Source organism: Talpa europaea, assembly GCF_964194135.1.
Source record: "Talpa europaea genome assembly, chromosome: 5".
Taxonomy (NCBI): Eukaryota; Metazoa; Chordata; class Mammalia; order Eulipotyphla; family Talpidae; genus Talpa; species Talpa europaea.
In genome coordinates this window covers 135,117,708-135,261,886 of record NC_140071.1, presented here as the reverse complement: position 1 = coordinate 135,261,886, position 144,179 = coordinate 135,117,708, and the positions used below count along the sequence as shown (strand labels likewise).

General features: G+C 37.6%; 1 pseudogene across 1 annotated transcript; it reads right to left on the bottom strand.

Moving 5' to 3' along the window:
• Positions 1-62,613: 62,613 nt before the first annotated feature.
• Positions 62,614-63,458, bottom strand: LOC311170647 (annexin A2-like; annotated as a pseudogene). Its single transcript has one exon. The product of its transcript is annotated as an annexin A2-like (transcript).
• Between the last annotated feature and the right edge of the window lie 80,721 nt (positions 63,459-144,179).

Here is a 144,179-nt window from a genome sequence, read left to right as displayed (position 1 = left end):
TCTATTATGTAATGTTCTCCTTTTATTCCATTCCTTCTCAGTCTAGTCTTTATTTAACTACATCTTAAATATTTATATTAACCATGCTCTTTAATTCAGTTCCTTTGTTACTCATCAATGAAACATGGGTTCAAGATGCTTAGTGGGCATGAGGAAATACATAGTCTGTAGCTATGGGATCCACTCTGTCATTAATTCATTATTTGACTAAATCTTTAATGAAATGATTCTTCCCTATACATGATAATTCCTGTTCCAACATGTGCCCTCATTATCCTACCACTATATCTGGAAGATAATTAAGATTAAAGAATCTCAGTAGAATTGTATGTGCACTAAAATTCAGTGGGTGACAAGTAATAAGAACCGCTCTACTCAGTTTTAAAAAGGAAAGAAATGAAAAAGGACTCATTGGAGTAATATTGTGGCAGCTTAGAGACCCCAAGGGTGGAGAGAGAGTGGGTCTTGGGAACAAATTGGAACTAGAAATTCAAATGCTTTGGCTTCAGCCTATCTGTATTAGTTGGGTATTGCCACCATAATGCTGGAAATATTGAATAAGAAACTTTTTCAAGAGAACATACAACAGCAAGAATTTATTTTTTTGCTTGTAGATCCACAGGTGAGTTTAGGAAGATTGCTTCAGTTTGTGGCTTCACTGGTCTTGATGGGGCTTATATAAACTGTAGGTTGTATTTAGTTATATTCCATGTACTTTTTCTTTCTTCTTAGAGGGAAAGCTACCCACAGTATATACTTCTAGGACAGCACTGAAATTCTTGAGTCTGAACAAAAATAGGGGATGTCTATTGCAGCCTCAGCCTGCACCTGGCATACCGATACTTTGCTCTACATTCTATTGTGTAAAGCAAGTCACATGGCCAAGCCCACCATCAATGAAAGAGGGAAAGATAGTGTAGCTCCACCAGGAGGCCCAACAAAGTCACCTGTTAAAGCGTGGATACCATAGAGTTGGGAAATATTGATCCAATTCACCATATTCATTCATTCTATCTTCTCATTGTGAATTATATATATTCATTAGGGGAATCACTTAGTCTCCCAGGCTAAAAACTTCAGAAATGCCTTTGACGTATCTAGATTCATAAATGCCTTTCAACCAAACAGCCATAAATTTTACTGTAGTCTCTCTCACCCCCATGCCTTCTTTCAATTTTATTATCATTGCTTGACTTTAAGTTTTATAGTTTTTATCATAAATGTAGATTGCATTGTATTTATATTACATACTTTTATATTATTATCTCATAATATAAGCATAAATTATAAATATATAGACAATATCAAGTATGTTGAGTTAATAGTAATGTCCTCTGAACTGGTTTCCCTACTCCAGTCTCTTCCCAGTATTATCCACTGTTTACACAGCAACTAGTGGGCCACAGTCTACTTTCTAATGTATAATTCTAGGGTGTTATTCCTCTTCTGAAAGTTCTTTAATTATTTTTATTTTCAGAGGTGAAAATTCCTTACTGTGGAATATAGTTCCATTCATAGTCTACTGCCAACTATTTTTCAAGTTTCACTTTTTTCTCTTTTCCACACTCCAATCACATTACTACAATCTTGTGTAGTTCTGTGTGCTTATACATGAATTTTGCTTTTAGTTTTTCCTGTTACCTGCCTCTTAAACTTAGCTGTGAGTTTTCTCTTTAGATCCCACCTCAATGTTTTTGCCTTTTGGGACATCTGAGTCGAGTTAGTCTTTCCTTCCTATGTCCCACATTAATATTTAATTTTTTGACATAGTATGTTTACTTTTCAACATTTTATCTGCCATGTTTATTTTCATCACTACTTTGAGCCCTTTGAGGTAGGCATTATCTCCATTTTACTGGTGAGGGAGTCAGGGTTCAGAAAAACCAAAGTCACTTAGCCAAGGTCAGTGATCTTAGTAAATGAAACATGTAGTGCTTCACTGATTCAGTTTCTAAATGTTACGTTATAATGCTTCACCATGTATAATTATGGATTTGACTATCTCTTTTTCTATTCTGCAATTTAATCAAATCAGGGACCAAGTGTCATTCATTTTTGCATTAGTACCAGCCAGTACTCTTGTCCCCAAGTACCTGTTAGACAAATGAGAACATGAGTAAATAAACACTAGAGGGAGACCACTGAGTGTCCATTGACAGGTCCCTAGAATATGGCAGGAAAAAACGGGAAAGAAAAGACCTGGAATTGGTTAGAGCAGATTTGAGAGAGAACTTGGAGTGGGAGAAACTGTAAGCTTTTTACAAGCCAATGCCAAAGGAAATTGCCTTATGGATCCAAACATGTGCCCTGCAGAATTTCCAACAGGCTGAAGAAGGCAATCTCCATGTATTATAATGCATGTTTTATTTCATTTTCTTCCTGTTGTAAAAATGACTGAGTTCTGCTTGGAGAGGGAAAGTGTTTGCTTTTGCTTTTGAATTATTTCCCGGAGAGAACTGTTATGTTTATTGGGGGAGGAGAATGGGAAACTTCAAAATTGGCTTTATTATGCAGGACATTTTGAAAGTGCTGTAAAGACATCATAAAGTAGATTTCTTTCCAGAGGCCTCATTCTTACTAGTCAGACTGTAATTATTAACATAACCCTCTAGGCACTCTCTTGTCATCTCCACCTGGATGTCCTATCATGTTTTATCTGTGATCTTTCTCCTGCTTTATTAGTTTAAAAGGCCCTTGGCTACTCTCTAATGAGACAAAACTAGGTTTCTGTAGCCCAGGTCACCCTCTCTCAGCTTGAAGGGGGAAGAAAGTTCACTGGAAGGTAAAGAAGGGGGAAAAAAAAAAAAAAACTGGCTGACCCACTCTCCTTAACATCCTCTTGTAACTACCTGGAACAACCTGATTGATACTGAATTGTTTTTACTTGACCACAGTTAAAAAAAAAAAAAAAAAAAAGGAAAAGTGTGAAAGAAATAACAACTCTACAACACTACAATATTTCCCCTTGGGGGAATTAGCCTTATCTCAGTGTTTTCTCTCTCCCTCTCCTGTGATCTCTAAATGCTGACAAATCTGCTGAACAACAAGGCGGGGTGTTTCCTTCTAGACCCCCAAGTTCTCTCCTTACAGCAGTTGGCCTGGGGTGAGGTTTTTCAATCAGTGTCAGCTTTAGGCCAGCAGCTTGCATCCTACTGCAAAATTTATGGAGCATGCTGATGAGAACAATGTGGCTCCCTGGGAAGATGACTGGGAATTGGCAGAGGAGTTTTGTAGGTCTGAGCTCTGCAGCTGGGTCAGTGATTGTTCCTTCATCTGGGTAGACTTCAAAAGGTTGCATGCCTTGTTATCTGTGTTGCAGCCCTGACCAAAAGCTACTTTGGGAGCCTGGGACACTTTAGAATATGCTAGCATGTTTTCCACAACCCAATGGCCTGTTGGTGGAGATCACTCCTTATTCAAGGCTCAAGTTTCTAGGGAAGTGAAAATGGGAGAGAAAAAGGGAGTGATGTCTCTGATTGGTCAGTTACCTGATCTATCTCAAGCACAACTGAGCAGGAGATAAAAGAATGAACGGTTAAATTCAGTGTAGTGAAAACATGTGGCCCAATGCCTTCTATGCAGTATACACCAGCTGCATACTTAGAGAGGAAATCCAGTATAGACTCTGATTTCCTGCATTTTAACCCTGGTTCTATTCCTTATCAGCTGCACAAACACAAGGAGTTATTTAACCTATTGCTGCCACAGTTTTCTCAAATACAGCATAGGAATATTAATAAGTATAATAATAATAATAATATCTCCTTAAAAAGCTCTAAGGATTGTGTGAGAAAAGCTATGCACATCCTTATTTCTGGCTCATAGTCAGTGATTGATTAATGTTAGTTATGTTGAATAAGACCAGTATATAGAGAAATAGATTCCAGCCATTTTTAAGGTCCAGTTCACCTCATCAAATAATATCTGAGATATGGCTGAAAAGAAACATGGTTTTCTTAACCATTTCATTTCTGAAAATGAACCAGGGAGGAACGAGATCTGTCTGATATGATATATATAAATTTATCACATACACATATATGTACATTATTATATATATTGTATATACTTATGTGTTTCTATGCAATTTTTTCTAATGTATAGTACATAAAAGTCTGATTTATACAGGTATATCACATTATGTCATATCATATAATGTATATTTTATCTTTAAGCCTACTGCTGATACTGCTGCTGAATTTAAAATCAGTATTAAAGAGAAGGCCTATTTTGAAATCTGAATGTCTAGACTGTGGTTGTACCTGCATTAGTTGTCAGAGAACTGATGTTTTGCTCTCACCTGTTTTAGAGAGTACTTGTTTTATTAACTTGTTGGGGTACCACTACATTCAGGCCCAAATTGTCTCTTTGGAGAACCACCTGCTGCCTCCCTGATCTTGAGTGGAGGCAGAAACCAGCAGCATCTAAGGTGGCTGGGGAGGATGTGAGAGGTTTTACTTTGTAATTTTCCTGACTCATATTGCCACCCAGGGTGAGCTTCTATCTCATTTTTTGGTTGATTTATTTAAATACTGTTCTTCTCAGAAAGAAGCTAATGAAAAACTGTGAGTGTTATTTATCATCTTCAGTGATATATACAAGAACGAGTTCCAAGGGACCATTGCATGTGTCCAGATGCTTTGGCCAAAGTACAAATCAAAAGCGGCATCCAGATGTGATGGGAAAGAAATGGGGTCAGAATCAGAGAGAGTTGGGCATGTTCCTTGCGCGTCCTTCTTCATAGCTAGCTTTCCTTACAGACTATTCCTCTGTGTCTGACTTTCTGTGTGGTTAGTATTAAATGAAATACTGCTGAAAAATTCAGTTAAACAACAAACTTGATTGAGACCTTACAATGAGTTCATATTCTTGGGTGATATTGATTTTATCTCTAATGTCATTTAGAATTACCAAATTGAAACTCAAATTTTTATGATGTGGAAATAGCATAGGTTTTGGAGATAAGATTAAATGGAATTGAATTTGAGGCTTCATTTTTTTAATTGTTTTTTTTTTCAGTTATTTTATGTTCATAAGAAAATTGAGGGGAATCTACAGAGAGTTGCCATATAACCTCCACTCCCCACACATGAGTAATCTCTCCCCATTATCAACATCCCCTACCAGAACAATAAATTTGTTACATTTAAACTTACATTGAAACATAATAATCACTCAAAGTCCATAGTTTAGATTAGGGTTCACTCTTGATGGTGTACATTCTGTGGATTTGCACAAATCTGTAGTAATAGGTATCCATCATTATGGTATCAGCAAGGATATTCTCACTGCCCTAAAAATCTCTGTGCTCAGCCTGTACATCCTTCTCATTCTTCACAAACTCTAGAAATTACTGATCTTTTTAGTGCTTCCATAGTTTTTCTTTTTACACATACAGTTTATCATACAGTTGAAACTATACAATATATAGCTTTTTCAGATTGGTATCTATGCATTTAAGTTTACTCCATTTCTTTCCTACCTCTGTTGCTCATATCTTTTAGCATAGAATGTTGTCTCTTCTCATTCATTCATGTACTGAAAGACATCTTGGTTACTTCCAAGTTTTGGCAGTTATGAATAAAGCTCTTATAAACATCTGTGTGCAACTTTTTGCGTGGTCAAAGTTATCAACTCAAATGGGTAAATTCCAAGAAGCATGACTGCTAGATCCTATAATATGAATATGTTTAGTTTTATATAAAACCACCAAGCTATCTTCCATGTTAATTTTACGACTTTACATCCCTGCTAGCAATGCATGGGACTGCCTGCTGCTCTGCATTCATAGCAGCATTTTGTGTTGTCAGTATACACAGGCTTTATTTTTTTTAGGCTGATAATTCAGAGCCAGCTAATTCATATATTAGGATCTCAATTTCTTCATTGCTAGAATACAATGTACAGAATTTGAGAATATATTAAAGTATCTAAATAGTGTTCAATATGCATTAGTTATCCTCTTCTTAAATAAGTATTTCCTAATTTTTTGTTTGAAACAAAGGAAAGAGAAGGGACCCTTAGCCACTCAGCTGGTGATCATACTACTTTGTGGTTTTGTATCTTTTTTTTTCCTACCCTAGAGTAGTCTTTTTCCCTTTCTTCTTTACCTAGCAAACCTTTAGTTTCTTTGATTTCTTAAATATCACACATCCGAAATATTACTCATCTCACTTATTGTTAATATAATGAGAAACTGGCATTTTGAGGATACTCTATCAGACAACATTTTAGCCATATGTTTGCGTTATTTTTTTCAGTCCTCACAAAACCTTGGATTTTGGATGTCTCTGTGAGAATGGAGAATTAAAGTGCCAGGCCCAAGATCCCACGATTCACAGGCTATAGAAAAGTGAATGGAATTGTATGGGGAATATAAAAATAAAATTAAAATTAAAAGGTAAAAGAAAAAAAGAAAAGTGAATGGTCTGGGATTTTTCACATTGATATAACCCTAAGGTCCCAGGCAAATTTCTTCTCTGCTTCTTCTCTTCCTCTGCTTCTAGAGGACTTAGTGCTTCTCTCTTTTTACACTGCTCAGGCAAATTTGGTAGAATCATTTTCACAATCTACTCTCCCCTAATACACAATGAATATGTCAAAATCTCAGGTATTAGATTATTGATCTTTTATTCTAGTTCCTGCAACACTCTTTGGCATATATTAGATATTTCATCAGTGCTTGAGTTAACATCTTCCCCAAATATTGACATGCAGGTTTTGAATTATCAATTCATCATAAAATGGGGTTACAAGGAAAATGATACTTAGCAGTATACAGTCTTTCCTGTGTCATTCAGAAGATTCTATAAGACAAAGGACTTTAAAAGAGACACATCATTTCACATATCAGTAACCACCAACTACCAAGTACAAAAAAAATTCTGTCTAGTGTAATACTTTTGTTGTAACTCTCTGTAAATTTCCAAGTAATCAAGTGATAGTCACATTTCTTGACAGCTGTCAGTAATTAAAATCTTAGTCTGGACCACACAGACCCATGCACATTATTCATGAGCCTCCTCAATCGAGTGTTTGCAAAGAGATCAATGAAAAGATGGTTTGTGGGATTTGCATAAATAAGTTTTAAAAGATTCCACATATTTAGTACCCTATTATTATAAGGAAAATTAATTAAATCAAATTAATAAGAAGCCAGATTTTTTCTCATTAATGTGAGCAATTTAAAATGTTAAAAATAACACCTCAACCACAGATAGAAGAAGCAAAATTTACTGACCTCATTTGATTGGTTATCTATTTTTATAAGTCCCTGAAGTAGCAAACAATTACTCTTGTCAGTTTTTGTTACAGTCTTGGAAAGAAGTAGGGCAATTCTTTTTCATTTTTTTTTTTCTTCATCACGTTTAAATGCCGACAACAAGGACACTCCACAGGATTATGCCAATGACATCAATCGTTTTTCAATGAGGCCGTAACCCTGAGGAGGTCATGGAATATTAAAAATAAATGAACGTATTGCTGTCACTGGGGATTGAACTCCCTCAGATGAAGGGTATCGATGAGGAAACACAATACCAGAACACAATGCACTGAGCTGCCTACATTTCAAAAGGCAGTTAATTAGCAGATGCTATAGGAATGGCCTTGCCCATGTCCCTAATGCTCTCAAGTTATGTCTGTGTCAATGAGAGACCCATCCATGGCTCTTCTCAATAGAGGGCCAATTGTCTCAGACATATGACCAGGCTTTATTTCCACAGTCAATTGGCAGAATTAAAAGGTCAGTCACTCAATAGGAAAGATTTCCCTTTTAGTGGCCCTGTCTAACAAGGAGATTATCCTCATGAATGAGCAAGAATGAGAACAATAGTTTGTGAAGACCTAGATCCAATCAATGAAGATTCTTAGAGGAAGGAGGAGTTGAATGAGAAGATAGGGTGTTACTATAATGACATTTAGACTCTTCATCTTCAGCTTCTTGTCTGTCTTTCTACTCACTACCTCACATCGTAGAAGCAGGATGGAACTCCTTTATTATCCTGTTTACATCTGCTTTCTCTACCTTGCACACCATTGCACATGCTGTTCACTTCACCTGGGACATCCTTCTTGTCTGTCCTCCTGGTTAATCCCTATTCATTATTCAAGTCTCAGTTCATGTGCCACAGCTTCTGCAAAGTCCTCCTGACTCTCTTAACATGGCTCTCAATCTATTGTGGGCACCTGTGCCACAAATATTCTAACTCTCCACCAAATTTCCAAAGCAAGTAGCTGTCTGGTAAGTAGCTTCCCAGCCACGGATTCCATTTCCAGATTCCCTGTTGTCTAGGTGGAATATTTTAACCAGCTCTTTGCTGTGGTCTACTGATAAAAATGATGCGCATCCCTTTCAAGCTAAAGAGTTTAGGAAGTGGTTGTGCACTGTCCTGGCTCTCTTCCCACATCCTCCAGCTGGATATAGGGATTGAAGGACCCTAAAGGATGATTAAGGAAGGGGATGACTGAATAACATGAAAGAAAAAAAAATACATTCTACTGAAATTTGAAATTCATTACTTTTACCAACTAAGATTTCCCTTAATAATTAAATGTCCCCCAAATAGTTTAATATATAGACTCTTGTGCCACGAAACTTTCCATTTAAAACTCTAGTTAATTGTAGTATGTTTATTTTTTTAAAACTTTTTTTTTTAAGATTTATTTATTCATTTATACAAGCACTGGGTACAGTCAGAAGCGCGGGAGGGTGAGAGAATTCATCAGAGCCAGAGCGGGTAGTAGAACAGGCAGAGTGACAGAAAAAACTGCTGAGGGGAGCAGCGGGCAGCAGGAGAGGTCTGTGTGCCATGTGGGACCCTCACCCAGTGGCCGGGGATCGAACCGGTGCTGCAGAGGCTGCGGGCAGCATCGCAGCCCAGCGCTCAACCACTGCACCACCAGGGGAGGCCCTGTAGTATGTTTATTTGTACATCTCCTTTCCTGGTAGACTCAAGAAAGATGTCCCATCTGCTTTGTATTTTTCTGCCTAACTAACTGGCCACACTGTAACTGGAACACAATAAAATAAGATGAATGATTATCTCAAAGCTACTGTTTAATGAGCACCTTCTCTGCATAGTAATACATGTCATCTATCTCCTTTAATCTGCTACACCTGTGTAATGAGTATTAATACCTATATATTTTCAGATCATGATCATCTACTCATTCAATTAATATAAGCTGATTCCTGATTCAGTATCATAGACTTTGCAAGGAAGAGCGACAAGTTTTTTGTTCTTGCAATGCAAGGCTTATAATTAGTTTAGTGTTAATTCAGTTCCAGATTTTATCTTCAATGTCATAAGAGAATTTTTTTTATAATACAGATTCCTGACTATAGTATAAAATGGGTAATATCCAGAGTTACATAGACACACAGCACAGTAGGAATGTTAACCAGATCTTTCTACTCCCAAACCAGGGAATATTGAATGAAAGGATTATCAGGTTACTTTGTATCCTGTGAAGAACAGTGAAGAACAGTGAAATTAGTGGATGTGATTTGTTGATTATCTTAATTTGGTTGCTTAGTAAGAGTTTATTGGGATTCGGCAAGAAATTAAATCACAATTGTGATGACTAGTTACTTTGGAAGAATAACCAGATACTCTTACCATTGATCAACTTCTCTCTGCATAGTCAGGGCTGCACATCATTCATCATATCCGCTGATGTTTCTAGAACTGGGAGGAAAACCAGATGAAGAGATGAAGTAATTTCTCCAAGGGTAGAGCAGGTGTTTGAACGTTTGGGCACGTAGTTCTAATCAACCACACCTCAATAGAGCCTCACTCCCTCACTAAGCTACCCTTATATCAAACTGAGCATTTTTATTTTTCAGGATAAGACTTGATGACCAAAAAAAAAAATGTCTATGAAGCATATTCCCTTTATACTTATTTTGTTTGTTTTTCAAGCATTTACTTTATTTGGAAAAAATAGTTCTCTTAACTCAGTATTCAAAATACCAATCTATCAGTTGTCTTATGAATAGGAAGAAACTTGTGGCCAATGTGACAACATGAGATAAAGGGTAGTTTGTATCAGTTTGCTACACCTGCTGTAACAGAATACAAGACTCAGTGGGTTAAGTGACAGGATGTCTTTTTACCATTCTGGGGGCTAAATGTCCAAGATCAGGGTGTGGGCAGGTCAGTTTTATTCTGAGACTTGGCTTCTCCCTGGCTTTGCAGGTGTCCTGCTTTTCCCTATGTTCTCAAATGGTCACTTCTCTATGCATCTCTGGTGTCTTTGTGTGCCCAAATTTGCTCTTCTTATCGAGACACTAATCATAATGAGTTAAGGTGTGCCGTAGTGCTCTCATTTCAGTGTAATCACTTCTTTAAAGCCCTGGCTCCAAGCAGTCATATTCTGAGGCGCTGTGAATTCAGGTTCAACATAATGGTTTTGAACTGAGTGATATTGAAAAGCATCAATAAAAATGCCACAGACAAATACCTGTCTCATGAAATCTAGTAAGCATTTTTTTTCTGAAAAATAAATTCAATTAAAAAGTAATCAATCTGCATTTTGCTCCCACATATAAAAATGTTATATCCACAGTGATGCCATAGCATCACTATCATTGTGACAAGGACAGATTTTTGTTGTTGTTCTTGCTAGTGGCTTCAAAATATATTTGGCATTATTGCTGTTCATGGAGACAACTGCTGAGTAAATCTGACCTGGTGTCTGGTGAAGCAGTTTATTATCTGAATTCTAACTGCATTCTTCCCTGGCAAATGAACTTGCAGATGACATTCATGTCTGTCAAGGTCAAGGTGGTGTGATACTTGATTTCTCCTTGGCCCAGTCCACCCATGTGATCTCATGATGCTAGCCCTACATCCATGTAACAATCTTGCTCCTTCTGGGAGTCTGAAATTCAATTGTTGAATAATTAAAATTCATAGTACAAGGTCAATCATTATGGATGATATTAGCTTGAGCTAAGCCTCCTCCTAGTCTTTGTTTGCCTGTCAGCTGAATTTCTCTGTGACCATAAATCCCATCAATATCCATCCAAAGAAACTAGCTTGAATAATAATTGAAAGTGCAGTTGGACAATGATCAAACAAAGCTTTTTTGCACTTATAGAATAAATTTCAGGGAATGCATAGCAAATATTCCATTTCAGCAGCTAAATGCGGACGTTTTATACAGTTGGGTAGACCACAAACGTGGACTCTTCCATCAAATGCCAGTTATGGTGTCTCCAGTAGCTGCTGTTCCCCAGTGGAAGCAACATGCTATGGTTGCTAGGAGGCCAGGAAGCTTAGTGCTTGTCTCATGGTCCTCACTCTGCTATTTCTGAGGTGGGTGGGGTGTTTTCTCGAGCACTTCTTAACTCCTTGTGAGTCAGTGTACCGTTGAATGCAAATGTTGCAAATCTTGACGAGACTTGAGCAAGGTAGCAGATGTAAAGTTTTTACTTAGTCACAGTGCTATCGTGACTAGTGTATGCTGGGTTCCCAGTAGATTCTGACTTTAAATAATATCTTATTCTTTGGAAAATGTGATTTCCCAGATGATCTAAGATATCTCAGGTAGGACAAAATGCAGGACTTTTATTATTGAACATCACATTTTAAATGTTCCTGAGTCCTCTTACTGGGGATTCAATTCATAAATTGAATCGAGGTTTTACTGGATTCCTATGCTATGGCCATATATGAAAGTTCCCCCATGGCATTATGGTTGGACAACACTTGTGTATACACAACACAGCAAAGCAGGGGAGATACACCTCTCTACAGATTCATTTTATTCATAATTTTTATTTTTCTATAATCAGAAGCAATCTTTTAATTAATTGTTTTATAAACTTGCAGTAAGCATTATTTGTCATTTCTTCTCTTTGATCCTTTTTTTCCTTTACCAACCTCACCTATAGCAAATCATTGGACAGAAAGAAAAGTTAGTTCCTTTTATTTCTTGTAAAATGATTCACAGATTTGTTCGATATTACCCACAACATCTTAAGTATCTTCGTGAGATGTGCTTTTGATCTTAAAAAAAATTGCGTCTACTAATTTATGATAATGATGATGGTGATATTAGTAGAGGAATAAAGGAGACACCAAGAAGTGGGGGAAGTAGGATAAGGGAGGATAGGAGAAAGGGGAAGATGAGGAGGAAATGATGCGAGAAGAGAAATAAATAAATAAATAAAAATGAATACCCTGTTTTGTATCTGGAAGATAAAAGTAAAAACATTTTTAAACCCCTTCTCTGTCACCTGAAATTTTATTTGTTCAAAGTCAAATCACCATCTTCCTCAGGAAACAGGAAACTACTGTCTTAAAAACCCTGATGTAGGTCAGAAAAATTCAGTTCAATTCTACAGATAATTATTAAACTTTGTACGTATTCACTTTTCTGTGGGACAAAAGAAAATGTATTTTTATATAGCATAAATTGAAGAACATGGAGGGAAAAGTGACAGTAAAAAGTGAATCATTTTTTTATGAAAAGATGGAATTATGCTTCTAACTGCATTTGAATTTTAAACAGCAAAATAAATATGTTGATCTTTGTTGCAGTTTGACAAAATGGAATTGTCCCTACTTCCGCTTCTTATTCCTTCTCTTTCTCAAAGGAGCAGGGCACAGAAACAAGATTATGAAAACAAAAAGAATCCTCCCCTTTCAGTTCTGTCTTATCAAAAAATATGTTTGGCATTGATCCTGTAGAAGTATTTATATCTGTTTTCTTCCCATTTCAGAAGGCCAAAGGCAGACTTGGGGTTTTGTGCACAGAGAATATTACCATTTTGACATTTGACCAAAGCTTATATAAATCTATTTGGATCACTAATACATTGTGATTACACTGCAAATCTGTTAAAATACGGATTTTCCTTGAAAGTTCAAGTGCCCATGGATTATAAATAAGGACACAACATTTAACTGCCACACTTTTGGAATAAGACAGAAAATGACAAATTTACTCTCCTGAAAACAAACAAAAGCAAAACAATGGTCTAACATCTCCACAAAGAAGGAAAATAAATGCTGATGGGATTCCCCTCCCTCCCTAAAAGTGTCCCCTATTCCTACAACCCAAATCTCATAATCCATGATGGTTCTTCTCTACAAAGAAAGCTGTCATGTTATTTTCTCTTTTATGCATTTATTACTATGATAATTTACTTAGGAATTTTTCATGTAATTTCACATTTCTAGGGGAGCTTCCATTAATCTGACCCTGACTATAGAACTCTTGATACTATCTTTATGCCTAACTATGCCCATATTTTCCAACTCATATGACTCTCACTTAATTTTGTCATTCATCTCTTTTGCATTTTCTTTGACTTCTGTTATTTTCTTCTTCTTTTTTTTTTTTTTGTCATCCATTCTGAAGTTACTCTGAAGATGGCTGGATTTGCTTTATCAATGGATTTTAATAAAAGTCTGCCCATAATCTTCCTGCTTTTAATTTCCCCCATTTGCTTAACCTATTCACTATACCAAATCATTCTGAAGCCAGTTTTCTTTTCTCAATTTTCTGCTCAAAAGCCCATGCCTTCCTTTCCTGTGCTTACTCCACCTGTAGGCGTCCAGCAATTTATTTGACAGCCAATTTTATCTTTCTGTTGTTAGGTAAAGCATCAATGCAATGGTCATTAATTCTTGTCCTTTCCTCATATCCATTTGTGTATCCATCAATCAAGGACCTATTTTGCGCTAGAGCAATTGTATTAGACTCCAAACTACTCTCACTTCTCTGTTGCTCCTCCAGTGGATTAAGCAGTAGCCTATGCTTCATTTATTTATAGCTGCTTATATTAATTAAATTAGTCTAAAATTTTGGATTTAAAATATTTTTTTCCCTCCACTGTGCTTTGGTTTGAGTGGGCTCAGTGGAATGGTTCTCAGTTGAGATAGTTCATGTATTTCGGCATGTTCCATGAGACTGGCTGTCCAAGATGGCTGCTCACTTCACTAGCAGCTGATACTGGCTGTTGTCTAGGGCTCAGCTGGCCTGTCAACTGGACCATCTACACATTTATACTTTCTGTGTAGCATGGGTTCTCACAATGTGGTGGCTAGTTTCTAAGTTGGAGATTTTCAAGATTGAGCTTTAAAAGTTAGTGTAAAGATTTAGGACTCCATATGAAGTCCTATTACTTCCATCTTATTTTATTACTTAGGCAAGTAAGTAACCACCCGGTTCAGGAGGAAGGAAATGAATTTCCACCCAGATTCAAAAGGAATGGAATGTACCTCCAGCTGCTGATGTTCAGGAGGAGCATGTATAGGCTGCAGGAGGGAAGGAACTGATGGGGCTACCTTGGGGGATTCTTGTCCATAACTTATCACTTGTCTGTTTCTCTCATTGTCCCTCCTTTACTCTATTTTTGCTGAATCAAGAGATGTTGATTTGTTGATGGTCAGATGTACTCTATCTCCTCTATAATCCATTGGAGGTAAGTTTTGGAGAATACTTTTGGCATACATTTTGGAGAGAATTCCATTATTTGGAGGTGAATGCACCTGGAATGGATCCTCAATCATCTGTACCTGTCTTTGGTTATTGTCTCACCTAAGCACTGCATCAGTATTGCCAAAGCTGAATAAATTTGGGTCTCTAGAACAAGCAATATTCATGTATGTTTTTCCTCCATTAAATTGTTCTCTCTTTTTTTTAGTATAAGAAACATCTTACACAGTTTTCAGCATATTACTCATCTTCAAATCACAGCTGCTAGCATGTCTTCCATTTATATTAATGATTCCAGCTCATATTGTAAATGTTATTATGAAAATGTAATTTTTTTAAGACTTATTTATTTATACAAGAACAAGGATACAGGCCAGATGCATGGGAGGGTGAGAGGATTCACCAGAGACAGAGTGGGGAACAGAACAGGCAGACTGACGAAACACACTGCTGAGGGGAGCAGCAGCTGAGACAGGAGAGGTCTGCCCCGCCATGTGGGATTCTCGCCAGTTGGCCAGGGTCGAACCCACGCTGCAGAGGCTGCGGACAGCTTCACAGTGTGGTGCTCAACTGCCTGTACCACCAGCGAGGCCCAAAAATGTAATCTTAATTCAATGATTCTCAAAGTCCGGTGCCTGGTAGTTTCTGAAGCTCTTTCAGGAGGTTTTTAGTATATCAAAATATTTTTTTCAAAATAATACTAAAAGCATATTTACCTTTTTCAATATTTTGTTTGGCAAAAAGGAAGCATAAAATCCTTTCCCATTGATGAATTAAGTTCTGCAGTACAGGTCAGCATAACCATATCCCATAGTTTCCAAATAAGGTGGGAAAAAAGAGGGAATGTAGCACACTTATGTTTTCCAAATAAAGTAAAAAAAATTAAAACATATAATCACTAAATTGGATTAAACAATATAATGGCAAAGTCAGGTAAAAAAGATCTAGTGTGAAAGTCTGAGAAACAAAGTACCAAAATGTTTGTTTCGGCCAAAGGAATTCCAGCTCTAATTATTAGCACCTCATCATGACACCCCAATCTTTGGGTTTGCTTCCTGATTGGTCCTTTGTAAGTGATATATGAAGTGTTAGACTGAGAACAAAGTTAAGACAAGGTGTCAAGTACCACATCTGGAATGGATTGAACCCTCCTTCCAGTCCTATTGTTAACACCCTCTTAACACCTTTCTTTTTATACTGTTGAGGCCAGGAAGGGGTAAATTAGTGGACAGGTAAGACGGTACAGCTGGAACTACTTCTCTACTGTGTACATAGTGTTTTTCACAGGAAGAATGGTTCCGTATTATAAATAGATTTGAATAGTATTGCTGTGAGCAGCATCATCTGCTTAATTGATGATACACTCTCCTATTGCACATAGATCCCCAGACAATTCAAGGAAACAACTGAATCAAATAAAATGCATTGATGGAATACATATTTTGTAGCTATACTGAGAGATCCTTCATCAACCATATATACTGAGATGTTAAACATCAACAGGACCTGGACTTTGGATGGCTTTCCCAGGAAAGATGGTAGAATTATCCTTAGTAAGCCATACTTTCATTTACAGTTCTTGTAAATCAACTGTGCATATTTACAAGGCTGTTTTAGTGATGTAAAGGGAAGACTGATCTAAAAAGAGAAAAACTCTATTTACACGACTGTTGTACCCAAGACCCCTGTTGCCCTCATTCAAGGGTATAAGAAAAGGAATAACCTCGGGAGACTATGGAAAGAGCCTTTTTCTTGGGGTACCAAGAGCCAGCAGACTTCAGTTGGGTTCCTGACACATGCAATATACATATACCTATCGCATAGCACTTTTGTAGGTGCAGTTTTTTTAACTGTAAAATAAGGGCACTAAGCTCATCTGCAGATCTAAATATTTGATGGCTCTGATTAACATGTACCTTCAAGCCCACAGATGTGGCAGAAATGCGAGCTGCAGGCACTTGTCCTCTGAAGCACATCGTTTGTGACAAGGGGTTCTGCATTGAGCTGAGTTGTCATTCTGATCTCTGACTGTCTCCCAGGCCCTTCCGCACAGTCCCTCAAAGGACAGACTCACTCAACTGTGCAGTGAAAACCAAAGAGAAGTGACAGGCTTACGGAGGTCTCAGCCACCAACACATGTTCTAGCAGGGCACTGCCCTAAGCACTCAACCCCTGGGACCATGGGCAACAAACTAAAGAGGCAGACACAGTTACTGAAAAGATGGCTGACTGACACTTTTATGGGGACTTCTGAAAGAAAGAGAAAATGACAGCTCTCCGATATTGACGGAATGGATACCTAGAGGAGCAGATATACTTTGGATATTTTGGTTGCAATATAAGACACTCATACTTCAAAATAAATGGAAAATAATTAGTATTCACTGCCTTTGTTCTTCAATGGATTCATATTAATCAAGTGAATTCTGCAGTATGCATTTGGATGTAACCTGACCCCATTGAAACTTTATTGCAACTTGGCCTTCATTGAAATGTTTGCATGCAATATGTGACTGATATTTTTAATCAGAACCACATTCATTTGTGTACCTCAAATCCCCTACAGCCCTCATTAAAAATGAAAAGTCTTCTGTCTAATAAGTCCTGAGGTTGTTGAATTGCGCACACTCACCATTACCTCTTCCTGAATTGTATTTTACTACTTCAACAGGAACTGTTTGCTGTGTTTGAAGATTTCAGGTCTTATTTGTCCAGTATAAGGGTTGGCCCTGAAATCTAAGCTAGATTTGCCACATGGGCTTTATGGGGGAAATTCTGGGTGAAATGAAATACTCTGTAAGATAATAATACTCTCATAATCTCCACTTATTAAATCGTCAAGCATGATGACAGTCTTTATTAGCATTTGCTCCTTTTACTTTTTCTCGAGAGTTAGCAATAAAACTTTCCTCCTACTCCCAACACACACATAGAAGTTGATCATAATTTCTATTTCTGATGGGAGAAATTCATTTTGCTGAGCACATGTAAAACACTTCTGGAAAAAATATATACAAGGCATCTGAAAAGTCCTTATCTCTGTGTGATGGTGTGAATTGGTTGACCACTTTCTTTATCATCTTCTGTATTTTGCAAACACTTTTCTCTTAATGTACATTATTTTGAAAGTTTTCTCTAGAGACATATCTCCAGGAATCTTACACATTTATGCACATCCATCATTGAAAAATTTTTCCAATAGCAGTGGAAGATGCTAAGATATTTTCGATAGTTGGCTAAGAACTTCATGCAAAGCCGAGAGTAGACGTCAGCACTTGCTAATTGGAGGTGAAACCTGCCTGGTTTTCAGATGCATAACTGGGAGTGGTCTTCCCCTTCTTTTGCTTTCCAATGCACAGCATGTATTGGCCTTGCCTCTATAGGGAAGCATCGCCTTCATCTCAACGGTTGAAAAGAGTTAACTTGACTTCCAAGGGAAGCTATACAAGAATACCAACCAATAAAAAGCCAAGCCCACAATATGAGATCGCTTCATCAATGCTTAATGCTGCAGAGAACACACAGCAAACGGTGTGTTCTGTTTTGGCTAATGATGTTCCTACAATGCCAATGTGGCATTATAGATACCTGTGCTCTCTAGGCTGTGGATTAAAAATAAACAAGAGATGAAATTATCTGGAAAAAAATTAGTATGATAGATTAGAGTGAAACCAGAAAATGACCAGTGTGGTTTCCTCTGCCAGTCTCAGTGCAGGTCCAGGAGATATTATATACTTTCAATATTTGGTTCCCTAAGTTTAAATCCTAGTAGACATGGTTAAGTCCCTGTGTGCATTTGTATCTCAATTGGAAGGTCCCATAAAGCATTTCCCCCTGCTTTTTTCTCTCCCACTGCTGTAGAAAAGGGTTTAAAAATGACGGCACAGGTGCAAGTTGCAGCTGTCGAGGGTAAACTCTGTTCTACTATATTAATTCATACCCCACCAGGGAAATTGGAAAATCACTCAGTTCCATAGAAAAAAAAAAATTGTCTTTATCAAAGAAGGAAAAAATTTCTTATCCAGAATATAACATCCCCCCATTCTCTTGGTCAAAGGACACTTATGAATATAATTCCCCAATGTAGCTTAAGAACTTCAAGACTAAGGAGTGGAGTCCTCATATTTTGTTTTTGGTTTAAAGTTCTCTTTTGCTGTATTTTTTTGAGGTGCCATTGTTTTACAACATTGTGCATGCTTCAGAGGTACAGGTCACACCTCATCTGACATGTTACAACACCACCCCACAGTCGTCCAACATATACTATGTATGTAAAAATGTGTGCACACTCATGTCCCTCTACAGTATGCTCTTACACATAATATACATACGCCCAGAACCCCAGGAGAGCATATTTATTAAAAGTTCAAGCAATGAAGAATAAACCAGGGCAATGTAATCAGATTCTTCTATTGTGCTTAATTTTGGGGACAAAAATAGAAACGACAACATATAATTTGAGATTATATGTTTATCTCAAATGTAAATCACATACGAGGGTCCTCTTGCCATAAAAAATGACTTCACCTTTTTTTTTATTTCCTGTAGCCTTATTCACAGCTGTGTGTGTTTATCACTCATGGCCAAATCCACTATCCCCCTATGTACAAGTTTTCCTATCAAATGAAGATTCCTATGCTCAGAGTCGGGAGGAGAGGCCAGGGAAGGAGGAAGAGGTGGAATTGAAAAGGAAAGAAGGAGGGAGAGAAACAAGAAATAAAAAGAGAAAAGAGGGAGGGTAGCAGCCTCCCTGGTGGCGCAAGCACTGTGAAGCACTGTGAGGCTGTCCGCAGCCACTGCAGCACGAGTTCGATCCTGGCCAGGGAGCTACCCACATGGCACAGCAGACCTCTCCTGTCTCCCCGCCGCTCCCCTCAGCAGTGCTTTCTGTCTGCCTGTTTTGCTCCCCACTTTGTCTCTGGTGAATCCTCTCACCTCACACACCTCTGGCCTGTACCCCAGCTCTTGTGTGCATAAATAAATAAATCCCCCACCCCCACCGCTGACCGCAGGGTGACTTGTCACCTCTAGGAGCCTCAGTTCAAACCTGCTTGTTAACAGTTAACAGTTTCTGACCTGCTTGTTTTTCAGAATAATTATAAAAATCCAATACAATATGAATCAGAGAGCTATCAGAATCTGCAAAGAAGTGTGTGATCACATATATGTCCTTTGTAACTTCTATCACCCTTGCTTACTTTCATAAAACCTTCTTGGTGACCCTAGTACATTTCCTATGAGATCATCACCTCTCCAAGTTTTGTGTGACTTCCATTTCTGTGATCACTATCAGCTCTGTGTTCCTCCTCGTGCCTCCACTAAATCCCTAACCTGCGAGAGTCACTGCATCAGATGAAATCCCTGACATCTGTGAGACGCCTGTCATCAGGGCAGGTTCGCCACAGAAGTTTATATGCAGCGTCTATCCACCCTCTGGCTTTTGCTGTGTACAGGGCTGCAATGATCAGGGCTCCAAAGAACTACTAAATTTTCTTAATTTTAGATGCACTCCCTCTGTATTTTCACACTTCTTTCATGATTTTATATTTACTCTTACGGAGTACTGTCTAGACTAAAAATTACTAAATTCAGATTTGTCATAAAATGGGATGCATTTGAGAATTAGAGCTCTGCATTACCTCAGATCTGAGTCTGCCTATACAAACCTTCCTTTTAACCTCATGGCTTCAGAGGGGAGCGCCTCAGACGTTCATACAGAACAGATATGATGCAAACTGTGCAATTGGCACCTGCAGAGACTTTCCTGCTTAAAACATTTACGAGTAGAAATATTCCATGGGCATTATGTGCATGGGCTTTGAAGGCAGAGATACTTAGGTGGGAATTCCCAGGTCTACAGTTTACCAGTGGGTGTCACCAAGTATCTGTCAGACATAGATGTGTATTTGTCTCTGTCTGTCTCTGTGTCTCTCTATACAAGGGAGAGACTGGGGATGTCAGTCTGGGATTTTATATACATTACATTATATATCAGACGGGGATATTAGCTCAGGGCCTGTGATATCTTAGTTACTGCATACTTGCAACACGTAGTGTTAATTTTACCCAGGTTCTGGCTGCCCTCCTTCCTATGTGGTAAGCGGAGGGTTCAGACTGATTGGCACACATGTGAGCTCATCCAGTGCTCCCCTTTCTGCTCTCCTCCCAATTCTGATGCCTCCTCTGCTCCTAGACAGCCTGTCTCCAGGTACCCAGGAGGTCCAGCTGGAGCTTGTGGGGGCGGAGGTGTGCTCCACTGGAACCATCAGGAGATACCTTCCCTCACCCCAAGTCAACACGCCAGTAGATTTTCATACTGAAAGTAGGCAGTGGTGCTATAAAAACACAACCCAATAAAAATACTGAAGGATGTGTATTCTTCAAGTTGGAATTCAAGGGGGCTTCCAGCATAGATGTGGGTCCTCTGCTTTGATGTCCTATCACTGGCCTTTAACTGGACTGGCTCCATTATTACCAACATCATGAGAGTGATTTGTTGAACAATTAAGAGGCTGCACAAAAATGGAATTAACTGATAGCCATATTTTTTATGACTAGATGAACTGACATAAAAATCTGAATATCCACTTAAGGTTTAGATACCAGGAGGGCTTGCACTCAGGAATCTTACGTGTGCTCGCTTGTCACCACCGATAGCTGAGCAACAACCACGGCTATGTGCTTATGAGCCATCCCACCCCGCCAGTTGTTTTATGTCAGAGCTGCTTTGCTTGTTGACACCATCATCTATCTGCTTGTTCCTGTCAGTAGGAGGTGACAGTAAATAGTCTAGATTGAGATCCACCTGTGGGAAGGGAGTGTTCCTTAATTACCTAGATAGTCAGGTTTCCTCTTGGATTCGCTGCTCCCATTTTTCCCTTCTTAAAAGTAATATTTCTCATGGCATAGTTCCAGCACACACCGCATGAGAAGTACCTGGAGTGCCTATCAAAATGCTATTTCCTGGGCCTCAACCTGGCCTACTCAGCAAAATAAATGAGAATAAGACCCTGGAATCTGAATGTGTAATGAATTGCTAAGGCAATAGAAGTCTCGGAAGGTTTTGCTAGCACCCAAAACCTTTTTAAAATTAATTTCTTCTGGGTTGACATACGCTTTAGTGAGGATTTGCTATCTTGGAAAAGTCCTGGTATTAACTTCTTACATTTCTGGATTCTTTGTGTGGGAGAGGAACACTTCAAGATCTTTTAAATAAATTACTGTAAATTTAGATAAATTACTGTAAATACTTAGTAGTTTTCTCTACACCATTATCACTATCCTCATCCTCATTCCTCTTCCTCATTGAAGCATGAACTGAGTGGGCACAAGGCAGTCCTCGAAGCATTGCCCACCCTTCCTGAACCTGCAGCTCAACGCCGTAGCCGAGAACAATTCTGGGCATCAAATGGCAACCAGACTACACCTCTCAGTGTGGAAATACTTAGCACAGTGGTTCTCAACTGGAGTAGTTTTATCCCCCCAGAAAGCATTTGGCAATGTCTGGAAATATGTCTTATTATCTTGCATTATGCAGAGTAATACTCCTGGCTTTTGGAGAAAGGCCAAGATGCTCTTAAATATATTACAAGGATGCTGTGAAATGCCCTAAAACATACAGGAAATTGTCCCAAAGCAAATAATTATCCAATCCCAGATGTCAGAATTGTTGAGCTTGAGAAATCCTGCTTTAGAATTTTCTTTCAAGACTGAAATGCACTAGAAGCTGGAAGTATCTGCTTTGGCTCCTAATCCCACATCTAAGTGACAACAGTAGGAAATTTTCCTGGATCCTTGAATACAGGAGGATGGAAACTGGTTTTTTGAATGGAATTATTTTATGTACTGTCCTGGAGAATAGCAACTTGAAAGGGGGTTAGGATGCAACAATCCCTTTATCAGTCATTTTATATATATATACTTTATAATCCATAGTCCTTAGCCTTGGGATTGTCAAGATTTAGCACAAATCAGAACTGCCTGAAGGATTGTTTAAACACAGATTTGTATGCCTCATCCCTGGGGTTTCTAATGCTATAGGTTTGGAGCATTGCCAGGATTTTGTATGTCTTACAATTACACTGGAGGGGCTGGTGATTCTGGTCCATGGATCCCACTTCGAGTACCAGTGCCTGCCCCTTCCAGCCTGTCCTTGTAGCCTCATCAGTAGTCATCATACACATGCAGTGAAGTTGGGTGTGTTCCTCTTTGATTATGGTGTACACCTGTCATTCATTTATAAAATATTTTTTATTTTATAATATATGTTAATGTCTGGTAGGATCTGCTTAGCATGTTCTATTTCTTCTATTTTTACATTGGTCCCTTTGATTCTTTTGTACCAAATGACCTTTATTGTCAATGGTTCAGATCATCTCCTTTTAAGAAAACAGTGTCAGGAAATAAGCAAACAAACCAATAAGCAACAAATTTTAAGTCCCTGACCTGCCCTTTTAATGGTCTAATTAACTGTTGATCTAATAGCTAATAGTAGTTTGTGTACTCACTTAGCTAAAGGCAAGTTGACATCCACCTCAAACAAAAATTAACTGAATATTATAAATTCCACTTTGCTAATGTTATATGCCTTTCTTGCCTCCTTTTTCTTTTCTACTCATTATTTTTCTCTAACCTCTGGTTTCTGCACCTTGTTATTTTTAAATTTTGTTTTAAAACATTTTCATAAGCAATTTTAAATCCTTTGAAAAACAAGGCCAGGTATAAATAATGAATAATATATCCTTCAGGGCCTGTTTAAATGCTACCACACACACAAGAATTTCCCTGCTCTCACATTCTTAAAATAATATTGTAATGACGCTCTCCTCTGAATTGTCTTAGAATGTTATTTATGCTCCTCGTATGTCATGAATTTTTTTCATGTTTTAATGACTTACATGATAAAGTGTTCGATAGTTTAGTAAAAAATATATAGCACAAACATAGCCAAACATGTAGCCAGAGTACAGAAGCTCCTTAACCCTCCTTGAACTTAAGTCACCAACTGCTGGTGAACATTTCTGGAAACATCCTTGACTTGTGTCCTTATCGAGAGAGCGGGCTTCTCTCTCGGGCACAGTTAGCTGCATAGCTGAATGGACCTGCCAGATTGCAGGGTGTGTTGGAGGATCAATTTTATGACATACTCTGGATTGTTTTCCAAAGTGGATGTGACACTTTGTACTTCTCTCAGCATCAGATGAGAGTTTTTCTTTCTTTAACGCAATGGCCACACTTCGGTAGGGTCATACATTTTAAGTGTTGACAATCCATCCCAAAGCTGTAAAATAGTGTTTCATCATTAATTTGCCTTTCTGTGACTGAAATTAGAGATTAATTTGTGTTTGTTTTATTTTACTTTATTGCTTACCATGTCCCTGGCACACTAATCACCTGGATTGTGTCAGCTTTTTGTCACCAAATTGTTGCTTGTTTGTTTAGGAATCTCTATAGATTCCTGAGAGAAATATGTGTTGTTACAGTCGTTAGAAATATGGTCATGCCATCTTTTGGTGAAAACTGTTCTTTATTTTAGTTTAACTCAATTAATTGAACTTTCCTTTTATGCTGATCATGTTTTATTCTCTTTTTGGAAAAACCTCTCTATTTCTCTCTCTATATATGTATACATTATATACCATATGTAATATCCTATAAGCATGCATACCATAATATACTATATGCATGTATACTATGATACACTGTATGTACACTGTTAGAATATACTATATATACTATATATATACACACACATAAATATAGCATAATCATTCATGTCAGCATCATATATTGAGTGGTGTCTCCTTTTCCCCCTGAACTGCAAAGTCATCTCTCATATAAAAAAATTTCCATATGTTACTGCTTTTATTTCTGGAATCTATGTTTTATTTTATTAGTCAATTATTTATCTCTGAACAAATACTATACATTCTTAGATTGTAAGACTAATATATGTTAATGTCTGGTGGTGGTTGCTTTTATGCATATTGTACTTCTTCTAGCTATTTTTGGTTACCTGTATTTTACAACTCTTCTCAGTTTGTCTCTGGGTCTGATCTCCCTGTTTAAAGAGCACTGTGTGGTTGGAGCTTGATCTCCTTCATTCTATTGTCAGTGACTTTGGGCATCACCCACATTTCTATGAGGAAGGGAAGGAACCCATGATCCACACGTTATGATTCCTCCCATTTGCTTGTGTTCACCTGTTGAGCATCTGCATGGACCTCCACCCCGCTTATCACCATCTCAGCAAGTTCATGGCAATGGACCCATTGGGGCCAGGCTGGCCAGTTAGAAGGAGAGTGATCAGGCTGGGGAATGTTCTCTCATAGAAACATGCCAAGAAAACTCTGCAGAAGCTGAATCTCCTAGGCTGCCTCAGGAGACAGTCACATTTCTGCTGCCTTTGCTTGCTCTGTGACTAATCTCAGCACCAGCCCAGGTTTGAGGGAAGTGTCTAACAAGAGTAAACCATGATATAGGAGACCTGATTCACCAGTGAGGACAGAAAGCTCTTACAAGATAAGCCACATACACTTCCTCGTCTTTTTCTGCTTCCTCAAGATTATTGAGGAAGGGATGTGTGCTATCATACTTTGGCAAGTTTTAGATATAAAACATCTGGGTTCAAAGTCTTAGTCCATTGACCAGGCACTGGATAGCATATAATTTGTCATAACATCCATAGAAGTAAGCTGTACTCTCTCTATATATATATCAACACTGTACCCTGTATTGTAGGGTTATTATGAGAATTAACATCAGCACAGCTTCTCCTGACAAGACAGCACTTGGCAAATGATACTTAATGTTAATATTATGTTCATGATTTAAGGAATAAATACTTATTTAACATGAGAAAGATGAAATACAAGATTTTATATGTCTCCCCTTTTATAAAACATCTCTAACATCAACCCTGTTCTGAATGTCATTAAACCGTATAAGGTCATATATTTTCAATTCAGTTTCAATGTATTTTATATACAGATGGCCCTTAAATCTGAAATGAAATCAATAATGTTTAAATGCTCTATTGATTTCAATCTACCAGCAACAGTATGTAGCCAGAAGTTTGGAAATATCCTTTATCCAGATGAATTGTTGATAATGCAGCATACTTGGCCTTTATATCACTAAATTAAATGCCTTTTTCTAACTAATGAAAGTGACTTGCATATGTAAAACATCCATGCCTCCTGATGCTTGCTCAGATGCTAAGCAAATGAATAAGAACTCGGATCTCCTGTCCTAAACAACACAAGACAGGAAAGAATCATGAATGAAGCCAAGAAACTTGAAAAAGACCTAGTAGACTGGATGGATGGAATGGCCAGAGGTTCAGGACATTATTGAGAAATGTCCACATGAAATTAAGCCCCCAAATCAATCTTGAGTAGCTATTGACTCCAAAAATGTTGAAAATGATAAACTGCCTCCGCTATTGCAAGCTGAAGTTTATGCAGGAAGTTTACATATATCGTATTTACTTGAACCTGAATTGTAGCTAGCCCTTACTACAGAACCCTGGTTGATATATAGAACATATATATGCATATATGTATATCAGAACATGCATATAGAAATCAGAATTTTTAAAGGTGTAATTTGCAGGGATTGTTTTGTTTGTTTTCCTGGCAGAGGAAGATTAATAATAATTAAAATACTATTTATTTGGGGAAAAAAATATCCAAGCCTATCAGTTTTCACAATTTTGAATGAGAAAATGTTACTAATCATCCTTTTCTTTTATTATTTTAGGGACATTTGGGTCAAAAAGTTTAAATGATTCCATCAAGTTCATTCTCTAAGTTATTGGTAGAGAAAGGATTGGATTTTTGTTTCTACCTATGCATTTATGCCATTATAAGTAGAGTACAATCAGCTATACCTCTTTCCTACCAGATGCCACCAAAAGTAAAACAAACAAACGAACAAACAAACAAAAACTGTTTTGTGAGGTGTCATTCTACAATGGCCATCAAGATGTTATCTTTTGATTTGAGAAGCAAGTAAAAATCTTGGGTAAACAAAGAACAAGAATTTATTCTGATGACATTTCTGAGTAAGATCAAAATCACTGACCCCCAAAGGTGGCTTGTTTTGAGACTTCTGGCAAAATTAATTTCCAAGAATTCTGTGTTTGTCACAACTTCAGGGATGGCAAAGACATCTGGAGGCCAATGAAAACCTCCTTCTATCCTGAACAAGACCCTAAGACCCTTCCATGCCTCCATAAGGGACCTTTCTTTTAGTTCTGTTCATAGTATATATGATTAAGCATCGGATCTTGTATCGTGAAACACTTCCTTCTTATTTTCCAATTTTCTTATTGTAAATATGGAGGAACCTGAGAATCGGTCCTTCTCCAGTGCTTCCTCCCAGTGTCATTTGTCACTACATCACACAATGAAATAGATACACGATGGAATACTACTCAGCAATCAAAAAGATAAACATGCCATTTGTAGCAGCATGGATGGAGCTGGAAGAGATTATCTTAAGCAGTCTTGACTGTTGATATTTCCCTGGTGACCTCCTGAAGTGGGTTTAACACCATGTTCTCCAAACAACACCATATTCCCTAAATGTTATACCAGCCATGTAGTAGGTGATCCTGTGTCCTGAATATGTGGAATGGAAAGGAAAACTAGAATGTGCATTCTCAGGAAGAATTTCTTTGCTGAGAATTAAGGCACACAGAGCAAAGAAACCTGAAGGTGGGAGCCAGCAGATTGCTAACATTTCTTGAGTACTTGGATTGAGCTATGATATAAGCAAATATCTCCTTTACTTTTTTTGTTAAATTAATTTAAAAATTGTATCTGACTTTGTTGTCCCTTTGAGCAAAGTGCTCTTTATCCAAAATAACTTCAATTCACTGATTTCATCCAAGTACTGTCTCATGTGCAGGTTGCTCAAGGAGGGAAGGAGCTGAGCATCACAAGTTGACCCAGGGGAGCACTGCTGAGCAGAGCCACCATTAATGCATGTATTTCATGTTCCTTCACCAATAAAATCTCTTTCCATCCTCAAGTCAGCTTAGATCCAACAGCTCAGAACGTTTGCAATCTACCGAGGCCTCTGGTCCTGGTTTTCCCTCCATCTTGGACCTACTCTGTTGTGCTGGGTTATGTCAGCCTCACAGAGTTGCCCTGGCTCCATTTCAGGATAATAAACCTGTCATTTGTACCCATTTAAATTATACATCTTGCTGATTCTTGCTTTATTCTTTCTCCTCCTCTCACTCTAATTTTTCTTTTGGAAATGTTTTATCCAAATTTCTGCTAAAACATAGAGGAGATGGGTTTTGCTCACTATTGGGGCCCAGATATATGCAAAGAGATGAAAGGCAGCATAAAGAAATACTAAAATAGTAACCAGAATCAGTGAGAAGCAACAACGAATATTAAATGAAACGGGATGTGGATGGAGAGGGAGATCAGTGCCTCAATGAAAAATTTGATGAGAAATCTACTCTGTAATTGTCTGCTTTGGCAAAGTTGAAGACAATAAATAGAGTGAGCCTGTGTATCAAAGGGGCAACTTTTACTTTAAGGCAGGCAGATAAGTCCAGAAGCTGTGGGCACTGAAATCAGAGTTAGCCAAATTAACTGTTGTATTTTGCTTTTCTCCACTCACAGACTAACGAGAATAAGTCTCCCTCTCTTACCTAATATCCAAGAAACATGCAAAAGGGCTACCTGGTTTTCCTTCCTAAAGAGCTCTGAGTTTGATTCTGAGCTCTTCTACCTACTAACGACATACCCTTGGAAATGTTCTAAACCTCCCTAAGCATCTGTATCTATGAGATAGAAATGATTAATATCATTATCCGGATTCAAAGTACTATTATAACCAAACAAGACATTGAATATAAAGACATTTTCTAAGTAATGAAGAACCACAAAAATAATAATTATACCTATTAGGAGTATTATCGTCATTGCTATTAGAAATTGAAATAGAGACTTAAAAGAGGACAATGAATCTCTATCATGCAGATGGTTTCCTAACTCACTGTATCAGTGGGCACATTCTTTTCAAAATGACAAAAGCAATACATTTGGGACTTGAGTCATTCCTCTCCCAAGAGGAGGATACTGAGTTTATGATGACTGATCATGACTTTGAAAATATAATTAATTCCATACCACTGAAAATGCAATTCATTCTCTCTGTATTTAGGATGGGTTGAGGATTTTCACATTGACCTGCAGAATGGTGGTAGAACACTTGCAGTTTAAAATAAAACAATGGCATTGTAGATCGATATATAGCCAATTCTGGAATGGTGCTTTACTTATTTTCTCAATAGTGTATTTTAATAATCTCCATATTTTCATCATAAAATTATTTACTATTGGAGCTTGTCAATCCACAGTGTAAAAGAAAAATCAAATCATAGGGGTTATCTGTGTCTAAGTATTTCCAACTATGTTAGGCATGACCCACAATAGATCTAGATTCCAGGCTCTAATAGAGTGAGTAAACAGATGGAGGTGCAAATATCTACCATGCATTAAAAAGACATGGTTTCACAGTCAGGGTAGAAAGCTGTGAACAGCTGCTTTGGTTCTTACTTTCCTTACCTATATCTTGGGGACACTCAATTTATGTGCAGTGGTATCTGTAACAGATTCTATACAGAATATATGTTCAATAGGTAGTAGCTATTATTATTAGCAATTCCATTTGAAAAACCAAAGGGAAATTTGTTTTTCATTGTATACCTCTATTCTTTCCCCAAACTAGAATAGGATTCCCTTTTGTAATTTTGCAATAAAGAATGGTAACTTTCCTTGTTTTCTTTAGATCTTTATTGTTTATTGTATAATCTTTATTGTTTATTAATACACAGAAGACGGCTGCCTTGCATAACTGCTTATTAATCCAAAAATACTATGTGAATGAGAGGCAAACTTCCCATCTTTTTGAGCCATTATTACTCCTGGAGTCCATTATAGTACAGTTATAGTTAGTATACTCTCAGTAGTATCTTATATTTAAGGCTGTGATGAAAATTAAATAAACTACTATATAAAATACAATCCAGAGTGAAAGGTATTTGATAAGTCCTCCACAAATATTAGTTACACCGTACCTTATTTATTAATTCCTCACATATTATATTTTGCACTGGACAATATAAGTTTAAACTGGGATCTTAGTTTTGTTCCTAACTTGGCACACCACACTGCCTTCCATTTTTGAGGCATCATGGGACAGTATTAAAGAATGGCTTCTGAAATTTGCTTCAATAGGGCTTGCTCCCACCCCTCCCCCAACTTTTATCCCCTAGCTTTGATTTCTCTTAATTTCTGTTTTATTGTGTATGATACTTTAATAAATGAAAGACAGTTATTATCTTTATTAACTCTTCAATTTGCATTAATATGTCAGAATTTTAGGATATGCCAATGCATATTCTTTGTGTCTTTCACTTACTTATCAAATTATTTCACATTATGAAATTTTTATGTAGTATGTGCAGAAAGTTAGCTCTGTAATTCTTTTGTGACCTATCATGATAGTGCCACAAAAATTTGTTCCTTAGAGGCAGAGAAACATGGCATCTAGTTGTATTCTTTGCTGATCTCTCCTTTATTTCTTGCAGAAAAAAAAGTAATTACTTTGGAGGGGAAAAGCTTAGGCTAAAATTTTAGATTCCTATCCTCACACTATATGACCACATTTTCATATAGAATCTCTCATCTTTATGTCCTAACTTCAAATGGCATGTCTATGGGGTAGATAAACCAGAATGAGTTTTAAAGAAAATTAAAGCAAATGTATTAAAAACTAAGAGGATGGACCTGGTGCAAAGTAGGTGCTCAACAAATGCTTTTTATGGCCTCCCCGGTGGTATAGCGGTTGAGTGTGAGGCTGCAAAGCTGCCCACAGACTCTGCAGCACTGGTTCAATCCCCGGCCGCCGGCGAGGGTCCCACATGGTGCAAAGACCTCTCCTGCCACGCCCGCTGCTCCCCTCAGTAGTGTATTTCGTTGGTCTGCCTGTTCTGCTCCCTGCTCTGTCGCTGGTGAATTATCTCACCCTCACTGTCAGAATTATCTGACTGTACCCAGTGCTTGTATAAAAATAAATAAATAAATCTTTAAAAAAATAAAATAAATGTTTCTTATTATCATTGTGACCATTGATATTATTGGACTTGAGTGACAGAAGCTTTTAAAAAATATTATTTAAGGTTGAGTCATCATTTTCATTATAAACAAAATTATATTAAATTTCTGATATTTTCTCAATACTGAGTTCAGAACCCAAAGTCCTTGCTCTAAGGGTTGATGGAATCCCATTGCAATATACCAAACCTTGCAAGAGAATAGCAGACCTGACTTGTACACATATTGGCTAAGTTCTGAAGATGATAAATGATTTTCATTAAAATTCACCCTACTCTATGTAAACTCAAATACTGTACACAGTTAAATCTTCTGATAAATCAAAAAAGTCTAAGTGAAAGCTGAATACAAAACAGAGGTCATTTGAAAAGTGAGACTGGTTAATCAATTTATTTGCATATATATCCAGACACTCTGTTTAGTTATCCATCAAGCAATCATGGAAATATAAATCACCATTTCATGTTAGTATCATATTATCAGACAGTACATGGCCCTGGCTCTGGGAAAGCAATTGATCATCCCAACAATATTTATTGAACTGTCACTGTTCTGAATAGGAAAATAAAGAATCCACCATGCCAATAATGTCAAAGCCTCATGAAAGTTATGTCCTACTTTCTCATTTGATCAAAGCCATCATTTAACCTTTGCTCCTAAAGAGATAGAAGGTTGACAATTCCATAGCCCCGATTCTTTATTCTTCCTATACTATAGATCTGAGCTTCCACTGACTTTTGTATCTGTGTCTGGAAGCACTAGAAGTTGAATCACCTTCCTGACCTTCTGCTTTCAATTCTAGAGCTGTCATTGCTCTGAGTCCCAAACTCCAGTTTCATGAATAAAGTGATATGATATTTTTTCTTCTTCAAAGCAATTGGGCATCACCCTCAGTAGTTTCTTCTTCTAAACCTTGGTCAATCTACTTACTGGCTTTGTCAACTTTCCTGGTGAGGTCTTCAAACATTTCATTAGACTCCGAGAATGCCAATTTCTTACTAAGATACCCTGTTTCCAGAAAACATATACATAAGTTGCAAATTCAGAAGCCTCCAGGTCAGGCCAATAGTACAAAGAGTGGCAGCACTCCCACTGCCCATGTGTGACTATGCAGGTGCCTCTTTTCACCAACTCCCTCTGCAGGGCAGTAGCTTCCTGCCTGCCCATGACCTGTCAAGGCCACCTGCCTGTAATCATGCAGGCCTCTCTTAACAAACCTGTCCCTTCGTGGCAGCTCTTCCTGCCCACTTGTGTCTATGCAAGTGTACTTTACTTTCCTGACCCTTTCCTAATAAACCTACCCTATATATATATATATATATATATATATATATATATATATATATATATAAAAGAGTGACACAGGTACATTTTACTTATTATGAAAAAAGATGTTATTCACCTGCATAAATATTTAGGGTCTCTTTTTTTGTGGGGAAATCTATGCTTTTGACAATTTTTATTTATCATGCCAATTAAATGTTTTCCTTATATTAAATACCATTTAAATAGTTTAAAAATCAAATACCACTAACAGGTTCATAAAGAAAAAAAGTTTGTTGTCTTACCCATTCCACTCCTATTTTTTTTTAACCTCAAAGAAATAATTTTAGTAATTTTACCTGCTACATATGGTAATAATATCTTTGTTTCTTAAAAATATTCTTATAAGACTGTTCTGATCATTGCATTTTCTATTAATATTCAGCTCAGGGAGAAGATTGTTTAGCTTTGTTGCTCTTTTCCTCCAAGACCTATATCACACCACCCTGGTATATAATTGGAGCAGTAATTTCCAAATGTTAGCACACATCTGAATTTGCTGGAGGCTGGGAAACAGATTGCTGGGCTTTATTCTCAGAGTTTCTGACTTAGTTCTGAAGTAGGACCCAGTACTTGCAATTCTAATAGTTTCTTATGTGATTCTGACAATAATGATACAGGACATATGCGGTAAACCACTGAAATTTGATAGCATCATTATTTGTAAAACTAAAGTTTGCTTTTTCATTTTAATATCCCAAATTTTATTCAGATGGTATACTACATAATTAAATTTCCATGATTGTGCAACATTTCCTTATCCCTGCTATTCATATGATCTCTAAACTTGCCAATAGAACTATCATTTTTCAGTGTTCAAAGATATTCAATAAGATATCAATTTACATTATTTTTAAAAGCATCACTCCTAAGTCCCCCGTTTTTATCTGCCTCATTCCAAACACTTGGTCTGTAGAGTTCTGTCTCTACACTTACTCTGTAGAGTACTATCACAGCTATTTATTCAAAACAAGCAGGAATTTTTCTTGCCACTCTCCTTCAATTGAATATTTTGTTTTCCAGTTCCTACTTCCTACTCTTTCATGGCTTTCAATTTCATTTTGCTGAAGCACATCCTCTAGTAGCTTCTCTAAAATATGTTACTGGATGACTATATCCTTATTATAGCTACTCGCTGATTGCTAGTTTGGCTACTTATTCATTTATGCATTGGAGCTCACTATCTCTCAGAATTTTTAAAGAAATGCTTAATTTGTCTCTTTATATGAGACCATTTGGAAACCTGACAACATCTTTTTATTCTTGAGGCCTTTTAATGTCTGTGTGTGTGTGTGCGCATGTGCACACACAAGTGCACATGCATGCTTGTAAGGTGCTATGTAATTGAGAAGCTGAGATATTGTAAAACTCAGAAGAGTAAGGTGAAAACTTATTAGAGCTGTAAAAGGCAAATAACACAAAATAACAAAAGCTCTAAGAGATTTTGCATATATACATATATACATATGCAGATATATAGATAGATAGATATGTAATAGATAGATAGATAGATAGATAGATAGATAGATAGATAGATAGATAGATAGATAGATAGATAGATACTGAATATATTGCCTTTTTCTCCAGTAGTAAAATACAGCTGACATTGTGTGTATACCCTCTGTATGATTTTCCACCCTTCAAGTTCATGTTTTTCCTAGAAACTTGAAGGAATTTACTCTAACTCTGTGTGGTCCTCTCAGTGACAAAATCCTCTACTTTTAGGAAGAGGGAACAATGAGGCTGGCTGATGATGCTGTATTCCTATACACCAAATTTCATCATGGATACATCACCCAACATGACCAATCTTGATGGTGTGTGAAGTCTGGGAGACAAGTCCCTTTCTAGTAGGTTTGCAAAAGTGGAGAATAAATCACTTTTGGTGGTTAATATGCTCAACAAGTCCAGAAGTCTTTCTGAGAAGAAAGCTGAATCAAGACAAAGAAAGAAACTCCTCTCTGATGACATATTTGAACCCCAGAATCTACTTCTGTCCTTCCCAAATATACAAGACAGTACATTTCCTTTTTACTTAAAGACATGGTTTATTTTCTGACATCTGGAGAGTAGATAAAGCCAGAAGAATACACTTTCCATTCACCCCAGTGGACCAATAATTTATGCCATTTAACCAAGTATTTAACTTGATACTTGGATTCCATACTTGCAGACAGTAACATTGTAAAAGAATCAAAGTATCTCTTCCTAGTCTGTTCTCAAATGTTCACTTACAATTAAAAAAAATCTTTTACTTGGTCGTGGTGAATTACCTTATGGATACACCGTTGGATTCTGATAGCTAAAATTTTATTGAGGATTTTTGCATCAGTGTTCATTAGGGAGATTGGCCTATAGTTTTCTTTTTTTGTGTTGTCCTTGTTCGGTTTTGGTATTAGTGTAATGTTGGCCTCATAGAACGTGTTAGGTATTATACCTTCCTTCTCAATTTTTTGGAAGAGTTTGTGAAGGATAGGTACCAATTCCTCTCTGATTGTTTGGTAGAATTCATTTGTAAATCCATCAGGTCCTGGGCTTTTGTTTTTGGGGAGGTTTTTGATTACCATTTCAATTTCGCTAATTGTAATTAGTCTGTTTAGGTGTTCTATTTCTTCTTTATCTAGCTTTGGGTGATTGTAGAGTTGTAGGAATTTGTCCATCTCCTCTAGATTGTTAAACTTGTTTCCATATAACTGTTCATAGTAGTTATTAATAATTCTTTTGATTTCTGCTGTGTCCGTTGTGATTTCAGGGACACAAGGATGGTTTAACATCCGAAAATCAATCAACGTTATCCAACACATCAACAAAAAGAAATATAAAAACCATATGATAATATCAATAGATGCTGAGAAAGCTTTTGACAAAGTGCAACACCCATTCATGATAAAAGCCCTTGAAATTCTTGGGATACAAGGAACGTACCTCAACATCATAAAGGCCATATATGACAAGCCAACAGCCAGTATCATTCTCAATGGTGAAAAGCTGAAAGCAATTCCATTAAGATCTGGAACAAGACAAGGATGTCCACTTTCACCACTGTTTTTCAATATAATACTGGAAGTCCTAGCCAGAGCAATAAGACAAGAGAAAGACATCCAAGGAATCCAAATAGGAAAAGAAGAAGTCAAACTATCACTCTTTGCAGATGATATGATAATATACACAGAGAACCCCAAAAACTCCACAGAAAAACTAATTCAACTCATCAATCAGTTCAGTAAAGTGGCAGGATACAAAATCAACACGCAAAAGTCAGTAGCCTTCCTATATACAAACAATAAATCTGAAGAAGAAGAAATCAAAAAAAACCATCCCTTTTATTATTGAAACAAAAAAAATCAAATATTAGGGAATAAATCTAACAAAAGAGGTAAAGGACCTATACAAAGAAAACTATAAAACACTGTTAAAAGAAATAGAAGAAGACACAAAGAAATGGAAAGACATCCCCTGCTCATGGATTGGGAGAATAAACATTATTAAAATGGCCATCCTACCAAAAGCAATATACAGATTCAATGCTATTCCAATCAAAATTTCAATGTCATTCTTCAAAGAAATAGAACAATTATTGATGAAATTCATATGGAATCACAAAAAACCCCGAATAGCCAAAGCTCTCCTGAAAAAAAAAGAAGGGAATGGAGGCATCACACTCCCAGACTTCAAACTCTACTACAAAGCCATAATCATCAAAACTGCATGGTATTGGAACAAGAACAGACATACAGACCAATGGAATCGAATAGAAAATCCAGAAATAAACCCACAGATTTATGGTCAACTAATCTTTGACAAAGGAGCAAAGAATATGCATTGGAGCAAAGAAAGTTTGTTCAATAAATGGTGCTGGGAAAACTGGGTCGCTACATGCAAAAGAATGAAGCTTGACCACTACCTCACACCATATACAAAAATCAACTCAAAATGGATTAAAGAACTAGACATAAGACCTGAAACCATAAAATACATAGAAGGAAATATAGGCGAAACACTATGTGATTTGCATATCAAAGACATCTTTACAGACACATCACCCAAAGCAGTGATAGTGAAAGCAAAGATCAACAGCTGGGACTACATCAAATTAAAGAGCTTCTGCACAGCAAAAGAGACAATAACAAAAACAAAGAGAAACCCCACCAACTGGGAGAAAATTTTTGCACACAACACTAATGATAAAGGACTGATCACAAAAATCTGCAAAGAGCTGATGAGACTCAACAACAACAAAGAAAATAATCCAGTCAAAAAATGGACAGAGGAACTAAAAAGAAACTTCTCTGAAGAGGAAATGCGAATGGCCAACAGGCATATGAAAAAATGTTCAACATCACTTGCAATCAGGGAAATGCAAATCAAAACTACCATGAGATACCATCTCACACCAGTGAGAATGGCACATATTAAAAAAACTAGCAACAACAAATGTTGGCGAGGGTGTGGAGAAAAAGGAACTCTTCTGCACTGTTGGTGGGAATGCAAACTGGTCCAACCACTATGGAGAGCTGTGTGGAGATTTCTGGACCTACTAAACATAGAGCTTCCACAGGATCCAGCAATTCCACTCCTAGGTATTTACCCAAAGAACACAGAAACATCAATTCCAAAGAACACCTGCACCCCTATGTTTATAGCAGCACTGTTTACAATAGCTAAGCTTTGGAAACAGCCCAAATGCCCAAAAATAGATGACTGGATCAAGAAGATGTGGTACATATATACCATGGAATATTACTCAGCATTCAAAAAAGATTAACACATGCAATTTGCAGCAACATGGATGACGCTGGAAGGGATCATGCTCAGTGAAATAAGCCAAAAAGAAAAAGAAAAATACCGGATGGTCTCACTCATAGCAGGGATCTAGAAAACTTAAATAAGGGACCAGGAAAATGAATAACTATAAGAAAGTGAAAATCAAAATCAACAAAAACTATGAACCAGAGACACTTTTTGGGGGGTGGGGGGCGGGAGGGGAGGGATTGGGGTCAGAATGGGGGGATTGCAATTGTATGGGGAATATAAAAATAAAATTTATTAATTAAAAAAATAAAATAAAAAAAATTAAAAAATTGGAGTGGGGAAGATCAAAAAAAAAAATCTTTTAAATTATAAGTCTAAACTCAAAGTTGAAATGGCAGAGTGATGCAGTTAATGTGTTTGGTGATTGTAAAATATATTAATAACTATTTATACTCTTGTGGTTATTATAATCTTATTGATATTATTATTGCAATACCACAGATTTATCATTTTACATGCATCTATAGATTAGAGCTATGACATTTTGTGCAGTGCCTCTAATGTCACAAAATTTTTATTGTAACTTCATTTATTAATGTTATTATTATACCATCATTTAAGACAAATTATATGACAGACCATTATATTTCTGGAAAGTTTTATCATAACCCATCACAATGTCGCTTTCCTCCTCTCACTGCTGTTATTCCATTGAACATTGTAGTGTCTCTACTTTGTATGCCTTACCTCTTACCCCTTTCAATCATAATCTCACTTTAATTGCCTCTTCTCTGGCAAATAAAAACATTATCTTCCTTACTCCTGGAATTAATAACTTCTGTGATGGCTTATCATATTTTTTGTTCTCCAGTGCACCTTTTCCAATTAAAATGGAAATTAAATGGAACTGAATACAACAACCAAAATCAGGTATGTAGCTTTTGGTTGATTTGGATTCCACTGAGTGCTAAATAGAGCTCTTTATACTTGAACCATTTTCCTATTCATTGTTTCCTACATGACACTAAGCAAAAGGTTGATTGAGTAGATTTATTGTATGACATATGATATACATATAGCTATAGCTATCTATCTCTCTATCTATAGATAGATATTTATATCTATCACACACATGCATATATATGTATGTATATGTGTCTGTCTATCTATCTATCTATCTATCTATCTATCTATCTATCTATCTATCTATCTATCTAGAAAGATCTGACATTTCTATGAATCTTTTTTCTTATAGGGACACCCCGATTCTGTAGTATTAAATTCATAGTGTTATGACTTCTTTTTATCTTAAATTACTTCCCCAAAGGTCTTATCTCCATATACATTCACATTACAGATTAAGGATTCCACATATGAATTTTGTGGGGACTCAAAGTTGTTCACTGCAAACTCTTTAACATAAGTCACAAAAGTTGCAAAAACTTTAATTATATATGTGTATCACAGTTTTCTTGAAAAATGACATTTTATGTACTTGAACTATGTTCAATGTTCTCTTTTCTCTGATTTTTGTTGAAAGTAGAAGTAATTCTGCAGTAAATATTTTATATTATTTCTTAGTTATTTCCTTTGGGTAGAATATTCCTAGAAATAAAATTCTTTAGTCAAACTATTTTTAAAATTCACTCTACCAATCACTTTCCAGAAGGGTCATATCAATTTATGCTCATAATAGTTATAATGAGCTTGCCATTTAATTTCCACTTACCATCACTGGCTACCAACAGTATATGACATTTTTGATATAAGTAAAACAGTTTCCGCCACAAAATTATTCTTTTCATTTACTTTACTTAGTAATGTAGCTCATCATGCCTCACCTCTCTTTTTTTCTAAAGTGACGAGCTATTTCCTAAAACCCATTATTATAGAAGAGGATCAGCCACTCATAATCACACCTCCTTGGTAACAGTCATTTACCTTGTTGGTGCACTAGAAATCTAATACTGTGCTGTCATGTGTGTAATCTTCTCCATTTTATCCCTGTCACCTGCTGCTAGTTCACTTGACTAATTCATCTTGTGTCTTTGAATAAGCCATGCTTCCTGTCAAATATGGCTACCTCTGACTTATTCACCTTCCTGATTCCAATAGACTTGATAAAAATAAGTTCAAAGATTTACTTGCTCTGAGTGCTTTTCATGATTTCCTCATAATTACTAAGTATCCAATTCCCCAACTTGCAATCCATCTATCTACACAAAGAAGGTATCCAATAGACAGAAATTACATTATTATTATCATACTTAGCACATTTCATAGAACTTCTCTCAGTATAATTCAATCATTGCTTTTTCTTCTGTCTTAGCCATTAAATAGACTAAAGGGTCTTTCAAAGAAAAGTACATATCTTGTTTATAGCCATTGTTTTTTTCTTCTGTCTTATCCATTAGACTGACTATAAGGTCCTTGAAGGTAAGGTACATATCATGTTGTCTTTCAAGTTGTAAGACATATCAAAAGAATTTGGCTGATCAATTGATAAAAGAACGAGGTATAGGAGTATTATTTTAGGTAAATTGTCTTCCTTTTACCACTGGGGACAAATTTGACTTTGAATTTGATTACTTGGGAAATTGACACTTGGTTAATATCAGTTCCTTCTTCTATACACCAGGGTCCCAATGTTTCCATTAAAATAAACTCTCAAAACATTTTAGAATAGTTTTAGATGTTTAGGAATGCTGCAAAGTACAACATAAACTTTCCATACACCTTATCAAATTTCTGCTATGGATAGATTTTACATTAACATTGTACAAAGGGTCATTTGTCACAATTAAGGAACCGCCAGGATAACACATTTAACCAAACTACAAAATATTAAGGTTGCTCCCACTATCTTTTTCTTTCTTGAATCCTCCTTAGGGTGCCATTTTACACATAGGTGTTCTGTATCCTGCCCTACTCTTGTTTTGATGATGACAGTTTTGAGCAATACTGATCAAGCATTCTGTAGAATATCCTAAATTTGAATTTTTTGTTTTTTTTTCTCATGTTTATACTGGGTTTATGAACTTTGGGAAGAAAACCATAGGTGAAGTGATATTCTTATCATTTTATATCATAATATTAACACCTGATTGGGTTCATTGACTGAGGTAACATTTGTAAAGTTTTTCCACTGTAAAGTTACTTTTATCTACTTTCTGTACTTTACTATTTGGCAACAAATAATTGATACTATCTTAAATTAAACTCTTTGAGAGAGAGTTACATGCAACATAAACTATTCAGAATTCTTTTGTATGGATGATTTGTCTATGTTTCCCCATTTTTTTATTTCAATCATTTATTTACATCAACATGGACTCAGATATTGATTTTATATTTCAGATTGCAATCATGCTATATTACATGTTATTTTCTGTTCAATTTATTCCAGCTTTGGACACCTGGAACTCCTTCAGGTTGGCTCCCATGTCCCTCTGCAATACCTCATTCATTTGATTCTTTGAGTAATTTGTTGCATTCTAGCAACACAAGATGATCTAGAGTCATATATATTCTCTGTCACAACCCTGGAATAAGTCATTTCTTCTAACAACTGTGGTTGCTTTTCATGAAGAATGATTTGAGAATCCAGATCTAAGTGCTAGGTCTCTTCTCACATTTATCTGGTTTCCTAAGATTGAAAGCCAGATGTCTTCACCACATCAAAGATCTTCTAGGACCCACATTTTCCATCCCTCCCTAGAATCACCTCTGTGCTCTGGCGTTCAGATGAATGTAGTGGCACTAATGTCATCCAAACCCAAACTGGTATAAACATAGTTCCCCAGTCTTTCTCTACACTCCACATAGTGAGTCTTATCTGCAAGGCCAAAGACCTCTGATCTTGCCCATATCTTGCTGAGTTTCATTCACCTTATTCTCAGTTCATTTCTTTTCCCTATCATTCCAAATTATTGCAGTCCCAACAACGCCACCTTAGAGCTCTCGTGCACAATAATGAGCAATGATGTCATTCTTGTAGGACCTACATATAAGATGGAGATTTTTTGGAAGAAATGCACAAACAAGATTACTCTGTAAACACAGCCACTGAGAAAGTCCTCACTGATTGCATTGACCAAACTTATAAGAATTATGTATCTATGCAAGCTTTTATTTCTCTAATCATGAGGCCTCTGAATAAGTGTTTTCAAAGGTAGGAACACACTTTTAAAAATGATTGAGGTAACATTGGTTTACAACACTGTATGTGATTTAGAGTTATAGGATCATACCCTATAACGATGGCTTCCCATCGTCCTCCAGGATAGGCCATTGTACCCCCTTGCCACTCTGCTCTTCCCCTCTGGTATCCTCAGTTCCAACAGTCAGATTTCCAGGGTTTGTTATTGGTTTGGTTTTATCTGACCCTTTGTTTTGTTTCTCTGTATTCCGCTTACACACAAGTGCCCATGGCTGAAATTGGATCAAAAGATATAAAAGGTCACAACATACTTACAGCTCCTTATTTAATAAAATGCACCTAAGAGTCAGAAAGAACCAAAAAAAAAAATGAAAAATGATGTAAAAATATATAAAAGAAAAAAAAAGAGTCAGAAAGAGAATTTCAAAATGAATGATTTATTTTTATCTGCAGAGTCACTGATATTTTCCTTTTCCTCCTGGGTAATTGCAATGATGAATTTTTGTTTGGTTTCAGGTTATTTTTCACTTAGCTCCTGAAATACCCCATAGGAAGTATGCAGAGCAGTAAGACTATGATTATATAATAAATACTTTGTTTTTCATAACATTATATGGAAGCTTCTCCTTAAGTTGTTTGAATGAAAATTAGTGAGCCTTTCTTTCCACCTCAGTTCAGAGCAGGACCCAGTCCTGGCCCTTTCATTTACCAGCTCTGTGACTGTGGACAAATGACTCAGCCTCTCATTTGGCAAATGGTACCTGTGCAGATGATGAAACCTCCCCAGGATAGTGTTTTCCTTACAAAAAATTACCAGTAAAGCATTAGCACGGTGCCCAGCACATAAGAATTGTTCAAATACAAGCAGCTAATTGTTAGATTTACTCACACAGCATCACACAAGAGTTTCGATGAGATTTGTGATGGTTATTTTTATGTGTCAATTTTACGGGATCCCTTAGGTGCCAGGTATTTGGCCAAACGTTATCCTGGGTATCTGTGAGGGTGTTTTGGGATGAGATTAAAGTTTAAATCAGTAAGCTGAGCCAAACATATCACCCCCACCCCCACCACACAGGTAGGCTGTGCCCATTCAGTTGAAGGCTTGCACAGACCAAAAAGCCTGACTCTCACCTGAAGAAGAGAGAATTCTTCCTACCCGACTGCCTCTGAAATGGGGCATCAATATTTTTTCCTACCTTTGGACTTGAACCAAAATGTCTGCTATTCCTGGGTCTCAAAAGCCTTTTGGTCTTTAAACTAGAACGACACTGTCCACACTCATGATACTCAGGCCTTCAAACTCAAGATCCAACACTGAAATGTCAGGCTGGGTCTTCAGCCTGAAAACTCACTTCATAACTCTTGGGGCTGGTCAGCCTCCATAATCACGTGAGACAATTCCTTGTAAAAACTCTTCTTTCGCACATATATGGAGAAAATTGAGGAGGAAAGCTGAGGTCTTAAAGAACCCACGGGCACTAATCTCTATGATATTCTCTTCAGTTGCCATTCTCCCACCCTGTGTTGACCTGTCAGTGTCACGCAGCCATTAAAGTGCAGCCCGTGTTGGTGTAAATTTATAATTGGCGCAATCCTTATTGCTGACATGTCAATATTTAACTTACATTAACCTTTCCTTTGAGGCTGACAAATTGTGCATCTGTGGCTTGTTCAGTCTAATTTTTCATGTCATTGCCTTGCAAAGCATACAGATTTATAATGTCACTGTGTGATGGATGCAGGTCCTTCCTTTGCCTTGGAGAATGGTTTCAACCCACTTAGATTATCCATTGGCTTATTTATTTATTTTCAGTTCCACCCACCACCTCTTTTTAAAGGTTTTCAGGGCATTCACCTCCCCAAGGCCCATAATTTGAGGACAAACGGAAGGGTACCCCTGTCAGGACTCATTAGCACACTGCTGCTAAGGAACCCACACATTGTTCTGCCCTGTCTCACACAGAACAGCCCTCATCTGTGTGTGCATGTTGTCGCTAAGAATTTGTTGACAGAAAATGAAGACTGGGGAAAGAAAATTAGGTCAGAATAGTGTGTGGGAAGCAAAGTGACATACTTGTCAGTTTTCCCTAATCTCCAGGAACAGAGCTGCCAGAGTTATAATTTCCTCAGGATGTGGACAGCTGAGACTTCGGCTCAATTATTTCTCTCTCTCCCTTTTCTTTTTCTAAATGTATAGTTGTCCCTTCCCCCACTCCCTACAAGCTTTGGATATAAAAGTGGACAAGTGTCTAGCAATGCTCCTTTGAACCTCTTAGGCCTGAGTGCTATGGAATTGGGACTAAAAGAGATTTAGGAAGACTGAGTCACCCAATAGGTATTTGTTTCTAAAACAGGTTTATGTTAAAAAATTTAAAAAATGACATGCCAGCTGTTATTTCCTCCTAGTTCACACTATCAGACAAACTGTAAGTCACTCTGTCTGCATTTCAATGGAGTGTTTCAGAGCAGTGGAGATGTCCAAGCTATCTCCAGCAAGTCTAGGAAATTTAGTTAAAGTTATCTAAGATAATGCTGAAAACTTTTAGACTATACATTTAGGGGTAGATGGTTATTTTAATATAGATCTTAGAGAAAGTTTGAAGCTAACCCCAAGGAGCTGATGGTGAAATGTTCATATTTAGTAAAGTATTAGTTACACATGTACTATTAAAATTTAGCAATCGTTGATCTATTTCCTGAATCCTGGATTAAACTGTAACATATTTAGAATGTCTTCAATGATTTATGAAAATTGAAAATTGTTAATATAGGTGTTAGAAATAACATTCCACCTAATTTATCACTTATACTTGACTTCATCTTGGTCCTAAGAACCCAAAAGCAAAACTGATGTTACATATTCAATTAAGGCTTAAAATGATTTTTTTCTACTTCTTAATTTTCAAGCAACATACATAAATAAAGCTAATAAATTGAAAATTTCTCCAGATTAAACTTTACCAGTTTTAAAACTATATTACCAATCATATTTACAGTAAGGTTTTATTGTATCCTAATGAATCATGACAAATTTGATAACCAAAGAGAGATATTTATCTCAAGCAAGCAAGAAAATAAACAAGTACACAAACTAGGGACTCTGTTATGTTATTTTCTCCCCTTAGCCATAGCATCTGCTCTCAGACATTAATATTAGTGTATATGGAAACCCAGTATCTAAGTAGTTAAGCATTGAAATTCTTTAAATGCATTTGGAACCGTGATTGAATCCTAAACCATACACATCCCCTTTGTCCAACTAAGTCCCTCAAATTAGTCTTTTTATCATGTACAATTGGAAAATTCCAGGTACCACTGTACTGTTAGTTTACAAATAAGAAAACTACAACTAGAGAACATTGAGTGTCCTAACATCATACTTTAAGTTAGCAGAACTACTGGAAACCAAATCTAACATTCAAGTCCAGCATGTTTTCACTAGAGCAGGTCAGGACACTTCTATGCTTTTACAACTTCACTTTGCAATTCAATCCAATATTTAATAGTTATCTCTTTTGCAATAAACATTGCTCTGGAGACCAAAGATAGAAACATTCATTCATTAAGAAAATATTTCTAAATTCACAAACTTTACATTTTATTGGGAAAGCCAAATGATAAATACAAATCACTATAAATATAATATCAGTTCAATATATCAATAATAATATTTGATGATGTAAAGTCAAAAAAGTGGTCACAGGCATGTGATTTTGAACAAAGTTAGCAGGGAAGAGGAGAGTCAAGATGGTAGCCAGCAGGGTCCTGACAATTCAAAGATTCACTGTCCAATATGGTGGTCCTGGCAACCTGTGGTATCTAAATTTTAATTTCAATGAATTAAAGTTAAAATTTTAAATTTACTTCCTCAGTCTCACTGACCACATTTAAAATTCCTCAGGGCCACAGCTCTCTTGGATAGTTCAGATATGAAACATGTCTATCCATAACAAAAAATATGATCAAATGATGTTATTCTGAAATGTTGCCTCATACCATTCTCACATTCAACATCTCTTGAACAGAACTGAAATTAAATTTTGCTTTGTCATCACCTGATCAATTTTTGCTAGAGTTAGAAATCTTATGACAACTGCTATGTTATCACAACTGCCCAGAGACCATATGTTTTATGGCATCTAAGAAATAGGCACATCATTGCCATGGTTACTGCCACATATCCTATGAGATAATGAGAAGTAATTCTCTAGTAAAAGGCAACACAAAAGAAGTATTTGATTAAAGTGACTATTTCCCATATGTTCTCTGTTGTCAAAGAGTCTGCTTATTTTGAAAGGTGGAGAGGGTTTTGATGTGAGCCTTTAACCCTTATCATGGTGGTGTTCCATCGAGCCTTCCAATCAAATCCATGATATGACTCAAGTGGGAACTAACATACAGATGGGGAAAACCAATGTTTCTTTTAAAGTCTCAAATCTAGCAATTTACTTCCAGGCTTACTTATTTTGGAAGAAAATGGATGAACAAATAAGCAATCATTTTCTCATGAGTGAAGGCGAGGTCAGCTAAACATCTGCTTTATTCTAGCCACATGGCACAATTTTCAGAGGAAATTGCTGTGGCTGTAACCAGAATGTCAGAAAGACTCATTTTCCAGCTTCAGTGGATATTGTGTTCACTTGATGCAATTTTGTTTTCTGTGGCATTTAAGCATATATACAAATCACACACCAGAGAACAAAAGGGAAGGGACAATCCAGAAATAGGAAAAAATATCATCGAACTCTTACTCTGTGTCTTACCTGTGTGAGATGGTTAAATCATATCTGGTCACTTAGAGTTCACACCAATTATTGGCTGTATCTTGCCTTTTCACCTGAGTTTTACAGATAAAGGAACTTCAAGTAACTCACTTATGGTCCTAGAATTGATGATGGTTTGACGTTGGAGCCTTTTAAAAAATTAAATTATTACTTTTAACTTAGGTAGCATTGGTTTACAACACTGAATATAATTTAGGGGTCTACGTTCATCTTTCTTCACATGTTTCCAGCACCGAAATAAAGATAATCCTCCACCCAAATCAATGAGCCTCCTCCTCCTTCCACCCCCTCAACTTCCACCGTCCCATCTGGTAGCTTCAATTCTGTAGTCAGCTTTCCACTGTTTCTTTAGTTTAGTTTTCTCTGTTATTTGTTTTGTTATTGTTCCACCTAAGAGTGAAATCACCTGGCATTTGTCTTTCTCCTGACTTAATTCACTTAGCGCCGTCCCCTCCAGCTCCATTTATGTTCTTGCAAATAGCAAGGTTCTTTCTTCTTTTTTTTAAACATCTGAGTTGTTTTCCATTGTATGCAAAGGTGTATGTATACCCCACCTTCTTAATCCACGCATCAATCCTTGGGCATTTATGTTGTTTCCATGCCTTGGCTATTGCAAATTGTGCTGCAGTGAACACAGGATGCTTATATTCCTTTGGATGAGTGCCTTTGAATTCTTCAGCTACATACGTAGGTGTGGGATTGCCAGACCATATGACTGATCTATTCTTATTGCAATAATATTTTGAGAAACCTCCACACTTTCACATAAGGGCTATACCAGCACACCTGTCTGCACTCTCACCAACACGGTAAGAGGGATACTTTCTCTTCACAACCCTACCAACACTTTGTTTCTGTTTGACATGGGCCATTCACAGAAGTGAGAGGTGGAATCTCATTGTGGTTTTGATTTGCATTTCCAAGATGGTAACTGATGATGAACATTTTTTTTTTTCATGCACCTGTTGCTGATTGGCATGTCTTTGGAAAAGAGTTCATTTAACTCTTCTGCTTATTTCTTGATTAGGTCATTTGCTTTCTTGTCGAGTTGCGTGAATTCTTTGTAGATTTTGAATATTAGCTCCTTGTCCTCAGTCAGGTATGCAAGCACTTTCAATCGGAGTCTTTTGACTTCAGGAAGCTGTTATCAGAGGAAATATCACTTGTTGCTTTTCCTGAGTAAGTCCATGAAGACTCATGAGATAACTTGATTTCACTAGTAAGACAAAGAACCAACCATGTTAGAAATATCTTGAAATTACAAGAGTAAAGGACATATACAGAAAACTGTCCATGAGGGAGAAAGTTTTATTGACTACCTACTCTCAGTCATAGATCAGATTATTTGCCTTAAAATAATTTTTAGAATTTCTCTTTAATTTGCTGGGGTGTATATTTATAATCAACATTTTATTAAATTAGAATATTTACTTGTGAGGATATTAAGGCAAAATAAAAGAGGCTACCCTAGATTCATTTGCCTGTTTGGGGCAATTATGTTGTTTCCATATCATGGCTATTGAAAATAGTGCTGCTAAGAACATAGGCATGCACGTTTCCTTTCAAATTTAGATTTTTTTTTTTTTTTGGAGGGGGAGAGAGGACATGGAGTAGATACCTAGGAGTGGAATTGCTGGGTTGTATGGCAGATTCATTTTTAGTCTTTTGAAAACCTCCACACTTCTTTCCACTGGGGCTGGACTGGTGTGGTTTCCACCAACAGTGTAAGAGAGTTCCTGTTCTCCACGCCTTCGCCAGCACTTGTTTCTGATCTTTTGATATGGACTATTATTACTGATGAGCGGTGGTATCTTATTGTGGTTTTGTTTTGCATTTCCCTGATAAGTGGCAATGAACACTTTTTATGTGCCTGTGGGTAAGGTTCATGTGTATATCTTCTTTGAGGAAGTGCCTATTTAGCTCCTGTGCCCATTTCTTGATTGGTTTACTTGTTTTCCTTTTGTTAAGTTGTATGAACTCCTTGTTAATCTTTGTTACCAATCCCTTTTCAGACATATGGTATGCAAATATTTTCTTCCATTCCGTTGGGTATCTTTTTTTTTTTTTTTAGTTATGGTCTCTTGCACTAGGTTAGTGAAAGAGTTTGGTTGCTTCTAGTCCCAGTTGTTTTAATTCTCTTTTGTTTTGCTTGCTCTTTAGAATGAGTTCACAAAGATATCTCTGAAATTTAAGAGGGAAAGAAGCACATTAGACTATGGTGGTGGACTATGGATGATTTGTTGACAGAAACCCTAGAGTGGTAATACCTAGTGGGGGGATCCTATTGTTATCACACTTCAAATAATAAATTATTTTTTTAAAAAGGAAATTATCCTAGGTTAGAGTCAGCTTCTCAAGAATGTTTCTAGAATAGAAAGCAACTCTATCAATGATGACCTTTATAATTGTTGAAAACTTGCTTTTGATCATTGTTATCTGCTTTTCTGAAGTGTTTTCTGCTTGTCAATTTAGATTAAATTTTGTCAATTTTGTTTTTTTTTTTTCTTTCAAAGAGAAAGCTGTATTGCTTTTCATGTGTTATGTTTCTATTCTTTATTTTATTTCTTTCAACTCTAATATTTATTATTTCCTTCCTTCTGATGGCTTCGGCTTTAATTTGTTCTTCTTTTATATTTTCTTGCGTTGGAAGGTTAGGTTATTGATATGAGATTTCTCTTCTTTTTTAAAGGAGACATTTGTAGGTATAAATTCTCCCTTTAAGTACTGTTTTAGTAGAACTCTGCACATTTTTGGTATATTGTGATTTCTTCTTTGATCATTGATTGATTAGGGGTATGTTGTATTTTGAATCTCTGAGATATGATTTGTAATTTTGTATATCTCTGCTAAAATGTATAAAAACCAATCCAAAAACAAAAGAGACAACAATACAGCTCCCTTCATTTTATTCATCCAGCATGACAGTGACACTACAAAAGTAGACAGAGTTACCACAGGAAAAGAGTGGCAAACCAGTTTCTCTCATGAATACAAATATGAACATATTTAACATACTAACTATAGCAATATAGAAAAGGCATAATGTACCATAACAAAATATTTCATTTCTAATATCAAGAAATCAAGGTTGGAATAACATTAAAAAATTCTGACACTCTATTATGTGATATGAATAAAGAACAAAAGCCAATTGATCATCTAAATAGATACACATGACAGGTCCTCCCTGGTGGTACAGGGGTTAAAGTCTCCATGCTATTAACTGTCCCTAGCCACTGCAGCATGAGTTCTATCCCTGGCCAGGGAGCTAACCCACATGGTGTGGCAGACCTCTCCTGTCTCACCTGCTGTTCCCCTCAGCAGTGTATTTCAGTAGATCCACCTATTCTGCTCCCCACTGTCTCTGGTGAATCACCCCCTGTACCTCTAGCCTACACCCCAGTTCTTGCATGCATAAATAAATAAAAATAAATTATATAGATTTACTTTTACAAATAGATACATGACAGTCATTTCACAAATTCCAAAATCCTTTCATAATAAAAACACTGTACATATTGTGAAAAGAAAGGGATTTCTTCCACCTGAGAAAGTTCATTTAAGGAAATGAACTTAAAGTTAGCATTATACTTAGTGGTAAAAATCTAAAAGCATTTCCCTAATATCAGGATAAGACAAAGACATCTGCCTGTGGTCACTTCTATTCAAAAAAAATACTGGCTGTTTTAGTGAGCAGATTAATCAAGAAAATGAAATAAAATGCATTCAGATTTGAAAAAATGAAGCAACACTATTCCTGTTCTCAAATGACATATCTCCTATATAGGCAACTCTAAGGAATACTCCACCCCATACTCACACACAAAACACTATCAGAACTAATAAATGAGATAAATGAGTTGAGTAAATTTTCAGGATACAAGATCAATATTTAAAAAATCAATTGCAATTCTACATGCTAGATAATAAAATTAAGAAGCCAATTCAATTTATAATAATATAAAATGATAACATACTTAGGAATACCTTTATCAAAAGTAATTCAAATTTACTGAAAATTACAAAACATTTTTAAATAAATTAAGGAAGACTTACATGAGTAGATAAACATTCTGTGTTCTTGGACTGGAAGACTTAACATTGCTAAGATACTGATACTCAGAAAATTAATCTTCAAATTCAGAGTAGAAATGTATCAAAATCCCAGCTACTATTTTTGCAAAAATTGGCAAATAGATCCTGAAAGTCATATGGATATGCAAAGGACTCAGAATAACCAAAGTAATCTCAAAATGATAGAAGTTGAAAGAATCATAATTCCTACATTGAAATCTAACTATAGAGTTATAGCATGCAAAAGTTGTATGGCACCGGCATAGGATAGACTGAAATCTATGACATAGAGTTATGAGTCCCTTAACTTACTTTCCATTCATTTTCAACAAGGCCATCAAGGCCATTCAGTGGGGAAAGGGGTATTCAATAAATAGTACTACAATAACCAAATGACCCCCCACACCCCCCGGAAAAGAAAAAAGATAGACCCCCCCACCTAACCCTAACTACAGTATCACCTTGCAATGGACCATGTATATAAATATAAAAGCTAAATCTCTAAGACACTAAAACACAGGAGTAAATCATTTTGGCATTAGACATGGTATTACTTTCTTAGATAAGACACCAAAGCACAAGCAATAAAGGGAGAAAATAAGGAAATCAGACTTCACCAAAATTCAGAATTTGGATTTCACAGAACACTATCAAGAAAGGTAAGAGATAACTTAAAGAATAGTAGAAAATATTTGCAAATTACTTATCTGATGAGTATATTTATAATATATGGAAAACATTATCTCACAAATAACCCATTCTAAAAAAAGGGCAAATAACTTGAATATATATTTCTCCAAAGTAGATAAAGAAATTATGGCAATTAATACATAGAAAGGTGCTCAACATTATCAATCATTAAGAAAATGCAAATCAGGGGCCTCCCTGGTGGTGCAAGGGGTTAAGCACCACACTATGAAGCAATCCACAGCCTCTGCAGCATGAGCTCAATCCCTGGCCAGCCATAGAGAAACCCATATGGTGCAGCAGACCTCTCCTATCTCGCCTGCTACTCTCCTCAGCAGTGTATTTCATCAGTCTGCCTGTTCTGTTCCCTGCTCTGTCTCTGGTGAATCCTCTCACCCCCCGCATCTCTGTCCTGTACCCCAGCTCTGTATACATAAATAAATAAATCTTAAAAAAAAAGAAAATGCAAATCAAATGCACAATGAGCTGTCATTTCACACCTACTATAATATCTATTGGAAACTTCTTACATTCCTGGTGGGGATGTGCAATGTTATAGCTGCTTTGATAACCAGTGTTTTCAAATAACACAGATATTTATCTTTTGCTATATAACCAGTAAATTGAAGACCTGTGAAAAAACTTATATATGAATATTCATAGTAGACAAAATGGAAGCTAATCAAATATATATCAGCTGATTAATAGCTAGGCAAAATGTGACATATCCATACAATGGAATATTATTTGGCCATAAAAAGGAATGAAGGATTGATACATGTTACCAAAGGTATATATCCTGAACTATTATGCTAAATATAAAAAAATAAGAAAGTAAAAAGATCACTTAGTATATGGCACCATTTATGTGAAATGTCCAGAATAGGAAAATATGATATAACTTGACGTAAATTAGTGATTACTAGGGGTTGCTGAAAGGAAGAATTAGAACTGATAACTGAAGGATACATCATTTCTTTTTGGAGTGATAAAACATTTAAAATTAAATAGTGAAGGAGGTTGCACAGCTGTGAATAAACTAATTTACCACTTAACTAGGTACCTTAAAAGCATAAATGTTACTTAATATGAATTATATTGCAATTATGCTGGTAGTAAAAACCCAGAAAATATCTTTCTGCAAGAACCAGTATAGCCCCCCCTCCACCATTGTGCACCCCCCTTTCCCCCACTCAGCATGGAGACTCTGACCTTGGTGAATACATTTCTACTGCATTGACCCAAATTGTAAATCTATTAGTTGTTCATATACTCATAGGCCTTTCCAGGGGTCAGGAACCCACATTGCATTTATGTCTCTATTTCGGAATCAGATTCTGTATGTCGAATAAATAAATGGAACTAAAGACCACAGGGATGGTCTAGAAGAAACAAAGGGAATAGCTTCTTATCAGAATGGGCAACAAGAGACTTCTGATGTTCATCATAAATGCCGAAGTGAAACATGTTATCTCCAGACAAAGTTGATTACTAATCAGTGGGTAAAGCTATTGAATGTTCAGGGTAAGAAAACAGCTAAAATCCAGATTTAAAGACTATCAAAATAATTTATCTGTGGAGAAGATAAGAAAATCAAAGAAAGAGAAATGTTTTTTCGCTTCGCATCTGACAGGAAGGCAGGGCTATTCTGCTATACTGACGCCACATGAGGACAATTTATTCTGTTGCCAGAAAGCTTGTTATCTTTTGCTCAGTGCAACCCATTGAAGTTGCAAGATTTCAGTAGCTGCCCATTTAGGGCAATCCATCATTTTCAACCCAACTGCTCCACCCTTACTAGCAAAGTGGGTGGCAAATTGTAAAAGAAACAAATGACTCACTTGTGCAATGAGATACTTTCCCCCAAATGTTCCCTGAGATGACAATTTGGTTGGTGGATCAACCTGGCTCTTCTACTGCTCATTAGAAGTGAGATGTGATATGTCAACAAAAATTTCCAGAGTTTCTGGAAGCAATCAACACAAACCCTGAGGGAGACAGAGCCCTTTCTTTTTGTTCCAGAGCCATCCGAAAGAGTTGAATGGACTCAATTCTGTAACACTGGAGAGAACAAGGAAAATGGTTGTCAGAGACTTTTTTTTTTAACTGTGGTAGGTGTGTTTACATAATCCCACCATTAAATTATATCTTGTGGCAGTTCCCAAATTCCATAGTCCTAGTGATAAGTCCTCGGGATAGTTGGAAAGACATTCATAAACTATGTACACCATCAGACTGACTTTCAAGTCCAAATTACATAGTCCTAGACTACTTAGCCCACGAGATGGTAGAGTCTCAGGAGAGGGTTTTATCAACATAAACTCCTTTCACTTGTGATTTCCTGTACTTTGGGGTAGTTTTTTTTGAACTCACCACCCTCACCTCCCTGGTTCTCTCTCACACTCAATTTCATTTGCCACCCTCTCCACACCTCCAGTTTTACTAAGGCATGTGAGGGTTTGCTTTCTCTTGAGACCTGTGTCGTTATTGGGAATTTTCTCGATGAGGTAGGAGTTGAGGTTTGTGATCCTGAGGGTGGACAAAGGTTAGGTGTTCTCAATGCCCCACAGTAGCCCGGCATCCAGTGGAAAATTCTGTGTCCAGGGGAAGGAGCCAAATCAGGTCTTCATGGGCGCACACCTGTGGTCCAGAGGGGAGGGAGGGAAATAAGACAGAACAAGATGCTTGGCATTTTCAGAACTTCTGAAATCCCACCAAACATTTCATGAAGCCTTGATAGGAAAAAAAAGCCATTTGTTAAAAAATATGAAAGTGGGTAAAATAAAAAACCCACTCTAATAGTTTGGGTCCTCACACAGAATAAACAGGTATTTTCTATTATTTTCCTTAAATTCTGTCTTATTGGTATATAAAGTAAAAATGAAAGTATGAATAATGTCTTCCCTAGTTCCATAAAGATTGCTTGGGTCCTCAAATTGTCTGGGCTTGTTAATATGATAAAATGTATTTTCAGAAATTCAAGTAGTTTCACTCCTTAGTCAAACATGCTTTTAAAAAAAGCAAAAAACTTAACTTGAAAACATTACATTGATTTAAGTCTTCTGTGCTGCATATATAAACACACATGTGTATGTATATAAATGAGTATAAATTTACATGCATATATGTATCCACACACGTATACATAGACCATGTGTGTGTATCACCTATTTTTTAGTTTCCGCAATTTCACAATGAAAAAGAATGAGCAGAACAGTAAGACAGAGTGTTGTATATTACCTTATGTCAAATAGTCAGGAACATTATGTACATAAGGCAAAATTCTTAGTAAATTTTAGTAGCTTAAAGTACTATAAATGCCAAGAGAATCTTAAGTATGCATTTGTCCCCAATAGTCTTTTCAAGAGGGTTGTATGTAGAACCTATCAGTGAATCACTTTGAAATATTCAAAATTCTGTATTTGAATCCCAGTGAGGAGGATTTGAGGCTATCTGACTCTACTCCCAATGTATCTCTTCAGTTCTACCTGGTATTTGATGTTTAGTTCTCTGGGGAGTTATAGGAAGAAGGAGCAGTTGAAAAAGGCGCAACAGAAGTGGACCTGTTTCTCATTAAACAGCCATTTATTGTTGTCTGTGTTTCTTTCTGGGGCCTCAGGGATGAGAACTAATTCAGGCCACTCGTACAATCTGGGCTTCAGAGGGTCTTCCCGTCAGACTTGCAAACCCCAGGTCTCAAAGCAAACCTGAGTGTCTTTACAGACCACTAGATAAGTTAGCCATAACTTCTCATAGATTCGTCTAGGGCTTTTATAGAATTTAGTAATGGGCCCAGTCATTTTGGAAACATCTTCAAATCCCTCTCCTTCTACTTTCTCTTGGAGCTCAGGTTCTGCTAAGGAAAGTTTGGTACCAAAAAAGATAATTTCCTCTTATTGATGTTTTCTTCTGCCTTGGAAGTCTAACTTTAAATGAAGCTCATGTTTGTCAGTTCAAATAGTGTCTGTGAATAGGTGTCTATTTATGATAAAGAATATATCAGTCAAATCTGGATATAATAATATCCATTATATTATGAAATGTCTATCTGTATGCTAGATGCATTTACCCATCTTGAAGAATGAGAAACTGAAACTTGAACAATCGCTAATTTCCCTGGGTTATCTATAAGTATTCCATATTTCCTCAGTATATATAAACTGTCTTTGGATCTGCAAAACTTATCCATAGAAGCCACTTCTGATTTAACTGTGACAAAAGCGTTCTTTCAAACACATTGAAATACAAATCCTCCAGATGTCTTAATCAGGACTCTTGTTTTTGCTGTCACTTTGATAAAAATCTAATCTGAACTGGTTTGAAGAACCAGACACACACACACACACACACACACACTTTCACTCACTCACACACACATACACACAATTAATCACTAAAACTTCTGAATGAAATAAAGGGAAGTTGGAATTATCAGCTCAGTTAACAAGTCTCAGGAAGCAGGAGTGTCATTCATAGTGAGCAGGACAAGCTCTCTTTCTCACGTTCGCTCAGATCTCTCGCCTCTAAGGATCCTGTGCGTGGATACCTCCTCATCCATCCTGATTTGTCACACAGAAGGAAGAGGCTCTCCACCCAGCATCCCCTTGTAATAAAGTGCTGGGAGGGTCCCTGACTGCTCGTTGGTGGCCAGGTGCCCTCTCCAAAGCCAATCACTTAGTAGATAAAGACTGGAAGTTTCCACGGGACATTTTTCGGAATAGTTCCTGAAGAATGAATTTTCTAAAAGAAGAGAACAAAGTGCCACTATGTCCAAAGGGACAGACCTGTTACAAAGTTTCACCATATTCCCCATTTCAGCCATTTTTGCTTGGGTGATCCTGAGCTGCCACCAGTCTTGACCATTTTGCGGGACTTTTCTCAGTAAGTCACCTCAGATCCTCTTTTCCATCTCAATGCCAGTATATGCACGATGCTCACGCACTCGAATGCACTTGGACCCGCTGATGCTTTTGCTTGCTTTCCTTATTATCTTGGGAGACAGAGACCAGCTGATTGTATGCCTAGCTCCTTTCCTTTTGTCTCCCAGAAAAAGAGTTGTTTTCTCTAGTCTCCTTGCAGTGAAACGTGTGGTTTCATAAACGTCCTTGCTTGGTCTTTCTTTTCTGTAATGCAAGTGTCCAGACATCCAAGTGAAAAATACATCTTCCACCTGGAAGATGGCCAGGAATAGACACACCCACCAGACACAGGCTAGCTGAGTCAGGCTGCCCCCTGACTACGCCTCCTTTGCTTCACACATCCTGGTTGATTTAGGTAACTGGTGTCACTTAGAACTGACTTGTCTATTCCCTTCTTTTGTCTTTTTGTCTTCTTCCTCCAGAATTTTAGATTCTGCCTATGAGTTACATTCACCAATAAAGAACAAGCCCTAGAGACACTAGGGCACCCTAACCCCACCACCTCCCATAAAAACAGGACCCAGGTCCATGCTTTTTCTCTCTTTACCTGTTACTCACTGTGGCCCAGGTGTGCTATGCAATATCTGGGTCTTATAAGTAATATATCTCCATTTTATTTCAAAGTCTGTCAATGATTATTGCTAAAGGGCACCTCACAATAACAATAAGAACTCTCAGGCAGGACCAGTCATAATATTGACTTAAAAAGGGAAATATCTAAAGGACTCGCCTGAGCCCAAGTGAGTGTCCCCAGGCATTATTAGCAGTAGGTTGAGAACAAAACACACTTGTCCAGTAAGTCCTAGCCTGGAATGTGAATAGAACTAAGATGCTCCAATTGCAAAACTGTTCATGTCAAACCTCCCATAATGCCTTGCATGGACCTCTTTTCCTCTCGCCAGCAACTGAGTGGAGGGTCTGCTGAGTGTGGTCCCAGAAGGAGGAGAAACTCATAGGAAAGGATTGCTGGGCCTTGAGTGATCTTGATGACCACTGGTAGAAGCTCCCATCTTACACTGTGACATGAGAACAAATCACAGAAAAATTCACTGAGATGTAGAGGTTGATCTGTTACAGAAGTATTATTTTGACTAGTAAAGTTCTTTCTCTGTTCTATAGTCAGCATCACCTAGAAAAAATTGATCCTTCTTACCTCCAGTGCTTGGTTATTTGTTCATGAAATCCCTCTTCAGCTTTTCAACTTCTCATCAGTCCACTATCAGGATTTACTCTAGTCGGTATATGGTAACATTTTAAGGATAGAGACCTTTCTTTTATATGCCATAGCACTTACAAAACACATAACATGCAAGATAGATGTATTTATTGATCTAGAGATCCATGAGAGAAGTGTGGGAGACTCTCTTATCTGCAACTGAGAGGCCCATGGAACAAATAAAGACAGATGTGTTACATCTGTACAGTTGTTGAATATCACTCAAAACCCACATCTATACTTGCAGGTGTCTTTAGATACTAGAAATAGAGCAAGCAGGGAATCGAGTTTTACTGATTAAATGACCATCACTCTCATCTTGCCTCCTCATTTTTCAAAAAAATAGATTTTATTGTTAAAGCAGATCTAGGTTCACAGTAACCTTGAGTGGAATCCAGAGATTTTCTATCGAGTCCTGCCCTCATCCATGCAGTCTCTCCTACTATCAAGATCCCTTTCTACAGTGATACATTTGTTTGTTGCAATTGAAGAATCTAAGTTGATACCTCATCCTCACCCAAATTTCATAGTTTACTTATGGTTCATTCTTGACGATGTACATTCATGGATTTTTCATGAATGTATAGTGACATATATCCACCATTATAGAATCATAGAGACCATTTCACTGTGCTGAACATCCTTTACTCTCTGTCAATTTATCCCTCCTTTTTTGTCTACCTCTTAACTTACAGCAAATGCTGATCTTTTGCTGTTTCCACAGTTTTCTAGAATAGAAGGTACTTGGGATCATTATAGTATGTTACCATTGCAAATTGGTTACTTTTACTTAATTATACACACTTAAATTTCCTCCATGTCTTTGTTAGCAGGTAAGATGAGGGGCGCCCCAGGACCCCCACATCTGCCTGCTCTAAATGGGTTCTGCCATCCTCTGCATAAAGACAAAACATACTCTAGTAAGTAAGACCTTCACTAGGAAAGAACTTTAATACAATTAGTGTGTAATAATTAGTGTGCAATAGAGAGAAAAGGGAAAGTGTATATTTTCTAAATCAAGAACCTGAAATTACCCGTCTCCTCATGGGCAAATGCCCAGGAAAACAGGGCTTGCTCCAAGGTAGAGCTGCTGAGGCCCAGAAGCTTGCCATAAATCTATGCCACTTAATCGTGGGGATCCATAGGAAAGGGGCAGAACACGCCAGGCAAGTCTGGAAGGAAAAAGATCAAATCAAAATTGAAGTCAAGATAAAGGCTGACATTGTCATCTTCCCCACCGGAGGCTCATGTCTTTTTCAAGTGTCTCTTTCCATGTCCCCCAAATCCCTGGTGCTGATCCAAGGCTGAAAAGTACATGCAGCATCTTCTTCACATGTGCCTGCTCCAGGTGCCTCCTCCAAGTCTTCTAGTCTTCTTTTTTTCTAGTTTTCTCCCCCCAGGCATTTCTAGCTTCCCCTTGTTGCTTTGCTCCACCCTTCCTTGGGTGGGGCAGGAAACCTGGAACCTCCCTTTTTATTTTTTAAGATTTATTTATTTATGCATATAAGAACTGGGGTACAGGCCAGAGGTGCAGGGTGAGAGGATTCACCAGAGACAGTGTGGGGAGAACAGGAGGATCTACTGAAATACACTGCTGAGGGGAGCAGCAGGTGAGACAGGAGAGGTCTGCTCTGCCATGCGGGTAGCTCCCTGGCAGGTCAGGGATTGAACTTGTGCTGCAGAGTCTGTGGACAGCTTCATAGTGCTGTGCTTCACCCCTTGTGCCACCAGGGAGGCCCTAAATCTTCTTTTCTTCTTCACATAATTTAAAGAAATGTAAAATACTCCTCTCCCCAAACAGTGCAATACTTTGAGAAGTCAACTTTGTCAATAGCAAGCATTTTAGTCTCTCTTTTCTGCTTGTTGCCATATGAGTTTATGTGAAAAAGAGATACTTTACTCCCTAAACGAAAGCTGATCACACAGGTATACATGAGAGAAAACCTTCTGCCTGTATATATATATATATATATATATATATATATATATATATATAGTCTTTACACCAGCATTTATTTGGATGTTACTTAAGACGTGTGCTCAATTTTCACAAGTATTGCCTTATTTGATTCTCTGAAGACAAAATGAGTTAAGTATGAACTCCACTTCTCAGATGGAAGATTGGAGGGCCTCATTTCTCATTTTAGAAGCTTCAGAATAGAAACATAGAGCTGTATAGTCTACACTGGAGCATAGTGGGGTTTTCTGTTTGCTTTGGTCCCCCCCCCCAAGTCGTCACCCCTTCTGTGTAGGGGTGCGTAGATGCACAGGGAACAGAACAGCCCTGGCTCCTCTACCCCACCCTTCTGGCTTGCAGGAACCCCTTCCACCACATGGGATGGAGCATTTTATCATTGGTATTGTTTAGATTTGTCAGTATATGGTGATAATGAAAAGCAGACTGAGCTTTATTATTTCTATTTGTTATTTTAAAATTCTCAGCAGACGATGCATCATTCCTCTTCCCTTCCCATTTCCTGGGAGGCTCTCAAGACACCCACTCTGGCAATTACCCCTAAATAGCAAATGCTTTATTTTTATTTTATTATTTTTTTTTCATTATGACAGTTGTCTACCATATTGTTATGGAATATAGGTTTTTAGAGTTTCAATTTTATGTAGTCTTTTAGGACTCTAAGCTCTCTTAGCCTGTGCCTCTGCACATCTTAGGGCCTAGTCTGTCTTTTCAGCTCTTAGATGGGGAAAGAACATGAAATGTCAGACTTTAAGGGTCAGACCTGTGAGTGACATCTATTGCTGCTAGTAAGCAATATGGCACACGTCACTGGCAAAGAAAGCTGGGATATGGATGCCAGCTGTGCAGGGGGAGCGGGTGGGGTGGGTGGAACAAGCTCTGGGTTTTGGTAAGCACACTGCCCCTACTATCCCTGTGCCTAGGTTTTGTTCATCACCAGGGCCTGACCTCTAAATAGCAGCTTCCCAGCTATGGCAGATGTGTATTAATCATGTAATCATTTGGCATAAAAATTTGGAAGCCACTATTGAAATAAAAAGCACTATTTTTCCAGCAGGCAGACTTTGCCAGTGTTAACTCTGTGGAATTATTATCATCAGAGACACCTCATGTACTTTTGGATCATTCTGTCATTAGTCTTCACATCAATTTTCTTAGTCTCTCCTAACCATTCTGATGGATGATCAAGAACTATTTCTCTCCCCATTTTAGACTTTCACTGTTGACACTTAGGAAGGTGACTCTCCTGTCCCTTTCATCTAAAACAGCATTTTTAAGGTGGAAGTGGGTCAGACACTGCCTCGTGACCCAAACAATATCCATTTTCACAGTTCATTTGCCAAAAACTACTCTCGTTTCATTCCAACATGCAGCAAATGGTAGTTATGTGGTACAGTTCAGGGCAGCGATGAGAGTTAAGTAGGAATCTTTTCTAAAAGGGCAGATAAAGCTGATTCTGCAGCTTCAATTCTTCTATTGATCCAACAAGGCCCAGACCCGCAGAACTGCTTCTGTTTCTCTGAGTGCTCCCAACAACAGAAATTTATTCACTCATCATTTTGGAGGCTAGAAGATGGAGATCAAGGTATTGGCGGGCCCGAGCTCCCTTTGAAAGGGTAGGGCAAGGATTCTTCCTTCACTCTTGGAGTTTCTTGGAGCTCTGGACATCCCATGGCTGCTCTCATTACTCCCGTCTCTGCTTCCTCCTCATTGCCTTCCCTTCCTGTTCCTTGTAAGGATGTTAGCATGGGAGTTAGGACCTGCCTGCTTAATCCAGGATGAGCTCATCTCCAGATCTGTAACTTATTTGCATCTGCAAAGATACCTTCACCAAGCCAAGTCACATTTACAGGTTCTGAGTGTTACGATGGGGCATATCTTGAGGGCCACCATTCAACTCACCATACCATGCCTAAGAAACAGTTTCCTATTACTGCTCTGACAGGCTATCACAGACCTAGTGGCTAAAAATAAAGCACTTTTATCATCTTTCAGAGTCTAAAATCAGGTCTTGTCACTGCTTTGTCCCTTCCAGAGGCATCAGGAAAGAGTCTGATTTTTTGCCTTTTTCAGTTTTTGAGACCTGCATCCCCTGGTCCAGTGCTCCTTCCTCACCTCACTCTGACCTATTGTTTCCATAGCCTCATCTCCTACTACTAGCTCTTCCCTCTCATTAGTGTCCTTATGATTCCACTGACACCATGCCTGTAGCTGAGCGTGATCTTCCCATCTCAATATGCTTACCTCAGCCACATCTGCAAATCCATTTTGCCAGGTGTAGTTACGTATATTCATAGGTTCCAGGGATTAGGACATACTGGGTAGCCATTTTCAGTCTACAACTGCCCATGACCAGTACACACGCACACACACACACAGAGTTGTATTGGATTCTTAAAGCCCTGGCTCATTATATTAGGTTCTGGGGTTGACCTAGTAATGAATGTTGGGGCATGAAGTGGCTTTTCCATCCATCCTCTCTTAGCCAGGGCTAATACTGGTAGGTCCTAGAAAAATCCTCCACCTCTACCACTCACAAAAGCCCACTGCTGAGGATGGCGAGGGCTCTGGTTACTGGCCTTTGGTATCTGGCCCCTCCTGTTCTCAAAGCAATGGATTTTAATTTGCTTTTCTCTCCCTTGTGGGGAGCTTAAAGCACTCAAAAGCATTTGGCTTATTAATCTTCATAACATCTCTGAACACCCCTGTGAAGTTATCAAAGGGCAAAGGAAAGGGCAGCAATAATTATCCTTATTTCACAGACAGGGGAGATTGTGACAGGAAAGTGGTTCAATTAAGTTCTCTAATGAGTTGTGGAGAAAGACAGAAAAAGGACCCAGATCTCCGGAAAAAAACTATTCATCCCTTATCCCCTCCACCACTATTTTGCTTTTACTACTTCCTGACTAAGGCATTTTGAAAAACATGGTCTGAGCTTTCTGGCAGGTGAACTAGGGACAACAGATGTGCAGGCCACATTCATTTATGTGCATCTGCCTGTGTCCTGTGTCGCAGCCTTTGAGGGACGCCTGAGAGCTATCCATCCCAAGTAGATGAGGCCAGAAAAGCCAGCCCCCTGGGAAGTTGAAACTGAAAGGTAAGCAGAGCTCATAGAATTCACTTTCTCCCTGTAGAAGTTATTGGCTAATAATGTGCTTTTTCAATGGAGAAACTAGTCTCTGCAATCTCAACTTTGAAAAGAGCAAATGGTATATTGATGTCTATTATATTCACTGAACTCGCACATATGTTTTAGGAAATATGCATATCCTCCTTAAGCTAAGTTTGCCTAACATGAGCCAGTATTTATCAGCCCTTTATGAAAGAAAATTCTTGGGGATCATTGTTTCGAGGAAGAAGAAAGAAGGTCTAGGTTCATGGCGTTTGCCCAACCATAACCTTAAGTCCCTAAATCTGAACCTGAACTACATTGATCAGAGAATCTTCTTCCTTTCCAACTTAGCCTTTGTGCTCAAAGATAATATCACTTTTCAAATTTTGTGTCCAGTAGAATAGTTCACCAAAATAAGGGCAAAAATCTGACAGAGTCTGATTTTAAAGAGAGTTTAAAGCAGTGGACAGCAGGACCCTTGTTGGAACCTCACTTTCCTGGATCCCATCTTAACCCCGCTCAGTCCCTACAGGTGATATTTTAAAAATCTGGCTTCTGTCACCCCTCTAGTTTCATGGTTTAGTTATACTAAAATGCAAACTACTATTTTCATGTCCATAGTAAAAATTCAGTTTATTCATCTGTTTAGGACACAGCACACCAGGGGCTAAGTGTTTTACATCATAGATTTCTCTTCCAACTTCTTGGAATGCTCATTTCTTTGCCTGAAAGGGGAGGCTGGGTTGGGAAAGGCAGACTATGCTTAGGCTACTGAAATAAGGAGGGGCACAATGCTAAGATCCTTTTTACAGGGAGGGGCACAGTGCCTATTAGCATAGCCTGATTTCTGGAAGTGTTAACTGAAAGCCTAGAGCTCAAGCAGCCTCCAGCACACAGGCACAGCAGCACCTTCTGGTAGTCACCCCTGGTGTCTTGCTGGATGTAGGAGTGGGGTGTAGGTATAGAAGGATTTGCTGTAATTTTCCTTGATCCTCTTGATTCTCAATATTTCTGCTTCATTCACTGTAGGAGATCATGGTTCTAATCAGGACCTTAGGGCGAGGGGCTGCGCCATTCAAGGCATCATATATTCGGTTAGTAAAATGCTGGGGCTTGTTCCTAGTACACTGGACTAGGTTCAGGAAAGTGTTTTCTCAGTCTCCTTTGACCTCCTTCCTGATGCTCTACTCTGTGTCATAAGGGCTGTAGCTCTTGTACATGTCAAATACTTTCTGGAGGTTACACCACTCCGTTTGGTCAGGATGCTGATCTACTTGGAGACGTCTGTTCCTTTCCTCTTTACTCCAGAATCACAGAGATGCCAGGCATCTTGTCAATCAGTTCATAATCAATGACAGAGCCCTCCTCTGCCCTTCTACCCTTTGTGAGGACAACCATCAGCTCGTGGAAGTCACCAGAAGTGTTGGAAATGGCATCTTTCTCCAGATCTGTCTTGTACATATCCTTGTGGACTCTGTTAATTTCTTGCAGTTCCTGGTTTGTTCTCAAGCAAATGAGGACACCTCCTTTCTCAGGCCCTTCACAGAGGCTTTCAGCGCTGAAGCATCATGCTGAGCAGGTGTTTTCAATATGCCCCAAATCACCGTCTACAGGTGGCTTGACAAGGCTGACTTCGGTGCTAATGCAAGTTCCTTTTTGGTCTTTGTCTGGTAGGTGAAGGCAATATCCTGTCTGTTCACTGTGGTGGTTGGTCCCAATTTTGACTGCATTACCTCATCCTCAGCTTTGCTCTTGATGGCTCAATGTTGAAAGCATCCCACTCAGCCTCGATATTGGTGCAGGCTTTGACTGACCTGTATGCACTTGGTGGAGCATGATCTCCCTCCAAACTGAGCTTGCACAGAATTTAATGAACAGTGAGACATTTTGAAAGAAACTGGGTGGGGAGGGCTGCACGAGTTCCCAGATGTGGAGCTGCAAATGACTTTTCAAAGATACTGCACATTTTCTTATCTTGGTTCCTCGAGGTGAGATATATTTTTCCCGTATTCATTTGATTAATTATTCTGTTAAAAAATTATTATTCTATTGACTCCTATTCATTCTTCAGTTCACATATCATTTCTTTCTAAAAGCTTTCTCTCTAAGACTGGGTTAACTCTCCCTACATAATGCTCTCTCACACCTCATATCTGTTCCAAAAATATTTGTTATATAAATTCTAAGTTCAATGTCCTAACTTTTTGTTTAGGTTAACATTTGAGATACATTTTAAAAGAATCACCAAATCAATGAAAGACAAGTGAAAGAGCAAACAAAGACCCTCCTTACCAACAAATCTATAATCCTTTAACTTGGAATTTCACTTCTAGGACATTTTCTTATGAAAATCAGAAAACAAAGCTTTGGCAAGAAGGCATTAGTGGCAGTGTTATTATACCCACAAAACATTGAAAGCCAATGCATTTTCAAATATTAAAAAGGATGTGTGTTTGGGGTTTTATTCATCCATTAAATGTATTCATCCATTAATAGAATTCTTTCCATGAAGAGTTTATAACAACAAGGAGAATGCTCTTACTATAATTGAAATGATGAAAGTAGTCTTTTTAAAACTCTCTCTATATAAAACACTTAGTAAAATTTAAATATTAAAAAAATGACCACAGATATGGAATAAAATGGGGGAAAAACAATCAAAAATCTCAGACACCAAAATATTTTGATATTAGAGCTGTGAATAGTTATGTTTCACTTTTTTATGTCCTACTGTATTTTAAAATATGATAAACTTGAATTACTATTTGAGATTGATATTTATGAAATGATTTATTCTATTAAAATACTTTATTAAAAATAACCCATGTTCACAAGTTCCACAACATATGTAAAAAACAAATCTGTGTCTATAATCACAACAATTGGTAGTCATACCTATGCATTTTCATGTATAGTATGCATTTTAAAAGACATAAATTGATTAATGATTTTAAAATAATCCTTTTATCTTCCTCTCCAGCAGACCCTATGTATTTCTTGTGCAGTTTAACTGACTGTAGATATAAAAGCAACACACTCTGGACAATTTCTTTACTCACTTATAGTGGAAACATTATTTATTCCTGGCTCAGCATTGCTTCTCAGTCTCCTGAGCTGGCATCTTGATTATTCTTCGGGGACCACTGGTATTATATTTGCAGTCTCTGGGGTTTGAGTAGGGATGGACACGGGGCTCATGTTACCCCCCTCGTTTTATTCCATTGCTAGCAACAGGAATTGATTCAGCAATGGGATGAGCCAAGCAGGTCAAAGTCAAAACTTCTTATGGTTGTAGTGAACCTGCCAGGAAAGCCTGCCGAGAATGACTGTCACAGAAAGCAGAGCAGAGAGATGAGCAAAGAAGTGGTCAGGGAGAGGGAGATACACACACAGAGAGAAAGAAAATTCCAGTTATTTCATTGAAGGTCTTGGATCCATGTGTGCCTGAAAAAATTTTGAGATATGACATTTTCTGTTTATGTTGAAATTATTATTTTGAGTTCAAGTTCTACCACATGCAATCTGAAGATCCTTAATTCTTCATTATTATTCAAGTTTTTGTTCTTCTTCTAAGCATAAACATAACCATCTATGGAGAGAAGCAAAGAAGAATAAATTGGTAAATGTTCCTACTGGAAAAATAACTAAGAGACAATCCACTCTGTTAAATGATATGCCTGCATCACCCTTATCACCGAAGTGTCTCGTCACACCCCCAACTTCCAGCTCACAGGTTCTAATCTATCCAACACTTAGATTTTGACATTCCTAAAATCCAGTATTCGATTACATTCTTAACTCATGTAGAATATTTTTCTTCTTTCATGAGGCGTATTTTTTGCCATTAATAGCTTTCTAATCTCTTCTGAGGATTGGATCCATCGCTATATTTTGTTCTCTTGAAATGTATCTATCAAAACAATATTTTATTGTTGTCAATAAAATATTTTCTTTATGAAATAAATATTTTCCACATTTACTTGTAGAATTAAATGGGAATTATTGGAGCCGAAGATCTCGTTTTTTTGCATAAATTTAAGCATTTGATTCTAGGTTTACAGATGATGAAAAGAGAATAAACATCCATATTCTCCAACCCAGTAAGAAACTGCTAAGAATTTAATTTGGGTCTTTTATGTTAGTTATATTTTTTCCATAAGATTGTTCATTTTGTTACTTAAACAATAAATGACTTCTCAGTGAAATACCAAATGTCAGCTATTTTTCCTGCAGAATTTTAACAATAACAACAACAAATACCTTTCCCCTGGAACACTGTTGGGAGGTTCTATGGATGCTTCACCTGGGGTGAACAAGAGTAACCAAGTTTATAATAATTAATTCATAGCAGCTATTCTCTAGTGATCAAAGATTGAATCATATGCAAGTGTGGTTTTAATTTCCTCTTTTAAATGAAGAACAAGCAAAACTATAAATCACATATCCAATTCTGCCATAAATCTCGTTTGTTCCATTGCTTGCCAACAATCCAAAAGAAATATTTTATTCCTTGCATTCCTTGTCCATATCAGGTTCATTATATTTTATTCTTTCCAGTAATAACTAAGCACAGGACATGCAAACTCTGAAGTTGTTAGCAATGATTTCTCTGCTGCCCTGTAAGATCGACAGTGACAGGTAATTGGACATGCAAACAGTATTGGCTTTTCTCCACACTGCCGTTTACATGCCTCAGGCGACAAGACACGTATAACTCTGCGTGAGCATGTCCTACGGTGATTGGTCGTTGTAGTGGAAAAATATATAGCTACATAGCCTCCCCCAATCTTAGTTTAAGAAGTCAGATTTTCTTCCATTTTCAAACCCCCCACTACTCAACGATTAAATTCTTTTCACCAGTGTTTTGGTACTCCAAACATCCATCTATAGGATTCACTGAGAAAGAAGTCAAAAAGACTTGAAGATATCCTAAACTTTAAATTCCTAATCTTCTACAAACCATTTTTTTCTATAAAATCTCAATTGGTTCAGATACCAAGAGGGTTAAAATTTTGAGCAAAAATTTTAAGATATTTTTCTTTTCTCTCTCAATCCTGCTTTCCTTTTTACAAGCTTATGTGTAATTTTCTCTTTGTTTGTAGTTTCCAATGTTTGATATATTTTTGTGGGTGCATAGCTTTTGCTAAAGAACAACACTGACTTTTGTAATAGTCTAATAAAAGTAGATAGAAAAGATAATTTTTCCCTCTCCCAAACAATGGTTTTGCCCTAGTCACATATTGATATGCTAACTTAGAAGCACAGTGTTGCTAGAATAATGAAAAACATATGCAGGTTGTCTTTATTCTTTAGATTTCGGCCAGTGTAACTGAGAAAAGAATCAGGACTTTGATGCCAATGTGGTATAATTTGTATACATTGATCATAAAATTGAAAGTCAGAGGCATTCAAGAAAGATTGTAACTTTGGGGCCTCCCTGGTGGCGCAAGGGGTTAAAACACAGCACTATGAAGCTATCTGCAGCCACTGCAGCATGAGTTCGATCCCTGGCCAGGGAGGTGACCTACATGGCGCAGCTGACCTCTCCTGTCTCACCTGCTGCTCCCTTCAGCAATGTACCTCAGTAGATCTGTTTTTCTGCTCCCCAATCTGTATCTGGTGAATCCTCTCACCCCCCATCTCACCCCAGCTCTTGTGTGCATAAATAAATAAATCTTTAAAAAGGAAAGCAAGCTCTTAACTCATTTTGAATTTGTATATGGTATTAGATCCCTGAAGCCATAGCTCATCACTTTGTAGGCATGGAAGCAACTTTCAAAAAGGAGTCCAGTCACAGCTTGCTATAGTCATCTCCGCCTCTTTGTTTTGTCCTATTGGGTAATTCACCTGCTTGAAGTCTCTTTGGGATTCCTTCAGGGAACATGGTCTTGTCTCCTCAATTATCCTCAAGAAAAATATCAGATGTTATGGGCATTTATTTGCTAGGATAATAGAGTTTATTTGAAAGAACACTGAAGCAAAAGTAGAATTGTGTGGGTCAACTATTTGCATTTATCCTATTACTGGGGACAAATTGCTCAATAAATAGTCCTATCTCTGGGCCTCTATTTCCTAAAGTACAAAATGAGGGATTTTAAGAAGTGGAAGGCTACTTTTCTTTCATGTTATAATAAACTATGATAAGCGTTTTTCCTCTCCTGGTGCTGAGAAGCAGGCTGAGGCAAATTCAAGATGAGCAAATGCACATCTCGGGTGAAGCATGAAGTTGATAATATAAAATAACCCAAATAAAATATCAGGCAATGTTCTTGACAATATAGATCCCCCAACTCCCCCATGCCCCGCTGTGTAATCATCACAATGGCCTATCACGTTAGGTTGCATTATTAGCTGCATTTTACAAAAGAGGAAACACAATGACAGAGAAGCAAGCAGAATAGCTTAACCAGAGTCTCACAGTCCATTACTGGTAGTATCAAGCTTGAGTCACCCAGGTAGTCTGGCCACATAGTTTATGTTCTTCAATTCTGAGCTACTCTGCTCATTTTCTCATTGACGTGTGATAGTCCCAGATCTTTATAAATGTGGTAAGTTCTTACATTGCTCAGAGGTATCTGAAAGACTGCCTCTGGCCATAATCACAGCTTCTATAATGACACTGTGCCTGCAAAGCATAATCCCAGAAGGCCCTTCTCATCGTCATACCTTTTTCACAGAAAAATAACTTGCTCCTAATGACTGAGCCACATGTTAGTGGAGACTTATCTGTGTGTTTTGGTTTGTTGCTGGTAATTCATTTTAGTCATGGGAAATGGTCTCTCTGATATTTGCTGCACTCTCATTTCCTGAACAATATGTCCTTTCTCTCCATGTGTCTCCTTTGGAAGTCCTTCCTGAGGTTTCCTGTGGTATTGTAATTATTGTGGATTTCACGAAGTGGTTTTGTGACTTTTGAGGCTTGAGCCTGAACAAGAAAATGTTTCCCACTTCTTTCCTTCTACAGGAACAAGGAAAGGCTTGAATGATGCTAACAATAACGAGTGATAAAGAATAAGAGGGATTTTTTTTTAAATCCACATACAATAAGGAGTTGAAGTGTTTATTTTCATTTTGGAAAGCTTGCTCTAGCAGCACTATAATGCATTTCAGAGGAGGCAGAGAAGGGTTAGGACCCCAAGTAGGTGGATGTGATGGAAAACCAGGTGACAAATGATAGTGAACTTACCTGATGCAGTGGCTATTGGGAGGGGGAAAAAATGAGTGAATTTGAGATTTGTGAAAGAGATGAAGTTCAGAGGCCTTTGCAGTTGGTTGTGTTTGGGGTATATGAGGGAGAGGAAGCTGTCAAAGTTTCTAATTACATTTTCTAACTTCAGAATTGGGAGGGTGATAAGTAAATTACTTCAACTCTCTGAGCCTCAGTGTCTTCATATGTGAAGAGCTCCATCCCCCCTTGATTATGGAGTATCCCAGTGAAAGGATGCAAAAGCACCCAGCAAAGAGCCAGACATAGGTAATACTTATTGAAGAGAAAAGGTTATTATTTGTAAGCCATTGAAAAGGAAGTTATTACTTTACCCTGGACATGTAAGAGGCAGGAAAAGGTTTCCAAAACTAAGAGAAGAAAAGCAAGACACAAAGTGCATGACTGAATCGATTCTTCTCTGTAATCTTAGCAGCCAGAACATTAGTGGTCAGAAGTAATTTCATTTCATGTCAAGTAGACACTTGGTCATACAGTGCTCATGAGATTTTGAGATACTTTAAGTCTGACCCAACAAATGGCCATGCTTACACCACCAAGGTTTGCAAGGACATCCCAACCTAGGTCACTGTATTCACAATCTCTCCATCATTATCTGCATCTGGAAGGCCAGGAGCATGCTCATTCTTCCCTGTGTCTGCAGACTGAGATGCAAATGAGCCCCAAGGGAACAGTAGAAGATATTTGCAAAAGATTGCAGAGCTATGATCACCTTGGTCTCTAAACAACTTTAAAGAGAAAAAGTTGGCATGCCTAGCTGCTCACCCATACCATTCTTTGAGGAAAAAAAAATAATCTGTATGTCAAAATACTAACATGATTAAGGTTTATTTTGTTATAGCCACTAGCTATTCTAATGTAGTATACATCTTACTAATTATATACCTTTTTTTTTTTTTTTGGCTTCCTCTCCCAGCTCCACCCAAGGAATCCTTCTCCTAGATTCCCTTGAGAGTCCTACCTTCAGATATCTTGGTATAAGAGAAGACTACACTCCTAATTGTTTAAGCTACTATTACTTGGATTTTTCTGTTACCAGAAGCCAAGAACACTCTTAGTATTCCAGCAGTGAGATAGCAAAAAAAAAAAAAAAAATCAGTCTCAAATATGGAATTATATAGGCTAAGTCTTGGTTATGTCAAACAGAATTTACCTCATTTAATTGTGTTAAGCAAGTGTCAGGCTTGTTGAAACAGGAAGGACAATTACAATAGCCTTGCTGCTTTTCTAGAAATTCAGCTTTTTAATCAAAATGCCTGTGATATCTGTGTATAACAATCTGAAATTACTGGAAGTCTAAATTAAACAGTGTTAAACCTGGCATTTTATAGGGCTTAGTTTATTATTAAGAAAAGGTTCTACCATTTCTCTGGGAATGCTAGGAATTTTGCTTCCCTAATTTTTCTCTTTCTACAATAAATAAAATATTGGCCAAATAAAATAATGTGTGCTTAACATACCTAGTATAAACATTATATGTAGCTGTACTTTTGGCAAAAGTTAAATTAAGACTGGTACAGCAATTTAAAGGCTTATAAGTTCATATTCAGAAAGTTGCTTTCCAAAACAAGGCCCCAAATCACCTTATTGAGCTATCATTAGCCTCTTCCTCTTGGGCAGAAACAACAGAGAAAAACTTCAGTCAATTGACTTTTCTCATTTAGATTCAGTTAAATTTATATATATATATATATATATATATATATATATATATTCCGTGCCAGGTAAGTAAAAAATGGAGAAATTATCTAATCTATATAGATTTCAAAAGGCTTTGAAAATTGTCTGTGTTTTCCCCTAGTAGAAATAATCCCTTGCAGTTTACAAGCTTAGTCAATGCTGGTTGCATTTCTGAATGGATCTCTGGTTGCAGAGATTAATTTATTATAGGAATTAATTAAGAGATTAATTTATTATAGAAATATAATTTCTACAGATGAATTTATCATAGACATTTCTTAGTAATTATTTAACCATTTATTAGCATTTTATTCACTGAATTAAACAGTACTACCAAGCACCCACTCTAGGACAATTCTATTTAACAGCCTTATTCTGAGCAGAGAGCTTGGGTTGTGGGAAGTACAATGATTCCAAAGTCAGACATTCCTAGTGCAGAGCTCAGGACGGCTCTTCATTTTTTGTGTGACTTGAGCAATTTAATTAAGACTGACTCTCCATTCTGCCCTTTTTCCTTTTTTCTCGTATTGTGGATTTGGCTCAAGGGCAAGGCAAGAGGGCACACAGGAAATGGCTAACTCTGTTTCTAGACCAGAGGAGAATCTCTGGACATGGGATTTGTTCTTTGTAGAAAGTTCCAAGGTCATTGCATGGGTCACAGGATAAGGCGCCATCTAAGAAGGCAATTATATCAGCAGTGGTGAGGTGTGGAGACAAGGTGAGGGAGGGGGGTAGACAAAGAATCATGGATAACATGACTTATGAACTGAGCGCTGAAAAAAGAATTTTACCTGAACATGGATGTGTCTCCCATTGCACTTGTAAGAAGAAATCTCTCTCTACTTCTCACATACCAGAGTGATAGATCTTTCAATATTAACTGCACATCAGCTTCGTTAATGTACTGGATGATTTGAGTTCTTCCTTATTATCCCTCATTATTTGCTGTCTTGCCCAATTTAACCTCATCCATCTGAAAGCTGGGAAATTGTGTTTAGATTCTTTTTCATTGTTGTTTGGGTTAAGCAGGCTTGAAAGTGTTGAATCCTTAATGACCCATCTTCATTATGTGAGGAAATTACATCATGCAGTGTACCAGCTTGGCATTTAACCTTAAATTTTAACTCCATTATTTAGTCATTAACCGTATGTGTTATATGACCCCCTTTCTTAGGATGATCAGTGGAGGCTCATTCCTGCATTATTGTAGGATATATTAAATTAAATTCAACAAAATTCCCAAGTGCCCATCATGGTTCCCAGGTGATTTACCTATTCATCTTTGTATCCCCAAATCTACCACAGTACTTAGTATAATTTAGCCATAAATATGCTTAATAAGTAAGGGATAGGGACTTTAGAAGATATCAAGATAAATTAGATGTGATTTCATACTCAGAAATTTCAAAAACAATAATTATGAGGTATCATAGACCTATTGGACGACTGTGACAATAGTACCAATTTGGGTGGCTTAAGGATGCTTGGAATTCCAAGATTAGCAGATTTGATATCTTGTGAAGGTCTCTTACCTCCTTGTGATAGCCTTTTTCCTATAGCAACTCATAGCAGAAGAGCATTGGTAACTCTGTTGGGTCTCATTTATAAAGCCACTAATCCCATTCATGACAACTCCACCCTCATGATCTAAGCACCTCCCAAAGCCCCCTCCTGTAAGAACATCTCAATGGGCTGTTATTTGTAATTGGAAACAAACTAATGGCTTAACAATATGTGGGTGATTAATTTGGATATTTTGTGATGGAATAGTATACATCTGCTACAAATACACCACATGAAATATTGGGTTTCACAGTTCCAAGTCTGTGGTTGACCAGCTGGCTAGACCCAGCCTGCAGGTGCTCAGACCCCAAAGACAAGCAATTACCAGCAGGTTGGGGACTGGGCCTCACAGTCCTAAGTGGCCCAACTTTGGCCAGCCCTATTTATCTGGGCATTTACCCAGGAGATGATGGGATATTATATTGGAAGACTATAATCCTTTCTTCTCTTTCTATGTACACTATCCTATTAAATTTCTTTCACATTAGGAGTATGCTTTCTCTTTATGTGGCAGATGGCAGAACCTACTTAGAGTATATATGTTAGGGGATCCTGGGTTACCCCTCATTCTGCACACTAGCAGATGAAGTGGATTTTGAGGAATCAAGAAACAGGACCACTGTCAAATATGATTTTCTAGTTTGGATTTTAAATTTTGTTTTACACACTTGGTAGCCACTCTTGAATTAATTTAAACAAGGCTAAAGAAAAAAAAATGCTAAAACATTTTCAACATATGAAGCCTATTGAAATATTTCATAACTAGTAAAAATGCAATCAATGGGGAAGAATGGTCCCCTAACATTGTAAACTTATGTAAGCAGCACAAGAGAAAAGTACCAAATGAATCATGTAAATAATTCTAAAAAATTAAAAAACCTATATGTGGGACCTCTTTTTTTATTGTATTTTCAAAACTGTCCATGAGCTTTTCTGTGCTTTCTTTATGCTTTATTTCCATATTCCATATAGGCACTTGATTTTTGTGAAGTATTGCCTCATTCTGTTCCATGAAGTTGTATTTACTCACTCAGAGATGAAATACTCATTTTGAATTGACTCCCAAAGAGAGATGACATCATTCACCCTCTGAATATCGACCCACTGAGTCTAGCAGTGGTTTGGGATGACTGACTTTGTGTCAGTCGCTCGTTCACATTTCATACCCCCTTTACATGTCAGAGAAAACTTTTATGTGATAAGAAAACTTAACCACATAATAACGCACAGGAAATCATCAATTAGCAGAGGTAATATTATCTTAAAATACTATTTACAATAAATGAAGCTCTATGAAGAATCTGACCTTTTGTGAAGACAAAACAGAATACAATAAGCAGGAATGATTCCCCCTAGATCTTAACATGCTGGCCTGATTTTACCAGATGTTTTTATTTTAGTGATTTTTTTTTTGTTCCACATAAATGACAATATTTTTCTCCAACTGCAAAAGAATGAATATTCATGGAAAAAATAGGTTGTGAAACATCACATTTGGCATTTCTGCTCAGTGCCAAGATTTAGTGATGTGGTGGGAAAGTTACAAATTATTAATGTGCTCATTCCATTGAATAAACATAAGGTTTTCCTTTTATGGGCAAAGTTTTCCCATTTCCAATTTTATCTTTAAGTTTTTTTTTTTCATGCAACGTGTCTCTATAAACCACATATCCAACCCCAAAGCAGCTAATGATTTATATACTCCCCAGATGTTTAAAGCAACATTGTAAAAAACTGAAGTAGCAAAGAGTAGAAAGACCAAACAATTAAACCACTGGAACTGTGAATATGACACTCACTGGGAGGCTCTTATATTCCTGGTGAGTAGCATATGTTTGGGGGTTGTAAATTAGCATTACAGCCTTTTATAACTCGGGATATGCCATGACATTTTGAGATCACAGAACAAATACTGGTTTAGATGTATTCAAATAGAACTGTAGTTAAAATAATCAGGTGACAGGGTAGGAAAAACAAATCTCTAAAATAACACTATTATGGGCTATACCACAGTGTACATGAAGATTATGAACCACTCGTCACACTTTCAAGAGAATGCAGAGAATGTTAAATTATCTGGAATTGTACATTTGATTAAAATATAGCTGGTATTTAAATTTTAGCATTAAGACAAATTTTGATTGCTCTGTTTAGTCAACTCTCTTTAGGGATATAGGTATCTATTAAGTAGGAGATGCTTATGATTTTATAATGAGAGACAAAAGATGATAGCAAGGGGTGATGAGAGAGAGTTCATTTTTCATAAAGAAACCTCATTGAATGGCATTATCTTACTGCATCAAAGATTCATGTCAGGGTGCAGTGTCATCACGGAAAAAAAAAAAAAAAGCTTGGCTGATTTGTAGTAATTAAACACAGAAAAGAAAGAACCACATAAAGCCACCAATTAATTCAACTCAGAAGGGACATTCCTTCCAAATATCCCTCATTCAGGGAATTCCCATCCTCGTTGATAGTTCATGGGAAGCTGCGTTATTATATAGTTGCAATGTTGCCTGGGGGGCAAAGAAACAATAGCAAGTTGTGGGTTTGGCTAGCTGAGGAGGTAGTTCTCTGCTCAGACTGGAAAATAGAACTCGTTTTGGACGCTGCTGGGCTGGATGAAATTATTCACTGAGTGGCTCTTTCCCTTGATGTTCCAGGCAACCGTAACATTTTTTTAAAAAAGATTTATTTATTTATTTATCTATTTATACATGCACGGGGCACAGTCAGAAGCATGGGAGGATGAGAGAATTCATCAGAGCCAGAGCGGGGAGCAGAACAGGCAGACTGATGAAATACACTGCTGAGGGGAGCAGCGGGTGGCAGGAGAGGTTTACACGCCTTTTGGGACCCTCACCCAGTGGCCAGGGATTGAACCAGTGCTGCAGAGGCTGCGGGCTGCTTCACAACCCAGTGCTCAACTGCTGTGCCACCGGGGAGGCCCGCAACTATAACTTTTAATTCAGTCTTTTTCCAGTGTAACTTATGTTTGCTACCTTAAAATTTAAATCCCAGTCCAGTTATGTCACTTTTAAGTCATCCTTCTATCTGTGTTAATTGTATTTTGGAGGTTCCCAGTAGTTTTAAGCCAGACATCATTCAAAATCCTAGAGAATCATTTCATTTACTTTTTAAATATGTTACTCGCTTTTGTCTAGGGTTGCTTGTCTTTCCTTTCAGAAACTACCCATTTACTTCTCTTCCTTCATGGGTCTCTCATTTTTCTATGTCTGTTTCTTAATAATAATGCTACTCATGATAATTAAAATTTACTGTCAAATCACTGGCTACTCAAATGTCACAGCAACTCTGGTACGGATGGAGCCAGGATCTGAAATCATGCTTCTAGGACCCAGAAGCCTGTGAATGGTCACTGGAAAAACAGAAGTAAACACAACTGCCATTCATCTTATAATTAGAAATGAAAATAAAAGTAGTAAATATGCTAAGAGTTAAATTAATCTTTCTTCACGAAAATAAACATATCAAATAATGCATTCACAATGAGAGGGTCTCTGGTTGCTTCTTTCAGCTGGAAATCCCAAATGCAAAACAACTTTAGGAAATCGTCCGTAGAATAACACAGTAATATCATATCATCTCGATCAAAACAGTGTCTACCTCTTGTAGTTTCTCAATGATAGTCTCTTGTATCTTTTTCCTGAGACATTCTTTTCTTCCACGTGAATTTTATTTCAAAGTTTTCCTTCCATTTGATCCTCAGCTTTCCACTCTTCGTCTCATGGCTAACAGATATCTTTGCTCCTACTTATCGTTCATGGAAACATAAGTGAATGGTAAAGGGCAACCTAATTGCTCATATTAAATCTAACCTTTTGCAACAAATTAATTTTGTCTCAGGTTCTGAGATATATGAGAGATTTTAAATATTTCCATTGAACGAAATAAAGCACATTCTTTATAAACTGTGAAGTCCAACATACTGAAAGTAGACTAATGGTTTATTTTTCAAAAAGGAGGTTAAGATAGATTAAAAAGAAAGGTGAGAAGTTTACTACCAAATCAAGGTAAAATTATAAGCGACTTTATAAATTTTATTTTATATGTAAAATTTAATTTGTTATATAAATTTAAATATTAACATGCTAGTAAATACTAAAATTAAGTGGAAGTAGAAGATAACAAATGGACTATGGTGGAGGATTATTGGTGCGTGGTTGGTGGATGTAGCTGTAAATAAATAACTGAAGAGATGAGAACCTAAACTCCTACATCATGGCAGTCTTCTAAACCATTACCTCAATCAAAAAAAAAAAAAAAAACAGTAAGCAGCAAAGCAAAAAAATAAAGTAAAACCAACATAAAAACCCCACCATACTGTGGTAGACTTGCAAAAATTGCCATCATTATCTTGCAAAGTAGGCATTTTCCAAACCACTAACTTTGAACTTGTTTAGTCAGTTGTTTTAGCCAATGACCTATGAGTGGTTTCGGTGTGATGCTCAAGGAGAAGCTTTTAGAAGATCTGGTGATGAAACTTGGGCAGATGAAGATTTGCTTCTTTTGGGTGAGCAAACATTGAGAAGGAATCTCCACTCCTGGTTAAGATGCTGTGAACATTGTTGAAGTGACAATAAAAGATTTAGCATGTTACAAAAACTTAGTTGATAAGGCAGCAGCAGGGTTTGAAAAAACTGGCTCCAATTTAAAAATTCAACTGTGGATGAAATGCTGTAAAACAGTATCACATGCTGCAAGAAATGCCAATGTAGAGACTTCATTGTTGTCTTATTTTAAGAAGTGACCACAGCCACCCCACCCTTCAGACATCACCATCCCGATCAGTCAGCACTGAACATCAAGGCAATACCCTCCACCAACAAAAAGATGTCAGCTCATGGAGGACTCAGCTGATGGTGAATGCTTTTTAGCAACTTTTAAATTTCTGGTATGTACAGTATTTATACAGACATAATGCTACTGCACATCTAATGGACTACCATATAGTGTAGACATCACTTTTATATGCACTAGGAAAGCAAAAATATTGTGATGGGCTTATTGCAATTTTTACTTACTGGTTGCAATATTTACTGCAGTGAATTGTAGTGTATCCAGGGCATGCCTATATTGACATAGTGAGTCATTGCTTGTAAGATCCATTCATCTGTTTTTTTTTTATTTTTATTTTTTCTTAAAGACAACCCCTAGCTCCTTTTCCTTTCAGTTTTTGTGATTGATTGATTGATTGATTGATTGATTCTTTAAAGATTTAGTTTATTTATTTACACAAGCACTGGGTACAGTCTGAAGTGTGGGGGGGGGAGAGAATTCACCAGAGCCAGAGCAGGTTGCAGAACAGACAGAGTGATGAAATACACTGCTGAGGGGAGCAGCGGGCACAGCAGGAGAGGTCTGTGCATGATGTGGGACCGTCGCTGGCGGCCAGGGATCAAACCGGTGCTGCAGAGGCTGCGGGCAGCTTTGCAGCCCAGCATTCAACTGCTGCGCCAACAGGGGAGGCCCTCATCTGGGTTTTAAACCCACCTTCTCTGAGTGATTTTGATGAACAACCCTATTTGGAATCTCTGATCCCATTCAGAATCCCCACAGCACCCCAATCAAGGGCTCCTTCATCTTTGCCTAAATGCCTCCTGTGAGAGTGAGTCAAACCCCTCTCTCCCTGGATGGTACTAACTGCTGGGAAATCAGCCTCCTTAGGACATCAAAACACCAGTTCTGCTGACATGGGACATTTGTTATGCAAAGAAATTTTTGTGGAAACCAAGGGAGGGCACCACCCAGAGCAGAGGACAAGAATCAACAGAGGCACAAAGTCAGTGTCCAACAGGACCTTGGCAGGAAAAGCCCCAAGAATGCAAGGCATGTTGGACTTGTCCACAGCGTTGACTGGAGTGGGACCCGTCCAGCTCCAGCTCCGGAGGGGCAGAGCTTCCAGCTAACACTTAGAGTCCTGCAAAAGTCGCCTTCCTCTCTTACATTTCCCTCTGCACTACTCCTCTCCCCAGAAGCTCTAGGTGAGTCTTGGAGGATACTGTGTTCCTTTTCCTTTATTTTTTTTCTTTCAATTTTAGTCTTACTGGTTTAAGTTTTTTTGAGTGTTCTCTTTGTTTTTGTTGTTTGAATACATTTTTATTGTAGTTCCATTGGTTTACCTGGTTGTTAGTATTTTGGAAGTAATAGGATCTTCTCCTTCAAGTGTATTGTCACAGCATACCAACCACCAGGGTATCCATAGTCCTCCACCACGGCCCATTATGCTCCCCATTTCCTCTTCCAACTCCTCCCCTCCCCTCTGGATTCCTCAGTTCTATGGTCAACTTTCGAAGGTTGGTTTTAAAGTTTGTCTGACCCTTTGTTGGGTTTCTCTGTATTCTACATATGTGACACCATTTAGCATTTATTTTTCTCCTTCTGCCTTATTTTACTTAGCATCATGCATTCCAGCTCCATCTAGGATGCCTCAAATGGCATGAGTTTGTCTTTTTCAGTAGCTGAGTAGCATTTCATTGGGTTTATATACCATTCACTCATCTGTTTTCAAGCACTTGGGTTGGTTCTGTAGCTTGACTATTTTAAACATAGGGGTACAGATTTCTTTTCAAATTAGTATTTTGTATTCTTTGGGTAGACACTTAGGAGTGGAATTACTGAGCCATACTATAGATCCATTTTTAGTCTTTTGAGAACACTCCGATGTTCTTAATGGCCAGTTTCTGCCAGAAAGTGTCCATCTTTTAAATGTATATTCTTTCAGATAGAGCACTAATACCTGAGTGAACATTAGGTAGTGTCTCTTAGCAGAAAAGTGTTGTGAAGAGACAATCTCTATTGAAAGAACAGAACAATTATTTGGCAACTTGAACCTTTAAGTAAAAAATAATGTCAATTAATCTTTAGTAAAACAAAAATATTGAATTTGAAACTTGTAAATATTCCCTAATTGTGTGGGTAGAAATGACATCTTGTTTAAATCAGAATAGAATTTAATTTTAAAATATTAAATTATAGGTCTTAAAATGGAGAGGACTAAACATCAGGAGTCACACTGGAATTATATGAATACATTATGTCACATTAAGTTATATCACACGGACCATATATCCTGGAGAGGGCAGCATTACAGATATGGCATTGCTGGTGACATAATACACTGGTGTTTCAAAAACAAATACCACTTTGGGTCCTCCCTGGTGGCACAAGGGGTTAAGCACCACACTACGAAGCAATTTGCAGCCTCTGCAGCACAAGTTCAATCCCCAGCCAGCCAGGAAGCAACCCACATGGCGAGGCAGACCTCTCCTGTCTCACGTGCTGCTCCCTTCAGCAGTGTATTTCAGTCAACCTGCCTGTTCTGTTCCCCGCTCTCTCTTTTGTGAATCCTCTCACCTCTGCACCACTGGCCTGCACCCCAGCTCTTTTATGCATAAATAAATAAATCTTTAAAAAATACCAATTTGCAAAGGTTTCTAGTGAATGAAATTTTAAAAACATGAACATGAGAATATTATAAATTGGTGAGTTTGTAATAGGTAAGAATTGTGATTCAGGTGCAGTTATACCAACAACTAAAGGTATTTTAAAAATCTATTTTGAGTTGTTAAAATTATTTAAAGCTTCTGTAGGCATTTAGCAGGTGGACACATTTCTTGCATTGCATAGTTTGGTCCTTCACAAAAGGAGCCTGCCCCAAATGCTGAAGACAACTTTTTTGAGAATCGTTAGACTAAAGCACAAAACTATTGAGTCAATAGAAAACTATATTAACAGATCTATGATAAGACATTTTCATAGGCTCCTCTCTATCTCTCTGTCTGTTCTCCTGTATCTCCCTTTACAAACACATACACACACACACACACACACACACACTGTAAAAAACCAACCATTATAAGTGTTTGTAACTGGAAGAAATTTAAAATTTAAAACAGGAATAGTCAATTTAAAAGCAATCCAATTGGAAATGCTTTAGGGGCAAGAGTCAGTGAATTCCTATTAAATCCCAGGAAATCAGGTGTAGAAATTGACTGTTAACAGCACCAGTGATCTCAATAAGCAGGTGATTTGAAAAGGTTCACCCAAAATCTGTTGACAACTTTCCACCGCTATCTGTCCACATTTTACCAACTTCTGTCCTAGAAGAATGACAATAGCTTCTGCTTCTCATCTATCAAATCTCACATAAGTGCCTCTTACAGGCAGACCCTAAGTGATATCCCAGCCACCCAGGAAGTCAGGGAAATGTGTTTTCATGTTTCAAGTCCCTGTGATGCTGTGAGAATATAGAAGAGGCAGAAATGGCACTGAGCTGTCAGTAGCCAATCTGGCGCACTAGACAGGATTTCCTAATTCTGTATATTTCCACTTTTCCTTTTGCTCCTTGAAACATAGTATAACTATACCATCTGTCCCAAATTATTTCTCTTCTTAATTACATTCACAATTCAGTAGGAGTATAAAGATTGGTTCAAGACAGAATGTATTTTCAAGGATGTAACTATGTTGGAGGTAGCTGCTAGGATGTATAAGCTGCTGTAGGCTCTTCTTCCCAAAGCCTGTAATTTCAGCAACATCAGCCACACATGGTCTGTGTAGCATACCGTGGGAGAAGTCAGCTGGTTAGGAACCGGCAATTCCAACAACAAAACACCAAACATAGACTTAGCAGCAAACAACTAAAGGATAAAGTAGCAATTTGTCAGAGGTAGGGAGATATGTGGAGAGTCTATGAAGTGGGAATTGCAAATGTAAGGAAGAGAAAGCTTAAGTTCCTATGGTAGGACATGAGACAAGGACTTTCAAGGTAAAGGTAAATTGTCAGAAAAACGAAAGCTGCTCATTGGGACATTGACTGATGATTAGGTTGGATACAACAATTTGGCCGTCACCATCCAGGGTCATCATTTGTTCCTCCTAGAATGTGGCTACTCCATGAATGTAAGGATGTGGCATAAGATAAAAATTTCTTTCATTTTTCCAATATTTTAGAGTTCTTTGTAAGTTTAATTCATTCCTTAACCCATATCCCACAACATATCATATTCTTGTTAAAACGATTTAAAATTCTACTTTTTAATATTCAAAGAGATAACTTGTCATAAATACAAGATATTCTTCATATTACATACTATAATGGCTCTTTGTATTAGGAGACAGTTCACAGACATAAGGATAATGCTCATCCATCATGTTTTAGATCAATGGTTGACCACACTTTTCTGTAACAGGCCAGAAAGTGAATATTTTAGGTGTTAGGGGTCCTTGCAGTTACTTGACTCTGCTCTTATATGTAAAGACTCATATATAATTCATCAGTGAATGGGCATGGATGTGCCCCCAAAAATGAAATTCAAATTATATATAATCATATACCTTAAATTATCACTTTTCCTTTAATTTTTTTTCAACCATTCAGAAAAGTAAAATTCATTCTTAGCTCTTAGGTCATATAAAAACAGGCTACAGGGCCTCCCCTGTTGGTGCAGGCAGTTGAGCGCAGCGCTGTGAAGCTGTCTGCAGCCTCTGCAGCGCCGGTTCGATCCTGCCTGGCCAGGGATATACCCACATGGCGCGGCAGACCTCCCCTGTCTGCCCGCTGCTCCCCTCAGCATTATATTTCATTAATCTGCCTGTTCTGTTCCCCACTCTGTCTCTGGTGAATCCTCTCACCCTCCTGTGCTTCTGGCTTGTACCCCAGTTCTTATATAAATAAATAAATAAACAAATAAATAAACAAATAAACAAATAAACAAATAAATAAATAAGTCTTAAAAAAAACAGGCTACAGACTGGATTTGGCCAATTAGCCTTTGTTTACCACCCCCAAAATATTTATTTTTATTACGGTAACATTGGTGGACAGCATTGTGTATGACTTAGAGGCACAGGATCACCCCATTCAGGTGGTTTAGTCCCACACTGTATAATATTGTAGCCACTGGTGTGGCTGAAAAACTAAGCTATTTATTATTTTTACTTCAAATTTCCAAGAATAAAATACACCACTCAGCTATTTTAAAATGTTAAGAATGCTTGGGAAAAAATTGAGTATTAAGTCCACTAACTCACTGGAAATTTTATGACATGGAAATGACAATTAAGTATTTCTAATTAAAATTTCACAATTGCATTTAAATGTGCTGGAAATATATAAAACACACACCAGATTCTGAAGACTTGGTATAGGAAAAAATGTAAAATGCCATCAATAATTTAATATTGAATACATATTGAAATGATAAAATGTTGACTGTATTGGTGTAAATCAATTGATCTAATTGAGTATGCTTGTCTAAATACAATATATTATTGAAATATATTATTGCTTTTATCTGTTTCTTTTTACATTGTAATGTGGCTACTATAAAATTTACAATTACATGTGTGGCTAAAATTTTCTTTCTTTTTTTTTAAGATTTATTCATTCATTTTATTTATTTATTTGTTTATTTATTTATTACTGGGGAGGCCCTAAAATTTTATTTCTGTTGGATAGAGCTACTCTATACCTAACATACAGTTGGGTTATGTTTTCTGGCATCTCTTCCATTTCCAGAGGACTCTATGCCTGAGATCAGGTTGGAAGAATGTGGGCAGGAGTGAAATAGGACACATCTAAACTTCAACCAATATTTTGTATGCTTTCTTTTGTCACCTTTAGGTAAATGACTGCCAAGCACTCCGAAGAAAACTTGGAGCATGCTGCACAAAGAAATGGAGGAGCATGAGTCAGAGAGACAGCACACAGGTCAGCTGCCTGGCAGAACCACCCTGCCCTTTACACCTGCTTTGATTGAAATGTAAACAGGAAATACATTTTTTAAAAGATTTATTTATTTATGTATAGAAGAACTGAAGTATAGGCCAGAGGTGCAAGGGGTAAGAGGATCCACCAAAGACAGAGTGGGCAACAGAACAGGCAGACTGATGAAACACACTGCTGAGGGGAGCAGCGGGAGCCACAAGAGAGGTCTGCTGCCCCATTTGGGTAGCTCCCTGGCTGGCTGGGGATTGAACTCATGCTGCAGTGGCTAGTGATAGCATCATAGTGCTGAGACTTAACCCCTGTGCCACCAGGGAGGCCCTGCTACATGTTTAATACAGTTTAGGAACAAATGGTCAATGCAAAAATTATATCTCATCAAAAAGGTGAGGAAAGGAATACAAAAAGGTAGAGTAGAAGGAACAATTAAGAAGCAGTAGAAAACTGGTAGATTTGATGGTCCATAAAAATATATTAATGAAAATGATATAAATATCCAAATCAGAAGTCAGATACACCCAGACTGAATTAAAAAGTGAGACCAAACTATAATTTGCTTATAGGGACTCAATGTAAATGTAAGATGTACATAGGTCAAAAGCAAAAGTACAAAAAAAAAAAGATCAACCATTCAACGGTAAGAAAATGTGACTGACTGTAGAAGCTATATCAATAGGAACCACATAAACATTAGAGCAAGGATTATTGGGATTAAAAAAATAAACATTCTTCATAAAAAGTGGATCATTCATTAGCAACTCTAAATGTGTCTGCTACAAACCACACAACTAGAATAGAAAAAAGGGAGAAATAAAATCCACAGGTATAGTGCTTGACAAAAGAAATACATAAAAAGTCAGTAAAGATAATCTAGGCATGAATAAAACTATTAAATAACTTGATCTAATTAGCATTTATAATACATCCCACTCAACAGCGATAGAATACATACTCTCTTGAATTATGCATGAAACCTCCAATGAAATAGATCATAGTTTGGGTCATAAAACAAGGCAGAATACATTTAAAAGGATTAATCATGTAAGGTATGTTTTTTGCCCACAATGGTATCATTAGAAATCAATAGCAGAAATATATCTGGAAAATTCCCACATATTTGGAATTTAACAACAGACTGCTAAATAGCCTGTAAGTCAAGAAAGACATCCCAAAGGAAATTAAATTGGAGAGATGGTAACTCTCTCCCGAGTTTCAAGGGTAGCCATGAGACTCAGCCTTACATTAATCAGATCACACACTTCTCAGTCTTCAGCTATTGATTCAGAGAGAAATACATGAAAAAAAAGTTCATCCACTTGCCTAGCAAATAGGACCTGGACCACATGCTGCTGCCCGTATAATATCCCAGGAAGAAAGCCGCTGAAAACAATCTTGGGAAATGGAAACTATGAGAGAAAACAAAGGACACAGCTGATACTGTTTCAAGTTACTAAGTTCAGATGAATCTGAAGCCAGAACTAGTTTTGATCTTTCTAATTATGGGAGTTTAAATCACTATGGATTGAGATTTCTACCCTTTGCATCAGAAATGCCTGAAATATTATATTCATCAAACTACTCCTTCTTTGTATCTTTTCCTACTCATGAGCAGAACTAGACTTATTTCTTGGCACTGACTCTGTAAAATACATATACTGACACTGGGATCGCAAATGCAAATAGCCTCAGTGTGCGTGAGCATTTCTGCTTAGGTACACGCAGACCCTGAGGGCCAGTGGAGAGGGCAAAAGGCCAATAATTTCTTCAGCTTGGGCCAGAACTTTTGTGACTCAAAGCAAAAGTTAAAAAAATCTCTGGGACCAGCCTTATAAGGCTATTATCATTTGTTTCTTATTATTTACAATTTCCCACCAAATTATCTATCTGAAAACAGGCAAGTGCCCCTAATGTCTGGCCACTAAGTTTTATTTTTCTGGGTTTAAATATAATTCTTTCTAACTACAGGATATTTTCTTTAATCTATTTGATTAAGCAAGCCAGGAATTGGAAAGATAATGTTTTCTTACTTCCTTTCTGATGAATAATAAATGTCACTAAGGAATTAGATAGTAGGAGGTAGTTGCCTGGGCCATCTGCTACATGGGAACAGAAGAAAGATATTAAACTTTAAATTAGGTATTGCTTCACAGAACCTAAAAGATGAAAGGAAAGACACACTAAACAGTAGATAATCACCAATTCCTATTAGGCAATTTTTACTTCTTTGAAAGTATAAAAATACATAATTCTATCTTTTACTCTCGGTCAACATAATTTGTCTTGCATTGAATATAGGAAATCAGTAATTAGCACATTTCTCCTCCAGTTTAAAGTATTTTCAGATTTCTACAAATAAAATGTGCAGAGGTGTTTTTTTTAATACACATCTGATGAACATCCAAGAAACAAGAATAATTTTTCTATATAGTAATATACAAAAGAAACAGAATCTCATTGCCATGGTAACAGTATCATAGGTCAAAGAAGATATACAGAACATTTATTGCTATGTACATTGACTTTAGAAATTATTCACCAAGTTTTGATCATCAACCTAACACTTAATTTTAATGAATAAAAGCACTTTTGTTACTTTATAATTCTATATAACTGTTTAAAAGGAAAATGCTTATTTCTGCATCTGCAATTTCCACTGTGTTGATATCGTTTCTGTTTAAACTAAATTTAGGGAAAATTTTTAAGTGAGAAGTTCAAATACTGGAAATGATGCTCTAGAAATAATTTAGTCAAATAAAGAGATTAGATTAAAACTGTATATGATACTGGACAAGTTATCTAATTTCTTTAACTCTCAATTTGTTTGTCTATAAAATACATAATTATTGCTTATTTCACCTAGTGCACAAAGTACAGATAATTATGAAAATAAGACCCGTTAATACATTTTGGGCAGAGGATATGAAAATGAAACTAAAAGAAAAAGGAATGATATAAATATATATGTATATCTACATACATATGTGTGTATATGTGTGTATGTATATATAATAAGCATGTTTAAAACATTCATTTGACTAGTGATTAAATAAAACACATTTACTGACTTCATAATAAACTGAAAAATCAGAAAAAATAGAATATGCAGTTTTTATAAAACAAAAGGAAAGGATAATTCCAACTCACTGTTGTTGGATATATAATTGAAACAAGTATTTAAGTGCCTGAGACATTTTATGATACATTTACTCTTTTGTATATTTATTTTATGCTTAAGAAATAATTCTATTGATTTTCTCACAGAGGTCTATAGCCATTTATATAAATCTGTTGGTACTCTATTTGCAATAATAAAATATCAGAGAAATTTATATAACTGTAGGTAGATGAAGGAACAACTACACTGTGAAATACCACTCAGTCTTAAGACAAATGAAGTCATTGTTTATACAATGGCGTGGAAAGATGCCCATGAAAATAAAAAAATCAAGGGGAAGAATATTACTCAGCCATAAAAAATGATGAACTCTTGCCATTTATAATAAGGACATGCGTGGACTTTGTGGATTAAGTTACATGTAATAAGTCAGATGGAGAAATACAAATACCATATGATTTCACTCATTTGTGGAATTATATTCCATTTTTAGAATATAAAGGAAAAGCAGACAAACGAAAAACAAATGCACAAACAAAACAAAAACAAAAGACAATGTCATAGACTGACCACAGAATAGTAGTTACCAGAGGAGAAGGAAGGGGGAAGGAACAGTTGTTGATGGATGATGACTGGGGTGCTCAGTGTCATTTACAAAGTTATTGTGATAAGAAACTGTGCTCAATGCCTGTATATTACTGCAACTAAGATTATGTAGCAATGGGCCTCCCTGATGGCACAAGGGGTTGAGATGCCACCTATAAAGCTAACCGCAGCCACTGCAGCACGAGTTCCATCCCTGGCCAGGGAGCAACCCACATGGCACAGCAGACCTCTCCTGACTCACCTGCTGCTCCCCTCAGCAGTGTATTTCTGTCAGTCTGCCTGTTCTGTTCCCCACTCTGTCTCTGGTGAATCCTCTCACCTTCCACACCTCTTGCCTGTACCCCAGTTCTTGTATACATAAATAAATTAAAAAAAAAAACTTACATAGTAAAACAAACAAAAAACAAAGGAGCACACAACATATAATGTGCTCTGTTTATAATCATGGATATATGCTTAAATAAATGTACTAGTTTTAACATTAGAATGTTAAGGCTACATAATTAGAATGATCATTTATGAGCTATTCAGCAATGCTTCTGTCACAAAAGCTTATTATTTCAGCAATTATTTAGTTAGTATTTTGAGTGAATACACATACATAACTAATAGAACAAAGGTTGTCTAAACTGGAGAAGAAAATTAATATAAACTGAAGGTTTTAGTTATATAAATGATATGGTTGCCAGGGGATCTTTCCAGAAATGTAAAACTGTGAATTGAATTATTTTACAGAAAAGGGTAAAGTATAAACCATGAACTTGTCTATTGTTTATGCTATTGTAAATTAAATAACAAAAGTATTACAGTGCATTTCTTTCTTCTGTTAGAAAAATAGAGATTACCCAGGTTTCCATATTCTGCCACATTCTGAGTTTTTGCTTTTTGTTTATTTCTTTAATGTGCATTGTTTGTGAGTATAACAGAAACTGTAGATTTTAGAAGTTAGGAAGTTAGGACCCCCAAATGTGTAGGAACAGATGGATGGACGTAGGATGGAAATGGATAAAAATGGGCTGAAGAAGGCACACGCAAGGAGAATCTTCATATCTTCACTCCAGTGAAAGAGGTTCACATTCTCTGATTCTAGGAAGAGTGAGGACATGACAGGATTCTCACACTGTAGTTATGTGTGGTTCACTGTTGTCAACACTTCAAGTGGCAGAATACCATTGGATTGACCAATGGTTACTTTGAGACTAAATCCTAGTACCCAGGATGCAGCTTGGTCTACAGTGGCCAAGGCTACACCATTACCTCCTGACTGAGGAGTCTATATGGGCTTCCCGAATAAGGGGTAGTGAGAATCAGACTCAATATCTTTGGATATGTAAGTTCTTTGTATCTTATTAACTATCCTGGCAAAAAGGAAGAAGTCGCTCTGACCCCAAATGATTAACTGGTCTATTTTACAGCCAGTGATTGTAATTTAAAATAAATATAGTTTGATTTATAAAAAATAATGAAATGTGCTCTACCTACCTACAAAGTCCACACACATTATAGTTTCAAATAAAACTGTGATTTAACACTAAGTAGGTGGTTAATAAATATGTTGATTACAATTACAATGCTTTAGCATTTTGGCATCGGAAGTAATCACTGTGAAATTTCTTCACCTTGATTAAAAGAAAAATAAGCTATAAAGGAATTATGTGCCTTTCATGAGGACACAAAATGACTTTCTTAGCTTTTTTATAAGAAATGAAGTGGTTTCTGGTGTATCTTGTGGGAGTGGATGACTCAAGTCAGAATTTCCTAGTCAGATGGCTCACTGAATGATTTTTACCATAATTGTGATTCAGAGCAATTCATGGGAAATATTGAGCCTAAGCAATCTCAGTATTTGTTAAAATCTCCAGGTGAATTGATTATCATAGATCCTCAGCTCTACTCCTTATTATTAGCTACTGACTATAATTTTCAATCCTAATAAATATATAAAACAGATGATTTTTTCAGTATCAATGGGAAAGACTTAATGTTTGCTGTTTAGTTTTCCCTTTATTTTTTTGAAGATTTATTTTATTTATTTATGCATACATGAGCTGGGGTATAGGCCAGAGGTGCAGGAGGGTGAGAGGATTCACCAGAGACAGAATGGGGAGCAGAACAGGCAGATCTACTGGAATATACTGCTGAGGCTCCACAACGGGTAAGACTGGAGAGGTCTGCTGTGCTTTGTGGGTCACCTCCCTGGCGGGGGATCAAACTGGTACTGCAGTAGCTAAGGATTGCTTTATAGTGCTGAGACTTAACCCCTTGCACCACCAGGGAGGCCCCACCCTCAGTTTTCTTATATCTGGAATGGAGACTATAGTAGTCCATTTCACAGTGTTCAATTGCAGTGCCTATGGCATAGGAGTTTCAGATCCTCTTTAGCTGTGCATCCTGTTTCTGGAACTAGTTTAGATATGAAGTCCATGCAGAAATTTCTTCTAATTGCTTCATCAACACAGGTTTAACAGAGTGGCTCTACTTGTAAATAGCTCTGTTATACCTCTAACTGAGTTTAAATCACCGTGTCTACAATTACAGACCTGCAGCATTTCTCTCTAGTCACACTGTCTTGAACCTGTCATCAGTTTCATTTATCCTATGTCTAAAATACCCTGGAGCATTATCAGTTGGAATCTTTGCTTACTGGATTTATGATTAGATTAGAAACACAAACAAACAAAGAAACCTGACAAGAGAATGGAGGGTGTGAAAGCATCATCAGGGTAGACTGAGACAAATTAATAAAGCTACAAAAGAAAGGAGGAAGAAATAAGGCAACATCATCAGGAAAAAAGGAAGCATATGAAGCATATATTATATTTTTACCTCAAACGACAGGATTTTATAAATTTTCATTTCTGAACATTGTAAATTTCTTATAGAATAGTTGGGTAGTTTATTAGAGAAGAAAAATCTTTCGAAGTAATTGGCAAAATAAGACATCTGCATCACTGACTCAATAGTCATTAGGGAAATGTTTCTTGTGCATTTTCTGTGCCAGGCACAGGGTCCATAATTGAACACTGCTCTGTTAGTAACCCAGACCTGTAGTAAAATATGGCCCATGTCATATGGCTTGTCAAAGCGTCATTGTGCGGCCAAACATAATTGACATCAAAAACATACGGAAATGATTGTAGGGTTTTTCTGGGGACATTTCAGAATCCCTTCATGTCCTCCATCTGCCCTGTTTGAGGTGTGTCTCCTTCAGAGGGGAGACAGCAGTATACAAAGTGGCTTGAGCTTCCTTCTGATCGCCCAAAGTTTAAAATGGACAGAAAGTGATATAAAAAGGAAAGAATAACAACCCGACAGCTGCTGTGGCTCAGCTAGTCCAGTGAGCTACCTGGGTCCCAGAAGTAAGAGTAATTAATTCGTCTGAGATAAGCTTTAGAGGAGAGAGGATGTTTGAATTAAGTCTTGAGGCCTAAATAGGAGCTAATCCGATTTTATTTGGGAGTAGGGAGATATTATTTCAGCAGCAAGAAACTTACTCAAATATTTCAGGGTCTCCATTACCAGGATCACATAAACTGTAGAGTCAAACTGCATGCACCCGATATCACACATCAGAATCACAGTTGTGGGATAAATGTCTCATATCAGCTTATTTTCTATTTATTTCTTTTTCTTGGAAAGCTTGTCTGTCCTTGAAGAACTAGCTTCATTCCTTCAGCTGGATAGATTACCAGCCCCCACCCACCAAACTGGATCAGGTCTCCTCTGAGCTCTGATAAGATTGTGTTTGTTTGTACTTCAACCACAGGAGGAAGAGGCAACAGAGGAGGGGAGACAGGATAGGAAGGGGGTGCTGTCACAGCACTTGTCACCTTTAATAGGCGTAATAGATATTTGTGTATTTGCTCCATCTGGCTGGGGGTTCCTGGTGGCCAGCTCTTATCAAAGTGCCTGTCACAGGGCAGGCATTCCATAAAGTTGAGTGAATTAAATAATAAATGAGAAGAATATGGAGATTTTCAATTGTTTCATTTTGCTGTGAAGGTTGAATACATATTCAAGCTAAGGTTCCCTGTTGCCTAGGAAATTGAAGACAAACTGCTTCGCCCAGCATTCTATAGCTCCACACTCTCTTTTTAATCCACATTTCCATTCCTACCCTGCCGATCTTACATAGATTCCTCCAAATTAGAATCTTTTCAAACTTGTCTGGAAGTTGTCAAACCTCCCACTCTCTTTACCTGCTCCTCCCACCATTATCCTGTGGATTCAGCAGCATGGCCAGAAAGATGCAGATTCTAATCCTGCTGAGTCAGTAATCCTGCTGAGTCCTGGAATGTACCCATGTTATTATCATTAAATAGGTATTTGTCTCCACAAACCCGACATTTTCCTCTAGCTCTCAAGTCTTCTCGGGTGACCTGAGCTGAAACAGCCCCAGCCATCTCTTTCCCCTGCTTGAGTTTTTCTTATAGTAAGTATCACTGCCTGGTGGCCTAGAAATTCCATGTCTCTGGCACAGAGTATATGCTCAGAATATATTTGCTGAATGAATAAATGAATAATGGAGTGATTTCATGCTCACTTCATAACTTACCTCTGAGGTTGTTGGAGCAGTCTTTGGCTAGGGCCCCTCGTGCCTCTGTGCGGACTCTGGACCAGGCTTCTTGTGGGTCATGTAGGAATCATTATTTTTGGTGTTGGGAAGCGCATGTGTGTGCTGACACGAAAGGTTCCCATTTAAACCTACAGTCACCATAGCAGAGAGGGAAGTCTGTACCTGCTCGTTCTTGTATTAAAACCATAAGCTAACTATTATTCTAAAAACAGTATTCAGCCTGTTATTGAATAATTTTATATAATGTGTACAAAGCCTATAATTAAGTTAAGAGGCTACTTATGGTATTGGAAAACAGACACAATATCACACCTGACTGGTGGAGAAAAATCATGTCTTAGACAATCGTTATTAATACACACACACACACACACATATGCACATTTAATAATAGACCTCATGAAGTTGACAGGGCACAATTAGACCCTTCCTTGGGTGTCTAATTTCCAGCCATTCCTTCCTTGTGCTAGAAAATCTGCCCAGATTGTGTCATTCATTTCTGCTCTGTGAGGTCACCTGAGCAGCTCCCAGTACCTGCAGATGCGAATCCTTCCACCAGGAGCCCCTGGCCTTCACCTCTGTTTGCCCCCAAATGCCCCACCCATCCTGCAAACCGTCCAGAGGTGCCTCTCCTGTGAGAGGCTGGGGTTTATCGGGCTTGCTCGTTCCCACCCGAGAACACCCAGTGGCCATCACTCCTGCTTCACAAACCTGATTCCCACCTAGTGAAGCCATCACGGTCAGTCATGTTCCCCAAGTTAGCTTATGAGACTTGACAGCAGTAGCTTCCTTACTCCACCCTCTTGTTACTACTAACGACGCAGAGCCTTGGCCCTCGCCAAGCATCCATTCCTACTGAATTGAAATGACACTCAGTTTCCCCTTTGGGCTAACATATTTAGGAGAGGGATAGGGGAGGCTCTGGACCTGCAACATGTCCACATCGTGTCCACACCCCCGTCATTCTCACAGTGGCTTTACACCAGGGGCTGGTGGCCCTGGGGAGGTAGGATGGGTGAGAGGGATCTGCGGGAGCTGGGCATGAAAATCCAGGTCTTCACTCACCCTTTGCTCTTCCGTGCCTGCGTGTGTAAGATTTCCTGGTCCTAGGCAGCGTCGAGGCTGGCAGTACTCTCAGGTGCATATGCCAGGCCACAGTCAGTAACTATGGTGATAATAATAGGCAAAGTAGATGGTGAGGCTGTCATAAAAATGAGTCAAAGATGGTCTTCCTGCGTTGAGTGCTAGGTGCTTATTTCTTCACTGCAGACTGAGGCTTGTGAACTCTGAGAGTTGCTGGCTACAAACTCAATGTTTTATGTACTCAATTATTTAAAAGAAAATAACCCAATAAGCCTATTTGGACATATCGAGTTTGTCTCCTTTGCATCGCCTGAGAAAACTCACCTCCCACCCTGGAGATCCTCCCTTATGAGCCTCGCCAGTTGCCCTCTGTGCATCTCTGACCGAGGGATTCCCTGCCTGCTGCTGAGGACATCCCCATAGACATTTGATCACCTCTGGGTGATTGTCTTCTCCCAAATTCCCTTGCTCTCCTCTCCACTGGGTGCCAGTCCCCTGGGGGACTTACCCTCCCATGCAACTCTGTCCAACTCCCTCCCAGTGAGCTTGTTGGGTGTGACTGCCTGCATGGCCACGACTTTCCCCAGATCAGCCCCAAGTCCCGAGAACAGACCGTCATCACATCTCTTCCCCAGAAGGAATAGTGTCAAGTAACTCTAATTTATTCCTGGGAAGGAAACAGTTATCAAAATTATATTCATATCTTAGCCTTATGAAGAAATGCATTTAGTACTCGTGAAAAGAAATGAAAACCCCTTGTCTGTCCCTCGTGTGTGTTCTTTTTCATGTTGCTTTGCTGTTTCTCATTTAACTCACACTTTTGATCGCCTTCCTTTTTTCCCTTTTAAACAGTCTCATGAGCTTTCCTTCTACCTCTTCTATGCATCCTCTTAAGGGATTGACAGAATTTTAAATAAGTACAAGTTTATATAACACATAATGATTTAAAAAGAAGCATAGAGAAATCATGCTGGAGGGCGAGCCTGGTGGACAATCATGTACATCCTAGTCCAAAATTCATCCAGCAAGAAAATCTGCTGAGCAAGTTTTCTGTGACCTGCATTTTAGCTGAACAATCTTTATCTTGCACCGGGAGATCATGGTTATTATTATTAGCCTAATTACGAGTTTCCCCCTTTATTTCAACTGGAGTCTTGAGAAGGAAGCCCTGACTCACACAGGCATCCTCCACAGGCTCCAGGTCTGCTTATTTCACATGCCCTTTAGACACCACTGAACCCTTCATGGCTTTCAATCACAATTAGGGTTAATAACGCCATGACTTCCCCTGCGTTCCTCTTCTCCAGCTGTGACTGAATGGGGGCTGCCCCCCAGCCCCGGCCCCCGTGGTATCATGGAAGGAAGCTCTGGACTTTCATCTCGCCTGATTATGCAGGTATGAGTTTCCCATGGCAGCTGGCGGAGCTCTCCGTGGCAGCTTGCCTGCCCCTGGCACGTAGGCTCTCACCAAAAGGCACTTTTAAGTCTTCCTTTGCGGCACATCCTTTACAGCCCCTTGCTAGACAAAACAAATCCTTCAGAGAAAAAAGGACAGTGAAGGGGGACAGTGAAGTAGGGGACCACAAAGGAATCTGAGGGGAGGAGCAAGAGGAAGAGTAAGCAACAGCTTCCCTTCTCTTCAAGTGCCCTTATTTACTCTGATTCTATAGATTATTTAAGGCGACACAGGAGGGCTTGTGGAAGAAGGAAATTTGTATTTTCAAGACTTTCTTGCAAAGAGACAATAACAGTGGATGCTTATTATTACCCTGACACAGTAGCAAACACTTCAGCTGCCTCCACTCATTAAAAGTTGATGACAAATTAACTTGATGTTCCCTATCATTTTTCTTATTTTGCTAAAGATGAAATGGTACAAAGTTTCATCACCTACTTAGAAAACACTGGGACTTGGTTTGCATTCCTACAACTGGAAGCTGTCTCCCGCCGAGAGCCACAGCTCAGATCTTCATTCCATCTCATGGCCAAACTGAAATAGGTAGCCTAGTTTTGATAAGCACTCTGAGGCCTGGGAAGTTTGCTGCTTATTCCCAAGTAGCTATATACGAGTGTCAGATCCCTTTAAAGGAACTGTCATATCCTAAAGAAAAACTACAGGCTATAAAAGGAGATCCTCAAAACTTGAAGAGTTGCTCCACATTTTGACAGCTAGTAAGATGTTGAAAGAGTTCAAATACAAATGTCTAGTCCCCACTCTCTCCCCTACTAGTACATTTGATTGCCTCCCAAAAGTAACCTAGACACACACACACACACACACACACGACTTCTAGTTAGGTATTTTTGGATGAAATATTTCAGTTGAATGTTATTGATTTGCTATAGTTATCCTTACAGTATTAACCTGAAATGGTCATATGTTTTAGAAGACGCAACATTGTTTGAGCTGCTAGCACAGATATAGTCATATATATGCCCCCAAATTAATGGAAAATCTGACAAATAAAATAACCTATTCCATTAAAAAAAAAAACCAGGAATAAAAGCATTATTCATTTTACTGGTCATCAAAATGCCCATGCATTTAAGAGATCGGCTGGGTAGAAGTACTTAACAGTGCTGGGTCCTTGAGCTTTAAATTTTCACTCTGAGCATTGGTGTTCCTATCACTAATATGAGAAATCTCACCAAAAAATTACAGAAAAGAATGGTACCGCCTGGAGCAATGCCAGTGTGAGCATGGAGGGAGAAAGGGAGACAGGGCACCTACTGGGTAAGCAGGAAAATCTGCTAAAAGCCAGATTCTCAAGTTAACATATGGTCATGCCATCGGGGCATTTGATACATGGTTAATTAGGCCTGGCTTGCTTTAGTGCAGCCTTTTTTGAATTCCTCTTTCCTATTATATGGTTGACTTGTGTATGACTGAAATTTGATACCACTTTCACCATTCCCATTGGGTTATCTCATTTTATTTTTTAGTTGGCTAATCTAATCCAGTGTTTAAGGGGGTTCCTATAGTCTCCACGTACCTGTCCTCTGTCTACCCATGTTCTTGTCATTAGCCCAGCCATCGCCACTCAGCATCATCATTGCATTTTAACATATTTCTGTCCCTTGCCAAGTGGTAAATTCCTGAAAGGAAGCAACTCTAGCAGTATAACCTAACAGTTTTTTAAATCTTTGTTCAAAAACGGTTGTCAATAAACAACTGGTGATTCATTAATTAGGTAAGCCGCATTTTATGCTGGAAAAGCCTAGGAGGTTTGGAAGCTACATAGTTTGAAGTAGTAAGCACACTTTATAGAGAAGGAGGAGGAGGTGTTGGAGATACTCTGCTAGCTTGAGGCTTCCTTTCCTCCCCCAGGGAAGGAGTCACTTAGGCACTGCATCCACATGCTCTGTCTCCCTTTGGGTGTGGTCAATGCAAAGCACTGCAGGCATGAAAGGAAATCAGTGGGGCATAGGGTCAGGGAATGTTTTACTCTGACTTCCTTCTGGTCGGGTCACTGCAGGGAGATGTGTCCCTACATCACAGGCCATAGACCCTCCACCCTCTAAACCTCTCCACTCCTTTCTCTTTCTGGGTTCTAAAACTACCTTCTTCCCTCCACTGATTTCTTCAGACCCAGGAACAGTGTATCCATCCATGTTCTTTTCTCTAAATCCAAACACACCCACTCTCCTCAATTATCTAGTTAACGAATGTTGTTTCGTGACGACAAAGAGATATTCAAAATACCATATGTAACACTTGGTGGTTATTTACAGCATGTCCTTCGTGTCTTGAAGTAACATGAACATATAAAAAGCAAAGGCTGCATCCTTATCTAAAGCTGACATTTGAAAAAATCAGGTCCTAAAGCATGTTGTTTTCTACATAAATTTCATTTGTAACTTCCATTTTTTGTGCCTGTATTGCAACAAAATGATTTGATTTTTTACTGCATGGGGCAAAGAGGTAGCTGTGGTGGTGTAAATATAGCCACAGTTCTCAATAACAGGAAATGGAAAAACTAAAAGATGTAAGAAGTTCAATTGATTATTATCACTACCACCCATTTAGAAAATCAGCTTCTTTACATTTTTAAAGGATTTTGCCTTCCCAAAATCCCAATCCTGAGTCCAAATGGACTCAGGAAAAGTAGACAGGCATGGGTGAGTGCAATCTAAAATTTCAATTCAATTTTATGAAATTGCGCCACACATTTCCAGTTTTCTTTTCCCAGATGTCCTTTTTGGCACTTTCCAATGTATTTTGAGAGAAATTGAAGACTTCAATTGAGAAGTGCCTCGTGAATTTGTAGAATTTCACAATGAGAAAGCAAGTATAGGTGTTTTGGTTAGAAATGGGTCAAAAATATATATTTTTTTTAATGTGAGGGAAAACCTTGATTACTAGAAAAGTTGTACATGTATACACTAGGGCATATGTATTAACTTCCTTAAAGATGAATTAAATAGGGACTCCCTAGTGATGCAAGGGGTTGAGCGCAGCACTGTGAAGCTGTCCTCAACCTTGGTGGTGTGAGTTCGATCCCCGGCCGGCCAAGGAGGTACCCATATGGTGCAGCAGACATCTCCTGTCTCGCCCACTGCTCCCCTCAGCAGTGTACTTCAGTCTATCTACCTGTTCTGTTCCCCACTCCGTCTCTGGTGAATCCTCTCACCTTCCACACCTCTGGCCTGCACCCCAACTCTTGTATGCATAAATAAATCTTTAAAAAAAAAGAAAATACAGGAACCAGACTCTAAAAATAATTGCAGTTTAATAAACAGACAAATAACTAGTTGCAATAGCATGAAGTCACAAAAGTAAGAGCAATTATAGTAGTTAAGATAGGTTAAATTATGCTTTGTCACTAGCAATCCCCACAATCAGTGTGACTTAAGATGACAGCATTTTATTTCTCTCTCATTCTGTGTGTCAAATGTAGGTTGGCAGGCAGTCTAGTTTTTACACACATCAGAAATTGAACTAACAAAGGCTCCATCTTGACACAAGCTTGAACAATCTTCATGGCAGGAAATGCATGACAAATCACACCCTATACTTAAAACTTCTACCTGGAAATGACACTTCACTTCCCCTTACATTTTATTGGATCAAACAAGTCATGTGACCACCCTGATCTTCAAAGGAAGGAGAGAAATATAGCATGATTGGAATAGAAGGACTGAAATAGTTCTTAATAACCCAAATGATTAACATGGTGTAAAATCTGAAAGTGTAACTCAGAAAACATTCCTCAGTGAAAGTAATACTTGAAATAAATACAAAAAGCATTTTTTCCAGGAAGGTTAGCAATTTCAAATAACTTCTGTGCCTTGATCTTTTCTACGTGTTCTTTCAGCTTATATTTCTATTTATTTGTGATAATAACAAGGATGCATCTTTATAATGATCAGCTAATACATTTATAGGCATAAAATCTTTATATACACACATAAACTACAGTCATGTAATTATTTGATATTTTTTAAAAAGCCTAAATTGTTTCACCAGTTTTTTAAGTGTCTTGTCTCCTTTGTCTCATATATACACTAGTACCAATATTTTTAATAAGTTTACATGTGTGGTCTAAATTAATTTGGGAGAGGTTTGGGTTTTTGCTCAAAGCTAAATGTTGATTTTTGCTATTCGTTTCAAGCAGAACTAGATACTAAAATTTTTATTTATGTATTAAATGGACTTTATGAGTTTTTTAATATCCTGATATACTGTAAACCTTTATTTAAATAAGAAAGGATAAAAGAAAATATATAAATAGAGCATTTTTCATAGATGTCAGAAAATTTTGTTTTTCTTTTGTTAAGTGGAACTTGAACATAGAAACATTGGTGCTTTTTCACAATTCAAAAGTGAGAGTCCAGAAGCATACTCTGAACCCCAGAAATTCAATTTACCAGTCAATTTTAGAACAGTCATTAGAAGGTAAATATTCTATTTGAGAGAGTTCATCTGTGGAAGAAACTATAGCAGATTTGATATATTTTTAAATGGGCCCAAAATAAGTTTCCAATGTAACATTAAGAAGGTGTTCAAAAACTGTAGATTCATGACAGAAGTACTGTAGTCTTATTTCTATTTTCCTTTGGAAGATAAAATAGGAGAATGAGATTTTTGGTAATATATTCATAGTTTTCTTTGAAAGATATACTTTTATCTTTTTTCACAATGATTCAGAAAAAAAATGCTGCCCAAATCCTACAGTCTTTCCAGAGGAATCATGTTGATTCCCATCTTCAACTGCATATACAGCTTCCTTTTCTTTATGAAACTCCATTTTCTCATTTTATTGCCTATTCCAATATTTGCTCTCATTTCCTCCAACGACCTGCTTCTCTTTTCTCTAGTCAGACTACAATTTCCTGCCTGAATGTCCTGAGTTTTATTTTTTATTTTCAACTCTGTCTTCTGAGTTAACAATAGTTTCTTCTCTTGTGTTTCAATGAAATGCTACTGCTTTCTCTTTCAAATTCCTTGGATTAAAAGAATAAAAAATTCCAAGGTATTGGGTACTGCTGCATTCAGAATATCACAGAGAGTCCTTGAAATGCTCACCAATGAGTATTGATGTATTAACTGTACAGGTGAGGAAATTGAGGCTCAGAGAAATTATTGTTATTGTTATAAAAATAAGTATAATGGTTAATGTATTTCTATCTTCCAGGCACCATGATTTTTTTTTTTTTTTACAAAAATGTTTGGGGTCCTATTTTGAAATCTCCATTGCACTAATATCTATGCCCATAGCCAGAAAACATTTATTAAATGAGTGAGTGAATGAATACATGTATGCAAAAATGAATGAGAATGATCTTTTTATTTCATGAAAAAATTAAAGTAGACATGAAAAAATCATGTGCAAGCATCTCTGGGTATCATAGAAACGTCCAAAAATATTTCTTTATATAGATTTACCCATACTCATAGAATTTCAATATGTTGGATCTTGTCTTTTTTTTTTTTTTTCAAAAAGGATTCCATCAACCTATCATTTGACATCTCAGGTTAAGCATTTGAAGAGTATTTGCGGATTTTACTGTTACTAGCTGTACTCTCTAAATTGGATATTTGCTTTCCACATTTGGAGAGCACAGTTGGATGTCTTTACAAATTCTTGAATAATTTTGATACTAATTTAACTGTGATAGACTAGCTGCAGTGTTTTGACTAACTTCAATGTTTTTGTGCTCAATGAGACATTGGTTTAAAGCTTAAAAAGTTCAGAAATGAGTATGCACTATCCTCTCCATCTTCATGGTTGAAAATGAGTCTCAGAAGGTGCTTCTGAAATTGAAAGTCCACCATTAGTAGATGCTTTTCCTCTTTCTTTCTTTTGACTTCACTAATGTCTGCAATGTAAAGTTTTGTTATAATAATAATCTTGTCAGACTGGCTCCTCACTCACTCATGGCTATCACTGTGTAAACTTTCGAGATTACTCATTGAATTCTAACTTAACACTAAGGAATAGATACCATTATCTTCATTGTATATAGCATCTATAGATAGATGGAAGGGCAGGTAAGTCCTTAGATGAGTAGATATGGAGCTTCAGATAATTAATTTGCCTATGGGCACATATTTAATAAGCATGACATCCTGGTTTTGAATTCCATTCTGAAAGAACTCAAATCCCTTAATCTCGTCACTATACCACATGGCCCTCTGCTATTTTGCCCTTAAATAGGGGAACTTAGTTGTTCATTGGTGTATGTAATAAAATATTTCATAATTGAGACAATCCCAAACACACACACATGGGAACTGACTTTAGTCCCCATTCTCCAAACTTGGAGAAGTCTTGATATGTAATTACTATATACCAGGCATAGCCCAGAAGGCCAGGAGGTAATTTTCTCCTGATGTTCTTTTGATATAAATGAGCAGGGAAAGCAAAAAATATTCCAGTCTTCCTCTTATTAACCAAATGAACATCTAAGCGACCTGCTTGAAATAGTCTTTGATGTAAGTTATGGCTCTTAGCAAAGTTTTACGCAAAGCACTATTATAAAGATGAATAGGGGCATTATTATTACCAAGTTAACTAAAGTACAGATCCTTGAAACAATGATTTAAATATAATTCATGATCGAACTAAAGTACTTCGTGAGCATAAAATGGGAGCAAAAGTGATGGATTGCACATATATTGGGCAAACATTATTTTTATCAGAGTAAGTATATTAGCTAGGAAAGGAAACTTTGTTATTAATATACATGTGTATTGCCCTTGTTATTTCACAATATCCTGTACATTTCCAGTATAGCACTGCTTATTTTATTAAATTAAATAAACATGCACTTATTTGCTTAAGACTTGTCTTTCATTAATAAATCTCTTTTTTCTCCAGTGCCAGAGCTGAATTGATAATGTATTACAACACGGAAGGTGTTCAATAAGTATGTTTTGCATAAATTAGTGATATTTTTAAAAAGTGTTAAATGCAATTCATCTGATAGAGGACAATCAATGTTAAACATCATTCTAGTTAAAATAAACTTTTAAAAGTACAATATAAAATTGTGATCCAAGCCTAGTTTCACTACACACTAATTATATGAACTTGGGGAAATTAATCTCTTAGTGTCCAGTTTCCTCATCTTAAAATAATATCTACCTCATAGCATTTTTGTATGATTTCCTGGATTGCGAACAGTGTCTAGAGTTGTATCTTGTAAGGACTTCATAAATGTTAGGTCTTATTTTTGTTCTTTATATTTTTAGATTTATTTCTTTTTTTATTTATGCATACAAAAACTGGGGTACAGGCCAGAGGTGTGGGAGTTGAGAGACAGAGTGGGGAACAGAACAGGCAGATCTACTGAAATACACTGCTGAGCAGGTGAAGACAGGAGAGGTCTGCTGTGCCTTGTGGGTAGTCTCTGGCCAGGGATCAAAGTCATGCCATGGTGGCTGCCACTAGCTTCATAGCACTGAGTCTAACCCCTGTACCACCAGGGAGGCCCTTATTTTTGTTTTTTATTGAAGAGTGGGCTTTGTTCTAAGCCACAATCTCCAGTCCCTTTGAGAGGGTGGGCTTGATGAAGAAGATGAGATTCAGGGATAATCCTATTCCCTCTGTCAGGTACCAGTTTTCCAAGAGGGAAATCATTGTCCTTGGAAGTTGTTGCCTTCCATCATTAAGCAGGTGAAGATAATGCTATTGAAATAAATGATTAGGAATAAGTCACTATGGGAAGAGTAGTGTCCATCAAGTCTACTTTCAAATTCTGGATACGACAGTGATCTTAAATGAGTAACTTTCTGAATTAATGAATGAGGATTTGTTTAAACTGTTTTTGGAGGTGACAACATGTAGAATATTAGCAAAATGGCATTTTCTATCATATAATTTAATAGGACTTCACTGATTTTGTTACTTTGACTCACCAATCGCTGCCTTCCTGAATAACCTGAGATGACAGACCTTCTCTCTGATCTCAGAGGAATGGGTGGTGGGTACTGAACAGTAGTGAGTGGCAGTATGGTCTGGCAGCAACAGCTCTGAAAGAAACATACACATCTTGAATTGAAATTCTAGCTCTGCATGTCTCATGCACTGAGACTGGAGTTAAGGACTGTATTTCTAAGCCTTCAGGTTGCCATGCTGCGTTTATAATAATTATTATGCTTAATCATTATAAAAACCAAATGAGAAAGCATACGAGAAAATACATTCAAATCTGTAATGTTCTATCCAAATGTGATAGACTGAGTTATATTAGCTTGGGAAGCTCAATGCATGCTCTACTCATTTGGAATCCAGCAGTCCCTGCTAGGGAATATGTCTGGGCATTTGGCACCCTCAAATTAAAACAGGAACTATTAATCTGTCTCCAAGTATGATGAGGTTCATTCATGATTCACTCTGCTCAAGCTTAATGCTAACAAATCCACTGAAACACATCCCAGCCCGCTCAATACAGCTTATTTACTGACCTCATTGCACATCTTCTTCATGATACAGTCATTCATTAGGGACATACACTGTGTTTCAGACTCTGCCTTTGTTATTTTAGCAAAACAAACAAAAAAATGGTTGCTACCCTGTTTCCAAGTATAAACTAATTTTGTAATGCTATGCAATGTTTATACCAAACAAATGAACACAGACACCATAGCACAACCCAATTAGTCTTTATTTCAAGTGTACCAATTATAACACTGAAGTGAGGAGATGGTATATTGGTTTGCTAGGGCTCCCAGAACAAAGTTTCACAGGCTGAGAGACTGAAAACCAAAACATATTACCTCGCAGTCCTGGAGGCTGTAAGTCTTAGAGCTGTTTTTTCCCCAGGTCTTGCTTCTTGGCTTTGAGGAAGTGTCCTTTTCCTGTGTCCTCATATGGGTTCTGTTAGGGCCCCTTGTCCTGCTCTCCTCATTTTATAAGGGCAGCTGTCACATTAGATGAATGACCTGATTAGCCTCATTACCTTTTTTTTTTTTTTTCCCAAAGATTCATTCATCTATCTATACAAGCATTGGGTACAGTCAGAAGCGCGGGAGGGTAAGAGAATTCACCAGAGCCAGAGCAGGGAGCAGAACAGGCAGACCGATGAAGTACACTGCTGAGGGGAGCAGCGGGCTGCAGGAGAGGTCTGTCGCGCTATGTGGGATCCTCGCCGGTGGCCGGGGATCGAACAGGCGCTCAGAGGCTGCAGGCAGCTTCACAGCCCAGCGCTCAACTGCTGCACCACCAGGGGAGGCCCTCAATACCTATTTAAAGACCCAGTGTCCAAATACAGTAACACTCTGATATACTGGGTATTAAGACTTGGGCATATGAATTTTTGGAGGATGCAACACAGTCTCAAACAGATGGTATTAATACAACTCCAAAGCAAACCGTTCTAATGGAATTTAATGTATTTTTAAAAAATCACATCCACTTACTTATATTATGAAATTTAGCAAACATTTACTGAATATCAACATGGGACAGGAAACTTCATTACTGTATAAATATTCATAACATAGAGATACATGTAAAATAAAAATCCGGATTTTGCAATTTTTAATTAACCTTCATAGCTGCTCTCAGACATTTTAACCATTTTAGTAAAAAAAAAAAAAAAGTAAATCGAGGTAAAATATGTTACGTGTTTAGAATCCTTTGGAAGTTCTGCTTATCTGCCCCAGAACTGTTGAACTCCAAAGCTTACTATTTTATATTTGCTCTACAATGCTAACTCTTTAAGAAAACCCAAAGAGACAGGAATAATCACATATTGCTGGGGACTTCAAACAATGAAATACTTACAGAGAAATTGGTATCAGGGTAAGCCTCAACGCAAGGCTTTAATACTCATACTTGGGAACTACTTACTCATAAACAACCCTAAGTAGTGTAGCCCAGTGGTTCAAAATATTTTATTTCTGATCCCTGAATGATGGAAGCTGGGCAATAGAAAACCCTGATGTGGTTTATCAGTCAGAGCATTAAAAGATGAATCTGAAAATTTCAGAGGGTGGAAAGGAATTCAACATAATAGTTGAAAGAAGAGCAGGAAAAAATACCAGAGGACAAAGAGCAGAAAGGAAGGAGGTATCTCACTTCTTAATAGGCAAGGGGAGAGATGGTGCAATATGACCGCAGAAATCTGAAACCTGCTCAGGGATATATTTAGAGGACAAGGAATACATGCTGGATTTAATGGTAGCTTCTAAATGAGGAGTACTAAACCTTTTCTACACAAAGAAAACACTTGATGGGATCGGGACCTATTCCCCTTATCATTCATCTTGAGGTTGGGTTTCCTGATACAACATGTTGAGAGTCATGTCTATAAGTAGCGTATGAAGTTGGTAAGCAGGAGAGTGAGAGATGCTGGCAAATGAAGATGGGGGACGAGGAGACCAATTAGAAGATCATTTCAGCAGAAGTGAAGGTGGTTACAAACTCGAAATATTTCAAATTTTACTACATGCACAGTGTTCTCATATTCAAGTAATGGGAGGAAGATTATTTGTTATTTTAAATTAAGATTGAAATTATGTTCAGTCCCAAATAATCTCCGAAAGCATGTTAATTCTTTGTGAGTATCGTGGTAGCTTATTGGATTGTTTTTTTCTTTAGCTTAAATCTAATAAGATAATAAAGCCACTATGAAAGCATCAGTGATCCCTGACCTGTTCCTCTGAGATGCTTTTGCCACCAGTATTATGAATCAAGTGAGCTGACTTAAGTAAAATAAACGACATCCTTTACTTTGTTTGAGCTGGCAGTCAGAGAGACCAAGGTCTTTCTTAATATTCCTGCCAAAGGTTCCATTGAGTTCATTGCAAATCCTCTCTCCTCCTGAAGGGAGACACAGCCCCCTTTATTGTCTGCCCTGTAACCAAGAGCAATTGTGGGGGAAAGTGAGTTGGCCAAAGCTACTTTCTCTTCTCTCTGTAACTCTGTGAATATCTTCTGTTAATAAAATATTTTTGTGATTATAAAAATAATATCTTTCTAGAACTCTTAGAAAATATGGACAGTAAACAAATTAAAATTTTCTTATTCACTAGAAACAGACTTTTAAATAAATTGTACTTAAAGTGATTAGTTGTTTAAAGCTATACATTTTTTGGGCATATCTTTAGGCCCTTATATTCAAGCAGAATGTATGTACAAACATACACACCTATATCCATATCTACATAGTCACCATACCAGGCTGATATCCATATATGAGTTTTACTTGGTAAGGCTAGTTTTAGCCACAGGGATTAGAATGGTATTTTTGATTAGAAATAGCTCACTTCCAGCCTTCTGTCATACTGTGTATCATTAAAGATAATGTATCCATCAGTTCATCTACATTTGATGATTCAACATTTGATGATTCATTGCCCTACCTGAAACCCTGCAGTGGGCATGTTTGGAATACATACATGCAGCATGTACACTCTCACCCTCAAGTAGCTTACACAGTAGTTTCTAGGCTTTTGGAAACACTAGTTTTATCTTTTACCCAGGCTTCCAGCACTGGCTGTATAACCTTCATTTCTGCTTTATTGTCCATATGCTTCTTGTGTTCTTTCAAGGATATTTTGTAACCGTGAAAATAAGAAATGTCTCATTGGCAGCTCTTTCTTTAATATAACTTTCATTGGAGTAGTTGGGCTGAAAGCTATCTGTATGCTTAAGGAAGGAATTTAGGGCCCAGACGTTCTTGGACCACTCAACAGAAAATGCCCTTTGGGAGAAGAGAGGTAGCCACATTTCTCTGATTGTTATTTATTCAAATCTGGGAGTCAATAAAATAGTCATTCTCTTTATTTTTAAGACCATGGATACAGTATCAAACAAAATAATGACTTTTATACTTATCAAACATTGTCAAGATTTTTGTGCTAGAGTCCTGTTTGAATTAATTTATATTTTTTAAGCTATTAAGCTATTTTATATCTGTTCAGTAAAATCACTTTTGAAATGAATGTGCCTGATTTCAGTTTGAACTGGTTTTGGATTTTTTTTTTTTTTGGCTTGATTAGCATGCCAAAGACTGAGAAGCTTTTTATTGAATTGTATAGTAAGCTTCTTGGGTAGAATTCACCATCCATCATCCATCCATCCATCCATCCATCCATCCATCCATCCATCCATCCATCCAGCCAGCCAGCCAGCCAGCCAGCCATCCAGCCAGCCATCCAGCCATCCACTTCATTCAATAAGCAGTTAAACACATGCTAACCATGTATCAGGTTCTGTGTTAGAGGTTAGATGCCTGACTAGTTGAATAAGACATAATCACTCTAGATGACATCAAATAAATTTAATGAGTAAGTGCATGATGCCAGGAATTATCAGACATGGGCATCTTATGAAAGCTATGTTACTCTGGAACTATTTATTGAAGATAATAGCAAGGGGTATTGAGAATGGGCCATCATAATGCATTTAGCAGATGGGGAGCAGTGGAGTATGGTAGGTGTCAAGCTGGGGATGTTGAAGTCATGAAAGAGCCAAATGTTAGCAAGGGACCAAGTTATAGTTGGCCTTACTTGCAAACAGTGCCATAAAGATATAGCACCAATGAAGGTACTATTTCAATCAGCTTTGTATTCAGCATTTTGGTGGTCATCGGGGCTCTTTATAAACAAATATGATAAGGTGGTGATAATGAGCAATGATAGAATTCAAATTATGCTTCTCCAAATTTTTCTCATTTGGTGCCCACTATTTGTATGTGGAAAATTCCTGTTCATATTTGAAACTCTTCAAGAGTACTGTTCTAGGAAGCTTTTCCTTACCACCTTTCCTCCCAGACAGTACTTCCCTTCCTTTGGGACCTGCAGTGCCACATTAATACCCATTCCATTGCAACTGAACTTACACCATCTCTGACAGATTCCTTTCCTGACCCATGAGATTTATGAGAAAGTGATTGTGATTAACTCATCTTTGAAAATCTTGTATCTAGTTTAGGAAGAAAATGAAACAGAGACAATCAATACTTGTTGAAAGAATGAATGAACCAGGGGAGAAGCCTTTCTAAAAAATATTACATAATATTGTTTTTCCTCCTTTCTCCTTTGGGATCAAAAAAGACTTCAGTCAGATTATTTTAAAGTAAACTGTATGCTCTGTATACATGTGGTTATTAAAAAATACATGTGTATTGTCAATGTATGAGAACTTCTAAACAGGAAAGGACAAAAAAGATGTAACAGAATGCTAACACCTAGAGATAATCAACAGTTGCAATGTTAGATTATATGCTTATAACTTTTCAAACTTTTTTTGTAGAAATATATGTTTTGCTTTCTTTTGTACTGTACATGGTACCTGGAAATGAGTTTAATTAACCTTAATATATTATGAAAATGTCTAGTTTATTAAAATAGTTGTTAACTTTTTCAATGACTACATGAGCCCATCATATGAGTTTGCTTTAATTTCATTTTGCTATTTAGTCATTTTGCTATTTATTGTTTTTGTCTTTAGAGAACTTCACATTGCAATTACCAATAATGTGAGGAAGATTCTTTTTCCGACATCGTGATTACCCCTATGACTGACCTGCTAAGGACATTTATGGCAGAAATGAAATTGATAGTTAAAGAGAGTGCTAGAATTGAAATCTTTCATATGAATTTCTAAATTGCCAACTGGAAATTTTAAATAACTTATCCTGCCAATCACCAATGACTGAGGAGCCTGGATTTCCTTAAATAGCTTTATATTATCATTTTTTACAAAACCTTATCAATTTGGGAAAACATGCATATAGTTTTAAAATTTTCTTTTTTTAATGAGAGAAGTTTGGGTGTTTAGGTATTTTTATTATTTTAGATAATTATTCACTGTAAATTGTATATTTTAATTATAAATGATTATTAGTTTGCAATTTCATGATATTATCTATTGAATTGCTATTAATTATCTGCTGTGATTTCCTTTTATTAATAATAACTATAATATTGCATAGATTTTCCTCATTTGCATGCATTGGTCACAAGTCACAATCACACAGCTAAATACAAGTAAGGACACTGGGTATCCTCCAGTTATTCCTTTCTTGTGTTTGACTCTGATATGAATGTCTTTCCTGTATTATTCATCATGTACTTTAGCTTTTAAGGTCTGCAATAGATTAGCTTTTTTCTTACAAAGAAATATTTTATTATTTTTTCCTTCAATTTAATTTTTGTGTTGGCATAGATGATGCATTTCCCCAAATATTTTATAAATTCACCTAGCTTTAATTTTTAAATAACTGATTAAATGAATGACAATTGATTTCCTAAACTGAAAAAAGGCATATTGAATAATGCATGTCTACATTTTAGGGGTTTTCTGGTTCTTTCAAGGAAATGAGGGACAAATCCATACATATATTTAGTCATAAATGAGTTTGCACACTCACTTTCTTTTAGTAAGGTTTCTTTGTCATGTTTTGATTTCAGGGTTGATTGACAGGATCTGTCCTATGATTTGGAAATTTGCAGCTCTCCTCTTTCAATTAAGCTAGTAGTCTGAGGATAGTAAAACTTATTGTTTTAGAAATAGAACAGTCAGTGATGGTTCTTGTCATTTATTACAGTAGCCTTTTACCAGTGTCCTTGCCTCCGCCCCTGTGAGCGTGGAGTCTGCTCTCCACACAGCAACCAATGACCCTTTCAAAACACAAATCAAATCATGTCAATCTTTTGTGTAAAATCCTCCAAAGGTATTGCATATCACTCAGAGTAAAAGCCAAAACATTCTTACCGTGAAATCCTACTCTACGATTTATACTTTAAAAAATAGTAATAGCCATTAATCAGTTTACTGAATGTATGAGTAATGTGTGAATGTGGTGTGATTAGTAGGGAGTATAACCCACCCCCTCCAGTACTACCTTTTATTTCTCAACCCCAAATAGAACTGCATAGAACTCAATCCCTCCTGAATCTCAGTATATCTATTCCATGCTATCTGACTATAGGGGGGTATAGATGGAGTGTTACTATAGGAAATGTAGTAGGACATGGTCCATAATAAAACAGTCATAAATTACTCTAAGTTTATATTGTACCTATGGCCACATTTTTATCTCTGCATTAAATATTTTCACACATGTATAATTTTATGATAGCAATATATGCAAATAATTTATGCATTTAAAAACACACAAGTTGGTCAAAATAGCTCTGGTGGGAGAGCGTTAGACTGAAAAACCCACATGAATTTTGAAATATTAAGTATGGACACTTTTTTTCTGCAATAATATAAACTTGAAAATGTTGTGGTCGATAGAAATGCAACCTGAAATTCTGTAGAATGTGCTACCTCTTTTCTCTCCTTAGCTGGCCCAATTTGGTTCAGGTAGCCTCTGCAAGTAATTTACTTGAGGTCACTGTAAATCATTCCCACATTGATTCCAACATGGATGTTGAATATAGCTTGTTTTCTGAGTGTGTAGGCAGAAGCATGAGATGTTAGCTACCTCTTCATCTCTTTACAACTAAAGAGAATGGTAAAATCTGCTCAGCAACTCCTAACAGCATTGCTCCCTTCAGATTATGAAATGAAACATTAGAACCATAGACATAAGGAAAAAAACTGGCTTTCCCAGCAAATGTTATTTGGCACATTGCCTGAGAATACGGTTATACATAATATTTGCTTTGGTCCTGGAATTTGCCTTTGAGAATTTTCTTAATTATGAATTTCCATTTATATTTTAGTATTTGATTAGTAGCACTCCAAAATAAGGTCTCCCAATTTTTCTCCACTAAAAATTATGCACAGCCCATTAGAATGGGAGGCTCTGATCTTATTATTTTAGACATGGTCACCAAAATTGCAAAATGTTTATTATACAGACAATTTTGGAGATTTAGAGGATCAATTTGGGAAATTCAGGCCTAACGTATGTAAAAATAAAATAAAACGAGGCTCTTTTGAGACACATTCTTAAAGAGTAGAAACTGAGTAAGCCTTAGCTAAAGCCTTAACTATATTTATGTCAAAATGTTTCATTTCTTTTTTTAATGAGAGAAACAATGCATTTATTTGTTCTTACACAACTTTATTCACATATTTTTCATTTTCTATAGTTAAATTGTAACTAATAGGAGAACTAGAGAAAGTAGATGTTTTCCTCACTGAATGGACAGAGGGAGAAGATGTGAGTGAAAAACAATGAACATTGTCCAGAGACGGACATAGCACCTTGATTTTAATTTTAATTAACATTTGTTAATTAAAGAGACGGACATAGCACCTTGATTTTAATTTTAATTAACATTTGTCAAGACCTTAGTCTGGCTACTGTGCCAGTTAAATTATATATGTGTATATATATATATATATATATATATATAAATTATATATGTGTATATATAGTTATATATATAACTATATATATATATATATAGTTACACACACACACACACACACACACGCGATCCTAAAGTAATGAATTGCTCTAAAGGACATAGCAATAAGTGTCAGAAAAACAAACAGAGTCCTCACGTCTCAAAACCTCCCCAAGTATATGCTGCTTTACCACCCAATGAGTTTGACTGGCAGAAAGTTGCCAGTCATGTTTGAAAAAAATAGAGTGGAATGGATGAGTTTGTTGAGAGAGAGAGACAGATAGAGAGAGAGACAGAGAGAGAGTGCCCTTCACATTGAAAGTGCATTTTCAAGGCCAGCAATTTACAGAGATCAGGGAACACTAGATGGCAGCATTTATGAAAATTTCAGTTGGAATCAGCTCGCGTGCCACATTAAACATCACCCACCTTTTCACAGCAACGACGTGTTTTTTACATTTGCCTGTCTGTTCATTTTTGTTTGTTTGTTTTTACTCTTTCAGAGATAAAGTTTAAAAAGTAGTTAGGAAAAGAGAGGTGGGAAGATTCTTCAAGGTATTTCTCTTGCTTTTCAGATGGGATCCCTTGTCCAGTGGCCCCTGAGGGCTGGTGTGTGTTCCAGTGGGCCATCTGCTCTGGGAGAGTGAGTGAAGGTTGACATGTGGTACAGGTAGGTGTTTGCTGAGAGGAAATATTTTTAAAAGGAACTTATTGTAAAAGCAAGATTTAACATTTAAGTACTAACGGGCCCAGAAACGACTGTGCTATTTTGGGGGTGGGAAGGGAGAAAAATATAATAATTGAGTGCTGTATGAATTTCCAAGTACAGTGTTGAAATCTTTGCATGTGTGTTTTCATTCTCTCTTTCTACAGCCTAATGAGATTGGTCTGCATTTGGTCTGCCTCTGTACCTCATCCATGGGGTCTTATGGATGGCTTAAGTGCTTCTAAATTATTTTTATAAATGAGGGAGCTTTATAAATTTATAAACAAGAGAATTGAGTTTCAGGTTTTAAACCAGTGTCATGCTGAGACTAGATATTTTAGCCATTTATTGTACAGTTATTTAAATCACAGACTGACTACTTTACTTGTACAAAACACAATTTTCAGACCTAAGCAATAGCAGCCAGTGAAGTTGCACGTGACTTGGAATGGGCTGACCTGCAGATATGAACCTCATTACTTACAAAGTTTTGAAAATATTGGGCTCTTAATATCCAGAGAAAATAGTTGACTCCTCTGACTTTCTTTAGTCAGGAAAGTCAATTAAAATGAATCACGTTTTATTTTTCAGTTGTCTTAGTTACTGCTTTGGATTGATTCAACCAGTTATTTGTGTTAATGAAATACTAACATGCTGCAGAAGAAACATGGTTCATTATTCCAAAAGAGACAATAATTGATGATATTTAAGAAAAATAATTTATTCTTTTTAATCTAGATGCAATGTGCATGATTGAGGTTCCTTGTTAGTTGTAGAAAGACATAGCCTTCATATTTTTAATGTTTGAGTCACACTATAATTTGTAACATCTGAACTTTACAAGATGTGCATTTTGAGCTTTACCTCCTAAAAGGTGATACTCTGATTTTAAGAAAGAGACTGCTTCATGACTCATTTATCTTAATATAATTATATTAATATTTAAATTAGGAAAATTTAAGTTAATATTTAAATTAGGAAAACTAATGTTAAACTCAAATCCTTGTAAAGTTATGAGAAAAATGTTGTCAACTTCTATTTTGTAGTAGAAGACAAAGAAAGCAAGCAATCCAATATAATTATTTAATTAGAAATTTTCCATATCCCAGCTGATTTACCATTTAGTTATATCAAGGTTTTTATCTTAATTGGGCAAACAGAAATAGATGTTTTCACATGAAATGATAACATCAGCCTATCAATCAGATCTCCTTAAAAATATTTTATCATGAATTGTCAGAATTCTCAATATATGTTTAAAATATGCAAAATAAGCTATTATTAAAATACATATTTTCCCAATCCACTGAAAGCATTATTCAAACTTAGTAGATCTTCTCCAGTATTGATGCTTTAACTGTGAAAGTGTAAAAACACAGATGCACAGTCACTTAAACACAAACATACCTATATCCCATGTACGCCCATATGCCTCAGCATAGGAATAACATTGAAGATAAAACTTCAGATTCTGTTGTCTTTTTTAACAACATTATTTTACATTCATATCCTTGGTTATAAATATCCTTTGAGAAGCTATCTAAAGTGCCATTGTACTCATTTAACAAAATTTCTTTAAACGTTTCCATATTGATGTATACTCAGGTTACTCCCCAGTATGTTTCATCATAAATAATTGCAGTAACTGCCTTATTCATACATTTTTGGACTTTTCTGATTAATTCTTTCAGCTAGGTTGTTAGAGATGAAAATACTGGATCACAAGTTGTGAATATTTTTAAAATCTTTACATACATATACATATATGATAATACATATGATCAAATTATACTCCAGGAGATGTTTTCCTGTTTTTATTTCTATTGATAGTTTATTAAATTCCTGACATAACACACACTGAGCAATTTTTCACATTTATTTTTAAAATCTTAATTAACTTGGTATATTAAAAAAAAAAACAGTATTCCATTGTTTTAATTCTTACATCTGATTCCAGGATAAGGATGAGCCGTTGTTCTTCTCTGTATTTTTTATTTGTGTTTCTTTTGTGCTTTGACTATTCATGTTCCTTTTAGGCAACTTTATTGCAATGAACATAAAAGCAGCATCAAAACAACATGGTTGCCATACAACAACCAGTCAGCTTGCTGCCAGTTTAGTGCTTTTTGTTTAGAATATGAATAAAGTACAAAAGAATTCTGTAAAAAGAAGTACCTCTAGGGTGGAAAACTGATGCTAATCATATCATTGTTTTTCAAGAAAATAAGGCGAGCTTTGAAGTATTTTTGCTGCTTCCCTTCAATTCCCTTGGCTAAATTTTGTTTTCATAATGTTTATTCAGTTAACCTTGTTATTTTTAGTACTTAACTAGTTTTGATGCTTTCTCCACAGTCCCCTCCTTTTTTAATTCATATATTTGAGCTTCTGGAGTTGATTTATCTCTGTCAAAAATCACTTCAGAGTGTAAGAGCTGGCCCATAAACCCATTCTTAAGGCATGCCTAATTCTGAGGATGCAAGTATATACATACAGTATATTTGCAATCTTTGAATACTGTTTTTCATTTGTTCAGCAGAAAGCTAAGACTTTAAAACAAGAACACTGTCTAGGTATGGCCAAGGGGTGAACTTTTACAGCTTTCCAATTTTAACTCCTGTGCATTTATACGTAGGAGACACATGGGCATACTCATTTGGCTATAAGTAGTGACATAAAATGTCTATCCTTATCATATATGCATTTATATCCATCTATGTCCACATTTCATGTTGCTCGTGGAATCTCTTCTTAGTTGAAAATGTATAGAAAAGGCCATTTACTTTTAGTTTGATCAGTGAGTAATTTAAGATATATGACCAAGAACTAGTATTCCCTTCTGTAAATGATAAATGAAATATTAAGAGACTGAAATTTCCCATAATCAGAGTCCTGCATCACCTTGGGAATTACTTTGGTTCTGGAATACTCAAGGAGAAGGAAAAGCTCTATGGAAGGTTGATTTCATTTGAAATGGAATATTCAAAAGATCTGTACAAGTTGAAGACTGTTTCCTCAAGGAGCTATGTCATAGGATGTAAGTGAACTGATTTTGCTGTTTCAGGGGTTATATAATTAGATCTGTGTCTTGTGCACAAAGGTGACAATTAAATCTGTAAGAGTAGGTGACAACACTATTCAAAACATTAAGGCTATTAGCTCTGACTTGAAACCAAATAGGTTAGTCCCTGTCTTAAGGAGGATGTAGTTTAGCTTCTTTCAGATTATTAAAACAATGTTTTCAGAGTCTGTGTTTTATTAAAATACATTATAAAGTGAATGTTTTGTTTACACTGCTATTCTCACTGTCCATTACTCATCAGTTCCCTCTGGAATGAGCCGCATTACTTAAACAATCTATATTTTGGAATGCCAGGCAATTAAATAGCTCAATTAATTTGGCTTGGATAGGAATGAAATGGGAGGAAGGTGGACCTTATTTTTAGCCAGTGTACAATTCCTGATATCGAATAGCAAATCATGTCTATGTGTTTCTTTCTTTTTGACTCAAGAAACAAAAGCGTTTTCTAATAAAATTGCGGACATAGTGTACAAGGAATGCACTTTTACTATCACTGTGTCTAAATGGCTGTGATTTACTAATTTTTTTTTTTGGTTAGTATCCATGTTATTGCTAATGAGGTTTTGGTTTTGTTCCATTTTATTTTAATAAAGCACCGTTGTTTTATATCCTTGTGGATATTTTTGACAGTATTGAATTTCTCCCTTCAGGTGTGATCACTGTAGGTCTCCCACCACCAAAGCCCCCATAGTCCTACTCTTACTAACATTATTAGATTATCTCCAAACTTCAATCATTAAAGGGTAGCTGAACCACCTCAAATCTTATCCATGTTTTCAGTGAGTTTCTCAAATACACCTATAATCGTGTTCCTCATGTTTTTCCTCCACTTCCTTGTCCTCTTTTGAGTCCTCAGCTGGTGAGAGTGTTGGGGAAAGAGGCAGAGGGGAGGGGAGGGGATAGGAGGGGTGGAAACAGGCAGAGGGAGGGAGGGAGGGAGGGAGGGAGGGGGAAGCTGGGGATGGATTTGTCTATTTGGAGGCATCTCCTTTGTGATAGCCACAGAAGTAATACATGCATTAGCAAACAAAAAAAAGAGCTCAAGGAGTTAGTTTGTGCTAGTTAAGGCTTAAATCATGTTGCCTATTGCTCTGACGTGCTACAGTGACAGACCTGAGTAGCTGTGACAAAGACCATTTGGTCCCTAAAGCCTAAAATGTTTATCTGGATCTTTACAAAGACTTTTGCCAAGGACTGGTCTACAATATATCTTGCTCTTGTCTTGCGTATTTGATCCTATCGTGATAATATCTTGTGTATGTTGTTCCAAATTTAATTCATTAATTATGGTTATCTTTACACATAAAAACTTATGCATACTTCTTGGGAGAGACAAAATAAACTATTTTAAAGTTAAAAATATATAAGACTATAAAATTGAATTTACGACCAGAATATTGTAACTAGGAAAATTATACCACAGTTTTTTGATTTAGTGATGCTGTCCATGTAGAGGTGTTGATTTAATAACAACTGTTTGTAGCCAATAGAATATACATTATTCAATCAGATCTTATGAATATAATAAAATATTTTAATCTAGAATAATCTTTTAATGAACAGAGCAGCCATGCCTGTTTGGGTAATTTTTCAGATTAATCCTGGGATTAGGATGTCAGAATTAGTAAATGCAAAAAGAGACTGCTCAGTTAACTTTAATTTCAGAATAAACAAAAATTCAAATATATGTATAACCTAAACATTGCATGGGACATAGACTATATATGTCAAACTAAAAACAATATTTATTGTTTATTTGAACTTCAGATTTTACTGGACACTCAATTTTTTCTGCTAGCTATAATCTGGAACTACTGTGCACAGGGCTGGGGGCATTTGCCCTTACTCAGCTCTTAAGCTCATTGTCACTGTTTTATTGTTGATAAGTTCTGATAAATCCAGAATACTAAAAAAATAGATAAGGACCTGCCATTATTCTTGCAAAGCTGTTGTATGTCCAAAGCTCTAGAGGAGTTTTATCCTCAGATACTAGTCTGCAAATCTACCACTTATTCCAGGGAAGGATCCAGGGGGAATATCTCTCCTTAATCTGGACTCAGCCTGATATCAAAAGGTTCTGAAGACAACTATCTAGAATGTAATAGTGTTCATTCAAATATATTTGAATGACTATAACACTTAGCTGCTTTTAATGCTTTTGTGTAAATTCCTTGTAGTAGTCTCTCTTCTTAGAATGCAGCACAAACTCCAATGAGACTATTATCATTAGCACCATTATGGGAATGGAGTCTGGTCATGTTTCTCTCTTACTTTCACCAGACAAATAAATCAAATAAGAAATAAATATTTGAGAAGTTCGTATGTAGCCCACACTATTTTATGTGCATGTCAATGATATGAAATTCTAGGTTCTCTCATTTAATTTTTACCTCTTTGGAGCTTTCCACTTCCAGACTTTTGATCATATGCTCTCTCTGGACCTCTTTGCAAGTATCTTCTTATCACTTCTCTTTACCCTTTGGAACCTAATTCAAGGACATCAGTTCCCAGATTCATTTCATCTGGTTTGAGAGGCGGTTAACTGTGCTCCCTCAGACCTGCATGCTTTCGAATGCATTTTAATATTTTCCTTTGCTGGTCTGTGAACTCACGAGCTTTGGTTGGGCATGGTTAAGAGCACCCCCGCCCCCCACAGGCCTGACACACTCATGAACAGGAGCTATCTCTGGATACCTGTCCACCCCTCAGACCTCCACTTGGCAGTTTCTCACACATAAGAGATCATTTTCCCTCTGAGGTGACTCATAAGCCATCCAAGGCTGACTGAGATGAGACATTCCAGGATTGAGGGTCAGTCTCACATTTTTGTATGAGTGATTTTCAAAGGGTCTGTTGAGGTAGTTGCATTAATTGGATCCTACCTTTGAAAACATGAAGCAGAATGTCGGGATATCATTCAGTAGAGTTAAAACAGTCTCTGCTCTTTGCCCAGCTGAACAATGCTGGGAGACACAAAATAGGTAAGAAAGGGAAACTGACAGAGTTGCCATGGGAACCTGACCATCGTCCACATGACCAATAGGGGGCCATGGCAAGTTCCCAGGAATGCGGAAACAGGGCCAACAGAACCCGCATGCCACCTCCTGTGCCGAAGGCCCACCCACACCTGATGTCCCAGCAGACAGCAACTGGCAGAGACTGACTCCCCAGCATGAACAAGCCCATGCAAACAGATTATAAACGGGAGCCCCAAATCCTTCTTCCTGAGCAGACCTCTCCGTTCCTAACCCTGCTCTCTTGCATGGTATATCAATAAAGCCACCCTTTCTGTTTTCCATTGGGTGAATTCTTTTATCCCCACGCCTCCAGCCTCACCCCAATACTAGACCTCAACAGAAAAGGAGTAAATAACCGAGCCACGCTAGCCAGATGTCTGAATTGAGATATGGTAATTTCTTAATGCTGCTGTGGGAATGGAAAGAAAAAAAAATGTTACTAAAGCAAGTAGGAATGCTGTTTGACCCTCAGTTTCTTTAGCAAAGCCTCCTTAACCCCCAGACTATGTTAGATCAGCTGTAGTACACATTTATGTGACATTTCACCATTTTAAACTGTGTGATTATTTGTGTGATTAATATTTTTCTCTCCTTGGGCCTCCCCTGGTGGCACAGCGGTTGAGCGCTGGGTTGCGAAGCTGCCCACAGCCTCTGCGGTGCTGGTTCGATCCCCGGCTGCTCCCCGGCCACTGGAGGAGGGTCCCGCATGCGCGCAGACCTCTCCTGCCGCCCGCTGCTCCCCTCAGCAGTGTACTTCTGTCCTTCTGCCTGCTCTGCTCCCCGCTCTGGCTCTGGTGAATTCTCTCACCCTCCTGTGCTTCTGACTGTGCCCAGTGCTTGTATAAATAAATAAAAAAAAATAAATCTTTAAAAAAATATATTTTTCTCTCCTGTAAAGCTATAGAGGGAAAATGGGTGGATTTGTAGCTCCTTGTAGGCAATCAAAACGATATACAGCTGGATGAATTTTGAATGAACTCTAATTTTCACCATATTCTTCTCCAAGTATGTGGCAAATTCCTGCCTCCTAATTTGTGCATAAATCCAGAGCCCTTCTTCCTTTAAACTGGCTTAAGAAACAACTGATGAACAGTGCCATAGTTTAGCCCTATTCCACATCCTCCCTTCCTCCACTCACCTTCCTGGGTATTCCTGGTCAAACAGAAATATAGGTTCTTATGTCAGTGAATTCAGAGGACTATAGTACTATTTTTTTTTAATTGTAGGTGATATGCTCTCTCCCGCTCTTATTGTAAAGAAGGGGGAAAATGTAAAAAAAAAAAAGTGAATCTGTAACTTCAAGAGCAATAAGAAGGAATTACTATGGAAACACAGAAGAATGAGTCTTATATTTTTATGGAAGCAATTAGAAAAAGCTTAATAAATAAGGTGATAAGGAGAAAGAGAGAATTCCTGCTTTAAAGATAGTGACTAATTCATCTGTAATCTACCATGGCAACTATCACACTCACCTAAGGAGACAGTCACAGATCACATATCTGTGTGATATGTTTTCCACTGGAAAAAATGTCAAAAATTGAGCATAATTCTTTCTTTTCTTTATGGATTCTTTGATAAGAGACAATAGGATTTTAGAGTATTAAGGAGCTGGGGAAATAATTGAGTCTAATTTTCTGGGTTTATAATTTAGGCAAAAAGTCCAGAGGAGTCATGACTTAGCAGTTAGAGACAACTGGGTTTTTTTAAGTAATGATGCATTTTCTGAAGAAAATACACCAGAACGAGGAGATAGAGAATTATTTGGTGTGGCATGAAAGACACTACAGAATGGGTGGCTGCTGCAAGTCATTTGAATTGACAACAGAGTGACAGGGAAGACTTCACTATGTCTTGCTTTGGGTAAAAGCATTTCAAGCAAAGGCTATATAGCATATTCAGAGGTCCTGATGTTGATGAGAACTTGAAGGCTTAAGGAACAAAGAGAAAGTCAGGGAGAATGAATTGTTGCAAATGAGAGTGGAAGTAGAAAAAGGTGAGCCAGAGAAATGATCAAGGAAGGCCTTGTAGACTCTGGCAGGGTATCTGGATCTTATTTTAAAAGGAATGAAAGAGCTATTAGAAGTTTGTACCTATGTGTATGTATTTTGCATATCTATGCTTTTATACATTTTTAAATGTTTATCACTTTCCATATATGAAGAACTCTTTGCAACCATTGCAACCAGATGTGATTTAGGGACAATGTTTTCAATATAAAGTGTATATATGTATAACAGAATGTGACCAGTGCTGTAAGGGAGACAGACTAAACTGTTAACCTTGCATGGACAGGATATTATCTGACTTGTTATTTTCTGTACCTTCAGTTCATAACACAAGGCTCAGTGAGAGTCTGTTGCAGGACGTGAGTGGGCATGAAACACATTTGCTAGGTAGATGTGTAGGTAGGTGTGGATTTTTTTCTCTAGGAGTAAAATACCTCAAGGTCAGATTTCCTGTTTGCTTTTTGCCACAGCTCATTCTGCAAAGTGACAGGGTTTGTCTGATCTTCATTTCACCCTGTGTACATCATTACCAGCAGTCACTGAGGTGCTGCTATTTTAGACCACATTTTTTCACTGCAAGTGTAGAAAATGCCATCACAGATGGCCAAGGTGGGAGATTCTGCCAGTCAGCTTGCCTAGAGTTTGGGTGACAGAAAGGGATCCCATAAGACCTAGGAATGTGTTTGTCGAGCTTTCTGGGAAGCCAGCTAGCATGACAAGGGCTTCACCATGGAGAGTCCAGGTGATGGTGGTCAAGAGGAGGGACACAGTAAGGAAGTGGGACATGTGGGTGCTGCCCCAAAGGGACAGTCCTGTCAGAGGGAAAAGGAGGCAGCAAGGAAGGTCTGAGTTTTGTAGTACTTGTCCTGAATAAGTAATCACAGCCAAGGAACTATTTATGTAACTATGAACCATCTCCTTCAAGAATTCAAATACTAGGAAGGCAGCGCCTGTGAGTAGGTCGCTGACTTACATCAGGTGTTCCAAGGCAGTTGCACAGTGGAATTATTTGTCATCTCTTCCTTTTCTATTCTATAGGAACATTTTTAGAATGGAAACAGCAACCCTATTCTGGGAAGGGGCCAGCAGGAAGAGTGTTTATGGACCCTCAGAAGTAAAAGGACATTTAAAGAGAATCTATTTGAAAGCTTTCATCCTGCAGAGCAAGAAACCGGGTGTAGAGTCATCACATGACTTGCCATGGTCACTTTGCTGTTTCATGGGGGAACCAGTAACAGAATCCAGGTCTCTGGATTCTGAGTCAGAATTGTTTCTGCACAGCCATGGAGTCCCAGCTGCTTATTTAGGCAGAGTGATCTGAAGGTGGTGCAGTCTAAGGAAGAGCAAAGAACGGTCAATGAGTGCAAATTTTCCAGCCAGTTGATTTGTCAACAACCATATTTGTCATATGTATGTAAAAGGGCAAATCACAAGAGTTAGGGTTTAAGGAATAATTCTCAAGGAATGTTCAATGATTAGATGAGAAAGCAACAATCCTTAGAGGCCATTCTAATTCATAATTTAAACTGGTATATTGTCTCTACCGCATATGACCACTTTGAGTTGAGTTCACCTCATGTAAATTTTAAAATCGCCTGGTGAGGCTGGTATTAAATGATCATGTTGTGGTTATCCAGTGAGTGAGAGGCCATGGGATAGGCAGCAGATTTGACTTCAAACAGATTTGTATTCCAAACAGACTCTGCTTCTTCTAAATGATGTGAAAATTGGTAAAGTTAAGAGCTTCTTTGAGCCTCCGTTTCCTTCAATGTAAGATGATATTAATGATCTTGAAGAATTGGTGTCATAATGATTGGTTAGCTTAAGTAAGGTGATAAAACGAATGCAGATACACATATGTATGGATGCCATAATTAACCATATTAATTATGATTATTATTAAAATAAAACATCATTAGAACATTGAGTCTGCACCCATGTAGGCATAGTTTGGGGGTTTATGGAGTTTGGGAGTTTACAGAGTGAATTTTCAAGTTATGAGGATCTACATTGCCTGTTCTTTCTCTTACCAGCTATTTAACCACTGGGCAAATAACCAAAATATGCTTCAGTGTTGATATTATTTAAAAAAAAAAAAGGGAGCAGAGAAATGAGAACTTAATAAGTTAGTGCTGAGCCTTAATTTACTTGGCCATGAAAATACTTAGCACTGTGCAGATGAAGGTAATTGTAGCCTTGTTTTGTCCTCACTGTCCATAGTCACAGGGAGCCCCTTGTGCCTTTACATGGGGTACTTCGCAGACAAGATGTTGTAAGGGGGAGGCATGACTTGGAGACCGATTTCACTCCCTGACTCCTTCTTTTCACGTTTATTCATCACTCATGCTCTCTTCCAAGGAGGGAAGTTAATGGAGAACAAGCTAAGGCATTATGACAGATGACTCACAGGTTGGGCTCAAGTCACAAAACAGTCCCTGAAGAAATAGGGATACTTGATGAAATTTGTCATTCATTAATTGTTCTTTGTCAATCAGAAGACAATGCATGGGTATTATATTATACTGCCTTTTCCATAATGCCCAATACAAAATACATGGTTTTCTTATCACCTGGTAGGAATTACATTTCTATCTCAGATCAAAGGTTACCTGCAGAGGAAGGGAATGCACCTATTCTCTTTGTTTTCACATGAGGACATTCAAGGAAACAGACTAAATGGCTTTCCATACTAGTTAGGGATGGAACTGGAGCAAAACTTGAGGTTTTTCTAAGACTTGTCCGTTGGATAAGGCTGACTTCAGATATTTCTGTTTCTTTAGACATTTAATATTGAATATAACTAGGGATAATAAATAATTAAACATTTAATAACATGGATATGGCTTCTTTTGGAAGATACTTTGTGAGAGTTATTCATTCTCGCATTGAAAACAGGAGTGTGAACAAGTCACAGAAAGAAATCACCATTCTCAACCTACCAAAGAAGACATTAAAGCAGAAGAAACCAAGGATTGATGCAATTTCAAAAAGATTTAGGGAAAAAAGAGAAAACACCTGGGCTTAGAATTACGTTCTGACTTATACAAATGGGTGCCTTTCCCCTCAAAGGAGAGCAAATAGGGAAACAGAGCTTGTGGTTTAGTGCCAGAGACACTTGAATTACACAACCAGCCTCACCACAATTTGTGGGATTCTTTGAGCTTCAGTTTTCTCATTTGTAAAATGGGAATTATATCCAAGTCACAAGACTGTTCTAAGAGTTAAATAGAATGTAAAGTGAAGCAGCATTAGGAGAGGAACTAAGTAAGTTCTGGTTATGTTCCCTTTCCTTGCCCTTGGGTTCTTGGGGGTTCACGGCTCTGAAATGCCTTTCTCCTGGAAAGGTTTGTTTTTCTTAAGAGCAGGCTAAAGACAGCATTCCTCAGCACTGCATACTTTGAACTGCTGAGTAATCCCCCTCAGTGACAGGAACCATGTCAGCCTTTGACTTCCATTATCATGTCTGTGATCACCAATAGCTGTTTGGCTTCATTCAATGTGTGGTCATATTTATGATGATCCCTTTTACTCCAGACTCCAGGCAATGGTGCCCTCCCCTCTAAACACATCAGTGGAGAGGAACATGCAAAATGGTAGTGTCAAAAGACACTACAAAGGAGTAAATACTACTTAACTTACACCTGAGAGATGAGAAACTAAACCCAGAAATCCCACATTGAAAACATCAGGCGTTCCTCAGTACAGTTCTCAAATACAAAATTTCACCTTCCTGTGTTGATTGAATTTCCAGAGGCTTTAAGAAAACTGCTCGAACTGGAGGAAACATTCTGAAATTGGAATAAATGAAATTAAGAACAAATTAAATGATTTAAAAATCACTAAATTTTATGCTTGGAGGGGGACCTCAGAATCATGGAGTCCTATGGTTTGCTTTTCCTTAGAAAAACCGGAACACATTTTTCTAGACCCTACGAGTTTAGCAAGATTTTTAAAAATCTGCTTTTACTTCTTTATTAATATTTAAAATTATAAGAATATTCTATGTCATTGTGATGACAATATTGAAATACATTGTCTCAAGAATTTAGTGCCAAGAAGTATATGTTTATAATTACATTGGCACCAAAAATCGCTTAAATGACAACATTTAAATATGACAGCAATGCTTTTGTAAAATTGGGTATAAGGTATATAGAGAGTCTAAACTTTCCATTTTCTTTTTAAAAGGCACCAACTATATTACTAAAGTATTCAAAACACTGCTGTAAAATATTTGATCTAAAGATTGCTGAGTGAGTGACTTTGGGTCATTTTCTTAAACTTGTAAAAACATAGTATTCTTACTTATAAAGTACAAATAACAATGATCTCACAGACTGACATTTAATCAACTAGTATGATTCAAACAATTTCACTTGTGGTCTCTCATTGGAGGTGCACAATAAACTTGCTTTGCTCTGTCCCTTCCTTTACACTCTCCTTTACACTTTGCAAGGTCACCAGATATATGCATTTCGTACATAATTAAACAAAACAAACAATGGAGTGCCTTTAACAACTAAAGTAAATGCAAATTTGCTAACTATATAAAATGACTTGAGTGTGGATTATTCCAGGAAAAAAAAAATAAACCCTAAAATAAATAATAAGGAAGGATTTAGGGAACTATTATTCTCTTAGGACAGTTTCCTGAGATGACTCAGAGGGGGAGACACCAACACTTTTTCCCATTCTAGCAGATGAACACACCAGTTCTATCATCTGGAAGCAAATCACCACCCAGGAATGGCGTGTATAACTAAAGATTTATAAAATTATCCAGATTGCTCCTGGCGCCATGTCTCATGAGTTGGGGCTAAGTCCTGCTAGTCTTTCACCAAAGGGTGATAGCTGCTCTCAGCTATGTCCTCTTTGAAGTTTGGACACAAACCAGAAATTGGGTTACATCTTAATTTTTTGTGTTTACTACTGAATTTTGTGGCCTGAGTGAAGGCCCATCCTTGTATTTTTTTTGGTTCTGCCAAATCCCTTCCTTCTCCTGGAAAACAATCTTGCTCCTAAATCTCCCTAATATTTGGGGCTCCCTTGGTGGCACAGCAGTTGAGCACTGGGCTGCGAAGCTGCCTGCAGCCTCTGCAGCACCGGTTTGATCCCCAGCTGCCCAGCGAGGGTTCCACATGGCACGCAGACCTCTCCTGCTGTGCCCACTCCTCCCCTCAGCAGTGTATTTCGTCAGTCTGCCTGTTCTGTTCCCTGCTCTGGCTCTGGTGAATTCTCTCACCCTCCCACACTTCTGACTATACCCAATGCTTGTATAAATAAATAAATAAATAAATAAATAAATAAATAAATAAAATAAATCTCCCTAATATTTAAGGTAGAGGCAGGGGTGACTTGAAGTGAGGAATTCAGACACTGCAAAGCAACAGTCATCATTCAAGAAAAGATTATTGCATCTCTAAGTCTGCAGAGTATTTTAGAATTGAATTACTAAAAAGTTAGGAAGTCAGTACGGTGCCTGAAATGCATGTAAGATGGTTACCCTAATTTATCTTCATTCAATTAGTAGAGATGTTAGGGATCGCTATAGGAATTTAGTATTTCATTTAGATCTCTCTTAGCTACCTAACATATAACATTCCTAATGATAAGATTTTTTTGTGAATGTGGCATGGTTAAGGAAACACCTGGTAGGAAATATCTTCTGCGTGAGCTCACAAATAAGAACAGATGAGATGCTGGATATAGGCAGATGTGATGTATGTTGGGATAAAATCTTAATCCTGAAAGATAGGAGGGTGGAGATAAAGGCCATATTGTAAACAGGTAGAATCAAAAATTGAAGTAATCTTATAGAGAGTGGGCACATACTCTTGGGTAGTGTCTAGAGATAGGCCAGATACTGGAATGGAAGGATTTGGAAGACAGTCGGTTCATGTGTGATAAACAGATAAAAAGGGATGGATCACGGGAGCGATAACCAGTTAGAAAAGTCAGACCAAGAAGACAGAGAAAAATCCAGTTGCATAATCCAAGGTGACAGCATCCAGGCAATGTCTGTGCTATGTAGGCTGAATGTCTGAGCAGGGGGGTCTGCAGAGCAGAGAAACCAACTCATTTCAGGATTTATTGTAAACAGAGAATGTCCAAACTGATTTGTATCATTATATGAGCCCCAGAGGCTAATGCTTGCTGCTTCTTGTCTTTCATCTCCATTAATATCATCTCTCCAGTGTCCCCTGTGTCAGTAGATAGGTATTATTTGAGCATAAAAACCAAGAGCAAGAGTACATTCTAGAAAAATCAGCTCAAGTGTGAGACAGAATTTGTGCTTGTGTGAGTACTGTGTTTATCTCGCCTGAGCCACTTGGTTGGCAGACCCCCCCCCACCCCCCCACCCCCCCACCCCCCCGCACCCAGCTGCATTCTTCCTGAGAGGCAGGGGAGGGGATCTGGTGACAATGTATTAAGCATGATTGTTAAAAATGATCTTGACATTTTTTTCCTGTAGCAAAAGATGTTCTATATTCCCAAAGGTAAAGGTAATGAAACTAATTCTGTTATATTTGTTTCTCGGAATGATTTAAAACATCCTTCTGAGTCATTCTTTGAACCAAATGTATAAAAAAAAAAATCACTGTTTTTTGTTCTGATTTAGTCACTCCACTCTTTCATAAGGATTCACTCTCAGATTGATGTTCAGCAGTTCTTTAAACATCCAATCCATCTTCAAATGAGGATGATTTCTACCACTGGTAACATTCGATATAGGATGAGTTGAGAGAATATTATGACCAATTTTCAATGATGAGTTATAGAAGATTTGAATCTAAGTCAGGATACAAATGTCTATCGTGCTTGAGGAAGTAGTCGCTTCATATGTGATTTTATAGACATCTTGTACACCATTCATTTTCTTTTAAATGTTAATTTTTATATGCAAAGAATTGACTTGATTTCACATAAAACAAAGAAAACATGTCAAGAAAAAAAATTCAGCCTTAAAGTGATGATCTCATTCTATGTCTCGCATGACTGTATAGTTGCTGAAGTTCTGTTAGAAATGTCCACATGTTTGATGGGACATAATAATAATTTACTGCTTTGGTTACTACGTTAACATTCATGCAACATCTTCCATGAACATGGACACCATACCATTTGTGTTGCAGGATATGCCTAGTAGGACATAAAGCATTTTCAATCTCTGTTTTAATATGAAGATTGAGTTCAGGGAGTTTGAGTGATCTGCACAGGTTCCATAATAAAGTAGAAGAGTTTTGGCTTAAATTCAATTCAGGAAAGATTTCTTCCCACTCTGCCACAATGTGAGCCTCTCAAAAAAATTTCTGCCGTGAAAATACATGCCAGTATCAAAGACCAAGTCTAAAAATTCAGCAGAGAGGATATATAAGGAATGCCTGCTATCAGGAATAATTTGTTTATATGTATCTCGGTGTATTTTGTGAGAAAAATGGTGTGTATGCTGAGAGTTTTCATAGTTCTGTCTTATAAAATCCTTTACTAATGATAGTAAAAATGACAATAACATGACCATTATGGATGCCATGTCTGAATCCAATAGGATTCTGAAAATATGTATCACTCCCTACAAATCCATGCTCCTCCCATCGCTGGCTGTTTTCAAAAATGTCAGTTCACTCCGCTTCTGCTAACTGATAGCCCCCTTTGCCCTTAGAAGACTGAAATTTAAAGTTTATTTCTTTCAAGAACCTTCACTTTCAAAATGCATATCTAGCTTTTCTTATCTCCACTAATGACTTAATACTGCATTGATTAGTGCTTCATTATTCATTATTCTGCTTAAATTATGTCTCATCTATCAGTTTTCTTTCATTGCTGACCACCATGTAGATTAATGTACAGATCCCTACCCGCAACCAAATCCCAACATTGGATATCAGAATGTTCAGGGTCAGATAAAAATACTGCACCGTGCCCACAGTGGCAATACACAACTTATCACAAGTTAGGGAACATAATTATTACCTGATTGTTTATAATTGTCTGGGACCTTTATTAAACTAACAAAATGTTTGCAAACTTAAGTCAGAATAAGTTGTTTAGGTTATTTGCAGCTGAGTATTATAATTGATATAAAATAACTATAAAAATGAAGTTATCTTCAAAGTACTTTTAAATTCATCTAAAAAAAAATCTTCCTTATGAAATGCTTGTGAGGGGAAAGAGAGGGTGTATAGGGTAGTATTTTCATAGACAATCATGGTCTTTTATTGTTCAAAGCTTTTCATGTGTAAACATCAAGAATCCAGAATGGATTTCAAAACTGCTTTGCAATAGTGGTTTGCCTTATCTCCTACTAAAAGACTGCCTTGCATCAAAATTGAAAATAAAGAGGGATAATTCTAGTTGTCTGGTTGCCTTGGTGTTCTGGGCACATGGTGGAGAAGAAAAATGATAAAATAATATGTGGTTATAAAACTCCACTGGGATAGAAAGTGCCAATGGACAACTTCAAATTCCATTTGCATTTAAAAGAAGGACACTCTGAAATAATTTCCTTTTGAGCATTGTTAAGCCTGAATGTATTTTACACAACCCCAAGGGGAAGCTTCTTGGTAGCCACTGAACCCATTTCCTTATTCTCTTGTTAAAGCCAATTTCTTGAACAAGTTGTGCCAAAATACCTACCAACATTATTTTGAGGTATAAAAAGATTGTCACCTGTTTCTAATTCCAAAATAGTCCAAGCTACATTTTATTTAAATTTCTTGCCAAAATATTCAGTCAAGAGAAAAATGTAATAATTAGTTAAAATTGTCATCAAAGTTTACAGTCTGAAAGTGTTTTCTCTGGATCCACATGAGACTTGGAAATGTTTGTTGTTGGTATTTCAATTGTCTGAGATTCTGGAAAACCCACATTTGTAGGAAAAATACATAATTCAAATGCCATACATTGGACTGGATTTTGCTATTTGTGAAAGAGAACAATAATGTTTTCCAGATGAAAATTATATTCAAAAATTACTCTCCCAGTTTTATCACCATAGATACGGGGGGAGCAAGCCCCAAGGTTGCTCATTTACTCTCACACATCACGACCATAATGAAGGGGTCCAAGTTCAGATCCTGCCGGCTAGTTCTAGAACACTTTCCTTCCCAGCACAGTGTCTTTCTGGGTCAGAATACACATGCTTTCAAGTAGATAGTTGATGTTCTGGATACCCCACCCTGAAATTATTCCACCAAACCATGGGCTGTCCCTTTTCTAGTCAAATATCCCTGAGGAACATTCAAAGGATCTTTCTATGGCTCTGTGGTCTTCCTAGGACTTGACTGTGGCAGTTTGTCCCCTTGCATAGGATAAAAATAAGAACGTTAGAGGTAGATGAATCTTTTTTCATCTCAACTCCACTATGCCCCCCCCAAAAAAAATTGGAGTAAATTTGAGAGTTAAATGTATAATAAAGGGCATTAGGAAAACTGGGCAGTCACATGCAAAAGAATGAACTAAACCATTATCTCATACCATACCCAGGAATTATTCCAAAATGGATTAAAGACTTGGATCTAAGAATGGAAACCATGGCATACATAGACAAAAGCAAAGGCAATAGTTTCTTTGACATTGACCCTGGAGATGTGTGTGAGGATTCAACTCCAACATCAAGGGAAACAAAAGCAAAAATAAACAAATGGGCTACATCAAGCTGAAAGAAATTTGTATGAAAAATAAAGACAACCTACTGAATGGGAGAAGATATTAGCATGCCATATGCTTGACAAGGAATTGATGTCTAAAATATATAAAGAACTCATAAACCTCAACAACAACAACAGGAATAAAAACTGGGTAGAGGATCTAAGTAGACACTTCTGTAAGCAAGACATACAGATGGCCAGTAGGCATATAGCTTATAGTTCCACTCCTTTCTGTGACCTCACAGTCATTTCTGTATTAAATCCTCAGCTCTGTGTATTACAAAGCTTTGTAAAGAATACAGACATGCTAATCTTTTTCTTCTTAACAGCAATGTGAGTTCTGTCAGGTGACTTGTTAAAATTCATTTGTCCTTATTTCATTTACACCAAACATGTTACCTCAGCTTTCATACTTTTAAAAGAAAAAAATAATCACTATTTGCAGGGTTTCTGGGAAAATAAATGAAGGCAAAGTATGAGTAAAGATTCTGATGCATGGCTTATACTCCTTTGAATATATTCTCCCTTCCTTTTGTCTCAGTGGTTCCAGGTTTCTGACATTTTCAAATTCTTTTCTGCCAGGCTGAGAGCAGTCTGCCTTTGCACAAGACTATTCAAGCTCTGCTCTGTTGTGCAGAGAGGCTAGGTAGTCTGAGAACTCAGTGCTCTTTGCAGGTTGAAAATTCTCATACCCACAAAATAAAAATTAGAAACATCTATAAATACAATCAGGTCCGACTTTGTATTAATTGAGCTTTTATGCTGGACTTGGCACCAGGTTGAACATTAGATAATCTTGTTTCATTTAATCTTCAATCTTCCCTATGATGTAGGTATTATCATCTCTATGTTAGAAATCATGGAAATGGGGTTCATGATGGTTAACTCACATAAGCCACTTGCCTCAAACAACATAACTAGAAGAGTTTAACCTCTTCTGTCTGATGTCAGAGCCCAGACTTCTAATGTGTGTGTGTGCTCGTGCCTTCTTTTATATGTGTAATACCTTTCTTTCAAATTCCAGCCATTGGACATTGATTTCTCCCGAAGGCTGATATAAAAAATCTTGAATCTCTCTTTTATTGAACAGTCCTTTACACAAGTCAAACCAATTATCATTGGGTATTTGACTCTTGAATCTTTGTTTCTCCAGGCTAACTCGCCCTCCCCCCCCAAAAAAGCAAATAAAAACCCTTCGTCCATTCAGTACTTACGCATGTGCTTACACATGTACTTTGTCCCTTCAGTTCTTACATCATTTCAAATTTGTTGATATACAAGTTCACTCTTCCCTTAACAGCCACCTTATCTTGACTCAACTGAAATCAGAGAACTCAAGGAAGCCACAATAGTAAACCCTCGCTTAATATCAAGCATAGGTTCTTAGAAATGGTGTCTTTAAGAGAAACAATGTAAAAAGAAACCAATTTTATCCTCATTGACATAGACAAGTGCTTACATTATTATGACATATTTCTGGCCACAAAAGCATCACCAGGTTTTTAAATAAAGACCCTAAACACTTTAAATACCTAACAACCATTTGTATTCATTAATTTCCCAGCCCATTTATCCTAGTTCAGGGTCGGGATGGGGGGGGGGTGGACAGAGCCTGTCACAGCATCCTAGAGTGCACGCCATGCTTTTTTTGGTATGGTGATACTACAGCAGTCATAAGGGGTTGGAAGAACAGGTGACATCAGCATGGTCAATTTTTCTCATCCATTCAGTAAATATTTATGTAACACATACTGTGTGGAAGAAGTGGTGAGCAACTGAACAATGAACAAGATGTCTCTCTCTCCATAGGAGACATAGAGCTAGCAGGGGAGACAGACAAGAAAATAAAGAGGAATTGTTAAAACATCAGTTTCATAATAGAGGTTTGTATGTCTTTTTGTGGAGACACAGAGAAAGGACTATACCTTGAGAAAATCCAAATGAAATAGTGATGATATATTTTTTAAAGATTTATTTATTTATGCATACAAGAATGGGGGTACAGTCCAGAAGTGGGGGAGGGTGAGAGGATACACCAGAGACAGAGTGGGGAGCAGAACAGGCAGGTTGACCAAAGTACACTGCTGAGGGGAGCAGCAGGTGAGTCAGGAGAGGTCTGCTACGCCATGTGGGTTGCTCCCTAGCTGGGGATCTAACTCGTGCTGCAGTGGCTGCGGATAGCTTCATGGGTTGCATCTTAATCCCTTGTGCCACCAGGGAGGCCCAGCAATGATAATATTCAGCTGAATCTTGAAAGATTTGTTACTGACCAGGAAGCCAAGATAGTGGATTTAAGAAAGAACAAAAAGAATGAGACTCAGACAGACAGAGACGTCTGCCCTCATTTGTCCAGGAAACCAGCAGCAGCATGAAAACTGGAACTTACTATGGACTAACCCTCTGTCTCCTCCAGACCTGAAAGACTGTCTTTGCAGGCTGTTCTTAGGCCTTTTTGGGCTGCATTTCAGTATTGGAGCTACCCCACGACAAGTTGAATTATGGCCAGATGGTAGGGTTGAGACTGGTGTTCCAGTAAAAAAACTGTTGCCTGGTTCATTCTGTCTCAAACTAGTCCCTCTAAATTATTACTTGAGCCTTCTGAGAAGGCCAACACAGAGGAATATGCTTGGGCAGCACTGGAAAATTCTAGGGAGAATTACAATACAGGGCATGTTGAAATGATGCTCTACCTGAATCTTTTCAGATGATTATTTTTGAAAATTGAAGTGGGCATATAGTGGGGAGATGTGGGTCAGATGGGAGAAAGAGGAAATGAATGTATAATAAGTAGCTACTAACAGTGATTGAATCAGCTGCTAAAATAGGGTAGATAGCATTCTATCCTAGCTGGTAAGTTTTCAAACATGTCTACCAGTTCTTTGACACTCTTCCCACAAAAGTGGGATCTAGTTCCCCACCTCTTGAATTTGTATCAACATTAGATGACTCACTCCGTATGAGTAGGAAGCTATATATATTCTATACGGTTTTCAACTGGTGTTTCTCTCTCTCTCTCTGTCTCTCTGTCTCTCTCTCTCACATCTCCCTCACATGTCTTTCAGCCATGAACCCCTATGGAAGAAGTTCAGTTCCCTTGAACTCAACATGCTTTGCTAACCATATGGAGACACAGACACTAACTCAAGGAGCCCCAGCTGTTCCGTTCCACAGATGTTCAAGTCCCAGTGCCAGCATGTGAGTGAGCAAGACTTCAGATGTTCCAGCTGCCTGCCTTTGAGCCTCCCCAGCTGACGGTGAGAAAAGCAGAAAAAACTTTACACACTGAACCCTGTCCAATTTGCAGCTCTACGAGCAAGTCTTGCGGTTTTGTTTTAAGCCACTCGGTTTTGCAGTGGTTTCTTACAGAGTCATGACACCTGAGGTGCTGGCACAGGTAACCCAACTGAGTCTTAGAAAATCTCAGCATTTGCTGTCAGTGATCTGGCGAGCACCAGAGTCCCATAGGCTGAACTCCAGTTTTCCTTACATCAAAGCTACTGCTTTTTCATTGTACTTCCTGGACCAACACCTGGACCGGTTTCCTCTATGGATACGGAAGTCCTCACTTTCCCAACATGGCATCTACCACAATGTTGTCTGAATATGTAGCTACCAGATTCCTATCAACACTGAGTCACAAAGCCGTTGTGTAGATGAAAAATCTCTGTGAAAGAATCTGTGAGCTTGGTATCATAGCTATTAACAAGAAATTGCACCTAGCATCGGGAGTTTAAGCCAATCATACCTGAGGTAGCCAGTCTCCTTCAAGACAAGGAACTTACATCAACTGTCTTTGAACCTGTGACTGATTTGACCAATAAAATACGCAGGATGTATTGTTATGGGTCTTCTGAGCTTGAGTTCCTGCTTCATTCCTCTCGAAACCCTGACCCCAGAAGAAACCCAAACAATCGCCATGTGAAAAGACCATGGAGGATACCCACTATGCAGAGAGGGCCCCGGTGGAGGAGCACAGGGGAGTAAGACATGCAGCCCCAGCCATGTCTCCCATCTGAGTAAAACATCCCATACCCTCCCCACTCTCCAAGGGCAGGAGAGGAGCACCCACGATGACCCCTGGAATTGTGAATTATAGTGAAACCGTAATTGTTTTCAACCTCTGTGCTTTGGGGTGGTTTACTCAGCGATAATTACTCAGAACAGAACCTATTATTGTGATTATTAGCAGCACACAGAATAATAAAACTGTCAAGTCTTGGAGCTGCTGTGTGCCAAGTACTGCCTAACCACTGATAAATTTAATGATAGAAACAATCCTTACAATGATTAATATTTTTTTTATTTTTTTAAAGATTTATTTATTTATTTATACAAGAACCAGGGTACAGTCAGAGGCACGGGAGGGTGAGAGGATTCACCAGAGACAGAGCAGGGAGCAGAACAGGCAGACAGACCACGGACACTGCTGAGGGGAGCAGCAGGAGAGGCAGGAGAGGTCTGCTCGCTATGTGGGTTTCTCCCTGGCCGGCCAGGGATCAAACCCAAGCTGCAGAGGCTGCAGACAGCATCACAGCGCTACACTCAACACGTTGTGCCACTGGGGAGGCCCAATGATCAATGTTTTAGATGGGAAAACTGGAGTGTGGAGAGGTGAGGGTTTTACCTGAACTCATGCAGTTTTTGTGTAATAGGAGTGGGCTCTGAATTCAAATTATTTTAAGCCCAAAATCTTATTACATTTGCTTCGTTATTCCTCATAGCAATTTTCTTCACCATCATCTTCATCATCACTTGTTTTTAGTCACTGTTAATGTCTTTTCTGAGAAGTGAAAACCAAGGCATAGGGAAATTTAAATGGGTAGCGAAGCATAAAATAAACACACAAACACACAAAATGACAAAACTGGAAACTATACCTAGTCTTTTTATGTCAAACCATGTGATTATTTTGTTGAGCCACAGCCATATGTTTATGCTGTGTATTCCTACCCTTATACTCCTCATACCCAGATTATTATGGGGTCATTTCATACTAGTTAAACTACCCCAGATATAGTTGAATTCTGAGGTGAATTCTCTCAGAGCAGCCTAATGTGGCAGTTCCCAAGTTTGGGTGAATTGGGACTCTGGTTGCAGACCCCAAAGAAAGCTCACTTGTGTTGGTTTAAATGGTTAATATATACCATGCTAGACATTAAAGCTGAGAGCTTTGAAATATTTAGTATTTCACTTGAAATAACAGTTCACACAAGTACAAATTTTTATTTAAAATAACTATATTCTTCAAAACAAAGTAATTGTGAGAATAGTAGCATTTCACATTATGAGAAATCTCTTTTTTATTTTATTTTATGTATTTTTACATCCTTTTTCATTTTTGCACAATGTATGCATTTCCATCTTGGTTATAGTCCCCATACAATTCCCACCCCCTTGTTTTGGGAAATCTCTTTAATGGCGATTCTCTTAAAATAGAGAAAAGCAGCATTCTCTTATCTGCTTCTCCCATTCACTCTGTCACAATATCACATGTCATGTGACCTCTGAAAACTGCTGCACACTTGTGAGGACGTGGTGAACAAGATTACGTTTGTATGAAAAGTTTTGAATTCACAGATCCCTTGAAAGGACCACCAGAACACACTTTGTGAACCACAGGTTTCCAAGAGCTTAAGTTTTGTTCAACATGGACCCTGGGGAGATTTGTCCTTGTAAAGTGACAAAGTTGGGAACATACATACAGAAATATACTGAACAGATTCTTTCATCCTGTGACATTGTCAGCTTCTCATATATTAATGTTTATTTTACATTTGCAAGAGATGCCTTTGGCATGCAGAATTCTCCACCACAGAACTACCTTCCTACTTTATTTTTTTTTTCCTCTCAGACCATTTAGTAGTACTGTCTCTCAGAAAAGTGGATGCTTTACAGAGTTTTGGGGAAGCAGGTTGCTTTGGGGGAATTGATAGCCCTGAAGGAATCATCAATCAAGTTTCTCTCAATCCTCCAGAGGAGATAAGTCTGCAGTTGACTGGAAGAAATTGTGTTCTGAAGATGGTCACAGTTTCTGAGTGACTTCGGCTATCTGAGGACCCCAGACAACTGAATCGACTCCTAATCATAAATCTTCCACCCAAGGATGAAACCTTGGCCTTCAGAGGTCCAGGCTATAATTGACTGACATTGCTCAGGATGAACTTGGTGCAGAGAAGGAAAAACAAAACAAAACAAAGTCTCTCTCATTAAGTGACCACACCTAATAAAGTGCTAAAGGACATCAATCTGGAGGCTTTCCAGTTTGGTCTGGAGTGTTCTAGCAGTAGCACTGGCCTGTGTGCTATACTTTAATAATGTGAGTTATTACCTGCACCTGCTGTGTCTTAAATTATAAAAATTAGCTATCTACTTTATGGACCTCCAGCTTGAAAACCTAAGCTCGGGTCTGCCCTGGTGGCGTAGCAGCTGAGTGCTGGGCTGCGAGGCTGCCCGCAGCCTCTGCAGCGCCAGTTCATTCCCCAGCTGCCAGCGAGGGTCCCACAAAAAACAAAAAAAAAAAAACAAAAAAAAAACTAAGCTCGACTCCCTTCCCATTTTATAGATTTCACTCCACCCCCACACCCCCCCCCCCAAATCATACACATCTACTAAGTCCCAGCTGCCATTTGGGTCTTGGAGGTATATTGATAAATAAAATAGAAACAGTTTAATCTTCTAAAGAGCTTATAGTTTTCTCCTTTAAAGCCTGGATTGTTTCCCTAAACTCCACAGTACACTGTAGTTGGGGAAGGGATGAGCACAGATGTGAAAAGTATTCAGATCTCTTTAGCAACTGAAACAACATGCCCAAATGAACAATTTTTTTTGTGAAGCCACATCTAATGTGTCCCTTTAACATATCTGTGTTGTGTTACTATCACTATTTTATTGATGAGGAATTTACAGTGCCCCAAGTACCTGTGTCTATTAAGCCACAGAACTGGATTGTCAGACCTGAGTCTGTTTATTTCTTAAAATCTGTGCTTTTCTTGTTGGACCATTTTAAAGGATGGTTACCTTATACCAGGAATCTATATTCTGAGAACAAAAAAAATGGACACTAAACAAGTCTTGGGAAATAAGCCTCATGCCATCCCAGTTGGGCAAGGCTGCCAAGATGCAATCTAGCTCTGGACTGAAGTCACTGACTACTCACGCCCTTTTTTAGAACTCCAGGCCCATGAGCCTGGACACAGGGCCACTGTCTTGGTCCATCCATCACACCACCCCATCATACCCATAGGCCTTCTGCTCATACCCTCCGTCCCCAATTTCAACTTAGCTGTTATGTTTCTGTGACCAGCACTGTTAGGTTCATATCTAACATCCATTCCTGTCTTCATTTCTATATGTGCCCAGGCCAGTCATGTGCCCTTCACCCCCCAAAAAAAGCATACCCCTCACCTTCAGATGCAGTGACTGGAAGGTGGTCTCCAGTGAGTGAATGTGTGCTCTCATGTTCTGGGTCTTGGTGTGGGTGCAGATTGCATTGGTAGATTCTGCCTGTAAAACTTCATTTTTTTCCATACACACACCTTTCGGTATGTAAATTGTTCTTCAATGTGTTGTGAAAAAAAAGAAAATAATCAATTACAACAACATTAACAGTAAAAGTCTCTTATACCCAGAATGTCTTGTAGCTAATGATGTCCATGTGAGCCTGTTCTGGGTATTAGATACAAACAGAATTTGACAGGATGTGGCTTGAAGTGAGACTATCATTTTCCTGCTAGAGAGAGAAGACTCAGGTTGACCATGACTTTTGCTTTTATCCTTTTCCAGTCCCCTTTTCTCATTCCTGGAACTGAGACATGAAACTGGTTAGATCACATCCCTTGTAATCATAAGAATAAAAGCCACATGCTAACAGTACAGTAGGAAGCTAGGGGCAGCCTGGGTTATGACTTCCCCGAGCGAGGACATCTATTCGGGAATGTGATCTTGACACTGGTTATTTGGGAAAAGTGTGTCCTTTAATATATAAGTCATAACATTTGCTCACCTTCCTCTTTCCCTTCCTTCTGCCCTCCACCTTCTTCCTTCTATCTCTCCCTCCCTCTTTATCTGCATTTAATTCAATCCTAACCAACTTTCCAAGTTGTCCTGAGAAACTCCAGTATTCACACTGGGTCACATTTATTTGAGAAATACTCTCTATTTTTTTTTCAAGATTTATTTATTTATTTATACAAGCACTTGGTACAGTCTGAAGCACGGGAGGGTGAGAGAATTCACCAGAGCCAGAGCGGGGAACAGAACAGGCAGACTGATGAAGTACACTGCTGAGGGGAGCAGCAGGCGCTGCAGGAGAGGTCTGCGTGCCATATGGGACCCTCGCCGGCAGCCGGGGATCAAATCGGCACTGTAGAGGCTGCAGGCAACTTCACAGCCCAGTGCTCAACTGCTGCACCACTGGGGAGGCCCATTCTCTCACTATTATGGCCAAACTGTGTAAACTTAAAATGTTGCGCTGTTGGGATCAGAGCAACTACCAGTGCCACCTCGGTGGGCCTGTCTGGAGAGTCATTCCCTCTCTTGGGACTTACTCATTAGTTGCACAAGGAATATTTCAGTGAAATTTTTAGCTTTTGCCTTTTTGCTGTCTTTTAATTCATGTCTCTAATGTTGGAATACTCTCATGCTTAACAAATTGCAAGTCGTGTTTTAAAGAGGCAACAGAAAGGTAAATATACTCGACTGTTTGGTTTGAAAGATCTGGAGGAAAGTGAGACTGAGCATCCTGTAAAGGTCATACATTGAAAATTCCTAAGAACTTCAAGTGCTCTGGGCTGAGCATCGTGACTGTAACAAGCAGATGACCTTAGAAATGCATTTTGAAAGATAACATTCATTTCTGCGAAGAAGTTTTGGTGCTAGCAAAAAGAAAATCAGCAGTTCAACAAATGTCACCTTTGTTTTTCTAGTTCTTAATGCCCCATTAAGTCAGACGGACTTCTCTGTTTCTGTCATAGTTCACATCCAATCCACCAAAATCTGCCCTCTTTCCATTCAAACACATACAGAATCTGCTCCCTTCACAATCACCACCTGCGCCCCATCAGTTTTTCCTGAAGAATTGCAATAGCCTCTTCTTCCCAGCTCCCTTTCTGAGCCTTGCCTCCTGGCTTCCTGCAGGCAGAAGTACCTCCTCCTCTCAAAATCCGCCCCAGGCCTTCCGTCTCCCTCATGTGATGATACATACACTTTACTTTGACTTGAAAATCCTTAGGCGACCGGGCTGGCTGCTATCAAACTTACTCTTTTTTTTTTTTTTTTTTAACTTTTGCCTTTGACTCTGGAACTTTGCACATGCTATTCCCTCTGCCTGACACACTCTTATCCAGAATGACTTCTTGGCTCACTCCTTCTATTGTTGAGTTTGGATCAAATACCTTCATTTCATAGAACCCTAGACTGACGCCCTTATCTAAAACAACTAGCCACCCTCCTCCACCTCATTTCTCTGGCTTCTTATCTGATGTTTTCTTTATCAAGGCATTGAGTAAATTTTACTTTAACTGTTTTCTGCATAAACTATAAGCTCCATGAGAGCAGTTATCCACCTACTCTATTTACCAAAGCGGTGAGTGCTCAATAAAGATTGACTGACTAAATGATTTAACAGCTGTGCCACAAAAGATTCTGCTTCATTTCTGGGCATCAGATGTTCAGTAATTGGGACAAGAGTTGGGAGAAGAAAACAGTGAAAAATCTGCTCCCTGGAATTCTTTGTGTAAAACATTCTGATGATTCTCTGTCAGATGCCCAATGCTCACAGCGCCATGACTCAGCCCCATTCATCATGGTCAGCATTCCACAGGCAGGGAGAGGAGGAAGTCAGGCATTCTAGCTGACTGGCAGCTCTCTGCACCGACCCACGGTGATGCCTAGCATCACCCCAGAGCACCCACGCCGTGAATGACGGGAAACACGGGGCAGGTAGAGAAGCTCTGTTTTGCTGCTCCAGAAGATAAAGCAATGGCAAAAGTCTTCTGGCTGAAGATTTATGGTTATGACACTAATAAATCATCAGAGAGCACTGTGGTTTGTTTTTCTCTCTCTTGCCAAAGATTACCTCCCTCCGGACTGCCATCAAGGTCTTCATTCTGTACCTTCTTATCGCTGCCAGAATGGTGGAGAAATATCTGAAATACCCATCACAGTCTCAATCCCGCACCCCTATAGTTCCACTGGCTTCTCCTCCCCATTCTCATGCTCATACTCACTTCTTTTTTAAACTTCGTGTAAGAAACGTGGACACACACAGTGACAGAGGCCATTGTTTTTTTTTCTGGTAGTTTCAAACGTGTTTGCAATAGCAGTTTCAATTGTGAACCCTGACCCCCCTTCGCCAGCAATGCATTCCAGGTTTCAGCAGAAGGAATTTTTAATGAAACCGTCACCTAAGGAAAGCAAGTGATGGTGTTTTATTCAAACATATCTAATTCTTTAAAGGTTACATAAATAATCTAAGACATGAGCACATCCAATCTTGTTTTTCTTCCTGCAAATGGACATTTTTTGCTATGTCTCCCTTCTCATGTGGGGTCATATTATTAGCAGGTCCATGGGATTAAAGTAGAAAATTTGGAAGTGGGCCAAACCTATCGAATTACCTTTCCAGTTTTCTAACTCCATCAAAGGCAACCATGGAACACATCATTTTATGAGATGAATTTTTGATCTCATAAGCTGATAATTGTTATTTAGATGTTTGATTTTTAAATATTTTTAAATCAAAACTCCCAATTATTACACAAATTCAGTGTGCCAATAGTTGAGAAAATCTCTACTTTTGCTAATACTTTTAATTTTAATACTTTAATTTCAATTTTCTGGGCCACAATGCTTCAACATTGAAGGACTGGAGATAAACATTTAAGATAACTAAACTTGGAAAAAGAAAACTAGATTCAAAGCACCCCCTGCCAGTTTCACTGACATTTAATTGGCACATACTATTTTGTTTCTTTAAGGTATGAAACACTATCATTTGATATATGTCTATGTTGCAAAATGATTTTACCACAATAAGTTTAGTTAATATCCTCTCTCCTGGTCATAAATTTCTTTTTCTTATGATGAGAACTTTTAAATTCTATTGTATATGCAACTTTCATATACAGAACACAGCTAACAGTCGTTACTGTGTTTTACATTGTAGCTCCAAAAATCACCTCTCTTGTATCTGGAAATGTGTACCTCTTGGTCTCTTTCACCCATTTCTCCCACCACGACTCCATAGCTCTAGCAACCACCTATCCATTCTATTTCCATGAGTTCAATGTTATTAGAATTTATACATAAGTGAGATCATACAACTTTCATCTTTCTTTGTCTGACTCTTCAGATAGCTTACTCTCCTCCAGATCCAGCCTGTTGTTGCAATTGGTATAATTTCCTTTTTCTTTGGCTTAAGTGATAATCCATTATATATGATCTCATTTTCTTTATGCATTTATCCATCAGTTTTCCACCTGGGGAGTTTCCACGTCTTGGCTATTGTCAATAAACTACAATGACCACAGGGACACAGAAATCTCTTCAAGGTAATGAGTTTGTTAACTTTGGATATGTACCTGAAAGTGGAATTCTGGGTCCTATGGTAGTTATAGATTTTTGCAGCCCTTCCATACTGTTTCCCACAGTGGACAGGGTGCCTCTTCACCTCACCCTCTTCAAGACCCATTATCTCTTGTTGTTTCAATGAGAGTCGCTCTAACAGGTGAGAACTCATTAGGTTACAGCTTGCCTTTCCCTGATGATTCTTGTGTCTGTTGACCAGTTAAATGTCTTGTTTGGATAAAGGTTTGTTTAGTTCTCCTGCCTATTTTTTAATTATTTATTTTGCTATTGAGTTGTCTGAGTTCTTTATCTATTGTTGATATTAATCCCTTATCAGATCTAGATTTGAAAATATCTTCTCCCATTCCACAACTTGTCTTTTCATCATATCCATGGTTTAAAGGTACATGAGGGCCCCTTCTCACTTCATGCTTGCAGTATTTCTATGAGGGAGGATGATTAGATTCATATGAGAAAGGAAAGCTCACACAAGTGGTCTGATTTTGTCACCACTACCCAGCTGACAGGTGGAAGGGCCAATGTTCAGAGATAGGTCTGACCCCAGAGTTAAATACAAGACACAAGAAGCTCTATGGGGTTTCTGACAGGAAATACCAATTATTTTATGTTGTCCAGTCCTTTGGCTGATTAGAATATGCGATCTGGAGAGTATTTGGGGGAATATTTGTAGAAGAATATAATTTGAATTGAACTGTAAAAGAAAGGTGATGTTAAAACAGTGATAAGGAAAGCTAATAAAGCAGAAGGGGCAAGGTAAATAATACTCTACTGAGAGAAGGGAAGTATATTGGTGGGGAGACAAAGCCAAGGTCAATTAAAACTGTAATTTCATGAAAGTTGGTATTATGATTTGAGAGACAGTTGGGGTTAGGAGGTGGAGCATTCTGGTAAATCAGGCTTATTGAGGATCCTGCAGACAGAGTCAAATCCCCAAAGACTTGTGTAGAGGGTGGCAGGCAAAGCAGTGGATCGGGATAATTCCCCTAAGAACAGAGTATAGGGAAGTTAAAAGGAAAAGACTAGAGATGAAAGTGCAGAGAGAAGCCTGTCACAACAGACCAGTCCAGATGGCTGTGTTTCTGCAGCCTGTGGCGACGTCTACTGTCACAAGCAGTTTATTTTGCATATCACACGAAGGAAATTGTGTGCACCCTCAAGTTTTTGTTCCCATGGACGATTTGTTCTCTTGGACTGTTTAGTGTGTACTTCCTCCATTCTCAAGGATCTGATACAACCCCTTTCCTCAAAGAACAGAATGTCTAGTGAGGCAGATCAGCAAGTCTCCAGGTAGGTGTTTACTACTAAAATGGAGGCAAATACAGGGGATTCTCAGAATTTGCGAGAATGCCTAGAAATTGTTGTTTTACTGTATCTTTTTAAAAAATATTTATTTATTTATACACACAAGAACTGAGGTACAGGCCAGAGGTGCAGGGGTTGAGAGGACTCACCAGAGACAGAGTGGGGAGCAGAAACAGGCATATCCACTAAAATACATTGCTGAGGGGAGCAGTGGGGAGACAGGAGAGGTCTGATGCGCCATGTGGGTCAGCTCCCTCGCCGGGGATTGAACTCGTGCTACAGAGGCTGCAGGTAGCTTAACTCCTTTCACCACCAGGGAGGCCCTTTTACTGTGTTTTGAGCCACAGTTCTTTAGGATTATCTGGAACTCTGTAGCTGCTTGATTTTGTTTTTTGAAGTTCTTGGTGAATGAATAATCTCATGAATAAGAGGAAAATAACAAGAACACAAAGGAAGAGATCCAGTAGCACTGGATAGACAGACACTCTAGAAGCTGGGTGACAGCTTTGCAGAGCAGGATGGGCCTGAGTGTGGAGTAGAGAAGATGCTGTGCTCCCAAGTAGCTGTTCCAGAAAGGCTCCTAGTAGTATCTGCACAGTAGTCACAGTTGTAATTTAGAAGCAAAAGCAATTATTGAGAGGCATGAATATTAAGAGACAGTTTTCATGGTGAATTAAAATGTTTTGATAATGAAATAGGTATTTCAAAATAAATTAACAATCGAAGCATCTCAGAGTTGACATTTACAGTTGCAGAGGAAAATGTAGAGGTTTGCAGCTACATTTTTCTTAGGATGAATATATTAGTTGAAAACAAATGAATATTTACCGAATGAGTATAAACTAAAATAAGAGAAGGTGGCACATTATCTAGCATAAACAAAACAAAAAACAGACTTAGAATTTTCAGTACAACTATTGTCATATTCTAGATAAGCCAGGGAACTGATAATGATTTAATATTAACTGACATTATGGTGTTTCCCTTTCTTCTCATTCTCTCTGGATGATACACCTATTCGCCCACCTCTCTGCCTCCACCCCATTTATGTGTTTGTTAAGGGTTCTCTGGAGAAAGTAGAGCCACATGGTTAAAATCATAATCAGGATGTGAGGTGACTTTCCCTTTTTCGTCTCTCCAAGTTGAAGTTTCCTCATTCATAAAGTGAAGTTAGTAACATATTGCCTACTTCCCAGAGTCATTTTGAGAATGAAAGTGATGATGTATATGAGGTGCTTAGCACAACACCCAACATATGGGATAACATCAATCATGTTTTTTATTATCATAATGTACTAAGCACTTAGAATTGATTCTTGAGTTTAATATCTCATATATTCTCTTGGATGTGTTATAATTATCTGTAGTATTAAAGGATGATAGTAAAACCCATCCGGTCTCCCAGAGAGTAAATCTCTGCAAATCAATGCTGTGTTTACACTTTCAAGTTACTAAGATGCTCTGATCTGCACAGAAAAATAGGCTGAGCCTTGCATTTGTATACTGAAAACTCTTAAACTAGAAATTCTGCCCTCCCCCACCACCTCTGCCATCACATTTCATTCAAGAAGAGTATGAGGCACACCATTTGTAGTTCATAGCTGATTCTTTATGAGTTATTGATGACTAATAAGAAATCCCAGGAACCCAGGACAGGTAGAAATAGAAGCTGATGTCAAGATCATGTTAATTGAGATCAGAGGGAGGGACTCTCTAGATAGTCTGCCTCTATCTACTCACCCTGCTTTTAACATGGTCCTGCTTGTGTCTGCTGTGGAGGGGAGGGGAGAACAAGGAAAAATAGAACAAGGAATTCACAGCTGAGCTATGGCATCGTATGTACGCATTTTTTTTTTTACTTTTCATAGGAAAGCTTAGATGAAATGGGGATCCAGATTATAAGAAAGCCCCCAAAGAATATAAAAAAGATTAATTCCCTACAATAAAGAAGTATAAATGTGCAACATCAAAGATGGGCTCTTTGCACATGCTACGTTTTATAGTAAACATTGTAATAGTTTGATTAGGGATCAAAATAGCCTGCAGTTCACTTGAAAATATATCATGAAAGCTTTTATATCTAATGAAAAGACCCAACGAATTCTTCAATTTTATAACAGTACCAGATAAGAGTAGGTTTAGCTATTTTCTTGTTCAAGGACAGATTTTCCTCATAAAGTGTTAGATTCAGAGCTCCCCTTTGAGATCATAATAGAATTCAAATTTAAAAGCATTGACTCGTTCATTTTTGTGGAGTTCCTACTCTTGCAAGTAAAGGATGAAGTTATAGATCCTTCCACAGGGAAAATATACATATACACATATATTCAAAATATTTTTGAATTCAATAAACCTATTTTCCACCTTCTGAGGCTCTCTCAGTAACACTTGAGAAGCCATGAATCTCCAATTTTGGAGAATAATTTTGCCTTTCAAAGCTAAATGATTGTCTCAGGAAATCCAGCCTTTGGCTTCTCCCTCTATTGTACAAAATAATCACGAAATTTCATTGAATTTTTAGAGGAATCCTTTAGTTTGCTACTTCAGAAGAGAACAGAGTATAGGAAGTCATTTGGAGGATGGGGGTAGTTGAGCTCATCAAAATTTACTCTTGCTTCCTTTTGGAGAAGTAATATATCTTTGCATAAGGTTTTTAGAGATAAGACTAAGACAAGTCAAGGGTTATATAAAGAAAACAGACTTTGATGTTAATTGTATATGAAACCCAGCAATGGATCAGGTCCAAACATGACAAAAATGGGGCAATCACAATAGAGAAAGTTGTCCAAGGCAAACAATGGCCCACTATTCTTTTCTGACTCCCCTATAGTCCATGGAGCACTGTTAACATCATGTCAGCTAAGCAGAACCTCTTAGGAT